Source organism: Macrotis lagotis, chromosome 4 (genome assembly GCF_037893015.1).
Source record: "Macrotis lagotis isolate mMagLag1 chromosome 4, bilby.v1.9.chrom.fasta, whole genome shotgun sequence".
NCBI classification, from domain to species: Eukaryota; Metazoa; Chordata; class Mammalia; order Peramelemorphia; family Peramelidae; genus Macrotis; species Macrotis lagotis.
This window is the reverse complement of record NC_133661.1, coordinates 250,703,047-250,847,225: the sequence shown is the minus strand read 5'-3', so window position 1 is coordinate 250,847,225 and position 144,179 is coordinate 250,703,047. Positions and strand designations below refer to the sequence as shown.

Below are 144,179 nucleotides of genomic sequence, written 5' to 3'. Positions count from 1 at the left end.
TCTTCTTGATTCCCAGGTCAGCTCTCCTTCCACAGCATCACCTGGCAGACTTATGCCAGAGGCTAGAAAACAATCAGTCCTAGTACATTTGATTCCCTAATACAGACCAATGTGAAGTGTCCCAAGAAACTGCTGGCATCCTCCCCTTCTTCCTTCCCAAACTGGTTTATCGTCTTTCTTCCTATTATGCCTCACTTTCTTTGTTTTTATTTTTCTCCTGTTTCTTTAATTATAACCTCTTCCTTCCTCCTCCCCATTAGAAAATGATCATGTCTATGTTTAGTCACAGCTGAGCCAGCCCCAGAGTGTTTTGCTTCCTTAATTTTTCATCACAGATCAATCCCTCCCCTCCCTAATTATTCTCATTGCTCTTCCCATATTCCCTCCCACCCTTCAATTTATCTCCATCTCATGGCTCCCAAGGCACCTCAAACAAATCCCAGGATTCCAGGAAGCTTGTCATAGGAGAGGGGAGGTCAGTGGGGAGGTAACTGGGATTGGGGGTTCTTTGAATAAAAGCAGCCTTACATAGGACCCCGCTGCTTAACCATCTGTAAAGCCTTTGGGCTTGTGTTTGCCACCAAATGTGTCTTTGTTTGCAGGGGGACTGTGTGAGACAGAGTAGAGGGATCGAAGATGACTTGGGACCACCCTTGACCACTATTGGAAAGATATTCAAAACTCAAGCTGTAATGGGAGTCAATAACATCATGTATCATCTTCATATCGATCAGGAGATTATTGAATATTAAGCATGTAGCCCAATGCTGGGTCACTGTGGGAGATACAGAAGATTAAGAAAACATTGTTTCTGTCAACCAGGATCTTATAAAATAGAAGAAAGAAGCCTCTATTCAGTAATCTGTGGATAAGCCAACTTGCAGTGGAAGAAACACTGTCTCTGGCCTGAGAGGACCAGGGTTCAAATCCTGATTTCCCATTAGACTACCTCTGTGACCTTGGGCAAGTCACTTTACCTGAGTCTCAGGCCTATTTTACTTGAGCTTCAGTTTCCTCATCTATAAAATGAACAGATTGAACAAAATGACCTCTGAGGTCCCTTCCAGATCTATATTTATGATCCTATAAACTAAAGTTCTGAGTAGTTCATTATAAAAAAAATTATAGGCTATGTGAAGCATATTTATTCTATCTTGTTGTAGAGTTGTTTCAGTCGTGTACAACTGTTTGTTATCCTGTTTGGGGTTTTTGTGGTCAAGATACTAGAGGGGTTTGCCATTTCCTTCTTCAGTTTATTTTACAAATGAGAAAACCAGGGCATCTAGGTGGCTCAGGAGGACCTGAGTCCAAATCCACCCTCAGACACTTAATAATTACCTAGTTGTATGATCTTGGGCAAGTCACTTAACCCCATTGCCTTGTGAAAAAAAAAGAAGAAACTGAGGCAGACAGGATTAAGTGACTTTTCCAAGTATCCGAGATCCTATTTTGACTCAGGTCTTCCTGACTCCATAAAACTGAACTAATACTTTTGGAACATCCTGTATATTACTTGAATAACTGGAAAATCAGACAGTCTTGTGCCTTTAATAGAATTTCCCAAGCTGGAAAATATGAATATGAATTCCTGAATTTAAAAAATTGATGCTAATGACATTTCCCATCTGAAACTTGAAATAATTTGCATTGATATATAGCCCCTAAGATTTAGAAAAGTCTTTCCTCTCATCTACTCTATAAGTCAGGTAGTGCATCTTTTCATTTACCCATCGAAAAATCTTTACTTTGCATAGTAACTTTATGGTAAGAAACTAGGCTTAATTTCTCATTTCTCTCACTTATTTTATCTTGAAAATTATTCCATATCCATTTTAGTCATGTCCAATTCTCTATGACTCCAACTGGGATTTTATTAGCAAAGATACAGGAGTGGTTTTCTATTTCCTTCTCTAACTTGTATGTCAGATGAAGAGACTGAAGCAAACAAGGTTAGAGGACTTTCCCAGGGTCACACCTAGTAAGTGTGCTAGATTTGAACTTAGGGAAATAGGGTTTCCTGATTCCAGATCCAGTACTCCACCTAGCTGCCCCATCTCCCCAGACACACTCTTTTCATACACCCTACATTCTAGCAAAACTGTTCCAGGATTTTTGCATTCCATCAACCCACTCTAGCCCCCAAATGTTCTGTGATCAAATTTGTCTGGGAAATTCTAGCTGATACCCAAAAAGATCATAGAAAAGGAAAAGTATAAACATGTAAAAAATTATTTTAACAGCTCTTTTTGTTGTGGCAAAGAATTGAAAATTGAAGAGATGCCCATCAATTGGGGAATGACTGAACAAATTGTGGTATATGAATATGATGGAGTACTATTTGGCTATAAGAAATGATGAGCAGGCAGATTTTAGAAAAGCCTGGAAGGTTTTATAAGAACTTGGAGAACATTGTGCATAATAACAGCAACATTGTGTGATGATCAACTATCACTGACAACTCTTCTCAGCAATACAATGATGCAAGATAATTCCAAAAGACTCATGATAGAAAATACTCTCTGCATCCAGAGAAAGAACTGATGGAATCTGAATATAGTTAGAAGCATGTTATTTTCATTCCCTTTAATTTTTCATGTTTTTCCCCTTTTGCAAACTGTTTCTTCTTTCACATCACTAATATGGAAATATGTTTTACATGATTGCACATACATAACCTATATAAAATTGTTTTCTTTCTATTTGGAACTCAAAATTTTATAAAATAGGAATGTTATGTATAAACCCATGTCAAATTGTTTTCTTTCTCAAGGTGGAAAGTGAGGGAGAAAGAGAATCTGGAACTCAAATTTTGAAAAAAATGTTAAAATTGTTATTACTTATAATTTAGAAAATATTAAAATATTAAAGAGCAAAAATAAATGTCAAAAATTGTCTTTATGTGTAATTGGAAAAGATAAAATACTATCAAATTAAAAAAAAAGAATTTCTACATGATATCTAGTAGAATAGGTAGCTGGATGGAACAGATGAAAGAGCACCTGGCCTGGAGTCAGGAAGACTGGAGTTCAAAACCTCAGACAGTTACTACTGTGTGTCTCTAGTCAAATCACTCATTTCTGTCTCCCTCAGTTTTCTCAGCTGTAAAATGGGGATTACCTTTCAGGGTTATTGTGAGAATTAAATTAGATAATATTTGAAAATGTTCTGGCATACAGTAGGTGCTATAAAAATGTGTATTCTCTTCCCCAGAATAAAAGCTCCTTGAGGGGAAAGATCATTTCATCTTTTTTTTTTATTTTGTCTTTATATCCCCCCAGGAAATAAACACATGTCAAACATTTAAGAAACATCTGTTGAATTAATTTAATGTCAACAACGAGCAAATGAAACTCTTTCCTAACAATAATGACAAAGAAACAAGAGCTGGCACTTCTCATTACTGCTCCACTGTTTCAAATAATCCACAGATTTCCCACTCTTTACTATTGTTTCCCAATCAGTTTGTGGCACTTTTATGAGGTCTATGAGTTAATGTTTGCCCAAGACATGAAGATGAATCTTAACATAAGCCCATGTAATTTCAAAACCTGCTATAAGTAATTCAAGTATTTTCCACTGGTTTGGGGTCATTTGTGTTTTCATTTCCTCTTAAGGGAATAGCTAATTAATAGCTAATAATGATTTAATTAATGATAGTTAATAATGAGTTGATTATTTTGTACAAACAGAATCAATGCAGTTAGAATTAGAAAGGAAACAGTACACTGGGGGGAAATATTGGCAGAATATTTCTTTGATTAAAGACCAATATCTGAGATATTAAGGGAGATAATATAAATATAAAAGAAAAAGAACAATTCCCCAAGAGTTCTCAAAAGAAGCCATAACAATCAGATGAAAAAAATTCTCTGAATAATTATAAGAAAAATTCAAATTAAATTAGCTTTGAGATTTCAACTTACTATTACTAGACTGATAAAGATTACAAAAATGAAAAATGACAATTGTTGGAAAGGCTATCAGAAAACAGGCACCCTAATGAATTATTGGTGGAGTTGTGAATGGCTCTAATCATTCTAGAGAGCAATTAGGAATTATAGCAAAAAGTTGCTAAATTAAACTAAATATATGCTTTGACCCTGCTGTACTACTATTAGTCATGTACTCCAAAGAAATAAAAAAGGTAGGAAAGGATATGTTTGTATAAAAATATTCATAGCACCACTTTTTGTTGTAGTAAGGAAATGGAAACAAAGTGGGTACCCCAAAATTGGGAAATGACTGAATAAATTGACATAGGAAAGTATCGGAATATTATTGTTTCATAAGAAATGATGAAAGGGAGAGTTCAGAGAATTCTGGATAGACTTCTATAAACTAATTCAGACCATTGCCTTACCAAAAATATTCACTTAATAAATGCTTGTTGCTTTGGATTGAGGTGGATGGACTTCATGCTGGAGCCACTTCCCACTGGTTTTGGAGCAGATTGTTAAATTTTCTGTGTAAGCATTTAAACCTCAGGAGAAAACAAAGCTACAAGTCATGGTTGATTTATTGTTCTATTGTTCTATTGTTCTACTGACTGTCTAGACTTAAAAAAAGTTATGGAGAAAACGTTAATTTTGCAGATTAAACTTAAAAAATGTGCTATGTACATTTTTCTTTCCCTGAGAAGCTGGTTGTAAAACATTTACCAGCATACCCTTGCTTCCAGTTCTAAAATTCTACAAGGCTATTTGAGTTGATAAATCCACTGAAGGAATTTTTAGTCAGACAGGCAGAGGGGGACAGCAAAACTCACAGTCAAAAAATTAATGTTAAATGAATTCATTTGCAGGGATTCCTCTGCTTATAATAAGAGAGAAGCCTACCTAAGGCCATAAGATATTAAATGTCAAAACTAATATTAGTATTAATAAGCATCCTCCTATAACCATATTGAGGTTGAGATTATAATATATGTAAAGTGCTTGGCAAACTTTAAAGCCATACATAAATATAAGCTGTTGTGACAGACTGAGGAGCTATCAGTATTTGGGCTGACAGTTTATTAATTGGCTTTGCCTCCTGCACTAGAACTAAGCTCCTCCAGGAACTGCCAGTTCTACCCTATCTGAATCAGCACTGTCTCCCTTCACTTATGTGACCAAACTCACCAGATGTGTTCTGACAAGAAGGAAGGAACAAGCATTAAGCACCTACTGTGTGCCAGTGGGAGGCAACTAGATGGTTCAGCAGATAGAGCACAGGACCTGGAGTCAGAAAGATCTGAGTTCAAAACTACTCTAACACCCTTGCCAAGAGACCCCTATAGACAGTATTGGTCCACACCAATATGGTCCACAGGGTTACGAAGAGTATGACCTGACTGAACAACAACAAATGAGAGACAGGCTCTGATATACAGTGCTGTTGTTAATTTTTCACCAGAAAAATCATATGCTGGGGTTTTGTCCATCATTGCTGCAGCACTCACTCAAATGGGAGGGAGTCGTATTTATAAGACCAAGGACTCCCTCATATCTAGATCATCACAAGATGTTCTACTTCCTATCACATTAGACCAAGGGGTGATAATAGTTCTGGAAAAGACAATGAGAAGGATATCTTTCACAAGACTCCCCTCACTATGATAAACATAATGTGCAAGTCATGTTGTCATGTAAATGATGATTTGGACCTCTTTGATTATGAAGGACAACTACTACTACAATTACTACAATAAATTGTTCTAAGCAAACAAATATTCTCATGTGAGTTTTACAACAACTTTGGGAGGCAAATGTTGTTTTTATCCTCATTTTACTATTGAGGAAACTGAGGCAGACAGAGGTAAATTATTTACTCAAAGTCATACAGTTAGTAATTGATTCAGGTTAGATTTGAACTCAGATCTTCCTGATTCCAGGTCCAGCAGGTCCAGCTCTATCTACCACTGTTACGTAGCTGCTTCAGGGTAAAAAAACATGGGTATAGTGCAACTATCTTCACCTACCTTCTTTGAGTCTTCCTCCTGCCTTGAAATCTCTTCCCAAGTCAAGAAAATTTTCTTCCCTTTCAATTGAATTTTATTGTCCATATTATTGACTCTTGCATTTGATGGGATGCTGAGTTTATAATCACTTTGCTCTGTGGCACCTGGTTTCTCATCTGTAAAATGGGAGGGTGGGACTAAATGATCTTTCCAGTGGACAAACAGAGGGCATTGTCCCCTGTCCTCAAAGAGTTTAGAAACTTTTCTTTCCTACCTCCACAACCCTTTCTCTACTTCAAATGCATTCTTTTTTTTTTTTAAGGTTTTTGCAAGGCAAATGGGGTTAAGTGGCTTTCCCAAGGCCACACAGCTAGGTAATTATTAGGTGTTTGAGATTGGATTTGAACCCAGGTACTCCTGACTCCGGGGCCAGTGCTTTATCCACTGTGCCACCTAGCTGCCCCTAAAATGCATTCTTCTTATGTTATCCATTCTGACCCTTAGTCTACGTTGTCTTGAGATACAAAGAAATAATGTTGGAACTAGAGTATTTCTGGGGAACCAGTAAGAAGGTCAGTTCTAGGGGCTGAACAGAGAAAGGTTCTTGCTTAGATGGCATGCTCTTGGGCTTGTCAGAAAACCATAATTATTTTTTATTTTCTATACTTATTTTGCATACCTTACTATAATTTACTTCTTCCTGCCTCAGTTTCCTCAACAGCAAAATGAAGGTAATCATAACAGTTACCTCACAAGGCTGTCGTAAGGTTCACATGAAAGTATTTGTTTACTTAGCCTTGTACATTTGTTGTTGTTCAATCATGTTGGACTCTTCATGACTCCTTGGACCATATTAGGGCTGTACTATCTATAAGGTTTTCTTGGCAAGGATATTGGAGTAGTTTAACATTTCCATCTCCAGAGGCAAAGAGAGGTTAGACGACTTGCCCAGGGTCACACAGCTAGTAAAGTATCTGAGGCTAGACTTGAATTCAGATCTTTCTGACTCAAGGCCCAGTGTGCTATCCACAGAGCCACCAAGCTGCCTCCTGTCTCGTATAGAGTAAGTTGTTTTCTTTTGGATAAAATGTAAGCTCTCATCATGAAAAAGGATAAAAACATCTCTTATACAAAACTATTCACAGCTGCTCTGTTTATAGTGGCAAAGAATTGGAAATCGAGAGGATATCCATCAGTTGGGGAATGGCTGAACAAATCGTGGCATTTGTACATCACGGAACACTATTGTTCTATTAGAAAGCAGGAAGGATGGGAATTCAGAGAAGCCTGGAAGGATTTGCATGAACTGATGCTGAACGAGATGAGCAGAACCCAAAGAACACTGTATAAACAGCAACATGGTGGCAATGATCAACCTTGATGGATCTGCTCATTCCATCAGTGCAAAAATCAGGGACAATTTTAGCGTATCTGTGATGGAGACTACCATCTGTATCTAGAGAAGGAATTGTGGAGTTTAAACAAAGACCAAAGATTATTACCTTCAATTTTTAAAAAAGCATGTCTTTATGTTTTACATAATTTTCCTATTTCTAATATTTTATTTATTCTTCAAGGATATGTTTTTTCTCTCAACACATTCAGTTTTGATCAGTGCATAGCATGGAAACAATGTAAAGATTATCAGATTGCCTTCTGTGGGAAGGGAGAAGGAAGGGAGGGTGGGGGAAAATTGTAAAATTCAAACCCTTACAGGAAAATGATACGTAGAAACTACTATTGTATATACTTGGAAAACAAAGAAAATATGTACATTAAAAAATGTAAGCTCTCTGAGGACAGAGACTGGATCATCTTTTTCATTCTACTACCTGCCATGGATGTTTAATAAATGCCTTTTAATTGTTATAGAACTTGTTTTTTTAAATTTTTGTTTGTTTTGTTTTGTATTGTTTTTCTTCCTCTGGATGTGGAACATAGCATTCATTTAAATTCTGTAAGCTTTTAGTTTTTGTTTTTTTTTGAGAACTTGTGTTTCTACTAGAAGTCAAATTCTTGATTTAATAGATACAAAGGTGCTCACAAATGCAAGTGAATATGGGAAATTGAGGAAAAAAGGACATGACATGATAGAGAAGTTTATTTGAGAAAATGATTGCAAGGACAGATCCAGAGGTAAGCTAGCAAAAAGACATGTGGAAATCAGAAATTGGTAGCAATGGGGAGTGACTGTGGAAAGATAAGGAAGCAGGCCTCAGGCTTCTTAGAAGAAAAGAGATAAATTAGGAATGTAGAACAAAACTGACATTTTCAGAAATAACTAGGGTATTGATTTTTTTTTGCTTGATTTTACTTATTTGTTTCAAAGGATATCTGGAAAAGGGGCAGGAATAAATAAAGAATAAAAAGAATTTTTTTCAAAGAAAATGAAGCATTGAATGAGAGAAACAGTAGTGTCAGAGGAGACTGTAGGTCAGGGCCCAGTTGACCTTGGAAGAAGAAAGAACCAATGAACCCTAGACATTGTAACTCTGGGAAGAGATACTCTGTGGTATACTTGTTGAAAGAATATAACATTTTTATTTTATTTTTACAAGTCACTGGGGTTAAGTGGCTTGCCCAAGGTCACACAGCAAGATAATTATTAAGTGTCTGAGGTTGGATTTGAACTGGGGTCCTTCTGACTTTAGAGCCAGTGCTCTATCCACTGCACCATCTAGCTGTCCCAGATTATAACATTTTAAGGATTTTTTTCATTTTTTTCTTTAGAAATATTTTATTAATTTTGAGGTTTTTATAATTTTCCCCCTTCTTGCTTCCCTCTCCCCCCCCACAGAAGGCAGTTTGTTAGTCTATACATTGTTTCCATGGTATACATTGATCCCAGTTGAATGTGATGAGAGAGAAATCATATCCTTAAGGAAGAAAAATAAAGTATAAGAGATAGCAAAAAAAAAATTACATAATAAGATAAGGGTTTTTTTTTTCCCTAAATCGAAGGTAATAGTCTTTGGTCTTTGTTCAAACTCCACAGCTCTTTATCTGGATACAGATGGTATTCTCCATTGCAGACAGCCCAAAACTGTCTCTGGTTGTTGCACTGAAGGAATGAGCAAGTCTATTAAGGTTGAACATCACCCCCATGTTGCTGTTAGGGTGCACAGTGTTTTTCTGGTTCTGCTCATCTCACTCAGCATCAGTTCATACAAGTCCTTCCAGGCTTCCCTGAATTCCCATCCTTCCTGGTTTCTAATAGAACAATAATGTTCCATGACATACTCTCTTCATTTTTTAAGAGGTTACAAAATCCGAAGTCATTGAAGAAGATTGGCATCTCCCTCCAACCTTGGAATTTCCTTGAGGTCTGAGGTCTTCTTTCCTGGAGACATTTCTCAGCCCTGTGGCCCCCTCTTCTCAATTGGTAAATTCCTTCCAGGGTATACATGCTCCATTCTCATCTCAGCTCTGCTATCTGGGCTTTATCACCATTTCCCAACTGGTACTTTCCCTTCCTCCTCTTTTCAATACTTTTTTTTTTTTTGTGGGAGGAAAAACAAGCTGGAATAAGGTGAAATTTTATTTTGGGGATTTGTTAACAGAGAGAAAAACATATTGACAATAGACAAAATATTTGGGAGGACATATCTGTATTAACCTTTGAAAATTATTAGTACTTTTCCATGAGTTTGTTCTATAAGTTTATGGCTTCCCTTAAAGAGGGATTGTCAAAGTAGTCTTGAGACCACCAGGCCTAATCTTATAAGACCATGCTTCTCTGAATTCTCTAATTTTTCATTTTTCCTTATTTTCAATAATATCCCATTACATTCATGATCTACAATTTATTTAGTCATTTCCCAACTGAAGGGCACCTGCCTTTATTTCCAGCTGTGAAGGCAGGGTCAACGCCACTGAAGATGGAGAGTGGAGAAAGTAGAGCCTCCAAATGGAAGGTGTCAAACAGAATTGTCACCTACTGGTCACTTAAATGCTGTGCAGTCACCAGTCTCACTTTCTCCTACAGAGCATCAGGGTTAAATGGCCAGATATGGCCCTGGATTCATGGGAAGCCTTGACCTTTCTAAGCCAGGTCTTTCCCAGATCATAGTTGGGGGAAGGGAATGTGTTTAGAAATGAAGGTGATGGGGGCAGCTAGGAGGTGCAGGGAATAGAGTATTGGCCCTGGACTCAGGAGGACCTGAGTTCAAATATGACCTCAGACATTTAATAATTGCCTAGCTGTGTGACCTTGGGCAAGTCACTTAACCCCATTGCCTTAAATAAATCCATTAAAAAAATAGAAACGAAGGTGATAGAAAACCAAGAGATGTCAATGAAGTTTTCAACTGAAGTGTAGGGGAATGATCCAGGTTGGAGAGGAGCAGGGGAGGTAGCATTGAGTTAGGGCATGGAATCATCTGGTGATGACAATTATTTTGCTTAGTGATTTTCAGTTGTATCTGATTCTTCAAGATTGCAATTTGGGGTTTTCCTTGGCAAAGATACTGGAATGTTTTGCCTCTCTTTACAGATGAGGAAGTTAAGGCAAACAGGGTTAAATGACTTGCCCAAGGTCACACAGTTAATAAGCACTTTTATAATCCCCATTTTACAGATGAGGAAACCAAGGCAAACAAAAGTTTAATCATTTACCCAGCTAGTAAGTATTTGAGGTCAAATTTGAACTCATGTCTTCCTCTCTCTAGGCCTAGAGCTGAATCTGCTAAGCCACTTGGCTGACCCCAAGCAGCCCCTGGATTTCAGGGGGGAGCCTATGAAAAGAGAAGATCCCTCTATGTTGGAGACCTGTTTGTTATTCATTTGTATTTTTTTAATTAATTTTTTTTCAATCAACAAAATCTATTTTAGCTTTCTCCCATCTCTTCAATTCCCTCCCCTCCTCATTGGGAAAGAAAGAGAAACAAAATCCCTGCTCCAAGCATATATAATCACACAAAACAAATTTCTTAACTGGCTATGTCCTCCCTTTTCTCCAAAATAGACCTCCATCTGTGCTCTCCCATCCTGTTTCATCATGAGTCTTCTGAAATCATGGTTGATTACTACTTTGATTCTTGAGTTTCAAAATCTTTAAAATTTTTTTGGCTGTTTTACAGCTAATATCTTATCCTTACAGCTAATATTTTGTCTTTAGTGCTAATACCATGGAAGTTATTTTCTTGGTTCTGTTCACTTCATTCTCGATCAGTTCCAATATCTTTCCAGATTTCTCTGACAACACCCTCTCTTCACAATTTCTTAATTTGGGGAAATCTAAAATAAAATAATACTAATTCATAGTTCTCTGGTGCTTTAAGATTTACAAAAGATTTTCTTCACAACCACCCCACAATGAGTTAGGTAGCACCAAGAATATTTCCATTTTTAAAAATAAGGAAACCAAGACTCAGTTTAAGCAGATGCAAGAGACAAAATAAAAAGTGTCAGAAATAGGACTTCCTTCCAAAGTCTCCTAATTTCTCTCACTAAAATACACAGCTTCTCTTTTTACCCTGTTACCTTAAGATTCTATTAAAATCTGCCTCAGTCATCTTTCTACTTCATAATTCACCAATATGTGAAGGATTGGTGACATTTTCAGAATAGGGGTCTCCCCATATGGGAAATCCTGGGCAAAATGGTTAGATCTTAGTGAGTAAAGACAGGGTAAGGACAAGGTTGGATTAGGGGTAAAGGGAACTCTAACCAAAGCATGGTCCAAGGAAAACAACCCCTGAGTCCATCAGAAATTATTTCCAGTCTGTTGAAATGGCTTTCATGGAAGAAGCCAATATCCTTTTGCTCTTTGGTCAATGAAGATAATAAAAGGAGATAACAAAAATAAGAGATTTTGCAACCAGATTGAAGCGAATCCTGTCCAAACATGCTTTTCCTCTTGGCATCTAGTTGGCACATCAGCCAACAAATATTAAGTATCTACCATGTGGTTGTGCCAGGCATTATTGTGGGAATTGAGGACATAAAAACAAAGAATTAAAAAATCCTTCTTCCCAATGAACTTATATTCTAAAGAAGGCTACAATAAGTACAAAACCATATATTTGGGAGCAACTAGGTGCTGCAGGGACTGTCCTGGAGTCAGGAGAACCTGAATTCAAATTTAGACATTAACTAGCTAAGTGACCTTAGGCAAGTCACTTAATCCAAATTACTCCCCTCAATTTCATACACACACACACACACACACACACACACACACACGTGTGTGTGTTGCAAAATTATAAACTACAATAAAACTGGAGCTCAGTTTGTCTTTTAATACTTATATACACACACTCAAAGTACAATGGGAAGGAAGACCATTAGCAATTGTCGGGGAATAAGGAAACCCTTCATTGAGAAGCTGGTATTTCGGGCAGCTAGGTGGTGCAGTGGATAAAGCACCAGCCCTGGAGTCAGGAGTACCTGGGTTCAAATCTGGTCTCAGACACTTAATAATTACTTAGCTGTGTGGCCTTGGGCAAGCCATTTAACCCCATTTGCCTTGCAAAAAAAAAAAGAGAGAAGATGGTATCTGAAATATATCTTAAAAAGGAAGAGAGGATCTTTATGGAGGCAGAGGTAAGAAAGTGGTGCATTCTAAGCTTGGGGTACAAGACCTGGGAGATGGGAGACTTGTTTGTCCTTTTCAATTTTAGGTGCAGGTCATAACTGGACTAAATTCAGACTCAAACTATGAAGATCTAGGAGGCAGGATTTCAGATTGGATGCTGCTGTCAGTCTAGCAGGGAAGCCTTGAGAAAGCTAGGGTACCTGGGACACAAGCCAGAAGGAGCTTTTGACTTGGAACTCGATGGGACCATGCTACAAAGAAACTGAGCTAAGCCAGAAACCTGATCCCTCTTCTCTTCTTCAGAAATCAAGGTGGTATAGGAGGATCATGCTTTTCATACAATTTTACCTTTGAAATAAATATAGCTTTGACTCGTATGTGTTTAAATGGAACTGGAGGAGGACCTCATCCTAAAACTGAGGGAATATGCTTAGTGGAGACTGGAGCCAATGGCAAAGAAAGGTTGGGCATCCTTCCATCTCCCTTTAAGAGTATCAGAGAACTAGGAGGGAAAGATGAAATATATAAAGAATTATAATATATAATATACACAATAATTATATATTATATAATAATATACAACAATACATTATATAATATAAACATAATATATAATACACCTGGCTTACATTAGCTATGATCTGATTAAAATAATAATTATGTTCATTTATTATTAATTTTATTAATATCCAATGTGTTTTACTAATATAATGAAATAAATAACAATGATAATAAATGACCTCTCTTATAAACAGTCCACCTTCCTATGCTCCTCTTTTCCCCTCTCTTAATCTAGATACATTTCTATTTCTTGCAATATAAATGGTCTGGTAATAACACTTCAGAGTGCCTGGGGATTCCTAGTGCTACTCTAGAAGGTGACAAGTTAAGAAGACCTTTATGGACAGTTCTATCCCCCTTGAGGATTTTTCTATCACCTGTCTGTAGCTTGGGCCTCAGATTCCGCCTCCCAATCTATTCCCTTTTGGTCACTAAAGTAATTTTCTTAAAGCAAAGTTCAGTTCATATTGAAGTCTCAACCCCATTCGATAAACTCTAGTAGCTCTCTATAGCCTTCGGGATCAAATACAAAATGCTCTCTTTGTCATTCAAAGCCCTTCATAACCTAGTCCACTCCTACCACTGCAATCTTCTTACACCTTACTCACTGGATAGACATATAGTCTTTGATTCAGTGGCACTGACCTCCCGGCTGTTCCAAGAACAAGACACTCCAGCTCTGCCCTGGCATTTTCTCTGCCTGTCTCTGGTCCCTGAAATTCTCTCCCTCCTCTGCTCTGACCACTGATATCCCTGGCTTCCTTTAAGTCCCAACTAAAATCCCACCTTCTAGAGGAAGTCTTCCCCAACCCTCTTAATTTCTGAACCTTTTTCAGCTATTTCCTTTTTATCTTGTACATAGCTTGCTTTGTCTATATATGTTGCCTCCCCATTAGATTGTAAACTCCTTGAGGGCAGAAACTGTCTTTTGTCTCATTTTTCATTCTCTTGAACTTAGAATAATGCCTTAACATAAGGAGACTCTTAATAAATTGATTGACTGACCATTATCTAGTATTAGTAACATTAAAAAAATATCAAACCCAGTACAATTGTTTTCTAAGACAGTTCAATTCTGGTAAGGGGTGGGAGAAGCTGATGGACTAATAGGACTATTTCATGAAGAACAGTGTCTCTGTGAAAGCTCCAGCTTCACTGGCTATACTGGCTCTGTTGTCTTATTAGAGATAGCCAATATCTGCATTGCATCATGGCCATAATATCCTGAGACTGAGGTCATCTCCAGCATAACTAGTTTCTTCTTTAGCATTGAGCCCCCTCTGATGGATGAGAAATGATATATACCCTATCACTGTCCCCATGAAAGGCCTGACTAGAATTCACAGATCTAGGGAGAAGGAGTTTGAGGAGGAAACAGTAGCAAATAGTATTTTCTGGGGTGATCTCCAGATTTAGAATGAGATACCCGGAGCTCTGTGAATTTCTCATGTCTGGCTTGATCAGAATATTAAAAATGAAAATAACTGCTTTATGGAGACCTTCATCAGAAAAGAGTCTATTGTAGAAGGCTGAGGGGTGAAAGGGCAGAGATATGGAGCCCAAAGATATAACTGTAATTGATCTAGGGCTAAGATCTTAGATGGCAGCCCATACTGAAAATGTGAGATGATAGAGTAACACTACTATAAGGGTGAGAAGGATTCTCAGAAATATAATGATCCAAGACAATTCTGAAGGACTTATGACCAAAAATACTGTCCATCTCCAGACAAAAAAACTGGTGGAGTCTGAATGCAGATGAAAAATACTTAAAAAATTTTTTCTTGGGATTTTTTTGTCTGTGTTTTCTTTCACAGAATGACTTATGTTTAAATGTGTTTTGCATGACTACACATATATAACTTATGTCAAATTGCTTATCTTCTCAATGGGGAAGAGGAAGGAGGGAGAGAATTTGGAACTCAAAATGTGAAAAAAATTGTTAATATTGGTTTTATATGTAATTGAGAAAAACTAAAATATTAAATTAAAATAAGAAATGATGAGCAGATTGATTTTAGAAAAACATGGAAAGACTTGCATGAAATAACACAGAATAAAATGAACAGTACCAAAAATGTTGTATATAGTAACAGCAATATTGTTCAAAGAGCAATTGTGAATGACTAAGCTATTCTAAGTAATATGAATATTCAAATCAACTATGAAGGACATATGAAGGAGGATGCCATCTTCCTCCAGAGAAAGAATATATGTACTATGTATTGTATGTTTATACATATGTATCTATATCCAATGTTGGCCTTCTCTAATGTGAGACTAGGAGAGAGGAAGGGAGGCAACTTAGAGTTAAAAATGTAACAAGAAATAAATGTATATATAGTTTTTTAAAAAAGAAAGAATTAAGGCTGGCTCCCAGGAACAATTCTGATTATCCAAAATTACTTTGAATATACTTTGAATTCACTTATTTGGTGTAATAGGGATTTGCATGCTGGGGCATAGGCTTTATCTGTATATATACATATATATATATATATATATATACACACACACACACACACACACACACATATATATATATTATATATATAATTTCTCCCAATATAATACAATTTCCTTAATGGAAGGATTATCTTATCTTTTTTTAAAAATCCTTAAAGTTAAGTAGTTTTCTGCACATAAAATTGCTTGCTTGATGAATGAATTAAAATGGAAGAATAAAGGCAGCTAATGGTTTATCAGTCATGAGGGGGGAAAAGTAGATGGGAAGCATATCACAGGAGACCAATTTGAGTCTCTTAGAGATCTGCAGGTTTTTCTGGCTCTGCTTCTTCTTTGAATTGGGAATTTCTATTTCGCTTTAAATGGTGCTCATTATTCCCAGGAGGGCAATTACAGCAGATGATAGGACCAATGTGAGAAACCACTGGTTGGGCAGTTGAGATAAAGAACAGAACTGAGCATTTGGGTGAAATTCAGCACCTTCAGTTCTATCTTTAGACCACTAGAGGGCTCCATGGTGACAGGAAAAGGTGCAGAAGTGGCGCTAACTAGTGAATATGAATTCTAGTCTCATTAAGTTCCTTGAAAGGGAAAAAGAAGGATGTCCTACCTCTTTTCTCCACTGGGGTCCTGAGGGAGAGGTCCTTTTGTCTAGATCAGGGGTCCTTTACTGTTTTTTTTTTTTGTATCATACACCCTTTAAACAGTCTGATAAAGTCTATGGATCCCTTCTTAAAACGTTTGTAAATGCATAAAATAAATATGAAGAAAACCAGTTATATTGTAATATAGGTATAAACATTTTTTTATCATTACCTCTAGCCTAGCCTACTACATTGCTCTCCCTTCTAATTGCCTCTCCTTGTTTCAAGTCCCTGCTCCAATCCATCATCCACATAGCTGTCAAAATAATATTCCTGAATATAGGTCTAAAGTATGTCACTCCTCTACTTAATAAATTTCAATGATGGAGATGAAGGAAAAATGAGACATTAATGCACTATTGGAGGAGCTGTGAAAGGACTAAACAATTCTGTAGAGCAATTTGGAACTATACCCAAAGGGCTATAAAACCATGCCTACCCTTTGACCTAGCAATACATCTATACCTTTATTTCAGAAGAATGAAAAACAGGACGGAAAAGGATAGATAGACAGACAGATAGATAGATAGATAGATAGATAGATAGATAGATAGATAGATAGATAGATAGATAGATAGATGATAGATAGATAGATAGATAGGCAGATATAGATAGATGATTGATAGATATATAGATGAGCCAGCAGCTCTTTTCTGCTGGCAAGGAACTGGAAATTGAGGGGCTGCTCATCAGTTGAGGAATGGTTGAACAAACTGGTATGTGATTAAGATGAAATGCTAACATGCTATCAAAAATGATGAACGGGATAATCTCAATAAAAAACTTGCATGACAGAGGAAATGGGAAAACGTACTATATACAAAGTAACAGCAATCTTGCAGAAAGATCAGCAGTGAATAACCTTTTCTCAGCAATGCTGTGACCCAAAAGAACTCTGAAGGACTAATTATAAAGAACGCTATATATCCCCAAAATAGAACTGATGGTGTCTGAATAAAGAATGAAGCATTTTAAAAATTTTTTCTTGAGGTTTCTTTTTTGGGGGGGGTGGTTATGTTTACTTTTACATTATGATTATTGTGTTAATGTTTTTCATGACTACACATTTTTAACCTTTATCTAATTTACTTTCCCAATGAGGGGATTGGGGTGGAAAGAAGGGAGACAATTCAGAACTCAAGGTTTTAAAAAGTGAATGTTGAAACTTGTTTTTGCATGTAACTGGGGAAAAATAAAATAATTGTATAAAATTGCAATGGCTCACTATGAATTTAAACATAAATTCTAATGATTGATTTCTAAGGCCTTTTAAAACCTTGTTTTAAAATTACATTAATAGCATTCCCCATACTACCACCATTCAGCTAAACTGGCTTCCTTCATGTTTTTCATAAGGGGCACTCCAGCTACTATCTTTGTATTGGCCACACCCCATACTTGGAATATTTTCCATTCTCCCCTCGACTTCCCTGAATTCCTTACTTCCTTCAAGACTCGGTTCAAATACTACCTTCTATATGAAGTTCTTCCCAATTCCCTCTACTGCTAGTATTTATTCTGTGTACTTGTCTATATGTATTATCTTTTGTAGAGGACTATTTCACTTTTTCTATTTGCTTTTCTCATGCCTAGGACAGTGCCTGGATGCATAGTAGACAATTAGTACATTCTTGTTCATTGATTGCTTTATTCTTTTTTTTTTTTTTTTTTTTAGTTTTTGCAAGGCAAATGGGGTTAAGTGGCTTGCCCAAGGCCACACAACTAGGTAATTATTAAATGTCAGAGGTCGGATTTGAACTCAGGTACTCCTGACTCCAGAGCTGGTGCTCTATCCACTGTGCCACCTAGAGGCCCCCATTGATTGATTTATTGATAAGCTGAGAAAACGATTTTCATTTCAGGTGCTATCAATACAGGACCTCAAAGATAATAAATGGGAAAGGATATAACTGATAAAGGTTGAGCTATTTATAGAATATCAGATGAAGAAGGGAATATAGCAGGGTTCTGATAAAAGCAGGACTGGCAGGTCCTCCTTATCAGGAGAAGCAGTTGTGATTGATGGGAGTCTCACTGAACTAAATCTTAGGATCAGTGATAGCCTCAGACCAGATCAAGAGATTTGCTACTAGTTCTCTCTGCCAGAACCCAATTTGTGTATGAGTTTTGTGTTCCTTTATGGATCTATTATTAGTCTCTCTTGAAACTTCTTAAATAATTCTTGCTGGTACCTTCTTAAGACTTGATTGTGTGTCCTTTATTTTATTTGGAATCAGTTTCAAAGTCTTGAGACCTAAGAAGTCTTTTTAATTTACATTTTTATTTATTTACACATTACTAAAATAGTCTTGTTTTAAGAGTAAAAATAATCCTTCCTTCCTTCCCCCACAGAAAAATAAAATAATATAAAATAAAAAGCCTCATGAGAAATAAAGTGCTTCAGATTGTGTTCAGATACCATCAGCTCTGTCTCTGGGGTGGATCACATTCTTTGTCATAAGTCCATATTTTTCCACAGTTGCTATTGTGGATTGTAATTCCCTCCATCCATTCCTCCCCACTCCCATTTATTATATTTTCTCTCTCCTTTCACTCTGTCCCTCTTCAAAAGTGTGCTATGGGAAGGGAGGCTAGGTGGCACAGTGGATAGAGTACGGGCCTTGGAGTCAGGAGTACCTGGGTTCAAATCAGGTCTCAGACACTTGGTAATTACCTAGCTGTGTGTCCTTGGGCAAGCCACTTAACCCCATTTGCCTTGCAAAAACCTAAAAAAAAAAAAAGTGTGCTATGGGGCAGGCGAGTGGCCAGTGGACAAAGCACTGGCCCTGGGGCCAGGAGGCCCCAAGCCTATATCCCACCCGAGATACTCAGCAACCACCCAGCCCTGTGGTCACAGGCAGGCCACCCAATCCCACCACCTTGCAAAAAAGTAAAAAAAAAAAGGGGCAGCTAGGTGGTGAAGTGGATAGAATACCAGCCCTGGAGTCAGGAGGACCTGAGTTCAAATCTGACCTCAGATACTTAATAATCACTTAGCTGTGTGACCTTGCGCAAGTCACTTAACCCCATTGCCTTGCAAAAATAAAAAAAAATAAAAAGTAAAAAAAAGTACATCTGACTATCCTCTCCCATGATCTTCCCTATCACCTACATCCCCCCCTCCACTCCCCCATCCCCTTTCTCCATCCCCTTCCTCTCCTTTTTCCTCTAGATTTCTATACCCTATTGAGTGTGCATGTTGTTTCCTCTCTGAATCATTTCTGATGAGAATGAAGGCTCCCTTATTTCCCCTCACCTTCCCCTCTTCCACTCTATTACAAAAGCTTTTTCTTGACTTTTTTTTAGTTTTTTTTTGTTCTTGACTCTTTTACATGAAATATCTTAGCCCATTTCCCTTTCTCCCAGGACATTTCTTTGTACCCATTGACTCCATTTTAAGCAATATATTATACCTTCATATTCAGCTCCCTTCTGTGCCTTGACTACATATGCTCCTTCTAAATGCTCTAATAAATGAGAAGGTTCATATGAGTATTATCAGTATCATCTTCCCATGCAGGCATACATACAGTTTATCATCATTAAATCCCTCATAATTTACCCTTCTCATCCACCCTCTCTATGCTTTGCCAGAGTCTTGTACTTGAAGATCAAGTTTCTTTTCAGCTCTGGTCATTTCAACAGGAACATTTGAAATTCCCCAGTTTCATTGAAAATCCATCTTTCGGGGGGCTAGGTGGCGTAGTGGATAAAGCACCTGCCTTGGAGTCAGGAGTACCTGGGTTCAAATCCGGTCTCAGACATTTAATAATTGCCTAGCTGTGTGGCCTCGGGTAAGCCACTTAATCCCATTTGCCTTGCAAAAACCTAAAAAAAAAATCTTACTGCCTTTCTTCTGAGACCCCAATTTATGCCATATATATCTTGTTTGTATATAGTTGTGTGCATGTTGTCTCCCCCATTAGACTGGAGGGACAAGCTTTTGACTTTCTAGTAGGTACTTAATAAATGCTTGTTGATTTGATATGTCATTCTATGTATTATATTTTTATGCATTTAAGAACATTAATCTGAGAAATGGTCAATAGGCTTCACTGATTGGAAAAGGGATCCATGACCAAAAAAGGGGTTAAGAACCCTTGAATGATCTCTAAGGTTTCTTCCTGTTATAGTTTTACAATTCAATCTTGAAGGGACCTGTCTTGTAATCAGTGGTTTAGTCCATGTAATTCAGATACAAAAAAAGAAGCTGCAGATCAAGCTAGGATCTGACTGGGTAGAAGGGAACTTTGACCCATTTAGCTTTGCTTTTTTGATGGATTATTTCTTATCAGCCTTGGTATATCTTTATGTTGGTTAAAGACTGTTTCCTTGCCCTGACTGGAGACTTCAGGAGTTATTTATGGTGACAAGCAATTTTCTTGGCAAATGATCAGGTTTAGGAAAAAAAATGACAAGGTAGAGGTTTTTTTTTTTTTTTGCATTATCTATTTAGGTCTATATGTGTAATGAAAATTGATATTTGGGAAGGTGAGCTTTACCTGCTGATAGAAAGAATAGAGAAGCAAGTCCTTAGGTTAGATATAGTTTACTGAATGAGGGTGGAGATAAAGGGGAGGAGTTTAACATGGTTTGATATGATCCAACATTGATCCCTCACTGGGAATGGATCCTAAACAAATTCTTATCTGTTCTGCTGAGGGAATGAAATCAGCAAATGAACATTACCAGGAGGCAGATTTGGGTTAGGAACTTCCTAACCAAATGAACAATTTCCTAACAATCAGAGCAGTGTACAAACAGAATGGGTTACTTCACCATGCTGTGCCTTTCCCATTCTTGGAGGCATTCCATCAAGAAGCTGAATGACCACTATGGGAAGATGATGGGGTAGATTAGACTAGAGGACTTCTAAGGTCCTTCTCAGCTATGATTTTTCTCAACTATCATTAAGTCCCTACTAAAAGCCAAGCTCTGAGGACATAAATAAGAAAAAGAAAGACCCAGTCCCCACCTGCAAGAAGTTTGCCATCTAAGAGGGGAGGACAACCCCCAAAAGGAAATTGTAGAGGGGTGTGGACCACCAGGTTTCAGTTGAAACCAAGCAGACCTTCTAATGAAAAATGAAGAATTAGCTGGAAAATTCAGAGCTCTCTATAAATTGGAGGGAAGTTCACCTGCAGATGCTAAGGTGGTGTGGAAAATCCAAAGCTAGGTCAGTCTGCATGATGATGAGATTATCAGTTTTCTCCAGTTAGCAATGCTAAGAGTATATAACCCATCAAATCCCTTCAGTTTTCCTTAGACCAGTAGCACACCCATACAGGTTGATCTCTGTGGTTTCATGACCTGAGACTGTGGCTTCATGAGAACAAACTCATAGGCTGATGGATTTAGGAAAGTTCTTCTTATTGAGTCCAATCCTCTAATTTTTCAAAGAATCCCAGAGAATTTAAATGACTTAACCAAGACGTGCAAAGTCTCAGAAATGAGAGACAGATTATTATGCACAAAGGAAATCAAATAGGTCGTTTTGCTTGGACCATAAAATGAGGGAAGGGGGGGAATGTAAAAAAAGTTAGAAAGACAGGATGAAGTCATGTTGTGAAGGGTTTTATGTGATTGAGAAGTTTGTCTTTGATCAGGGCAATAAGGAGTCACTGGGTTCCTGAGTAGGGTGGTAGCATTATTAAATCTGTTCTTTAGGTATATGGCTTTGGCAGCCATGTGTAGAGGAGAGATACTCCAGGTAAGATTATGTCTAAAAATGGGCCATTCCACATCTGATAATTCTGGATACAAAATGATTTAAAATACAGAAAGGATGGCCTCTTATTGAAGTACTAAGGGAATTTTGGACCTTGAATGGCAATTTCCAAAGTGCTAAGTTCAAATTTATATCCAAATACTTAGAGAGATGTGTGTGTGTGTGTCACACACACACACACACACATACACACACACACAATATATATATATATATATATATATATTCAAAAATTTTAAGTTGGAATTTCTTTTATTTTGTATTTAAGATTAAAATTTTTTTAAATTTACCAAAAAATCATAGTTTTCTTTGGCTAAATAAGCAATTGACTACAATGATAAGTCTTGAGTGGGGCAATTTAGAATAAAATTGGAAAAAAAATAGTAGATGCTTACAGTGTATTAAATTGTTTCCAAAAGATTAAATTATATGGAAAAGAATCTGAGTGCTATTAGTGACTATTTTTTATTTAATGTCTTTTAAATTATGAATTCTTTTTATAATAAATATCTGACTATATAATATTTCTATTTATGACATTACATATTTGGATATCAAATTGAAAATATAATACTAAAATATATTTATATATTACAAAAGAGAATACTCTCTATATTAGAATATTCTCTATATATTTAATACATTTCTGATCACCTCTTAGGATTTTTAATTTGATTTGGGAAGTTTCTAAAGATTTCTAAGCAGAGAAGTGACATTTTATTTTTATGTCATGATGACAGAATGGATTGAAAATAGGCATCAGTTTAGTGAAAAGAGTTTTGGAAGGAGGATCAAGGAGAACTCTATCCAAGTGAAAGCTGTCAGAGAACTCTGGCCAGAGGTGAACAATATACACTTCAGCAGGTTGATATTAGATATTGAATAATAACAGTGTTTATCCTTCATTGTCAAAGAAGACCATGACATCAGGGAGGTGATACCATGACAAACAAGTGAACTGAATTTGAGTGGGGTTCTGTACTAAGTCACCAGTGCCACTTTCTCCTCCAGAGACATCTGGGTCCAGTGGCTAGATATCACTCAGGATGACTGGAGATGGCCCTGGATGTGCGGCAATCAGGGTTAAGTAATTTGCCCAGGGTAACACAGTTAGTAACAATCAAGTGTCTGAAGCTGGATTCAAATTCCTATCCTTGTGATTCCAAGGCCAATGCTCTATCCACTTCACTAGCTGCCTAGAGACTGAATAACTCCTCTTAGAAAAGAGCTGGTCAATTATAGGTGGTATATGAGGCATTCTGTTGATTTATTTGGCTTAATTGTACTGTTTCATTCTAAGGAAGTGTTCCTACAAGGGAGAGTCTTTGGAAAATGACAACAAAAGAGGCTATTCAGTTTTTTGTTTTTTTTTATGGTGGCCAAGAATTGAAAATTGAAGGAATACCCATCCACTGGGAAATGGCTAAACAAGTTGTGTATATGAATGTACAGAATACTGGGTTAAAAGAAATGATAAGTAGATTTCAGAAAAATCTGAAAAGACTCTCATAAACTGATGCAAAGTGAAATGAGCAGACCAGGAGAACGTACACAGTAACAGTAACATTGTGTGATGATCAACCACAATAAACTTAGCTCTTTTTAGTAGCCAATGATCCAAGACAATTCTAAGACTCATGATAGAAAATACTATCCTCACATCCAGAGAAAGAACTATGGAGTCTGAATGCAGAAGAAAGCATACTATTTTCTTTTTTGGGAGAAGAGTAGTGGTGGGGTTTTTTCCCTTTTGTTCTGATTCTTCTTTCACAACATGACTAATGTGGAATGATTGCACATTTATAATCTATATCAAATTGCCTGCCAATCTTGGGGAGGAGAGAGGAGGGAGATAATTTTGGAACTCAAAATCTTATAAAAAAATGAATGTTAGGGTGGCTCAGTGAATACAACACCGGTCCTGGAGTCAGGAGGACCTGAGTTCAAATCCAGCCTCAGATGCTTAATAATTACCTAGCTGTGTGACCTTGGGCAAGTCACTTAATCCCATTGCCTTGCCAAAAAAAAAAAGAAAACTATCTTTACATGTAATTGGAGAAAAAAAATACTATTTACAAAAAACAAAGAGGTTATTGAAATAATTCAGGCCATGTAATGGAAGCAAAGGAATTTGATCAATGCAAAGGACTGGTATCACAATAATGGATATAATTTTCTTGATTATACTTTTTTGTTATAACAGAAGGCTTTTATTTTGATGAGGGAGCAAGTAAGGGAAGAAAAGATTGTTAATAAAATATTTTAAAATATACAGAAAAGATCAGAAGGAAGTCCAGAGGAAGGACACAGACAAGGTACACTCATGTAAAATTTAATATATATTTAAAAAAGAAATATATGTATGTAATGGCAATTCACAGTTCCAAACATTCAACCTGTTGACATTTGTCAGGTCCATAATAAAATAAATCATACTAAGCAAAAGATTAAAATCTTATTGTCTAAATTACCTGTCTTGTGACCAAATACTGCATTAGTACTCTCTTTCTTTTGGTCTCAATTGATACCAGAGAAAATGGATGCTTAGAAGACAGGAGTCTTCCTTAGACCACATAAAAATGAGAGTGATTCCTAACCCAGTACCTAAGGGACTTTAGGACTGCAGTTCCCAAGAGATAAAAGAACACAAAAGGGCCAGTATTCTGTCCTACACAAAGTCCTATTCATTAAAGGCTGTCTATTAAAAATCTGAAGGAAACCAGCTAAGAAAATTCTTAGGCTTGGAATATGAGACTAAAACAATTATATGAGTAACTTAAAAAAACCCAAACAGGTGAAATTTTAAGTGGTTATAAGATTAAAGTAAAGAGTTTAAAGATTTAATATTTAAACCTTTAATTAAGTCACCATGTAGTTAGTTCCCATTTCTGAGCCATAGTGATCTTGGAAGTTTAGATAAGTGTTTCAGTGCTTAGAATTCAGGCCTGGAAACAAGAAGACCTGAGTTCAGATTCAGTCTCAGTTTTACTAGCTATGGGACTCTGGGCAAGTCCCTTAAAGCTCAATTTCCAGTTTCTTCAACTGTAAAATGAGGATAATAATAGCACCTATCCCACAGGATTGCTGAATCAAATAAGATAATATTTGTAAAACATTATGTATAGTATGCCTAGGTCCTATATCACTGCTTATTCCCTTCTCTCTTTACCCCCCTCCCCCCCAATCTAATCCAGCCCTTTCATTTTTTTTTTCAGCCCTTTCATTTTAGAGTTGAGAAATCTGAGGCCCATGTACAAAGTCGGATGGAGGCCTGGTTGGTGACAGAGCCAGGACTAGAAGAAAAGGTCCATTTTCTTGAGAACTCCTGTGATGAGAGTTTAAAAGGGGTTTCTTTAGAAACATGATCTTAGGAACCTGTATAGTTAAGTATTTCAAGTGTACAGGCTAAGGTTGGGGGACTCCCCCAAAAGGCACTGGAGGTAGGGGACTGTGCCAAAGTTAAGGTGATGGGCAGTAGACACATTCAATCCACAGGAAGTCTACTCCAGGATTTAGTCCTATCTTTCTCAATCAGTTCTCTAGGTCACTTCTGGATAGGGGCTTGGCTTCCTCCTGAAGTTGCCCAACTTCTTGGCTGCTTCATTCTTCTTTAGTGAAGGTCAGCTCCCAATTTCCTCCTCCACAAAGTTTCAAAACTGAAGAATGGAACTACAAGAAAAGAAAGATCCCCAGCATAGCAGAAAGACCCCCAGCATGGTAGAGAGACCAGATCTGGGGGCATCTGTGGTATGACATTGGGCTTCTGCCCTGATGACTGGTAGCACCATTATTCCCACTCCATGGCTTTCAGAGTCCTTGCTCTTTACGTTTCCCTCCCCACATTCAAGCCTTGGACACAGAAGCCTGATCAGAACAAGCCCCTCACCTTCTCTAGACTCTGTCGATGGCCCACGCTGATGAGTGTCATGCCCAGTTGCTGGCAGATTCGGTACAACTCACTCTCCACCTCTTCGGTCAGAGCGCTTGTGGCTTCATCCAACACTGAGGGAAATGGGAAAAAAAATCAAGACTTCAACACTACAATCCCCCTCTTCTAGCAAAGGCTAGTGGTGCAGTAGATAGAGGCCTGGTCCTGGTGTCAGGAAGACCTGAGTTCAAATCTGATCTCATTCACTTACAGGTTGCATGACCCTGGATAAGTCACATAGCCTCTGTTTGCCTTAGCTTCCTCCACTGCAAAATGGGGATAACAAGCAATGACCCCAGAGGGTTGTTGTAAAGATCAAATAAAACAACACTTGTAAAGTGTTCAGTCCATAGAAAGCTCTTAACAAATGGATTTTTCCTTCTAAAACTATCCATGCCAAAGGCAGGCAATATTATCTTTAACAACAATAATACAATTAGTAATGCTTTGTAGAAGCCACAAGTTGCAGGGTAATTCCCTCTTATTTGGTAGTGATTCACTTTTCTAACAGTAATAATAACTCATCCCTATAGGACATTACACAGGGTGTTTTCTTTTGCAACATAGCTTTACTAACATTCTCATTTAATCCTCCTAACGATTCCCATTTTGCAGATGATAAAACTGAAGCAGGTAGAAGCTTAGTAACTGCTCCAGGATGACACAGCTACTAAGTGTCTGAGGTAGAATTTTAACTTGAGGTCCAATGATCAATCCATCAATACTAATAGCTATCATTTCTATATTGCTTAAAAATTTACAAAATGATCTACAAATACTATCCCATTTTATCCTCACAATACCCTTAGGAGGTGGGGGTTGTTATTACTACCCCCATTTTACAGATGAAGAAACTAAGGCAAACAGGGGTAAGTGACTTCCCCTGGGTCACACTGCTAGTAAATATGTGAGGCCAGATTTGAACTCAGGTCTTCCTGACTCCATGGCCAGTGCCTTATCCTACCTTATCACCTAGCTGCTTCTCAGACAACCCTGCAAGAGGCCATAAGCTGCTTTATATAACAGGGAAACTTCTTTCCTTAACTGGTAGTAGCTCAGTTTTCTAACAGTACATTCAATAATTCATCCCTATAGGACTTTAGGGTGGTGTTTTCTTTAGCAACATGCTATTATGTAAATGTTTTACAGGACTTTATACGTATACTCAATATCATACTGTTTGCCTTCTCAAGAAAGGGGAAGGAGAAAGAAAGTTTTTAAAAATGAATGTCAAATTTTGTTAAATGGAATTGGGAAATATTAAATCAAATTTAAAATTTTTTGTAGAGATAATACATGAACTGAGGAAGAATGAACAGAGCCAGTAAAAAAAAATATGAAATAACTACAATAAAAATGGAAAGAACCAACCACCACAAGAGATTAAATGTTCTGAAGTATAAGCTTGGGGGTGGGGGGAGCCAAGATGGCCACAGGAGAAGAGTCTCTCTTAGGCGCTCTCTCAAAACTTATAAAATAAGGACTCTAACTAAATTTTTGAGAGACAGAACCCAGAGAGGGACCCAGTGAGGCAATTCTGGAACAAGGGCATGAAGCCAGCCCTCAGGGCACTCAGCGAACAGCTTGGCCACCGCAACTCAAATCCAGGAAAGGGAAGCAGGCTGAGCTGGTGAGCAGGAGCCCCCAGGCTTCAGTACTCAGCCTAGGTAGGGGAGTAGAGAGAGACTTCCCTTCTGAGGTCCATCCTCTGTACCTAGAACAGGACTCTGGGGCTCTGACCACATTCAGATCCTGATTACAGTCTAGGCCCCCCATAGAACAGCAGGGGGGGCCCCAACCTCAGCACTGTGGCAGAGGGGTATGCTTGTGGTCATTCACAGACCAGGAGGGAAGACAGAGCCTCACACATGGAGATCACTGCGGGGGGGGGGTCCCCCCAATAATACTCAAAAGCTCAAGAAGCACCTCAAGACCAGGCACAGGCTGGGGAAATGTGTAAACAGAAAAAAAAAAGAGGAACACCACTAAGAAATACGTTGTCTATGATCCCAAGAAGGATCAAAATACTCAGTCTGAAGATGAGGAAGTCCAAGCTCCTGCATCTAAAGACTGCAAAACAGAAACTGGGCTCAGGCTATAACAGAGCTCAAAAAAGATTTTGAAAATCAAGTGAGGTAGATAGAAGAAAAATTAGGAAAAGAAATGAGATAGATGCAGGAAAAACATGAAAAAGAAGTCAGCAGCTTAGTCAAGGAGATCCAAAAGAATGCTGAAGAAAATAACATGTTAAAAACCAGCTTAGGCCAAATGGATAAAACAGTTCAAAAAGTTATTGAGGACAATGATGCTTTAAAAAGCAGAATTGGTTAGATGTCAAAGGAGATAAGAAAGCTCTCTGAGGAAAACAAATCCTTCAGATGTAGAATGGAACTAAAGGAAGCTGCTGACTATGTGAAGTCAGGATGCAATACTTCAAAACCAAAAGAATGAAAAATTAGAAGAAAATGTGAAATATCTCATTGAAAAAAACAACTGATGTGGAAAACAGATTCAGGAAAGATAATTTAAAAATTATTGGGATACTTGAAAGTCATGATCAGGAAAAGAGCCTTGACATCATTTTTAAAGAATTCCTACAGGAAAATTGCCCAGATATCCTAGAAGCAGAGGGCAAAATAGAAATTGAGAGAATCCACTGATCTCCCCCCTGAAAGAGATCTCAAAAAAACAACCCCCAGGAATATTATAGCCAAGTTCCAGAACTTGCAAGTCAAAGAGAAAATATTACAAGCAGCCAGAAGGACACAATTCAAATATCATGGAGCTGCAGTCAGGATCACACAGGACTTAGCAGCAACTACATTAAAGGCTTGTAGGGCTTGGAATATAATATTCTGGAAGACAAAAGAGCTCGGAATGCAACCGAGAATCAACTACCTAGTAAAACTGAACGTCCTCTTCCAGGGAAAATGATGGATTTTCAGGGGAATTTCAAATGTTCCTGTTAAAATGGCCAGAACTGAACAGAAAGCTTGATCTTCAAATACAGGACTCAGGTGAAGCATTGAGAGTAAGAGAAGAAGGGTAAAATATGAAGGACTTAATGATAATGAACTGCATGTATTCCTGCACAGAAAAATGACACTGATAATACTCATAAGAAACTTCTCATTTAATAGAGCAGATAGAAGGAGCTTTTATAGATGAAGCACAAGAGAAAGCTGAATTTGAAGATATAATATATTGTAAAAATGGAGTCAATGGCTAAAAGGGAAATGTAATGGGGAGTAAGAAAAAGGAGAGGTGGAATAGGCTAAGATATTTCATATAATAATATTTTTTTTATTACAATGAGCTATTGCAATGATATGGAAGGGAGAAAGCGAGGGGGAATGAGGGAACCTTCACTCTCATCAGAGGTGGCTAGGAGAGGAAACAGCATATATATATATATATATATACTCAATGGGGTATAGACGTCTAGAGTAAGAAGGAGAGAAGGGCGACAGGAGGAAGGGGTGATGTGAGTGATAGAGGAGAGGATGGACCATGGAGGAGAATGGTCAGATATAACACATTTTCTTTTTTACTTTTTGCAAGGGCTGGAATTGGATGGCCTGTCTGGATCACAGGGCTGGGTGGTTACTGGGCCTTAGGGGTGGTATATGGGTTCAGGGCCTCTTGGCCCCAGGGTCGGTGATCAGTCTGCTGCACCACTCAGCTACCCTACAGCACATTTAAGAAGAGGAACAGAGTGAAAGGAAAGAGAAAATAGTGTATGTTAGTGCTGAAGTACGAATGGAGGGAGTTCCGATCAGCAATGGCAACAGTGGAAAAATATGGAAGTAGCTTTTGTGATGGACTTTTCTTAAAGAATGTGATCCACCTGTGAGAAAGCTAGTGGTGTTAGAACACAGACTAAAACACATTATTATTATTATTATTATTATTATTATTATTATTATTATTATTATTATTTGGGGGGTGCGGGGTGGATGGGGTTGAGTGGCTTGCCCAGGCCATACAGCTGGGTTATTGTTGAGTGTCTGAGACCGGATTTGGACCCAGGTGCTCCTGACTCCAGGGCCAGTGGTCTATCCACTGTGCTACCTGGCTCCCATTATTATTATAATTATTTTGTTGTTGTTTTTGCAGGGTAATGGGGTTGGGGTGGCTTGCCCAGGGTCGCACAGCTGGGTGATTGTTGGGTGTCTGGGGCTGGATTTGAGTTCAGGTGCTCCTGACTCTGGGGCTAGTGCTCTGTCCACTGTGCCACCTAGCTACCCCTATTACTATTGGTTTTTTTATTTTAATTTTAATTTTTTCCTCTTTACTTTATTGCTCATGAGGATCTATATTTTTGGGGGGAGAGGGTATTATGTTTACTCTTAAACAAGAATAGTTTAGTAATATATAACAAAACTCCATCATTTGCACAAAAATAAAATAAATATAAAAAGCATAAGCTCAGTCTCAAAGGAAAAAGATTAAGATTCCTCCCGTGGTTCTTCTGTAGAAATGGAAGATTGAGGAGGTTCCACATTGCATCATAATACTAGATTTATTTTTGGATTATTTTTGTCAAACTTTTTTTCCTTCATTTTTTTTGGTTTTAATGGATTACTTTCCAGGAGAAGGGAGAAGAGGAATACAAGGGGAAATCTAGATGATATAAAAACAAAAGTTAGCAATAAATGTATTTTTAAAGATATATATGGGGCAGCTAGATGGTGCAGTGGATAGAGCACTGGCCCTGGAGTCCAGAGTACCTGAGTTCAAATCCAGCCTCAGTCACTTAATAATTACCTAGCTGTGCGGCCTTGGGCAAGCCACTTAACCCCATTGCCTTGTAAAAAAAATAAATATATATAATACTTAGAAGTTTATAAAACACCCTCCTCAAGAATTCAGAAAAGAAAGGCTTTTATGAAGCCTGAAATAATAGTAGTAACAGTAGCATTTATATACTGCTATGAGGTTTTCAAAATGCTGTCTTTATATATGCTCTCTCATCTGGTCCTCTTTGAGGTAGATCCTATTGCTATTCTCATTTTATTTATTGGGAAACTGAGGCTGAAACTTGCCCAGGGTACACAAAGCTAGTTAGTGTCTGAGACAGAATTTGAACCTGGACAAAAAAAAATAAAAAATGGTGACAAAACATCAATGGAAAGAATAAAAAAAAATGCAGCTCTTTACAAGCTTAACTCTGTAAAAAAAAAAAGATAAATGCCCTTCACTCCCTTCTTTGCCAAGGTAGGGGATTATGAGTGTGCAAACACCTTATAGAATATGAGATCAACTGAAGGGTAAGATTTTTTGAACTGGTCTTTTTCTTCTCTTTCTTATTATTAACAGTACAAGAGATAGCTCGCAGAACAGCTAGGTGGTACAGTGAATAGAGTACTGGCCCTGGAGTCAGGAAGTCCTGAGTTCAAATCCAGACTCAGATCTTAATAATTGCCTAGCTATAGAGCGGCTAGGTGGCACAGTAGGCAGAGCACTGGCCCTGGAGTCAGGAGTACCTGAGTTCAAATTCAACCTCAGACACTTACTAATTAAAAAAAAATAAATACAATCACCTAGCTACATGACCTTGGGCAAGTCACTTAACCCCACTGCCTTGCATAAACCTTTAAAAAAAAACCACCCCCCCAAAAAATTCAAGAGATAGCTTGCTGGGTAGGAAAGGAGAAGAGTGATATGTTCACACATTTTTAATATCTTATATACTTTATAAATAACATTAAATTATATATTAATATGTTTACAATTAAATATAATAAACTAAAAATAAATATCTAATATATAATGTAGAATATATATTTATGTGGCTAGATAAGTTTATATTTACATGTAATATATAAGCATATTTAATGTTATAAAATATCTATATATTTATCTAAATATCTATATAGAATCAAAATCTATAAATATCTATATAATAAACATTTCTTTATAACATATATTATTAGCAATATAGTATTAATACACATAATGTATATGCATTAATATATATAAAATACTCACAAAGAATATACAGATATATTTCATATATTTAATATAATTTAAGAAAGCAAGATAGCAGTATGTTAAAAAAAATAAACAAATGTTATTTTCCTTAAAACCTTATTTACCCCAACCCTATGTGATAAATAATACAAGAATGACCCTTATAGGAAGAGATGGCAGAATTATCTGTACCATGTTATAATGAAGAACATGGCTCCTCTCTGGATTTCTCCAGGATTTCTCAGTTTCCTTATCATTTCTTGATGCCATCTGACTTTAAGTACCTAGAGTCAAGTCTTGTTTCTGGGAGAATGGAGGATAATAATTACGGGACTAAAAAGATTTAGAATAAGGAAGGTTTGGGGCAGCTAGGTAGTACAGTGGAGGGGCAGCTAGGTGGCACAGTGGATAGAGCACTGGCCCTGGAGTCAGGAGTACCTGAGTTCAAATCTGGCCTCAGACACTTAATAATTACCTAGCTATGTGGCTTTGGACAAGCCACTTAACCCTATAGCCTTGCAAAAACCTAAAAATAAATAAATAAACAAACAAACAAATAAATAAATAAATAATTATAAAATAGAATAAGGAAGGTTGACAGGCCAGCTACACTAGAGTGACAGTGGTTCAGTCTCTCTCAACTACAAGACCTACCCACTCATAGTATCACCTATCCCAGGATGGAGGGCCTTGCTAAAGAGTAAAGATGAATATGCAGCTTTAGAATTGATAAATAAACAATAGTTAATGAATAATATATTACAGTAAGGAATTAAATAATATAAATATATGGTTATATATTATGTTCTACAATATAAACATTAAATAAATGAAATAAAATTACAAATACAATAATAAATAACTTTAAAATAAAAAAACCTGCAAACAAAAAAATATGTTGGATATTTGTATTTGATGACAGAAAGACGCAGAAATGTTTAGAGAGGCTGAGGCCAGTGACAAAAGACTGGGAGTCATGGCTGTTTCTAGATCTCCTTTATCCAGTTACAAGACTATTTATACTCTGAAGGACTCATAAGAGTCCTCAAGGTCTAAGCACTGGAACACCACAATTCAATAATAGGTACTATCCCATAGAAGTTATGCTTGCAAAAGGATTCTGATTATGCCAGTGCCTGGCACTTGGACCTTGGATGAACCCTTTTATCTCTCTTTTCACAGCCTCCTCATCCATAAAATGTGAGGATTTGACCACGAGATTTTTCCAAGGTTGCTCTTCCAGTTTTAAAATTCTATAATGCCAAAATTCCCCATTTGTCATATCCTTTGTATTGTCCTGCTAGGACTGCTCAGATGCCATCCTTGAATATAGCAGCCTGGAATGAAAACTTTTGCCTACTTTTAAAGGTTGGAAATCCCCCCCCCCCCCGGTTCCAGTTATCACAAACAGTACAAAGATGACAAGATTGAATTTAAAAAATGTTCTGAGCTCCTTTAAGAAAACTAAATAGAATCATGTGGGTCAAAATCTACAACAAAGGACTTTGGATGTTACTTCTCATCCTCTGCAGGTGAGAGAAATGAAGAGAAATGCTACTTCCTACCACAGGAAACGTATCACACACACACACACACACACACACACACACACACACACACACACACAGAGGCAATCTGACCACACCTACTCTGGGTTATTTCTTACCTGCATATTTAGGCTGCAAATAGAAGAGCCGGGCAAAAGAGAGCCTCTGCATCTCCCCTGGAGACAAAACATCATACCTAGGGAGCAAAAAGATGGCAGATGGGGCCAAAGGGGAAAAACCAAACACTTTCTTCTCTTCATTATAGGCATCCAAGTCAGAGACTGCCCCAGTGGTTGCACTTTTGGAAAAGGGGCTATTTCACCACCTTGAATGAAACCTGGGGGCTAAGTAGACCTAGCAATTCTGGGCACATCTGTCCTAATGTAAAAACTAATTCCACAAAAGCCTTAAATGAGATGAGATGGGGACATACCTGGGTATTTACTTTCATGAGAAGGATGTTGTAAACGATCAATCAGCCAGATAATGAAAGAGAAGGATCTCATGATATTAAGGTGATGTGTGACTATAATATATTTACAATTTTATTGCAAAATTACTTTGCTTGGGGAATATCATGCTGTGGAAGCCAACATAGGACTTAATAGCCTGAAGGTAATTGCCCATTTTAATTTGGCAGACTCCAGGAACATTTTACCAGCTTAAAGATCCTGGGCTCTAAATGTTCTGTGATTAGGAAACTCCTCAGAGCTGGCATCATGTTTGTAAAGGAAGTAGATTTTTTTTTCAGTCAATCCTTACCAGTTCCAATCTACTTTTTGATCCAGTCCTCCTGTCCTTGCCACCAGACTCAACTGAAACACCCACAATTGAGAAAACATCAATAAACAGTGCTTAGCACTGGCAACACAATGAATGCTTAATAAATTCCTGATGACTAACTAAATGAGTCTGTCATTAATCTATCCTATTGGCAATCTTGACTCTAATTTCCCCTTCAGAACTAGAATCTCAGTTCCCTGGATCCTTGCCTTTCACAGCAGACACACAGAACACTATCAGTTACGTTTCAAGGCAGAAGGGTCAGACCGTAGAGCACTAGAACCCAAAAGCAATAATCTGCAAAACAGACACTATTCAATGGGAGGTATTTAGGTGGTAGTGGACAGATCTGGAAACCGAGATAAACAGGGTTCAGTGACTTGCCCAGGGTCACACTGCTAGACTTCAGGAAAACCTGAGTTTAAGTCTGGTCTCAGACATCTGCTAGCTGTGTGACCCCTAGGTAAGTCACTTAACTTTCCCTCCACGTTTCCTCATCTACAAAATGAAGATAATAATAACTCCTACTTTAACAGAGTTGTAAGGATCAAATGAGATAATATACATAAAGCACCTTGCAAACTTTAAAAACCTATATAAATGCTAGCTATTATCACCACTATTATTGCTTTGAGCCTTCTCAGGGAAAACAAAATGACCTGGAACTGATTTTTATAGGAATTCTTAGAAGGACTCACCAGGCCAGCTAGTTCCAAGAATCTCATGATCCTCTCATCATCCGCAGAACCTAGAAAAGAGATTTCCCCCAAAATTATTGGCAACCAGGAGACAGAGTAGTGCAGCTAGGTGGCACAGTGGGTAGAATGCTAGGTGGCACAGTGGGGAGGGTGCTAGGCAGATCCAGTAAGCAGGACTTGAAGAAGGAAAGATCTACTTGGGACTCAAGACTGAAGATTCTCAATAAGGTTGAAATCCTGCACTGAACTTAATGTGTATACTATGTAAGCACTTTGCAAACCTTAAAGCAGGATGTAAATAAATGCAAGCTATTATTAATTATCATCATTATCATCAGGTGGTAAGAGAGTCAGGAGAAGGATAACTGTTCCATGCCCATTGAACAGGAACCTCTGTCCTGGAAGGGAAGGTCAGAAGCAGGGGAGGCCAAGAACTTTATAACACCACACAGGGAAAAGCAGGAAGGAATCCCACTTTAACTGGAAATCCTGACTGGTGACTCCATTGCAAAAGTCAAACATGGGATGCCATGAGGAGATGGGATGGAGAAGAAGAGAAGATAGGAAGAGAGAGAGAAGAGATTAGATGGGATGTTTCACTTTCAGCTTACCTGACTCTGGGTAGACCTCCTTCAAAGGATAAATTACCTGAAAAAAGCAAAATCATGTTTTTATACATACATAAGAGGAGAGTCTTGGTTCCCAGGAGAGGTGGCCCGAATCTCAGAGTTGGAAATCATCTCATCTAGTCCAATCTAACCTGGGTCATTTTTCATGTGTCCAAATCTCCCTGACCCCATTTGAGGTTTACTTGGCAAAGGCATGAGTAGTTTGCAATTTCCTTTATCAGCTCATTTTACAGATGAGGAAACTGAGGCAAACAGGATTAAAGGACTTGCCCAGGATCACAGTGTTAGTGTCTGAGGCTTGGTTTGAACTCAAATAGTTAAGACCTTCAGACCTTGCATTCTATCTACTGCACCACCTAGTTGCCCATGTATAGGAATTTCTATCACAATAATGTGAATTGGTGGTGGTGGGGGAAAACCCACTGAATTTGAAGTCAGAATACTTCTGTGACATTAGGCAAGTAATTTAATCATTCTAGGCCACAGTTTCTTCATCTGTAAAATGAGTCAATTGGATCAGACAACCTCTAAACTGATGACAAGATCACAATCAGTTTTTGATTTAAAGACTTAGAGGCTGAAGGGGACCCACTATTTCCAAGGCAGGTCATTCTACTCTTTTTATTTTAGGTTTTTTCAAGGCAAATGGGGTTAAGTGGCTTGCCCAAGGCCACACAGCTAGGTATATTAAGTGTCTGAAACTGGATTTGAACCCAGGTACTCCTGGCTCCAGGGCCGGTGCTTTATCCACTGCGCCACCTAGCGGCCCCCATTCTACTCTTAAAAAGCAGTTTGCAAATGTTTTCTTACAGCAAGCCTTACCAGTTCATCATATGAACAGTTTAAAAAGTGGGATGGGTCAGATATGCTAGGGCAGGAGCAAATCAACACAAGGGCAAGGTCACAGAAGAACAGTGTATGTCTTATGGGTAGTTCGTGGTCTTGAAGGTAGAAAGAGACAGTACCTGGCTACCTGTAACTTCTTAATTTCTCTTAATCTGTATTCTCATTTGTAAAAAAGGTAAATAATATCTGAAGCACATGCCACACAGTGCAATTATGAGGCATAAATGAGATAATGTAGATTATCTATAAATGAGATAATGTAGATTATGCACTTTTCAATCTTTGAAACATTATATATGTGTCAACTATTTATCTTCATCAGTTTTATTATCATCGTCATAATCATTATTGTTATCATCATCATTATTATCAACATCATCATTATTAATATTTTTCCTTAGCTCCAGTACAGAAGGGACAAACTGAAGGGCAAGTACTATGCATGATATTTTATATTCCGTTCAGCATCCAACATAGTGATATTCATTTAGTAGATCTAATAAATGAAAATTGAATGAAATTTCCCAAGAAGCAAGGACTCCTTAAGCTCAGGGGACCTGAAAGATAAAGCCCAGGGAATATTCCCCAATTTGCTGATGCCTCAATCTCACCTCTGACATGGTCACGAACTTCCCCAAAGGAGGTATGAGAAGGGTTAGGGAGTAGAAGAGTGACAGCAGGACTGACCTGCTCACGCAAGGTTCCATCTGTGAAGAAAGGTCTCTGAGGTAGAAAGAGCACTCCATGAGGACCAAAATATGTCAGCATCTGCACAGTACCTGCAAGGGCCCAAAAGAGACACCCCTTTCAGACCCAAAGGAAAGACTGGGCATCTGCCTTAATTTGTGCATTGATTTAGCAGAAGGAGGAATAATAAGAGTATCTGAAGTCCTTGCTCTAAGTGAGACAAAAATCACCTGCTATTCTGCCTTGCCCCATCTCTTCCTTCTAGTCTCCTTAATTTGAAAGGTCTGGGGATCCTGGTTTCAGAACTACTTGATGGATTACCTAGGGCCTTCCCACCTTCAACTCAAGAGATTTTGAATTACAAAAAAGACCCAATCCTCACCACGCATGTTCTCCCACAAGCCAGCCAGGACCCTGAGCAGGGAGGTCTTGCCAGTGCCTGTGTTCCCTTTGATCAGCAGGCTCTGCCCCTCAGAAACTTTCAGGCTCAGATCCTTGATCAAAGGCTTGTCAGAGAAGGGGACTGAAATGGAGACCCGGTCCAGGAGAAAGGCTGTGTCTGTTCCCTTTGATCCGGAGGTCCTAGAGTCAAATATAGGTAGAAGGGAGAAACCCTGTGATGAGGCAACTGCAGGTTTGTGAGCACTGGCCCTTGTTTAACTGACGTTTGTTTTGAAGATAGTCATTCTTTTCGGGCCTTTCAAACCTCAAGACTGGCAGAGTATTGTTAAGCTCTATCAGAAACCAATGTGGAATACCTCAAGAGTTCTCTGGGGAGTAGTAGAGGAACCTTGGCTGGAAAAAGTGAATCTTTGAGGTGAGAAGTCAATCCTTCCTGAGGACTAGAACTTCTGCAAGTGCATATCTGAGATGCAGTTGAATCTGCAAGCTAGATGTCAATCAAATCTAAAGTGTGATATACACCATTTGTAAAGGTTTGTGGGTAATCCCCATGAATATAAGACAAGAGCTCATGGCCATTACTCACTCATCAAAATCCCATTCATCCAGGTCTTCTGCATCATAATCCTGAGGATTTAGAGACATATCCAACAGGGTCTCTTGCAATTCCCCAATTCTAAAAAAGAGAAAAAATCCTGGGGTTCTTTCTGCCCAGAAAGGTCATGAGTGAGCTGTGATACCCCTTTTCTCTTGTGTCATAGACATTCTCTTCTTCCTCTAATCTATTACATTAAGTGATTTTATCTACTCCCCTGGATATAATTATCAATTCTAGAAAGTTGATTCTCAGATTTATTTATTCAGTCCTCATCTCAACTTGCATCTCCAACAGCCTATCAGACATCTCATACTGGATGTTTCATAGATATTTCAAACTCAACAGGCTCAAAATTGAACTCATTATCTTTTCCCTAAAATCTTTCCCCCGTCCTATTACTTCCTATTACTATAGGAAGTCACCCAGACATACCAAGGAAGCACATGGGTGCCATCCTTGATTCCTCGAGTCTCTTGCCCCCATATCTAATCTGTTGCTAAAGCTTGGTGACTCCCATTTCTTGTATATGTCCCCTTCTCTCCTCAGATCCTGCCACTACTGATTCTCCCAGCACCTCACCCAGACTACCAGGAGAGCTGCAGTTTGTCTTCCTGCCACAATCTCTCTCCATGCCAGGGCATCCTCCAACAGCTACCACATTGAGCTTTCTAAAGTGCAGGTTTGACCAGGCTCCTATCCTATTCATAAAGACCTCCTTTTGGCCGTTAAAGCACAGGTCCCAGTCCCTTCCTCCCTTTCCCGGTGTCTTAGACCTTACTCTTCTGCACATGCTCTGCAGTCTGGTGATGCTGCCTGCTGTGATGCTGCTCACATAATACACTCATCTCCCAGCTCAAGGCACTTTCATTCTCTCACCCCCATGCCTGGGGAATTCTCTCCCAACTCATTTCTATTTCCTGGCTTCCCTCAAGTCTTTGGGTAAGAAGACTTTCCGGTATCTCCAATTTATTGCGCACATGGTTTGTGTGTACAGTTGTTTGCATGGTGCTCCCCCATTACAGTGTGAGCTGCTTGAGAGTGGGGTCTGTTTTTTGCCTTTCTTTGTATCTCATAGTGTGTAGAACATAGGTGCTTAATAAATGAACTGTCTACCTTTTATGTGCCAGAGACGGGGCATACAAGGACAAAAGTACTTTCAGCTGTCCTGATGGAGCTTATATTCTATCAGTGAAGACATGACATGGAACTCAAACACATAAACTTATATAAAATATATACCCATACATATATACACACTGCCAGGTGGCATAGTGGATAGAGCATAGGTCTTGGAGGAGGATGGAAGTTTGAATTCGGCCTCAGACACTTGCCACTTACTAGTGGTGTGACTTTGGATAAGTTACTTGACCCTGATTGCTTCACATCCAGGGCCATCTCCAGTCATCCTGATTCATATTTGGCCAATGGACCCAGATGTCTCTGGAGGAGAAAGAGACTGGTGACTTAGCACAGCCCCTCCTCAATCAAATCTAATTCATGTGCTTTTCATGGCATCGTCTCCCTGAGGTCATGGTCTTCTTTGAGAATGAAGGACAGGGGTGGCTAGGTGGCACAGTGGATAGAACACCGGCCCTAGAATCAGGAGTACCTGAGTTCAAATCCAGCCTCAGACACTCAATAAACTAGCTGTGTGACCTTGGGCAAGCCACTTAACCCCATTGCCTTACAAAAAAACCTAAAAAAAAAAAGAGAGAGAATGAAGGACAGTGGGGACGGCTAGGTGGCGCTGTGCATAGAGCACTAGTCCTGGAGTCAGGAGGAACAGAGTTCAAATTTGACCTCAGATACTTAATAATTTACTAGCTGTATGACCTTGGGCAAGTCACTTAACCCAGTACCTTGCAAAAAACAAATAAAAAAAGAAAATGAAAGACAAACATTATGAATGTATGTATGTATGTATGTATGTATGTGTTTAGTTAAGTGACCCTGGGTAAGTTTGCCTCAGTTTCTTCATCAGTAAAATAAGCTGGAGAAGGGAATGGAAAACCACTCTAGTATCTCTAACAAGAAAATCCTTAATGGAGTCATCAAGAGCTAGACATGACTGAAAAATGAATAACAAGAATGACTGGTCAGATCCTTTTCTTTTGGAAAGCCATTTTGGTATCTATATGGAGAATGGATTGGAGAAAAGGACAGACTTGAGGCCAGAAGACCAATTGAGGAAGAGCTCAAATAGAATAGTGATTGTATGAATGGAGAGAAGATGGATCTGATAATTGCTGTGGAAGGAAAAACCAAAATGATTTAAAACATAATTGGATATGTGGGATAAGTGAGGATGAGGAGTACATGTGTGTGTGAGGATAAAAGAAGTTATGAACCAAGGAAGATTGGACAGTGTGTCGATAGAAACTGAAGTTTTGTGGAAAAGAGAAAGGGCTCTATTTTGAATATGCTGACTTTCCAAAGCCTATGGAAAAAACCTTTAAAATGCTCCATAGGATATTTAGCATGGTTAAACATGTAGAGCCTATATTAGATTGTTTTCTGTCAGGGGGGAGGAGGGAAGGGAGGGGGAAAAAAAGTGAAACTCAAAATTTGCAAAAAAAATGATTGTCAAACAAGCCTTCCAGCTCCTTCTGGACACACATTAGCCTGGCTTGTAGCTCTCTGGTTTCTTTCTGGACACTAGTCAAGGGGAAGCTGGGCTATGCCTTACCTGTGTGTATAGCCAGCTACATCAGAGAAAGTTGTTGAGAGGTCAATGAGTTGACTGAAGCAACTGATGAGATAAATGGACACAAAGGCATTCTGGGGAGGACAGAGAAAAATCTGATCAGTTCCAGGAAAAAGTTCAGTGCTTAACACAAGTAGCAAACAATAGGTGCTTAATGAATGCTTGTTAACTGACCAAGTGCTGAATCAGCAGGGTGGCCCTGCGACTAGGGCGCTTGTCCTTTGAAGGCCTTGGTGAAGTGCAGACTATCTTGGCAGTTTGTCGGTGTGAGCCTACAACTAGCTCCACTGTTTCTGTTTACATAGAGCTTCTAATCCTCTTTTAACTCCCTTCCATACATAATTTCCTGGGCTTGGGGTTCTATTCTTTCTTTCTGGGCATCAGACAGACCACTCTCAAAAGATCTCATAATAATATAAAGCCAAACCAGGGGAAAAAAAAAAAGAAAAGAGAAATTCTGGATGGGAACAAGTCACTCTATCCCCCCTACAAAGGAGGAGGCCCTGGTGGGTCTTTCATAGCTCACCTTGCTAACGAGAGCACTGAGCTCTGCCGGGGTCAAGTCCCCATAGATGCCACTGAAGATGGGGATCGCAATGATCACATAACTCAGAATGCTGCCCAAGTAGTCAAATGTGTTGATGCCAACTGCATGGAATAGACAGGGTTAATCTCTGTATTTGGTGAGAAGAGTTCCATTGCCCTCCGGGGACAGAGAGACAGAAGCTGATTCCTAACTCTCCCAAGCCCAGGCGAGAAGCCAGCAACCCACCAGGTAAAGGACCATCACCTTCCATCATTTCAAGAAAATTGGGAAAGGGATAGCATGCCCCAACACTGTATCTCCCCCCTGATTATACCTCGGAGATCTGGTAGCCCACAAAGCAGGACCCTTTAACCTACTATAGAGCCAAAGCTCCTTGGCCATCAGTTCCTTCTGGGTCTGCAGGAGTTTCTGTAGCCTGTAATTGGTCCTCACGTGTTCCACGTGTCCAGCTCTGAAGAAGAAAGGCAAAGATGCATTATGGGCCCCAGATTACCAGAGGCTCCAGGAGTCTCTTCCAAGTGGGTGTCTCCCTGCTTTCCCCCTAACCTGCAGGCCTGAGCTCGCCAGAAGGACCTCAGCACCTGGAGCTTCATTGCTTAGCACAAAACTTAAGGTTTATTGGCTGACTGGCCCTTCTCCCATGGAGCTTTCCTGTTAGACTGTGAAAACAAAAGGCCACACCAAAGTTGATCAGAGGAAAATAACAGGAAGCTTCTCTCCTCCGGTAGCTGGGGGATGCAGGAGGGCCTGGAAGAACCAAATGACCTTTCCCAAGAGCTTGGAAACTATTTCTCCACCAACCCCCAGCAGGGGTAGGAAGTTCTGGACTAATGCCAATTCTATCACAAAGGGAAGATTTCTAAGTTTCATCATCAATATTTATTCTCTTTATCTTTTAGGTGGAAAAACAGGAGCAACAGGATAATGCTTTAAGGGCAACAACAACAAAATGGTGGACTTAGGGTCAAAGTCCCCAGAATGCTCGATCCACCCCTAAACTGCACTGGACCACCTCTAAGGTTGCCATCAAAAACACTTCACCAAAGTAGAGATCTCCCCACCAGTAGCTAGAGTTAAATACTCTGAACCACAATAGTTCAATCCTGGGTGCAGACGTGCACAGCCCGAAGTGATCTGGAATATAGTTTTGCATGGTTGGAAAGAGCTCTGGATTTGGAATCAGAGAACTTGGGTTCAAATCTGCCCTACTACTTACTTAACTCCTCAAGCTCCCATATCCCTTTCTATAAATGAGAGGGTTAAACCAGATGATCTCTAAAGGTCTCTTCCAGCTCTAAATATATAATCTAATTTAAAAAAAAATTTTAGAAATAACAATTTTAAAGGAGCAGGAAACTCTAAGTATAGTAAGGTGGAAAGTTATTTACCTAAAGGTAGTTTCTAAACATTTCCTCAGAGTAATATCCAAAAGTGCTTTAGGAATGTGAATTTTTTGCAGAGGTAACTAGCTGCTCTCAATACAGGCCACCAGGTGGCTCTCACCATCTAAGAATGATGCTTCCAAAGTATTATTGACAAAAGTAACATCAGACAACTGAAACAGGACAGTCACCCTCATTCAGTCAATATGGAAAAAAGCCTCAAACAGCACAGGTCTTTGTGGGCTACCAGGCAGAGAAGAGTAGAATGGAGGCAGCTCAGGAGATCAGGCATGAATCAAACACAAATCTATCCGGTGTCTTACCTATAGAAGGCTGCTGGCTCAGCATTCACCCGAAGCTGCATGTGCTTAAACCTAGATGAAGGAAAGGAAACAAAGGTCGGTGAACAAGGCTCATGATAACACGTGGTCATTATTCTTGACTTCACTGTTTCCTCCTCTTTCTGAGACACAGAGGAAGAAAGTCCCAAGTGAACCTTAGAGTGTAACTCTAATGTTTTATTCTGTCAACCCTGGGAAGTAAATTATAAAGCATTGTTATATGTTCCTCATTTTAAAAAATGCAAATGAAGGAACATGGATTAAAGTTCTACTCTGGTGCTGAAAATCATGGCATAGGGGTGGCCCAGGTTTCTTAAAGGCTACACTGAAGGAAGACTTATATTTAGTGATGCAAAAGGAAATGAGAACTAAGAAAATAATATATAGAATGGCAATACATAACTGGGAAGAAGGAAGAAGAGGGCAGTTAGGTGGCGCAGTGGACAGAGCACTGGCCTTAGAGTCAGGAGTACCTGGGTTCAAATCTGACCTCAGACACTTAATAATTACCTAGCTGTGTGGCCTTGGACAAGCCACTTAACCCCACTGCCTTGAAAAATCTTTAAAAAAAAAAAGAAGAAGAATAGAGGAAAGAGAAAGAAGGGGAAAAGGAGAAGAAAGAGAAGTAAAAGGAGGAAGAGGAGAACAAGGAGGAGAAAGAAGAGGAGGAGGAGAAAGAAAAGGAGAGGAAAAGGTAAAAGAGGAAGAGAAAAGAGAAGGAAAACAAGAAGGAAAAGGAGAAAAAAGATGGGAAGGAGAAGGAAAAAGGGGACAACAACTAAGCAAAACTAAATGCTGAACTATATAAAATTTTAAAAACCATGCATAGCCCTGCTCCCCAAATATGAGAAGACACCTACTTTGCAGGGGTATGATTATGGGTAAGAATAACAGCTAATATTTACACAGCACAGGTTTGCAAAGCACTTTTACAAATATTATCTCATTCTATACCAAAACAACCCAGAAAAATAGGGGCTATTAATATTCTTATTTTACTGAGGAGGAAACATCAAAGAGATATTAAGTGATGTGCCCAGGGTCCCAGGGCTGCTAAATGTCTGATCTTGATCAGAACTCAGGTCTTCCTGATTTACAGTTCAATGAGCTATTCCCTGCACTAGCTATCTGCTTCATATAATTTCAGACTTTTAAAATTTGTGGGGGGAGGGCAGCTAAGTGGTGCAGTGAATAAAGCACTGGCCTTGGAGTCAGGAGGATCTGAGTTCAAATTTGGCCTCAGACTTAATAATTACCTAGTTATGTAACCCTGGGCAAGTCACTTAACCCCATTGCCTTAAATAAATACAATTTAAAAAAATTTGTTGGGTTAGTTTTGTTGAATTGTTTTCTCCACCAGGGATGAGTTCCCCAAAGGTACAATAGAAAGGAGAAACAGGAGGCAAAGTCTGTAAATTAGGGCTAAAAGACAGACAGGAATGGGAAGATAAAACCCATTAAGCTGGTTTGGGTGAGATGTTGAGTCTTTTCTGATAGCAAAGGAAAGGAAAGATAGCAAAATGCAATCACCTGAAATCTCCTTCCAGCTTCTCCTGTTGTACCAGCTTTGAAATAATTGGGCTCATCAGGACTTTGTTCACTATGGTCCCCAGGACAAAATAACCAAAGATACTCACTGGCCCAAGCCAGCCTGTGCTGAAAAGAGCAAAAAAAAAAAAAAAAAATTAAATGGTGCTGGTTAAAAAGGATGGCCCTGGAAAAAAGCTGAGAAAATTTCCTCCTTGTTTGCAGAGATGAGTGTCTTGTGCTGAGAATATTGCATAAACTGTCAGACATGTTGACATGAAGGTTGGTTGGTTTTGCTAAACTGTTTTTATTTTTACTCTGCTTAAAAAATTTTTTTTTGTTTTGGTTACAAGGAATGGCTTGCTGGAGACAAAAAAGGGAGGGATTTATTTGGGGAAAAAAGGTGATATAAAAACCAAGAGATACCAATAAAATTTTTTTAAGGTAGAAAACTTGTTCAAAGAAAAAGATATTAACATAAGCCATTCCCTCCCTTCCAGATTCATCAAATCCCTGTTTCTGTATTCCAGGCCCAGAGGTAAGTCAGAGTTGTACTGCCACACTGCAGCTCAAGTCCCAAGTAAGGGGAATTTTGTCCATTACCCAGCACCAGAAAAGAGAATCAATTAGTTTTCATGGGCTATGGGAATTCTTGGGTTATGGGAACTTGAACTCTAAAGTGAACACATTTAATTTTCTGGCAAAAAAAAGGAGACTTGGAATCTCAAATAAAGAGAGTCAATAAAAACTCTATGATGGGGGCAGCTAGGTGGCACAGTAGGGGCGGCTAGGTGGAGTCAGGAGTACCTGAGTTCAAATCTGGCCTCAGACACTTAATAATTACCTAGCTGTGTGGCCTTGGGCAAGTCACTTAACCCCATTGCCTTGCAAAAACTAAAAAAAACCAACAAAAAAACCCCTCTATGATGGGTGGTCTTAAAGAACACAAGAAAGAAGCATTCCTGGACCTTGGCACAGGAAGATATTGAAAATTGGAACCTTTAACATTCAGTAACAGGACATTTTGGAAAGCACTGGCTAGATAGGAGGGAATATCTGGGAAAGACAAGTTAAAGCCAACCTCCCCCAGAAGCCCTACCTCTGAAAGCACTGATATGTATAGTAGGTGATGGTGAAAGGGGAGATGATCAGTTTGCTGGCCATGGTGCTGAGTTGCCGACAGAACCTCTCTACATCTTGACTTATGCGCTGGTCTCTGTGTCCAATGACAGAAGAGATAGTAGTATGAATGGGATCAAAGAACAGAAAAGTTAATTTTTCATACCTTATCCTGATTTCCAGCTGTTCATCCTAGACTGTTGGTGTAAATAAGCTAAAGAGCAGATGGAAGCCAGGTAAAGCTTAGGCTGGTTTCTGAAAGTGGCATGCCACCAAACACCCAGGATTCTCAGAGAAGATTTCATTGAGTTTAAAATAAGACCTTACTTTTGGATAGCTGTAACTTTGGGGGTCTCAGTTTGTCCTGACAAAGTTTGATAAATAAGACATGGAAGCAGCAATGTCTACTAACAAGAGGCTGTTGGGTTGTTTATGCCAAGAAAGAAATATCCCCTATGTTTCAGTCCTTCACAAGTACCTATATAATTACAGGATTTATAATTTGGGTTGATCCATGGAGCAGGGAGGAAAGGAAAGAACACTAGGAAGGGTAAGTAAAGAGATCAGAAGTATCTCACGTCTGAAGGCTCACTAAAAGTCCTTCTCCTGGAACTCCACCCAGCATTAGTACATAATACCTTCCTGAACCCCAGAGTGCCAGAGTTAGCAAGCAAGAGGACTCTGAAAGGAAACCTCCTACGTGTAATTAGACTCTCACAACCACATGGCTTCCTCCCAATCCCAATGAGAAAAACCAAACACCAGGAAAGGGATAGGATAAAGGGGAGACTAGCCCAGGAAAGATAGTGGGAGAAGCCTACGGATTATCGATGTCATCACGAATCACGTTGAGGGTATAGTAGATTCGGCCTCGGAAGTAAAGGCAATGAAGGTGTTCAGTAAGCTCCTTCCTCCAGCTCACATACAACAGGTTACAGATAAACTGGTCAAAGCTCTTCAGCTGTGGGCAGATGAAGGGCAGAAGGGCAAGAAAGGGAATAAGCATGTATTAAGCTTCTATTATTTGCTGGGTACTATACTAAGCACTTTTACAAATACTACCTCTTTTGAGTTAATATTAGGAGAAATTTTCTTCAAGATGCAGCTCAAATCTCAATTGAAGCAAAAAGCCTCCTTTGTTTTAATCTCAATCCACTTGGATCACTCCAAGTTTCATGTCCACTATGTCATCAAAGTGCTATGGGCTGGGACTACCAGGATAAAAAAAAAAAAGAAAAATCCCTTTCCTGAAGGAATTTATAAGGGAAAAAATCAAGTTCACACAGATATGTAAATAAAGACTTGAAGAGCTAGCCTCAGAGTCAGGAAAGACCCAAGACAAATCATTTAACCACTCAGTACTCCCAAGCAACATTCTAAGACACAATTGGGGCTGATGTGTTGGGAAAGGGAGTTTTCTTACCAGGAGTCCTCCTACATCACTGAAATCTCAAAACTGCACTTTTAAAAAATGCAATGTTAATAATTGGGGGAGAAGTCACTTTGGAAGTATTCAAAGAAAATTTAATATTCATGTGCCCATAAGTTCAATGAGGACAGGGATTGTTATCTAGCTAATTCCTTTTTGATTTCTCCCTCTTCCTACACTCAGTCCCTTCCCCTTTCTCTCAGTTTAATAAAGGCCTCAGTATAATAGAAGTATTCCATAGTAAAATGTTTGTTGACCAATGAAATATAATGACCAAAGAGGTACCAGGGAAAATGGGCTGACTTTCTGTGAAATATGGGATATATCATTTTACTTTGGCTTAATTTTTACAGTGTGGAGAAAAGCAGCTCTGGCTTTAAAAGTTCTGAGCAACCCAAAGTGAGAGATAAATGGTATAACTGTCTTTACTCTTAATTGCCACTGAAATATCAGGATCATCATCACTAGTATTTAAAGTGCTATATATATGAAATACTTTGTAATTATTATCTCATTTGATCTTTTCAATAGCCCCGGGAAGTAGGTGCTATCATGCTTCCCATTTTACAGATGAGGAAACTGAGGCAAACAGAAGCAACTACTCCAAGGTCATATAGTTAGGAAGTGTCTGAGGTGTATTTGAATTAGATCTTTTTGATTCTAGAGGGCCCTAAACACCTTGAAGTCCATCTGGTCACTCTGGGCTCTACTTAAAAAGGATTAAATAAGGGAGGACAACAACCCAGTTTTTCAGGCAGAAGCAGGTCTGGGCACAGGGGTTTTTGATCTTCAGGACAACAGTAGTATCCTACATTCCCCCCAAGGGAAGCACACCCTATCTCCTTCCCTCTTAGTCAATTTAGTCTCCTGTGGACATCCAGCTCCAAACACAAGAGTAGAAATGAGGGGAAAAAAGAAAGGGAGGAAGGAAACAGGCACAGGACCAAGGGACCTCTTACTGTGGAGTTGACCACGATGAGAACAAGGGCTAGACACGTCAGCTTCTTGAATCCATCCAGATCCTTGTTTCCTAGGACACCATAGTACTGACTGGGTATCAGACCCACCTGATAGATGACCAGCTGTTCTGTAGGAGGAAACATATGGGGGGTATATGGATCAACACAGTTAAGGATCCCCTCCGAGTCCTTGGTTTCTTCAAGCCCTCATCAACCAACCAATCCAATAAAAGGACATTTATTAAGTGCCAGCTGTGTGACAGACTCTAGGCTAAGTGCTGGGAACAAAAAAAAAGAACCCAAACCCCGCCCTCAAAGAGTGCACATTCGAGGGGAATGAATCAACATATAGAAATCAATAACCTAAGATAACTACAGAATAGATGGGAGATATTCTTAGTGCAGAGGTTCTTAAGATCTTTTAGTTGGTAGTGTCCCTTGTCAAAATAATTTTTTAAAATTCATAATTTGAATGGCTAGGTGGTACAGTGGATAGAGCACCAGCCCTGGAGTCAGGAGTACCTGAGTTCAAATCCAACCTCAAACACTTAATAATTACCTAGCTGTGTGGCCTGGGGCAAGCCACTTAACCCCATTTGCCTTGAAAAAAACCTAAAAAAAAAAATTCATAATTCCCCTAAGGAAAAAATCCCAAGGATCAGAATTTTCCAAATGAATTCTACCAAACATTTAAGGAACACTCAATCCCAATACTATATAACTATTTTTAAAAAAACAGGTAAAGGAGTTCTACAAATTTCTTTTATATCACAATTATAGTTTTGATATCTAAACTAGGAGAGCAAAACCAGAAAATGAAAACTTTAGATCAATTTCCTTAATGAATATTGATAATAATAAAAATAAATATTAACAAGGAAATTTCAGCAATATATCATAAAGATCACTATCATCTTGTAGTGATATCAAAAACATAACTGACAATATCAAAACCAATAGCAAAAATCATATGATTCATAATATCACCATGCAGGACTGTTCAATATGAGGAAAGTTCATATTGAATCCTATCAAAATCAATGACAAAAATTAAATGATTCTGTCAATAGTTACTGGAAAAAGCTTAGACAAAATACAAAAGCCATTCCTATTAAAAACACTAGAAAGGGGCAGTTAGGTGGATAGAGCACCAGCCCTGGAATCAAAAGGACCTGAGTTCAAATCCAGTCTCAGACACTTAATAATTACCTAGCTGTGTGACCATAGGCAAGTCACTTAACCCCAATGCATTGCAAAAAAACAAAAACAAAAAAGAAAAAGAAAATCAAAATAAATAAATAAACATTAGAAAGAATAGGAATCAATGGAGCCCTTCTTAAAATAAATAGCATCTATCTAAAACCAAGAGCAAACAATATCTGAAATGGGGATAGAATTGATTACATTATCTGCAAAAGGGATAAACTTTCTCAGTAAGATAAGGTATGAAACAAGGACAATTTGAAACTACAACCAAAAGGCTATAAAACTGTACCTACCCTTTGACCCAGCAATATCACTACTAGGTCTGTATCCCAAGAAAATTTATCACCCTGTTATTCAATACTGTACTAGAAATACTAGCAATAGCAACAGACAAGAAAAAATTGAGGGAATAAGCATAGGCAATGAGAAACAGAACTATCACTTTTTTGCAGATGATAAGATGGTATATTTAGGAAACTCCAGAGAATCAACTAAAAAACTAAATGAAACAATTAAATTCAGCAAAGGTGCAGGATATAAAATAAATAAATTATCAGCAATATTATCAACAAAACTCAGCAGGAAGAGATAAAAAGAGAATTTCCATTGAAAATAACTGTAGGGAGTGGCTAGGTGGTGCAGTGGATAAAGCACCGGCCCTGGAGTCAGGAGTACCTGGGTTCAAATCCAGTCTCAGACACTTAATAATTACCTAGCTGTGTGGCCTTGGGCAAGCCACTTAACCCCATTTGCCTTGCAAAAAATCTACAATAAAATAACTGTAGACAACATAAAATACTTGAAAAGACATAAAATACTTCCCAAGACAAATTCAAGGATTACATGAATGAATACAATTACAGAATTACAAAGATTCAGACCTACACAAATGGAGGAAATATTAATCTCTCATGGGTAGGCTGAGCCACAATAATAAAACTGACAATTCTATCTTAATTTTCTTACTCAGTGTCATACCAATCAAACTATCAAAGAATTAATTTACAGAGCTAGAAAAAATAATAACAAAATTCATCTAGAAGAACAAAAAGTCAAGAATACAAAAGGAATCATCAATGAAAAAATAGTTCCAGAGTTCAAACTCTATTACAAGCAGTATCATCAAAACAATTGGTATTGGTTAAGAAATAGAGAGGTGGGTCAGTGGAACAGGTTAGGTAAACAATATACAGTAGTAAATCTCAATATTAATCTATAGTTTGACAAACCCAAAGATTGAGGCTTTTGGAAAAAGAACTCAACAATTGACAAAAATTGCTAATAAAACAAGAAAGCAATTTGGCAGAAATGAGGCATAGACCAACAATGCACCAGAGTATGCCAAGATAAGGTCACAAGAGTATGGCAAAATAATGTCAAAATGGATAAATTATTTAGATATTTTAAAGGATGATATTATAAGTGAATTATAGGAGTCTAGGAAAAACTATACCTATCACATCTACATATAAGGAAAGAGTTTTTTACTAAAAAGAGACAGAGGTAAAATAGACAATTACATGAAATTTAAAAGCTTTGACACAAACAGAACTAATGCAGCCAAAATTAAAAGGAAAAACAGGAAACTGGTAGAGGGAATTTACAGCAAGTTTCTCTGATAAAGGTCTCATTTCTCAAATATATAGGGAAGTGAACCAAATTTATAAAAATAAAAGCCATTCTCTAAATAATAAATGGTCAAAAAAAAGGCAGCTTTGAGAAATCAAAGGTTACATGAAGAAATCAATAGAAATCAATCAAAGAAATCAATAGTTACATGAAAAAATGTAGAGAAAAGCAATAGTTATATGAGAAAATGTAGAGAAATGCAAATTTAAAAACTCTGAAATACCACCTTATAGCTATCATACTAACATGACAGAAAAGAAAATGACAAATGCTATAGGGATTGTGGAAAAATAGGAACACTAATGAATTGTTGGTGGAATTGTGAATTAGTCCAACCATTCTGAAGGACAATTTGGAACTATGACCAAAGGGCTATGAAACTGTGCCTACCCTTTGACCCAGCAATATCACTACTAGATCTGTATCCCAAAGAGATCAAAGAAAAGGGAAAAGGATCTATTTGTACAAATATATATATATATATATATATATATATATATATATATATATATATATATATATATACAGCAGCTCTTTCTGTAGTGAATAAAAACTGGAATTTGAGGGATGTACATCAATTGAGGTGTGACTGAACAAGTTGTGGCACTGTGATGGTATTCTACTGTGCTGTAAGAAATGATAAGGGGCGGCTAGGTGGCACAGTGAATAGAGCACCGGCCTTGGAGTCAAATCTGACCTCAGACACTTAATAATTACCTAGCTGTGTGGCCTTGGGCAAGCCACTTAACCCCATTACCTTGAAAAAAAAATCTAAAAAAAAAAGAAAGAAATGATAAGCATTCTGAATACAGACTGAAGCATAATAGTTTTTAACTTTCTTTTTTTGTTTGAGTTTTTTTCTGCAAAATGGCTAATATGGAAATATGTTTTATGTGATTGCATATGCATAGTCTAAAGCAGATTGCCTACCATCTGAGGGATGGGGAAGGGGAAGAAAGGAGGAAAAGAATTTGGAACAGAAATTTTTAAAAAATGCTAAAAATTGTTTTTCATGTAATTGGAGGAAAAAAATAAAAAAATTTTTTTTAGAAAAATGATAAGGATGGTTTCAGAAAAAACCTGGGAAGATTAAGATGAACTCGTGCAAAGTGAAGTGAACACAACCAGATTATTGTGCATAGTAATAGTAATGTTGTGGTGATGATCAACTGTGAAAGAGACCTAGATGTCTCCGAGTCCTGCAGGTAAAGACAGCTAGGTATTGAAATGGATAGAGTACCAGACTTGGAGGCAGGAACACTCATCTCTCTGAGCTCAAATCTAACCTCAGACACTTCTCCGTATGTGACCTTGGACAAGTCCCTTACAAGTCTACCTCAGTTTTTGTGAGGATCAAATGAGACAAAATTTAGTGTTGCACATTATAAATAATTATTATTAATATTATTGCTATTACATCATCATTATTATTGTTTGAACAAGAGAAGAAAGCTTATAGAGACAGAAGAGCCCAGGGAAGTGCTCTGTCCTCTATACACACTTACCCAGCAGAGTGACACAAAGAAGGGTCAGGAACATTAACACATTCTGTGATGAAAAATGGGGAAACAAGATGGATTGTATCTTTAGGAAGCGTCGGAGAAAATGTAGGTCCAGCCTGGGCCTGAAGAGAAGGAAGATGCAGGACAACCATTAGCCAGCTAGAGTCCCCCACAAAGGAAATTTTCTTTTGTGTTTAGACTAGAAAGTCTCCCGTCCCAGGGAAAATCGGACAAAGTCTGGCTAGACTGTGTTACTCAAAATCCCATGCAGGAAATTACTTGTGTTGATGAGGGAGGGAAGGGAAGAAATAAGCATTTATATAATGCCCACCATGTCCTATGTGTTTTATAATTTATTATCTCATTTAATTCTTACAATAAACCTTCTAGGTAGGAGTTGTTATTATCCCATTTTACAGATGAGGAAACCGAGGCAGGCAGAAATTAGCTCTCTTGCCCAGGGTCACCCAGTCAGTAAGTATCTGAGGTTGATTACATCTAATCCATCCTGCCTCCAGACCCAGGACTTTCTCCCCTGGGTTACCTAGTTATCTGTTTTCCTCGTGAAGGCTTAGGTCAGCAGAGACTTGTTGGGCTTCTCCCAAAGACTTGCTCTAAAACAGACCACATCAAAATCTGTACATAGAGATTCTACTCAACAAATTTTCAAATTAAAAAAAAAATATTTCTGAACAAAAGCTATGCCCTCTACCAAGGCAGACTGGTACCTTCTCTGCAATTCGTGAAGCTAAGAGATATTGGAATTACAGAGGGACTGTCATCCATGGTCACACAACTAGCACATGTCAGAAGCTGGACCTGAGCACACATTTTCCTGCTTCTGATGCTGGATATTTAGCCTCTGTGTAATGCTCATAGTTGCCTTTAAAGTCACAAAAACTATTTTTCTATTTTGTTCCTTTTCTTTTTTTTCTTAAATATTTTTTCTTGATATCAGTTTCTTACATCATCAGTTTTCCTAATTATCCCTTCCCCTCCTTCATCTCTTTCCAGAGAGTAATCCCTAGGTGGTATAGCAGACAAAGTCAGAAGACTCATCTTCCTCAGTTCAAATCTGGCCTCAGACACTTCCTAGTTGTGCAACCCTGGGCAAATCACTTAACCCTCTTTGCCTCGGTTACTTCATCTGTAAAATAACCTGGAGGAGGAAATGATAAACTCCATCATCTTTGCAAAGAAAAGATTTCAAATAGGGTCATGAAGATTGAACAAGAAAAATTTTTAGAGGAAAAAACCCTAGAATATTTGATCAAAATATAGGGAAAAATCCAAAAATATGTACAATGGTAACACCTTTGGAATTCCTACCTCCATAAAGGGGTGGGTGTGAGTTTCCTCTCCTATCTCTTTGTTGGGAGTCCCACTCGATCTTTATAATTTTATTACATTTACTTTTGATTTTGTGGTGTGAAATTATTCTTTCCATTTACATTTAGGAAATTACTGTGTATATTGTTTTCTTGTCTCTTCTCACTTTGCTCTGCATCAATTCATGACAATTTCTCTGTATTCATCAGATTCACCATTTCTTTTCTTCTTAAAATTAATTCATTTTTACCAATTTTTTATTTGATATAGGTTACAAATATATAGTCATGCAAAACATTTCCAGAATAGTCATGGGGTAAAAGAAAAGAAACCTCAAGAAAAATAAAGTAAAATTAAAATATGCTTCAATCTGTATTCAGACATCATCAGCTCTTTTTGGGGGGATGAATATCATTCTTCATCATAAGTCAGTCCTTCAGAGTTGTCTTGAGTCACTGTATTGATGATAAAAGCAAGTCATTCACAATTGATCATCCTACAATATAGATGTTACTTGGTGAACTGTACATTTCACTTTGCATCAGCTCATGTATCAGGTTTTTCTGAGGGCATCCAGCTCATTATTTCTTATAGCAGAATAACATCTATCAACATCACATACCACAATTTATTCAGTCATTCCCCAACTGAGAGGCATCCCCTCAATTTTCAATTTCTTGACATCAGAAAAGTTGCTATAAATATGCTTGTACATAAAAGTCCATGTCCTTTTTTTCATTTCTATTGGCATACTGACCTAGCAGTGGCTTTGGACACACAATTTTTTAAATTGCTCTACAAAATGGCTGAATCGGTTCACAATTCTATCAATAGTGCATTGGTATCTCATTTTCCTATATCCCTTTCAACATTTTTCATTTTCTGTCCTATTAGTCATTCTAACAGATATACAGTAGCACCTCTGCATTGTTTTAATTTTCATTTCTCCAATCAATAGTGAGATAGAACATTTTTAATATGGTTACAGAAAGCATTTATAAGCTCATCTGAAAACTGTTCATTTCTTTTGATCATTTATCAATTGGGGAATGGCTCTTATTTCTATAAATTTGACTCAGTTCTCTATATGCTTGACATAACCATTTCTTATAACACAGCAATACTTATTACATTCATGTAAAAAGGAATTTTAGTTCCTTTTTACCTTCAGAGAATGATGTCCTCCACAGTCCCCTCAAGTTCTGAAATTTGTGATTTTGTGACCTGGAAAACCATGAATTTCAGTGTTCAGCAGAGAGGAGAATAAGAACAGGAACCAAAAGATCCATCTTGAGATTGAGTCTGTTCCTTTTTTGTCACTCATTTTACATATTCCTTACCCAACTTCTTTGAGATCCAGAAAAAACCATCTCTGCATGTGACCAAAGGCCTTCCAGGAGAGGATAGCCTTTGACCCTGGATCCCAACGAAAGCAGTGGGAATTGATCATTTTTGCCCTTGATTATCTTCCATTTTTTTTTAATCCTGAGTCACAAATCAGAAAAGTAAAAAAAAAGCCAGGAAAATTGCTTTAAGAGGATTAGAGCTAAAGATCTAGGGAGGGAGATCTGAAGAAGTCTCAAGTTCAAGGCTAATGACCCTGCAGCCTCCCAAAAGCTCCTTAACTCCCAAATGTTTCTTATTCAACCCATGTGAATCCTTTCTTTCCATCTACTTCATACTCTACATAAGGAATAGCTCGGTGACTAGGGACAAATCATTTAAATTTCAGTGATCCAGGAATCTCTCTAAGTAAGACTCATAACAAAGAAAGTGCCGATCAACATTGGAAGAAGCAGCTTTCCTAACTCTGAATTTGCTAAGCTAATGAAATAATTTTATGAAGCAAGTCTTGTCCTAGGGTGAATTATTATCTGCTGAGTCGACAACAGCTGCTAACAATTCTTGCTGATTTGGCATCAGCGTCAATCACTACCAAAGTCTGTTGTTGGTCCCTACCCTCTTTTTTTCCACATTTAATTTTTTTTAAACATCAACAAATATAAACATTTTAATACACAAAAATCATATTTTTTAAAAAGGGTTGCATATGATACCCTGAATCTCTACCATATATTCCCTTTTCTTTGAAACATTTCTTCCTTCCCCCAGAGTAGGAGCTATGCTTCTTCCTCCAAACATCAAGTCATTACTTATACGTATTATGACAAAATACAGCTGATGGCAAAGTAGATAAAGAACTAGATCTGAAGTCAGGAAGAATGGAGTTCAAATTCATCCTCAGCAATTAACTAGCTGAGAGTCCCTGAGCAAGTCACTTAACTCCTTCTTGCCTCAGTTTCCTTTCCTGTAAAATGGGAGTTATTAATAGTACCTAGCTTCTAGGTTTGTTGTGAGGATCTGTATGCCTACCACATAATAGGTATTATACAATGCTAGCTATTATTATTCTGTGTTCTTACATTCTATGGCCCAAATCCCTTCTTCAGTTTTTTTCTTGTTTTTTTGCAAGGCAATAGGGTTAAATGACTTGCCCAAGGTCACATAACTAGGTAATTAGTAAGTGTCTAAGGCTGTGTATTTAAACTCAAGTCCTCCTGACTCTAGGGCCGGTGCTCTATCCACTGTGCCACTTAGCTGCCCCCCCCCCCCCACCTCCTTCATTTTGGAAGCATTTAGGGGCCTAGAAAGTAGAGAGTAGACATGGTGAACTGGAAGATGGTCCTTCCTTTGCTCTCTCACTGGCCTTGGTCCATTCCCCTTATTTGTTTTAGTTAATATGATGTTACATTATATATTATATTTATACTTATATCTCTAGTTTAGATTTGGGGAAGACAGAGTTAGGATTAACAAACACAAAGAGGGGCAGCTAGGTGATGCAGTGGACAGAGCACCGGCCCTGGAGTCAGGGGTACCTGAATTCAAATCCAGTCTCAGACACTTAATAATTACCTAGCTGTGTGGCCTTGGGCAAGCCACTTAACCCCATTGCCTTGCAAAATCCTAAAAAGGAAAAACAAAAAACCAAAGACAAAGGAAACCCCAAAATGATCCAACTGAATCAACAATTTCAAGCTGCCATGTCCCTGGTACACCTGCCTCCTGAGGGGAGGCTGAACATCATCATTCTCCAACTCCTTGGTGACCTGCCAGGCTGACTATCCCTTCCAAGTTCCAAACTGGAGTTGTCGGTGCTAGAAGGACAAAGTGGACTGCTCTTATTTTTTTTAGAGACATTAATTACCAGTCTAGTTTGAGGGCTCCAGCTTGGTATGGGGCAAATGGGTACAGTGCTAAATTTGGTGGGAGAGAACCAGGGGTTGGAATCCTTAAGGTGCTATTAGGACTTTGGGCTAAAGTCTCTTGGTCTCTTTCCTCATTCAGAAAATGAAGGACTTGGGTTAAGATGACCTCTGAATCTCTTCCAGCTCTAGATCAATGACCCTAGGAAAACTCTTTCTTGGCTAAGTGTCATTTCTCTATTCTTGGCTTTTCCTATCTCCCAGAAATCAGTTATTGAGCATTAAACAAAAATGCCCAGAAGACACAAAGAAAGGTACAAGTAGAGCAGTACTTGGGTAACCTACAATTTAGGAATAAAAAAATCATTAACTCAGCCCAAATCCTACATCAAGGTAAATTTCTTCTTGGAAAGAAGGCAACTGAATTTCTGGGGAAGTCTACTGGGGAAGAAAGAAAAGAAAGGAAGTTGAGTAAGGAAAGAAAGGAGGGAGGAGAAAGAAGAATGAGAGAGGGGAGGGGGGAGGAAAGAAAGGGAAGAAGGGGAGAGGGAATCAGGGATCGAGAAAGCTTATTAAGTTTACCTGACTCAAAGCACTGTAATGTTTGTAAGGTTTATTTAATGCTCTATGAAGAGATGAAGGGTGTTCAATATGTAGGGGATGATCACTTCAGCTGCAGAAGTACCTAGAGGTCTCCAGTGGACTGGGTTGCTCCTTTGTGGGGAAGTAATGGAAGAATATGGACAAGAACAATAACAAGAACAATATTAATAAGAAGCAGATAGGTATAGTAGATAAAGAGCAGACTTCTGAGTAAGAAACTCCCGGGTTGGATTAGATGAGCCCAGAGACTCTTTCCAGTTCTAGACCTATAGTCCTGCCTCTGACACTTATTGGTCTCATGACTCAGGGCAATTTGTTTAAACTCTCAGGATTACAAGAAGCTAAAACTATGAATTAACAATTATAAAGTACGGCAAATTATCAATCTGCATCAGTAGAAAGGGTTTCTTGGTTTATTTATTTATTTTTGGTTTATTTTTTTTATTTTTGCAAGAAAACAGGGTTAAGTGACTTGCCCAAGGTCACACAGCTAGGTAATTATTAAGTGTCTGAGGCCGGATTTGAACTCAGGTACTCCTGACTCTAGGGCAGGTGCTCTGTCCACTGTACCATTTAGCCACCCCCCCGAAAAGGGTTTCTTTGTCAAGTTTAAAAACATACATACACAGGCGGCTAGGTGGTGTAGTGGATAAAGCACCCGCCCTGGAGTCAGGAGTACCTGGGTTCAAATCCGGTCTCACAGATGGGATATAATCCATACCAGCGGACAGAATAAATGATATCATAAATCCACTGAAGTGACATCATTTTGGGGGCCTGTGAAAGGAATTTCTGTATATAGAGGCAGCTAGGTAAGGCAGAGGATGGAATTCTGGACTTGAAGGAACTCAAAAAGAATTGACTTCAAATCTACCCTTAGCCACTGAATAACTGTAATTTTGGGTAAGTTGCTTAACTTCTTTCTGCCTCAGTTTCCTTAACTGTAAAATAGAAATCATAATATCACTTTATAGAGTTACTGTGGGGATAAACTGAGATAATATTGTTATAGCCCTGGCACCTAGTAGGCATTATATAAAGGCTTATTACCTTCTTTCCCTTCTCAAATGGAATATAAGTGCTTGAGGACAGAATTTGTATATCCAGGACATGAAGGTACACAGTATTTGGACTGAATTTTAGGATTTTAAAATCTGCCTCAGAACATACATATATACTGTATTTGATATAATGAAATACTAATTATTCCTATGAACTCATGACATAATATTTCATACCTCTGGTGCATGTGATAATAATAATAACAATGTGATGTGATTATTTAGGGTCACAGGTCAAGTATTGCATCTAAGCCTTCAAATCCAGAGTTCTTTTCACCACATACCTGGCTGCTTCCAATCACATTCTGTCTTGTGACATTTCTTATCCTAAGATCTTTTTTGTGTGTCTACACATTCCAAAAAACTGCACCTTAAGCTATCTGATGGCAGTTCAAATATTCTTGGATTCTGAAGGCATTTCACTATCTGTGCTGCCCTTTCTGGTAAAGCCTTCCCTGGGGTCCTTTTCTTTCCACTTCTTACTCTAGCATCGGGAATAATAATTGAAAAAGGTTAGACAATCAACTCAGCCTCCATTCAGTTCCTAGATCAGACCAGAATCTCATCTAGGATCTGACTTGTGACTATCTAAATCACAGGTTCTTTACCTTGGATCTGAAGACTTTTAAAAAAATATTTTAATAAATGTATTTCAACATAATCCCATAAGGTTGTCACTTTAATTGATGCATTTCAAAAACATTTTTTGAGGGAGCTAGATGGAGCAGTGGATAGAGTGCTGGGCCCGGAGTCAGAAAGACAGTTCAAATCAGATCTCAGACACTATATGACCCTGAGAAACTCCAATTACCTTCAAAAATAAAAATAAACACCCCCGCCTCCTATTCTTCGAAGGGGCTCTAATTGACTTCACCAGGATGCCTAGGGGGTACTGAGACAAAAAAAGTCAAAAACCCCTGACCTGGGGCAGCTAGGTAGAGCAGAGGATAGAGCACCAGCCCTGGAGTGAGGAGGACTTGAATTCAAATCTGTCCTCAGATATTTAATAATTACCTAGCTGTGTGACCTTGGGCAAGACTACCCCCCCCAAAAAGAAGCTTTGACCTAGATCAAAATTCCTCTCCCTGGCTACTGTTCCCCTAAATATGCTCTGTTCCTTTCCGGGCAAGAACTGGCTTGATTTATTTCCCAGGTCCTAAGAGCGACTGGCATAGAGATGGTGGGTGGATTGCACCATACATTTTTGCCGGGTCCAAGCATTGTTCCATAAAAACTGCTAAGATTCTCCTTCAATTAACCTGAACTTTTTCACTTCACTGCTATTATGCCAGTCACAAGAAATCAATTCCCCATTATGGAATTTATTTTTGAATGATGATGATAATAATTTAAGGCATATCCCGGGGCCAGGAGAGACTCTTCCCCAATCTCCCTTTCTATTTCTGTGTCTACAGGGCCTTAAAACGATCAAAAGTTTTTAGAATAATGGAGAATATCAGCTGTATCCGGAGAAAGAACCGTGGAGCTGGGACAAAGACCAAGGACTATGACCTTCAATTTAGAGGAAAAAACTTTGATATCCTATCGTCTGATCTTGCTAATCTCTTATATTTTATGTTTCTTCCTTAAAGGATATGATTTCTCTCTCATGATCAATGTACAACATGGAAACAATGTAACGCCTGAAAACAATGTAACAACTGAAGATTGCCTTCTGTGGGGGGTGGGGGAGGGAAGTGATATGGGGGGGGGGAATCGTAAAACTCAAAAATAAGAGGGAAAAAAAAAGTCTTTGGAATGATGGATGGGCCCAGGAGGAGCTCCTTCGTCGGGCCTCCTGGAGCCTGTCTGAGAGCGGCTGCGTTCCCCCGGACCTTCTTCGAGGCTTTGCTGGACTTGGGTTCGAGGGCGCTCTGTCGGGGCTCTGTGCCTCGGTTTCCCCTCCGCGCCACGGGGGTCAAGCTCAGCCTCTCGCTCCCACGGTGCTCTCGAGGATCCGAAGCGATGGGTCGTGATGGACGCCCTCGCTCGGGCCCCGCTCCCCGGGCCCCGCTCCCCGGGCCCCGCTCCTGGCCGGGCCCCGCTCCTGGCCGGGCCCCGCTCCTGGCCGGGCCCCGCTCCTGGCCGGGCCCCGCTCCTGGCCGGGCCCCGCTCCTGGCCGGGCCCCGCTCCCCGGGCCCCGCTCCTGGCCGGGCCTGGCCGGCTGCAGGAGTCCGGGGCTTCCAGCTCTCCGCGCGGAGCCGGCCCTCTGCACTGCCCCCCGCGCCCCGCTGCGCCCCGGAGCCGCTCCTGCCCCGCGCCCCGCGCCCCGCGCTGCCCGGCTCGCGCTCACCTCGCGGCTGCCCCGGGGCGCCCCCGCGCTGCTGCCGGCGGCGCCATGGAGCCCAGGCGGCGGCCGAGGGCTCCGGGCTCCTCCCGAGCGGACTCCCGGCCTCCTCCCGGGCGGGGCGGGGCGGGGCGGGGCGTGGGCGGGGCGGGGCGGGGCCTGAGGCGCGACCATTGAGACGGCGCTGCAGCCTAGAGAGCAAGGGATCTGGGCCACCGAGGCCGCCGGGACGCGGAAAGTCCTCTGCCAGCTCCGCCTCCGGGCAGACAGAGAGAGAGAGAGAGAGAGAGAGAGAGAGAGACTGGGAGGGGAGGGGGATGAGATTGATTGATTGATTGATGTCCATTCATTTTTAAATTTTGAGATACAAAATCTTTTCCTCATTTATTGAGAAGTTACCAATTCTGTATGCAAAGTCATGCAAAATATTACCATATTAGTCATGCTGAAGGGGAAAAAAAGGCAAGAAAAATAAAATTTTTAAAATGGTCCAATCTGCCCTTAAAAGATGTTCACGGTTTATCAGTCCTTCCTCTGAAAGTGGATAATATTTTCCTATGCGATGATATTTAAATCATCAAAAAAACAAGGACTGAAGGATGTGTGTGTGTGATCAAAAAACATGCCAAAAAAATATGGGTGATGAGAATATTTTTATTTTTAAATTCTTAAATTCATTTTAAAATGTTGAGTTCCAATACCTCTCTATCTTCAGAACCTCCCCTACCCATTGAGAAGGCAAGCCATATGATACTCATTATACATTTGAAGTCACGAAAAATATTTCCATATTAGTCATGCTACAGGCAGGGAAAGGCAAGAAAAATAAAGAAAATGAAAAATGCTTCAATTTGCTCTTAAAGTTCATCAGTTCTCTCTCTGGAGGTGGATATAATTTTTTCATGTGATAAGATTTAAAACATCCAAAAAGGAAGGGGAGGGTGCATGGGGATCCCTGTAGCTTGATGTGTCTCCTCCAGATATGCCTGCTTGTGCTTCTGCTCTTCCTGCTCCTTCTCCTCACAAAAACACAAGTAGAGGGGCGGCTTGGAGTCCTGGGTTCAAATCCAGTCTCAGACACTTAATAATTACCTAGCTATGTGGCCTTGGGCAAGCCACTTAACCCCATTTGCCTTGCAAAAAAAAAAAAAAACTAAAAAAAAACCCCACAAGTAGAGACAAATTACACTACAAGTATACCTAAATACTCAGATTAGGGAAATGGGGAAGGGGCTAGGTGGTCTTCCTCCTGGGGCTCAGAATTCCATAACCACTCCCAGTTCTTCCTCTTTAAATTTCTTTCTCTACCTTCATTAATGGATCTCCTTGCCTTCTTCCCTACTCCAGAAGGTGGATGTTGCCCAAAAGAGTCCCTCCCCAATCCTTACCTGCTCCCTTATTCCCCTTTCCTTTTTTCCTCTGATCCTCTCAAAATTGCCACTTCTTTCCTGGGTCATTACCTAGATTCTTATCTTGCCAATGGACTCCAATGACTCTGGAGGAGAGACTCTCATGACTTTGGCTCTGCGTCACTTAAATACAATTCATGAGCAAGTCAAAACATCACCTACATGATGTCATTGGTTCTCTAACAAAGATCAATGCAACTACTTTTTCCAGTCCCAGAGGAACATAATCTCCTCAGCTTTAGAACTCCTGCTCTGGGACTGGGATGCCTTGATTAATTCATGGTTTAGCAGCAATATTAACCAGCTTACTACATTCAGTCCCATTAGACAATATTTCACAACCCATCCAACCTTTTGCAATTTGCCCTGCTGAGCCCCCATGATGCTCTGAGTAAAGAAATCAGATCAATGCTACCATTGATCCTCAAACTATATTGTCCTATAGATCATATTTTTGGCAATCTAGACTCCTATTCATATATATATATATATATATATATATATGCATATATATATGCATATAATGTGTGTACACACACATATATATATATAGTCTCCCCAATAGAAAGCAAGCTCCATGAGGGCAGAAAATATCTCATTTTTAGCATTTGTGTCCTCAGTGCATAGCACAGACCTATATAGTAATTGATTAATAAATGCCTTTTCATTCAGTCAACATACATTAATTATATACCAAGTACTGTGAACATTCAGAGCATCATAGATTTAAAACTGAAAGGGACCTAGAGGTCATCAATTACAATTTATCTTAGAAATATGAAAACTAATCCTCAGGGAGATTGAGTAATTTCCCTGTGGTCATAGAAGTAGTAAATTATAGTCAGAACTTGAACTCAGATCATCTTATTCTAAAACCTTTTAATACTGGAAGATACTGCTTCTGTAGAAGTGTTTTCATTAATGCTGACAGACAAAGGCAAGAGTTTTAAAAGAGAAAAAAGATTTGGAAAGTGGACAGTTGATTAGGAAATGGATAAGGTTTAAAATATAGGGATAAAGGGCTATAGGTTAGGGGTAGAATATATCTAACAAAACTCAATTTTTTTTAAAAAATAGTGTATTTGGAAACAAAATCAGGTGGAGCCAGTGAGCAGGAGCCCCCAGGGCATGAGCCCATTGAACCTAGGGAGGGGAGTGAAGAGAGAGAGAGACTGCAGAGCTCTGTCCTCTGCCCCTGGAACAGGACTCTGGGGCTCTGACCACATTCAGATCCTGATCACAGTCTAGGCCCCCCTATAGAACAGCAGGGCCCCCTCCACCTAAGCCCGTGGCAGAGGGGGTGCATATGGTTATTCACAGACCAGGAGGGAGGACAGAGCCTCACACACTGAGATCCTTGTGGGAGTGTCCTAAAAGCTCAGGAATCACGCTAAAAACAGGCTCAGGCTGGGAAAATGAGCAAGCAGAGAAACAAGAGGAAGACCATTGAGAAATATTTTGCATATGAGCCCAAGAAGGATCAAAATACTCAGTCTGAAGATGAGGAAGCACAAGCTCCTGCATCTAAAGACTCCAAGAAAAACAGAAATTGGGCTCAGGCTATGACAGAGCTCAAAAAAAGACTTTGAAAATCAAATGAGGGAGTTGGAAGAAAAACTGGGAAAAGAAATGAGAGAGATGCAAGAAAAACATGAAAATGAAGTCAGCAGCCTAGTCAAGGAAATCCAAAAAAAATGCAGAAGAAACTAACATGTTAAAAACAAGCTTAGGTCAAATGGATAAAACAGTTCAAAAAGTTATGGAGGAGAAGAATGCTTTAAAAAGCAAAATTGGCCAGATGGAAAAAGAGATAAGAAAACTCTCTGAGGAGAACAAATCCTTCAGACAAAGAATGGAACTCAGGGAGATGGTTGAATTTACAATAAACCAGGATTCATTACTTCAAAACCAAAAAACTGAAAATTAGAAGAAAATGTGAAACATCTCATTGAAAAAACAACTGATATGGAAAACAGACTTAGGAAAGATAATTTAAAAATTATTGGAATACCTGAAAGTCATGATCAGGAAAAGAGCCTTGACATCATTTTCAAAGAATTACTATAGGAAAATTGCCCTGATATTCTAGAAGCAGAGGACAAAATAGAAATGGAGAGAATCCACCTATCCCCCCTAGAAAGAGATCCCAAAAAACCCAACCCCTAGGAATATTATAGCCAAGTTCCAGAACTCCCAAGTCAAAGAGAAAATATTACAAGCAGCCAGAAGGACACAGTTCAAATATCGTGGAGCTGCAGTCAGGATCACACAGGACTTAGCAGCAACTACATTGGAAGCTCGTAGGGCTTGGAATATAATATACCAGAAGGCAAAAGAGCTTAGAATGCAACCGAGCATCAACTACCCAGCAAGGCTGAATGCCCTCTTCCAGGGGAAAAAAAATGGACTTTCAATGAACCAGGGTAATTTCAAATGTTCCTGTTGGAATGGCCAGAGATGAACAGAAGGTTTGATCTTCAGATACAGGACTCAGGTGAAGCATGGAGATTGGAGGAGAGGGGGGAAATATGAGGGACTTAATGATGATGAACTACATGTATTCCTGCATAGAAAAATGACACTGATAATACTCATATGAACCTTCTCAGTTAATAGAGCAGGCAGAGGGAGCTTTTATAGTTGAAGCACAGGAGAAAGCTGAATTTAAACATAAAATATGGTGTAAAAATGGAGTCAATAGAAAAAAAGGGAAATGTAATGGGAGAAAGAAAAAGGAGAGGAGGGAATAGGCCAAGATATCTCATATAATAAGTTTTTTCTTTATAACAATGAGCTATGGCAATGAGATGGAAGGGGGGGAAGGCAAGGGGGAATGAGGGAATCTTTGCTCTCATCAGAGGTGGCTAAGAGAGGAAACAGCATATATACTCAATGGGATATAGACATCTGGAGTAAGAAGAAAAGGGGGAAGGGGGGGATGTGAGTGATGGAGGAGGGTATGGACCATGGGGGGAGAGTGGTCAGATATAACATATTTTCCTTTTTACTTCTAGCAAGGGGCTGGGATTGAATGGCCTGTCTGGGACCATAGGGCCAGGTGGATGCTGGGCGTAAGGGGTGGTATGAGGGCTCAGGCCTCTTGACCCCAGAGCCCAGGATCTGTCTGCTGCACCACCCTACAGCAGAGTCAGAGTGAAAGGAGAGAGAAAATATAGTACATGGTAGTGGAGCAATACGAAAGGAGGGAGTTGCGATCAGCAATGGCAACGGTGGAAAAATATGGAAGTAACTTTTGTGATGGACTTACCATAAAGAATGTGATCCACCCACAACAGAGTTGTTGGTGTTGGAACAAAGACTGAAGCACATTTTTTATTATTATTATTATTTGAGGGGGGTGCAGGGCAAATGGGGCTGGGTGGCCTGCCTGGAGCTGCATAGCAGGGTGATCATTGGGTGTCTGAGGCCGGATTCGGACCCGGGTGCTCCTGGCTCAAGGGCCAATGCTCTGTCCACCACCCAGCCACCCCTACTATTATTATTACTATTTTATTTTATTTTGGGTCTTTTTTTTTGTTTGTTTTTTTGCAGGGCATTGGGGTTGAGGTGGCTTGCATGTCACACAGTTGGGTGATTGTTGGGTGTATGGAGCTGGATATGGGCTTGGGTGCTCCTGGCTCCAGGGCTGGGGCTCTGTCCATTGTGCCACCTGGCCATACCTACAATTTTTACTATTATTATTTTTTTAATTTTAATTTTTTTCTCTCCCCTTTACTTTATCATTCAAGCAAGTCTATAGTTTGGGGGGGAGGGAGTGTTCCGTTTACTCTTAAACAAGAATATTTTATTAACGTATAAAAAACATTATTTGTACAAAAAGAGAATAAATAAATATAAAAAAAGAAAAAAATAGTGTATTTGGGGAGCCAAGATGGTGGCAGGAGTATAGCATTTCTTAGGCACTCTCTCCAAAATATTTCAAAAACCTTAAAATTATGAATCTAAATTTTTGAGAGACAGAACCCACAGAAAGATCCAATGAGGCAATTCTCCAGTCCAAGGTAATCTGGAAAATAGTGGGAAGACTCTGTTCCATGGGGTTGGAGGGGCAGCAACATATCAGAGCAAAGGAGCTTCAGCTTCCTGGAAACAGCCTCAGGGCACCTTGGAGTGCCTGTCCCTGGCTGCAGAAGCGGTTTTCTGACCTGCACCCCAGGGAGCACCAAGTACAACTTGGAAGATCATCAGGGAGACCTCTGCCAGAGTGAGTGTGAAGCCCAAGCCCAGTCTGGACCCCTCAGCCCAGCTGCGGCACTCAGCACAGCCCAGATTCCAGGAAATGGGAACAGGTCCATGGAGCTGCCCAGCAGGAGCCTCCTGGCAGCTCAGGGAAGGTAAAGAAGTGGAAGGAGACTTCCAAGGTTTGTCTTCTGTCCCTGGGACAGGATTCTGGAGATTTAACCATATTCAGACCCTGGTCACAGTCTGGGCCCCCCATAGAGCAGGGACCCCCCCATCACAACCCTGGGGAAGAAGGGTGAGCTAGTGGTCATTCAACAGCCCAGGAGAGCAGTCAGAGCCTCATATACTGAGGTCCTTGCCAGAGTGTTCCAATAACACTCAAAAGCTCAGGAAGCACCCCAAAACCAGGCACAGGCTGGGGAAAGGAGTAAACAGAAAGAAAAAGGAACCTGACCATAGACAATTATTTTGGTCACATGGAGGATCAAAATACTCAATCTGAAGATGAGAAAATCCAACCTTCTGCAGCTAAAGACTCCAAGAAACATAGAAGTTGGGCTCAGGCTATGATAGAGCTCAAAAAAAAAGACTTTGAAAATCAAGTAAGGGAGATAGAAGAAAACTTGGGAAAAGAAATGAGAGAGATGCAGGAAAAACATGAAACCAAAGTCAGCAGCTTAATCAAGGAAATCCAAAAAAAATGCAGAAGAAAGTAACATGTTAAAAACCAGCTTAGGTCAAATGGATAAAACAGTTCAAAAAGTTGTTGAAGAAAAGAATGCTTTAAAAAGCAGAACTGGGGGGCGGCTAGGTGGTGTAGTGGATAGAGCACCAACCCTGGAGTACCTGAGTTCAAATCCAGCCTCAGACACTTAATAATTACCTAGCTGTGTGGCCTTGGGTAAGCCACTTAACCCCACTTGCCTGCAAAAACCTAAAAAAAAAAAAAAAAGTGGAATTGGCCATATGAAAAAGGAGATAAGAAAGTTCTCTGAGGAAAACAAATTCTTGAAATGCAGAATGGATCTAAAAGGAAGCTGATGACTTTGTAAGAACTCAAGACACAATAATTCAACACCAAAAGAATGAAAAACTAGAAGACAATATGAAATATCTCATTGAAAAAAACAATTGATCTGAAAAACAGATCTAGAAAAGATAATTTAAAAATCATTATGTTACCTGAAAGTCATGATCAGGAAAAGAGCTTTGAGCTCATTTTTAAAGAATTTCTACAGGAACATTGCCTTGATATCCTAGAAGCAGAAGGTAAAATAGAAATTGAGAGAATACACTGATCTCCTCTGGAAAGAGATCCAAAAAAACCAACCAACCCCCAGGAATATTATAGCCAAGTTCCCAAACTCCCAAGTCAAAGAGAAAATATTATGAGCAGCCAAAAGGACACAATTCAAATATTGTAGAACTGCAGTCAGGATTACCCAGCATTGAAATTAAGGGCTCATAGGGCTTCGAATATAATATTACAGAAGGGAAAAAGAGCTTTGAATGCAACTGAGAATCAACTACCCAACAAAACTGAACATCCTCTTCCAGGAGAAAAGATGAACTTTTCAATGAAACAGAGGAATTTCAAATGTTCCCTTTGAAATGACCAGAGCTGAACAGAAAGTTTGATCTTCAAGTGCAGGATTCAGGTGAAGCATAGAGAAAGTAGATGAGAAGGGTAAATTATGAAGGACTTAATGATGATGAACTACGTGTATTCCTGCATGGAAAGATGATACTGTTAATATTCATATAAACCTCATTTAATAAAACAGGTAGAAGGAACTTTTATAGATGAGGCACAGGAGAGACCTGAATTTGAAGATACACTATATGGTAAAAATGGAGTCAATGGGTGAAAGGGAAATGTACTGGGAGTAAGAGAAAGGAGAGGTGGAATAGGTTAAGGTATTTCATATAAAACATATTTCATGTAGCTTTTGCAATGTTATGGAAAGGAAGAAGGTGAGGGGGAATGAGGGACCCTTCATTCTCAACCAAAATGGCTCAGAGAGGAAACAGTATACACACTCAATAGGGTATAGACATCTAAAAGAAAAAAGGAGAGGAGGATGGGGGAGGGGAGGGGGATATGGGTGAAAGAAGAGATGGTGGATCATAGGAGAGGAGAGTCAGATATAACACATTTTCTTTTTTACTTTTTGCAAGGTGGTGGGATTGGGTGGCCTGTCTGGGACCATGGGACCAGGTGGTTGCTGGGTCTCTGGAGTGGGATGTAGGCTTGGGGCCTCTTGGCTCCAGGGCTGGTGCTGTCTGCTGTACCACTCAGCTGCACCACAGCATATTTTTGAAGAGGGACAGAGTGAAAGGAGAGAGAAAATATAATAGATGGTAGTGGGGAGGAATGGATGGAGGGAATTACAATCAGCAACAGCAACTATGGAAAAATATGGAAGTAACTTCTATGATGGACTTATGATAAGAATGTGATCCACCCATGACAGAGCTGATGGTATTGGAACACAGACTGAAACACATTCTTTTTCTCCTTCTTTTACTTTATTTCTCATAAGGTTTTATATTTTTGTGGGGGAGGGGTATTATATTTACTCTTAAGCAAGAATATTTTAGTAATGTGTAAAATAAAGAAAATTTTAAAAAGAAGATTACGGTCTGTAGAACTCCTAGTACTTCAGATAAGGCCAATTGCTTCATTTGACAGAGCAGATTATTGAGGCAGAAAGGTTCTGAATATAAACTTATGGTTATTTATAGTGAGTAAAACAATTCTACTTTAAAAAATTAATAAATGATTTCTAATTTGTGAAAAAAATAGTCTATTTTGGTCAAATCACTTAAATCAAATTGCCTCCCCTCCAAAAAAATAGTGTGTTTGACTGGGGGTGTTATCTCTGTTTTATAGATGAGAAAACTAAAGTCCAAAAAGACCTGTCTAGTTTCATATAACTACTATGTGGAATGACTAAGAGAATATCAGGGAAATGATGGATAAGTTGAGTATATTACTTCAGTGTCAACAATATTTAATAAATAATTAGATATTATTTGGAGGGAGGGAGAGAATTTAGGGTTCAATTTAAGCAGTTTTTCTTTGCTTTGCTCCCATCATCAATTCTGTTCTTCCTCCTCTCCTATTCTGAAATTTCATCCTTTGATTCATGGTCTATACTTTTATTTATTCCTTTACTATCTCTAAGGAATTAAAGCTTCTGAAGTACTAGATCCAAGCTTCCTTTTCTAATTTATACATTCTTTTTTTTTAAATTTATTTAAAGCAATGGGGTTAAGTGACTTGCCCAAAGTCACACAGCTAGGCAATTATTAAGTGTCTGAATCTGGATTTGAACTCAGGTCCTCCTGACACTAGGGCCAATGCTCTATCCACTGTACCACCTAGCTGCCCCAATTTATATGTTCTTTACTAGTTCTTGCTCCATTGTCTTTGTCTCTCTGTCTCTGTCACTCTTTTTGTTATGCCTCATTCTTAGAAATATCAGTTTGTGAAGGAAGTAATATTGGATAGAAACACTATGTACCAGGGCAGCTAGGTGGCACAGTGGATAAAACACCGTCCCTGGAGTCAGAAGTACCTGGGTCCAAATCCAGTCTCAGACACTTAATTACCTAGCTGTGTGGCCTTGGGCAAGCCACTTAACCCCATTTGCCTTGCAAAAAAAAAAAGTGTGTGGGGGTGGAATAACCAGGTATGGCTGACCCTTTACAGTTGTCTGTCCAAAATCTTATAGGCAGCTAGGTGGCATATTAGATAGGGCACTAGACTTAAAACCAAGAAGAGTCATCTTCATGAGTTAAAATGTATCCTCAAACACAATAGTTTGTGACTCTAGGCAAGTCATTTTACTCTGCCTCAATTTCTCATCAGTAAAATGAACTAGAGAAGGAAATGACAAACCAGGATCTTTGCCAAGAAAATTCCAAATGGGGTCACAAAGAGTCTGAAACAACTGACAGCAATGCAAAATCTTATGAAGAAGGATGATGAAAGATTATGAACAGTATTGTTTCATTAAGCAGAGAGTAGTGAAGAATAAAATCAGGTTTAAAAGACTCAGCTAACCAAAATCATCCCAAAGGCTTTTGTCAAGAGTTATTATTTTTATATTGATTAATGTGATATGTGCAATGAATTTAATAATAACAATTTAGTTTCTAGGGATCCTTCTCAGGCAAACTCTAGGTCTAGGAAAATAGTAAAAACAAAGTAGCTAAGACTAATTTGTTTTAATCATGACAGGTCCTGCATTTTCCCCTTAATTGTGCTTGCCTGTGTTAAGTGACGTGTATCAATATAACTTGTACTGTAACCTCCAAAATTGTCAAATCAAACCAGCTGTTCCCACAGGACTCCTATGTGGATGGTCACAAGTCATGTAATTGTTGTATTGTCCTGAGTGGTGGGTTTGTCTGGAAAAGATCACTCAAACCCCAAATCTGACTGTTCTATGATACACCTTCTCACTTATGATCATGTTAAAAATATGTTTCCACAACAGCAAGATAGAACTCCAAGAAATGGAGTAATCTCATGATTTGCAAATCAGTTCCTTACAAAGAAAGTAATTAATAAACCTTAACCTGTTTAAGAATGAAAATGGAAAAGATAGTGGGGGGCAATAAATAAAAGTGGAAAAATCTGCAAAGATTTTATAACAAATTGTTTTCATAATAATGGCAGTAAACCCTTCATGCTTGGACTCTAATATTACAGTCCCAAATATGCCTGAAGAGGAGGTAGAAAGTCAAACCACCATCACCACCTTGCTACCACTTACTTCCTCTAAAGAGAGCAATAAAGGAAGAGCAGCCAATTTGGGCCAATTGTACATAAGAGAGATCTATGCTAGAGACAGCACATTGTGAGGTTGTTTAGGGATTTGAAGGAGCGGAAATAAAAAAGATATAGAAAAAATAGACTTTATTAATATTAAAAAGGCAACAGAGAACATAATTACTGAACATTATACCTACTTACCCATCTACATTAAAATTTTATGCAAGTTATCTCTTCATAATGAGAATATTAGTAGGGAACAGGCAGGATCTGGCAAACAGCATTCCACAATGGGCCACATCTTCACCATCACACAATTGACTAAAAGATATAGAAAAAAATAAAATCCTATCATGCTTATTTTTTGTTGATTATGAAAAAGCATTTGATTTAGTAGAGTTGAGTATGGCTCTTTTCCAATAAGGTGTCTCCCATTCATATTTTAAAATAATTCAAGATTACTTGAAAAAAATAGCAGTGGGAATAACTTTGTAGATAATATTGTGCTAGTTGCATTCAGTCGTGGAATCACACTACAGAGACTCCCAGAAGAAGGAATCTAGTAATTATCCACAAAGGGATATCTTTTGTCCAGATTATGATTTTGGAGGGAAATTGGAGAGAAAAACCTATCAAACATTACCATCAGCATGGATATCTGGCACAGGCAGTACAAATAGACGAGTTTGGTTCAGAATTAAATAGGAGAATAGGCCATATTGCCTTCAGGAACATTACAAAATTCCTTTAATGATCCCAAATTTTTACTAGAATCAAAGGTCCATATTTTTTAATGCCAATATTCTAATGGTGCTAGAATATAGTCTTGATAAATGGAATATGCTCTGAAAAATTATCATGTAAAGAAGCAATGAGAGCTGGCTAGGTGGCGCAGTGGATAAAGCACCTGCCCTGGAGTCAGGAGTACCTGGGTTCAAATCCGGTCTCAGACACTTAATTACCTAGCTGTGTGGCCTTGGGCAAGCCACATAACCCCATTGCCTTGCAAAACAAAAACAAAAACAAACCTAAGAAGCAATGAGGCAGGTTGCTCAGTGGAGAGAGTGTCAGGCTTGGAGTCAGGAAGACCTCAATTAAAATCTAGCCTCAGACACTGACTACTTGTGTGAGACTCTATATAAATCATTTAACCTCTGCTTCCCTTAACCCACTGGAGAAGGAAATGGCAAATCACTCCAATATCTTTGCCAAGAAAACCCCATGGACAGTATGGTTCACAGGGTCATGAAGAGTCAGACATGACTGAACATCTGAACCACAACAAGGGAAGCAATAGAGAAGTGCAAAGTCAATGTGAGGAGACTGAAACATATAACAAATGAAGAACTTTGAAGAATAAAAGGAGTAAAGATGACATCAGAGAAAGAGAAGAGAAGAGGAGCTGGACATGTGACAAGTGTCTTTATACAGAGGCTGGAGGCAATAGAAAAAAAGGATTCAGTAGGATTGAGAGACACAGATGGCTTATGATCTGTATTATTGAAGGGAATACCCCACTCAATGACATTAAAGATCCATTTGAGTAAACAGTACAGAAATGGCTGCCATCATTGTTTACTCATTTTTCAGTCATATTTGACTCTTTGTGACCCATTTAGGGTTTTCCTGGCAAAGATACAAGAGTGGTTTGCCATTCCCCCCCCCCCCATCATACTGTGTATTCTCAGTTCCCAAGTTTCACATCCAATCCTGAGAACTCATGAACCCAAACAAGATCATTGGGTTAATTCATTTATACAGATTCTCAATATCTGCTCAATTTCCTCCCCTGTAAGATGAGATTTTCCACAGTCCCTTTTAATTCTTAGACTGTGAGTCTATTGTGTATTAGATAAAGTGGGGGGAGGGGGTATAAAGATATAATGAATGATTGAATGGATGAATAAAACATTTATTAAGTGCTTGCTGTGTGCAAAGCACTATGCTAAATGGGGAAGACAATATATATATATATATATATATATATATATATATATATATGGAAAATTTCAGCTACAAGTCAAATGGAAATGTTCTTGGTCTATAGGGTACAGTGGTCAAATAGATATTTATGTCTTTTATTTAAAGTTATTTCCAGGGGAGTGGCTAGGTGGTACAGTGGATAGAGTACCCGCCTTGGAGTCAGGAATACCTGGGTTCAAATCCGACCTCAGACACTTAATAATTACCTAGGCATGTGGCCTTGGGCAAGCCACTTAACCCCATTGCCTTGAAAAAAAAATCTAAAAAAAAGTAAAGTTATTTCTAATGAAAATATAGTGTCAGTTTCTGAAGTAGAACCATTTGACAGTGATGAGAAATTTGGTGGCAAATACTTTCTTTTTTGGGTCTTCCAAAGCTGTAGCATTTGCCAAGTTACATTTACACAGGAAGTTGTTTCCCTAGATGATGACTGAGGTAACTGAGCTGGAAACAATGGCATTTCCAAAGCTCTTAGATTCAGGATGTGGGCTGTCTCCATCAGGATTTGAAGGGAGATGGAGGTTAACTGTGATGGTGACAGCGGTAGTTTTCTGATTTTCCTGGTTCATGTTACCTCCTGTCTCTCCTTCAGGGTGCTTTACTGTTTCAGTCTGTCCTGTGTGTAGGCATTTGTTTGGTCTTTGGTAGGGATAGCTGGACCTTTATCAATGTGTTGTTTCCCATGATGATAGCTGTGAAAACTGTGTCAGAAGTAGGTCCTGTGGTCTGGATGGAGTGGTTGGTCAGCACCTGTCACTGTGATGATAAGGAAAGTGGACCCTTCTCTATCATGGTTTTCTGTCCTTCATAATGACTGTGGAGGCTGGGCTGGAAGTAATGGTCTGGGAGAGGAGTACTACCATTCTCAGTGCTCTCCCTCAGGGTCTGAAGGAGAATGATGGTTGTAGTTTGACTTGCTTGGTTTGACTTTCACATTATCTCCCATGTGTTTGTCAGGGTGCCTTGCTAGTTCTATTTACCTGATTTGTCAGCCCTATGTATGTAGTTGGCCAAAATGTGTAAGACAAAGTCCTTAACCATCAAAGGGCTTATAGTCTGGTAGAAGAGATACGATCACAGACAACAAGATAGAATGTGGAAAATGTTTTATAAGTGATATAAAAAAAGTGTATTTAGAGTTTAAAGAGAGATCACTTCTAGCAGACATAATCATAGAAGAAGTGACATTTGAACTGAATTAAAAGGATGAGTACCATAAATTATGGTAGATGGAAGGATTTCCATGAACAAAATTATAAAAATTAGAAGTTGTAAGGAGGTCAAGGAGCATCAACTACTGACTGAAGATTAGAGTTTCTCCAGATAAATAGTTCAACATAAAACTAGAAATTTGAAGATATATTTCATATATTTATATATTTGAAAATATATTTTAGAAGACCTTGAATACTAATACAGCTTGACTTTATAGGAATTTAGGAATGGAGGACGAAAGATTTTTTCAGGAGATAAATGATAGGAAAGGTAGCATGGATTCTTTTTTTTTTAATCTGTAAAATTAACGATTGAATTAGATTATTTTCAATGTCCCATGCAGTGCTAAAACCTTATTTTCCTCATTTGAAAGTCTTCAGTAGATAACTCTAGGGATAAAATTGTTATCCATTATTTCAATAAAGGCATAGGATCATGGATCTCAGTTATCTGGGACTTCTGAAATCATCTAATCTAACCTCATTGGACAGAGAAAAAAGAAGATACAGGGAAGTTAAGTGACTTATTCAAGGTCATACAAGTAACATGTCAGAGATTAGATCTGAACCCAGTTCATCTGCCTCCAGAGCCAGTGTTCATTTCACTGGATGGCACTGCCTTCCTCAAGATGGCATGTTTAGTGGGGGTATGGCCGGGCTAGGACCATCCGGACTCTCCGGGACTGGAACTGGCATCGGGACCTGGGAGCCTGGAAGGTGGGGCCTCGCCGGGCCGGGCCGGGCCGGGCCGGGCCGGGCATGGGGAACTGTCTGACGTCGCAGCGGGCGAGGACCTGTCGCTGCTCCACGACGCCCCCCGGGGACCCACCGGTCTACACTACAGGGTGAGCACCGCGCCGAGCTGGCCGGGCCGACAGGAGGCCTCCCAGCGCCCCAGAGAGGCAGGACTGGGGAACAAGGGACCCCCAATATCAGCGAGCACTGCCAGAGAGGCCAGGCAGAGCTTTGACAGGGAACTCTGCATCGGCCAGGACCCCCCCCTGCCCCCCAGACGCAGAGCAGGGCTGGGGCCAGGGGACCCCAAGAATGCACCACCAGCCACTCAGTTCCCCAGAGTCGGGGCAGGGATGGGGACCTCACCCACTACCCCCAGAGAGGTAGGACTGGGTATCCAGGACCACCAGGGGACAGGGAGACCCCGGTTGTCCACTGCTGGAGACAGGAAACTTTTGGACTCTAATCTTTTTCACCCTAAAGACTGAAGAGAGGACATGGTAGAGCAGAAGAGAAAGGGAATATAACTGAGTTGGTAAGGAGGCACCCTAGAATTTGCCAACCCAGCCAGGTCAGGACTGGGGCAAGGACTTAATCTAGAAATCCCAAAACAGAAACTCAGAAACCCTCCTATTGAATAGTCACCAGACAATGGAAATAGTACATTTAGAAATGAGCCCCACTTCAATCCTGTCTCTGACAGCAGCCCTATGAACTTGTCCCTTCACCTGTTTTCTTCTCTAGAAAATGGAGTTGTATTAAATGATCTCTCAGAAAAAAAAAGATGGCATGTTTAGGGTGGCGAGGTGGTGCAGTGGATAGAGCACTGGCCCTGGAGTCAGAAGTACCTGGGTTCAAATCTGGTCTCAGACACTTAATTACCTAGCTGTGTGGCCTTGGGCAAGACACTTAACCCCATTTGCCTTGCAAAAACCTAAAAAAAAAAAAGATGGCATGTTTATCAAATATATAAATGACAAAGCTTAGAGGGATAGTTAACACACTGGATGCTAGAGTTGCATCCAAAAAAAAAAAGCTGCTGAATGACTAGAGTATTGGGCTGAATCTAATAAGATGAAATTCAATAGGAATGATAGAAAGTTTTATATTTAGATATTTAAAAATCAACTTTAAATAAACTATAAAGGGCATATAAGGAAGATACTATCTACTTTTAGAGAAATTACTGGTAAAAAGAAGTATGCATAGAATGATTTTACATGTATATTTATATATTTGTGTCTAATGGTAGCCATCTCTAGGAGCAAGATGGATAGCAGGAAGAAAAAAGAAAAAAGAAATTTACATTATAACTCTATCACATTTAAAAGGAATAACAAATGTACATATTAGATTTGCAGTTTCATATGCATTTTTATTGTACTATGTTATAAAAATGCTTATTTTATTTCATATATTAAAAATAAAATAAAAATTTTTAAAGAATTAACTTCTTAAGTTCAAAATAGGGGAGTTGAGACTAGCTATCAATTTGAAAAAGAATCTGAGGGTTTTAATGGGTGGCAAGCTCATTATAAATAAAAAATCTGTTATGAGAGTCAAAAATAATAATGCAGTCTTAGGCTGCAATTAACAAGGGCATAGTGTCCCTGTCCAAGGAGATGATAAACCATTCCATTGTGTTTTGCCTTGACCAGACTTCATGTAGTTTATTTTAATGTTCAGTTTTTGGGTACTGAAGCTAGAGAATGTACACAAAAGGGCAATCAGTATGGGAAAGGACCTTGAGTGAATGCTACCTGAGGATAGGTTGAAGTAACTGAGAATGTGAGCTCGAAAAAGAGGTCCTAGTGACTAGGTCCTAGTGACATTGGTCAGCAACAAATATGTACTAAGTGTCCATTATGTGTCAGACACTGTTACATATGTAAAATACAGAGACAAAAATTAAGCAATCTCAGCACCCAAGGAGTTCTCATTTGAGAATGAAGGATGAACAATAACAAATAACACTGCTTATGTGATAGAGGGGTTTTGAAGCCAAGTACATTCCTTGCCAGCTTCCATTTTATCCTTGTGGAAACTTTGGTGGAAAAGTTTCCATGATGACTCAGTAAGGGTTACTGAATGATAATAAAGAATAATCTAATTGGCTACAGAAAAGAACCAATGATTTTAGGAAAGTCCCAACTAGAATTAAGTGTGCATAGGGAAAATGCAATATACCCATCTACTAAGGAGCTCATAGTCTAATGGGAGGGAACAGAAAAAGATAGATACAGGATAATTTGGAGATAATCAATAGAAGAAAAGTACTAGTATTAAGGGATATTAGGAAAGATGCGTTGAATTGCTGGGGGAGGAGGGTCAGCTGGCTATATTCCCCTACCTGATATCTGTGAACACTTGGTGACTGTATTTTTTTTTCATTTATTGTTAGGTGAATAAATAACTCCAAGGTAGACAAGTCCAGGGCACAAATTTGTGAGATTGGGAGATCCAGAGGTTACATTTTACCAGTGATTGGAAATGGTAATAGGGATCATCAGAGTATTAGTAAAGGACTAACTGCAGGTGGTTGTGGATTCCTCATGTCAGAGAGAAATAGTGCTTGTGGACTATTGGAGGCTCATGACCCAGTGAAAAACTTTATCTAGAGATCTAGAATCTGGAAAAGATGAAAGGGAATATTTTGTTCCAAGAACAAAGAGTTAAATGCCCAAGGTCACATGGACATTAAGTATCAAGTGTCTGAGGTCAAATTTGAACTCAGGTCCTTCTGACTCCAGGGTCAGTATTCTATCTACAATCCCACCCTCTCAGTCACTTCTTACCTGTATATTCTTGGACAGATCATTAAACTTCCTGAACCTTAGTTCCCTGGACTAGTTTGGACTGAGATCTCTTTCAACTCTGCATCTATGATTTCATAATCCTATGGTCCTGTCAATACTGAGCATCAGTCATTCTCTTCTGTTTGTTATAAAATCTCCTATACACTAAAGATAGCAAAGAATCCAAGATAGTACATGGTGGGGTGGGGAGTAACTAGGGAATTCCTCATAATTCTTTTGCAATTTCCTCCTTCTGTGGTTCCTTGAAGACTGGCTTATTTTTTTATACTCTAACATACACACACACACACACACACACACACACACACACACACACACACCAGTCTTGAAAAGGTTCAGTGGACTATGCAACATGAATTGTGCAGCAATAATAAAAAATTAAACAGAGCTGAGCTATCTAGTCACCATTATTGCTGATATTTATATAATGCCTACTTTGTACTAGGAACTGTGTTAAGCACTTTATAAACATCATCTCATTTGATTCTCACATTAACCCTGAGAGGTGGCCTCAGATACTTCCTAGCTGTATGATCCTGGGAAAGTCGCTCAACTATGTTTGCCTCAGTTTCCTCATCTGTAAAATGAGCTGGAGAAGAAAATGGCAAAGTACTCTGGTATCTTTGCCCAGAAAACTCACAAAAAGTTGGACATGTCTGAAACAATTCAACAACAAAATTTGTTAGGAACTTATTCCTTTATATTGAGCCTAAATCTGACTCTCTGTAACATGTACATGTTGTTTCTTTCAATGGAATGGACAGATGAGAACATTTTGCTCCAGTGACCATGAAGGTAGCTGAAGCAGGCACTGGGAAGTGCTTAAAGCTTGGTCAGACATTGCTCAGACGTCAAAAACATCAAGGTCATCAAGACCTGCAACCCAGGCTATCATCAGTCGTCATGACTTTTGTCTTGCCACTGCACTTTGATGACTCAGGAAGAAGAGTGAGATTGATGACTTTGTGCAACTTCACTTAAATCCATTCACACACAAGTCAAGACATCATGAAGTCATTGGTCCTCTTGGAAAACAAAGAACAAAGAACCAGATTTCTATTTAGTGTGCCACCTAGCTACTTTGAGTAAAATAGCCTGGATTTGTTTTTTATTTCTTATTTTCCCAGTAAGATACTATCATTTGACTACAGTGGAACCACTAGGAGGAATAAGCCCAGCAGAAAACATCTTTAGTCATTTACTTTCTCAGGTTCATTTTAAACAGTCTCTATAGGCTCTCTGTGGAACCGAAATAGCCGTCAGACAGTATTCACTTTCAGCTTCATTTGCCCATCTGTGAAATAACCCTGTAAGCAGTTTACTAAAAAAGGAAGGACAATGCTGTAGATTCCTTTGTTAATCTAGAAATATACATGCACTGCTAGTGTAATAATTTCACCATAGAACTAATTAAAGCACTGGGACAAAGGGATCTTGAAGTCTAAGCTAGTTACCCCACTTCCTATAGATGTTCATATATATACACTTTTAATATGGTGAATCCATAGTATTCTAGATCATAAGCGACTAGAGAAGGGATTGCTTCTTAGACTTGATTGGTACTGCAAACAACATTTCATGAGACCATGTGTATGTATGTGCTTATTATTTTTGAGTAGCAATTTTGCCCTAATATTTCTGGTATCTCTTGTTCTCCTGAGTATTTAGGAAGGAGGAGAGAAAAAAGCAGGAGGTCTGTGATTTCATCAAGGGTAGCATCAGGACTAGAAATAGCCCTAGATTTGAAGGCAAAGGAATCTCAGAATTCTGGCTCTATCACTATGTGACCTTGAGGGCAAATCATTTTATCTCTCTATATCTTAGTTCCTTATCAGTAAAATTGAGGGAAGAGAGAAGATGAATTATATATCCTCTAAAGTCCCATCCATTTCTAAATCTATTCTCTTGCAGACTTACAATGTAGATCGGCAGCTTGTCTATAATCTCTAGTCTTCAAGAATTTCCCAGGAAGATGACAAATGATGGCAATAGTCAATGGTTGAGAGGTTGTGATCAAATAGACACAACTTCATGATCCTGTGAACTGGTTCAACTATTCTGAAAAAAAATTTGGAATTATCTTCCAAAATGTCATTAAACTGTGCATACATTTTGATCTTGCAATACTTCCATTAGGCATAATCTCAAGGAGGTAAAGAATTGAAGGGAAAGAATCCAAATGTACTAGAATATGTATATAAATGAATGTTGAAAATTATCTTTACATATTTTATTTTATAAAAATGTATGTATGAGCAGTGGCTTTTATTGTGGCAAAGAACTGGGAACACAATAGATACTAAACAATTGAGGAATAGTTGAGAACATCAGTTGAGATATAAGAATGTAATTGAATTTTATTGCACTATACGAAATAATGAATGATAGCTTCAGACAACTATAAGAAGGCTTGCATTAACTGACATAGAGTGAATAAGCAATCTAGGACAATTTATGTGCTGACCCCCCAAAATAATGTGAAGATAAATAACTTTGAAAGATCTCAGAACTCTGACTGAAACAATGACCAATGTTGATTTTTAAAGACTAATGAGAAAATAAAGTTTCTATCTCTTGGCAGAGAGATATTTATTTGACCAAAGTTATGGGATGAAATATGCATTCTTGAATACTGTCAATGTATAGATGCATTTTACTTGACACATGCAAAATAATATATAAATATGCATATACTTGTTACAAGAAAGGTTTTCTATTTGGAGGGAAGGATTGTAGACAAGAATATATTGATAGGGGCGGCTAGGTGGCGTAGTAGATAAAGTACCGGCCTTGGAGTCAGGAGTACCTGGGTTCAAATTTGGTCTCAGACACTTAATAACTACCTAGCTGTGTGGCCTTGGACAAGCCACTTAACCCCATTTGCCTTGCAAAAACCTAAAAAAAAAAAGAATATATTGATAGATGCGAAAAAAACATAAATAAATAATGTTAATGCACAGAATAGAAAGAAGTACTGAGGGGGAAACTGTAGTGTTGTTACTATCTTGTTAAATTGGATATATATATATATATATATATATATGTATATGTGCATATATATATATATATATTTCACTTTCTAAAAAGTTAACTGTATCCAACAATTCACAATTTTTAAAATTTTTTTGCAAGGCAATGGGGTTAAGTGACTTGCCCAAGATCATATAGTTAGGTAATTATTAAGTGTCTGAGGCCAAATTTAAACTCAGGTCCTCCTTGTCTCCAAGGCCAGTGCTCTATCCACTGTGCCACCTAGCTGCCCCTAATTCACAATTTCCTATATAATACTTTTGTTTCCTTATGGAAACAACTAAACTTTGAAAAACTTGGGAACCCTGAACAACACAATGACCAGCCACAGTTCCAAAGGCCTCATGCTAAAAACATGTTGCCCTCTCCAGACAGAGAGGTGATAGACGCCAGGCACAGATTGAGGCATATTTTTTTAGAAATTATTTTTTGACATAGTCGGTGAAGGAATTTGTTTTGCTTGCCTATACTTGTTTATAACAAATTTTGTTTTTCCTTGCTTTTTCAGTAGCGAGAAGAACAGAAAGGCAGAAGAGAGGAAATGTGAACCTGAAAATAAAATAAATTAAAAAAAAAAAAAAGAAATGTCTTGACCTCCCTGGCTGGCTTCCACACAGCTAATAGCCAGGGCTTCACATGGAGAAACTGCTATTGTTCTTTGTATATACTGCAGGACTTTTTTTTTTTTAATCTAGAAGAATCAGTGAATAAATCCAAGCTTAAAAATTTGTTTTTGTTTTTTTTAAGTATAGTGTCACTTAATAATGCTGATTTTGATACCAGAGAATTCTTCAATCATGTCCAACTCTTTGTGACCACATGTGGGGTTTTCCAGGCAAAGACACTAGAGTAGTTTGCCATTTTCTTTCCAGCTCATTTTACACACAAAAGAAAACTGAGGCAAACAGTTTTATTTAAATGACTTGCCCAAGATCATACAGATAGTAAGTTTGTGAGTTTGGATTTGAACTTAGGAAGATGAGTCTTCATGACTTCAGGTCCAGTATTCTATCTACTGGCACCACTTAGCTGCCCTTTGTATCAGAGAACCAGAATTCACATCCTGTCTCTTTCATTTACCTTGACCTTGGTAAAAAATGCATGGCCTTGACTAAACAAATGGGGGTATAGAAATGTTGTAGAATGTGATAGAGGAAATGATGAATGTGGTAACTACAGAAAAGCATGGGAAAATATGAACCGACAAAAATGAGATAAACAGGATGAAGTTAATGAAAAAAAACAACTATAAAACAATTGAAACTAATACTACGAAATTATAATGCCCAAATCTAGCCCCAGAGAAAAGATAGGAGAGGGTGCCTTCTTTGCCAAAATGGCATTCTAAGAACATGCTGCATCCAATGTTGGACTTTATTGTTCTGTTAGTGATTTTACTGAACAATTTTCTCCATTTTTTTTTGTCCTTATAAGGGATGACTCTTAGGGAAGCTGAATGGTAAGGAATACTTTGTGTGATGAAATAATATAAAAATTTAAAAATCAGAAAATGAGTTGCCAGGGCATTGAGGGATTAAGTACCTTGCCATCTCTAATTGAAAGACTATGTTTAAGAGATAAGATTTAAAGCTGAGTCTGCTAGACTCTGGTGGCAGAATTCTATGCACTATGTCTCTTTGCCTCCTGAAGTGTGGAATGAAGAAAATACAAATAGCAAACGGTCCAAATTTCCTCAGTAATGATTTGGAAGTCCTTTGATATGACAAAATAAACTGTCGAAATGTTCTCAGAGGATACCAGGTTTAGAGGTGGAAGTTCACCTTGTCCAATCCCTTTATTTACAGAAGCAGGTATTTTGTACATGAAATTGCTAGTCAGAAAGACCTAAGTTCAAATTCAGCTTCAGATGGTTATTAAATGTGTGACTTGGGGCAAGTTATTTAACCTCTGTCTGCTTCAGTTTCCTCTTCTATAAAAAAAGAGAATGATAGCACTTACTTCATAGGATTATCATGAGGATCTCTAATTAGATATCTTAACTATGATTTTCATAAGTAAAGAAATGGAGAGCTTATGTGATTTGCCTAAGGTTATGAAAAGATAAAATATAAATGTTGGTGCTTTGGCACCAAGGGCAGCTAGGTGGCACAGTGGATAGAGTACTGGGCCTGAATTCAGGAAGATTCCCATCTGAGTTAAAATCCAGCCTCAGACACTAATTTGTTGGGGGACCTTGGGAAAGGCAAAGCTATTTACCTCAGTTTTCTCAATTGTCATATGAACTGGAAAAGGAAATGCAAATCACTTCAGTTTCTTTGCCAGGAAAACCCTCAAAGGAGTCCTGATACATGACTGAACAACTCTCAGGCACCTAAGTCAGCACACTGTCTATTGAATGACATTGATACTTAATAAAAACAATTTTAAAAAAACTTTGTGGGGTGGCTAGGTGGCGAAGTGGATAAAGCACCGGCCTTGGAGTCAGGAGTACCTAGATTCAAATCCGGTCTCAGACACTTAATAATTACCTAGCTGTGTGGCCTTGGGCAAGCCACGTAACCCCATTTGCCTGGCAAAAACCTAAAAATTTTGTAAGGCAATGGGATTAAGTGACTTGCCCAAGGTCACACAGCTAAGTAATTATTAAATGTCTGAGGTCACATTTGAACTCAGGTCCTCCTGATTCTAGGATTGGTGCTCTATTCACTGTACCATCTAGCTGCCTCAAAAAACATATTTTTAAGCTTGGACTTATGCATTAATTCTCCCAGGTTAAAAAAAAAAGGACTGCAATATACCTATTACAAAGATACTAGCCATTTATCCATGTGAAAGCCTAGCTATTATCTGGGTGGAAAACAGCCAGTGAGGTCATGTCTTTGGAGGAACAAAAAACAGCAGTGAGATGCTCCAGTAAATTTTGTAAGGGCTGAAATGTCACATGCCTTATGGCTCCCATCCTAGAGATAAATCTTTTGGAAAGATTTTTTGCTTCAGTGCAGGCTCAAAAGGGTTTCCTCTTTCTCTTGCTCCATCTCACTGAAAATCTTATCCCTGCCCTTTTTCTTTAGAGGTTTGTCATCTTTCATGCTCCCTGGCCCATACTTCCGCCTTTGAAAAAGGAGGGGGGGGGGGAACCAAGAAACTAAGAGAAAAGTTAATGTCCAGCAATGCAAGTATTGACTACTTTTAAATAGTATGTAAAATATATAAAAGATCCAGGTAAATTACAAAGTTGAACTTTTCCCCATTATAAGAGAAGCCTTTCTTTTTACCAAACACAGTGTGGTATAATATTATTAAATGCTAACCTTGGAATCCAGAAGAGCAAGCAACAAATCCAACCCAACCCACCTCCCACCTAACTAGCAGATTACCATGAGCAAATTATTTAACCCTTCTGAGCTTCAGGCAACTGAAAGAGTTCAGGAAAAATTCATGTCATTTTTTTTCTTTGTAAATTTTAAAATTCATTTTAAGTATTAATGCAAGAAAAGAAAAAAGAACATTTCCAGGTACACAGCAGAACATAAGAGAGGAATCAATATAATACAATAAATTTTCATTTCAGAATAAATACTACATATTGTTTCCAAAGCCACCAGCTTTTCTTTTCTTCCTTCTAAAAATGTCTCTGGCCAGAGGTTTACTGTAAGTAGTAAAAACCTGGGTAGTCAAAGGAAGGAACATGGGATTAGGGGTAAGGAAATCTATCTTTACCTCTTATCACCTCTACTGACTAGCCATATAATTCTTTACAAAATTATTTGAGTTTTTATTGATAAATTTTGATTTTATTTCATTTCCAAATATGTTCTTTTCTCTGCCTTCCCCAGGGAGCTACTTCTTATAATAAAGAATTAAAAAAAAAGCAAGTCAACAAAACTAACCAATACATCAGCTTAGTCAGATAGTATATTCAATGTTCCATATGTGTAATTTCTTCCTCTTTTTTTTATATCGCTAAAAAAGGAGAGGGAATTGTCTCATCTCTTCTCAGAGGGGTTAAATAATATATAATTATAATAATATTATATAATATATAATATATAATAATATATAATTATAATAATATAAATATATAGCATTTGACCATGGGGTTAGTTTGTTGTTATTTACATCATTGTAGTAATCATATATATATATATATATATATATATATGCATATATATATATATATATATATATATATATATATATATATATGTTGTGCTCCTGCTTTCTTCAATATACAAGTTTGTTTTTTTCTGGATTTGTTACCTAATTCTACTCTCTTTTATACACTTGCTCCCTTTTCTTCTCCCCAAACGTTTTCCTTCTGAGTTTACTGTATTTCCACACCAAATTCTGTATGTATGTATGTGTGTATGTTTATATGTATATATGTGTATATGTGTATATGTGTATTTGTTTATATATATATATATATATATATATATATATATATATATATATTCAATCCTCCTTAATTTAGTTTAGGTAAGAGTAAGGTTATGAAATGCCCATTCTCTCTCTTGTAATCCATTTATGAGTAATAGTATCATTCTCTCTCATTTTCTTTCTTTCTTCCTTATTATATTTTTCCCCCTTCCCATTTTGAATTTGAGAAAACTGAACCATGTGGTTTTTTTAATTCAATTTTCTCTTTGCCCCTTGAAAAGAGATTTCTGAAAGAAATTTTCCCACCTCTCCCCTTTCTATTAGGAGGCAAGCAATTCATTATCTTCCAATTATTCAAATGTATTTACCTTTCTACATTTCTCTTTATTCTTATGATTTCCACTGAGCTGAGGTCTTTTCATCAAGCATACTTAGAAATCCTTTATTAAATGCCCATTTCCTCTCTATAGGATTATACTAATTTTACAAAAAGTGTTCCTTATTGTAAGGTTTTACTTTTGCTTTATTGTATATTTTATTGCAAGATTTTTTCCCTATGTAGTAGTTGCTACAAAGTATTATATGATCCTGTCTGTAACTTATATGTTAACTCATTCTTTCTGACTGCATGTAGTATTTTTATTTGACTTGGAAGTTATGAATTTTGATTAAGATTTTCCTGGATATTTTCAGTTCAGGATTTTTTAGGAGATTATTAATCAGTCAATAAACTTACTAAGTACACACTATGTGTCAGGCATTGGAGAGACAAATAAAGGCTAAGGACAGCCCCTGCTCTCAAAAAGTTCATAGTCTGATGGAAGAGACAATATGCAAGCAATTATGTACAGACTAGAGAGAAAATTAGAATTAAGGGGGAATCAGGAAAAACTTTCTATCTCAGTGGGATTTTAGCTGGGACTTGAAGGAAACTAGGGAATCCAGGGGATGGAAGATGAAGAGGGAGAGAAATTCAGGCAGGGTGTTAGGAAAATAGAATGCTTCTATTGAGAAATAGTAAAGAGGTAAGTAAGGATCACTGGATCATAGAGTATGTGGCTGTGTGAAGGTTAGATATAAGACAATGGTGGAGGCATGTTATGAAGGGTTTTAAAAACCAATCAGAAAATTTTAGAGGGCGGCTAGATGGTGCAGTGAATAGAGCACCAGCCTTGGAGTGAGGAGTACCTGGGTTGAAATCCGACCTCAAACACTTAATAATTACCTATCCATGTGGCCTTGGGCAAGCTACTTAACTCCATTGCCTTGAAAAAACTAAAAGAAAAATTTATACTTGCTCTTGAAGCCACTGACAATGGGAAGACCTGGACTTTAGGAAAATTACTTTGACAGCTGAATGAAGAATGGGGAGAGGCAGACCCACCATGAGGCAATCTTCCAGGTGGATAGAGATAAGAGTCTGCAGCAGGGTAGTTATAATAATAGAGAGGAGAAGGCATACTCAGAGATGTTACAAGGTAAAAATCAACAGCTGCCAGCAATGGATCAGGAATGGGGAGGCTGTGGGGCAAGGGGAGAAGAGTGACGAGTGGAAGATAATACCTGGGCTGTAACTATCGGTGACTGGAAGGATATTACTTTGACAGGTATAGGAAACTAGGAGACTTTGGAAAGGGGGGAAGATAATGGGTTCAGTTTAAGATGACATTCAATTAGGGATGCTATTAAGTAGCTAGAAATGCAACACTAGAGGTCAGCAGAGAGATTGGTTTGTTATAAGTAGTTTTGAGAATCATTAGCATAGAGATGATAATTGAAGTCATAGGAGCTCATGAGATTCCCAAGTGAAATAATATAAAAAGACATGGGATCAGGTTAGAGCTCTGGGACATACACATGATTCATAGACATGACTTGGATGAAGATCAGCAAAAGAGACTAAGATGGTGTAGTCAGATAGCTAAGAGGAGAATCAGGAGTGGGTAATGTGTCACAAAAACTTATAAAAGAGCATATCAAGAAGAGGGTGATCATCAATGTCAAAAATTGCAGAGAGAGGGCAGCTAGGTGATGCAATGGATAGAGCACCAGCCCTGGAATCAGGAGGACCTAAGTTCAAATTTGACAACAGACACTTAATAATTGCCTAGCTGTTTGACCGTGGGCAAGTCACTTAATCCCACTGCCTTAAATTCAAAAAATAAAAAATAATTAAAATTACCTAGCCTGTGACCTTGGGCAAGTCATTTAACCCCATTGCCTTGAATAAATAAAAAAATTGCAGAGAGATCAAAAAAGATGAAGATGGAGAAAAGACCATTGTGTTTGGTAGTTAAGAGGTCATGAGTAACTTTGGAGAAAGTAGTAGTTTCTGCTAAATGAAACTACATTTTAGAGTTAAGAAAGAGGAAAGAAAGTGGAGGTACCTTTTTATAGGTAGCTATCTCAAGGAGTTTAATCACAAAAGGAAGTAAATATGTGAATCTGTAATTATGGATGCATGGATTAAGAGAGAAGGCTTTGAGTATAGGAGTAACATAAATAGGCAGTAGGAAAGGGAGAAATTGAAGATAAGTGCAAGAGTAAGGATAATAGAGGGGAAGTCAGGAAGACATAGTGAAGAAGCAGGAATAGAATGGGATCATTTGGGACTGTAGAAAGTTTTTCTTGGTAAGGAGAAGGGCCACCTCTTCATGTGAAACAAGGTTGACATAAAAAAGGTAATGGCCAGAAGGTACCTGAGAGAGATAAGGTGAGGATAGGGGAGATTTCTAGTTAACTGAATAGAAATCCACATCTAGAGGGGAAAAAAATCCCAAATCCCATCTCCCCCTACCATACACATAGAATGTATACTATGTTCACTTATTAAAAACTTCCCTTATGTTTTTCCTTCCTATCACATGGTTTTCTTTCCTTTCCCTTAACCCTAATTCCTCATATACAAAATGACTAATATATAGATATATTTACCTGTATTTTTTGACAAAATACTCAAAAAACCTGACCATGTAGTAGGGCTGAAAAACATAATTAAATGCATCCTTTTCATCTCATGATGCAATAAAAATCATGTGTAAAAAAGGGACATGGAAAAAAGATAAGATAAAAATTTGGAAGTCAAATAACCTAATGTTAAAGAATGAGTGGATCAAACATCAAATCATAGAAATAATAACTTCATCAACAACAATGAAAGTAATGAGACAATAAACCAAGATTTGTGTGATACAAACAAAGCAGTTATTAAGGGAAATTTTGTAACTCTCAGTATTTAAAAGAATGAAATTCAGAAAGGAGATCAATGACCTGGACATACAACTAAAAAAGCTAAAAAAAAAAAATTAAAAATCCACAATTAAATACTAAATTAGAAATTCTGGAAGTGAAAAGAGAGATTAATAAAATTAAAAGTAAAACTGACTAATAAATAAAACTGAGTTGGTTTTTATAAAAAAATATAGATATATTAAACACTAAAGTTTATGTATAGCTTTTACCAGACTGTTCACCACTGAGGAGAGGGAGATGGGAAGGGAGAGTGGTAGAAAAATGTGTAACATAAATATACAACTGAATGAATGTTGAAAAAATTCCATAATGTATAATTGGAAAAATAAAATAAAATGTCAATTAAAGAAAAGAAAAAAGAAAGGAATCAGGAGTAGGCAATGTAAAATCCTCGATTCAGATCTGGAAGGGACTTAAGAAGTTACAATCTTTTCATTATATTTAGATAAGGAAACTGAGTTCAGAAAGAGGTTATGATGCTGATGAAGACTTTTACAAATCTCTTTCAAAGTGACATCGAGCACTACAAAACATCTATATTTTTTTTTCCTGTCTGTTCCAGCACTTTCAAGACCACTGGACCTTCACTAATCTTGCCTTGGGCTACTTTAAAAGTCTCAATTCTAGAATTCTCACTCAAATATCCTGCAGATTTAATTAGTGAATATTGTTTGGTCACTTTCATTTCAGAGACAGTATCTGACTCTGTGACCCCCATTTGGGGTTTTCTCAGCAAAAGTAATAGAATAATTTGCCATTTCCTTCTCCAGGTCATTTTGCATATTAAGAAACTGAGGTAAACAGGATTATGTGTCTTGTTCAGGATCACACAGCGAACAAGTATCTGGAACCAGATTTGAACTCAGGAAGATGACTCTGTCCACTCTATCCACTGTGCTACCTAGCTGCCAGTGAATATCACGCCCCATTATAGTCAGTCCCAGCCAACATTCACATTCCACCTCCAACCATTTTTTTACCTTTTGCCTACACATACCCTCTACTCTATGCAAATCACAATCAAATCAGTATTTCAAATAGCACTGAAAAGGGCTTATCGGTTAAATCTCCTTTAGTTCTCCTCTCTATACTTTTGATATCCCAAAATAAAACAGGTCTCATTGGTTACCAATGTATTGCCTCTTCATATTAGAAAAGGGACTTTTTCACTTTTACATTTATTTTTATATTAAATGCTTAGCATAGTATCTGGTATAGAGGAGTAGTTGACTTAATTAAAACTTTTTCATTCATTTATTAGAAGCAGTAGTTCAGCAAATAAAGCTGGAACGGTAGATCTAGAGTCATGAAGACCTGAGTTCAAGTCTAACCTTAAACATTTACTAATTATGTTATCTTGGGCAAGTCACTTAATCTCTATCTACCTCAAGTCTCTTCATCTGTAAAATGAAGATAATAATAACTATCTCCTAGGATTGCTGTGAAGATAAAATGAGTTAATATTTGCAAAACACTTTGCAAACTTTAAACTTTAAAATACTGTATAATACAGATATTATTATTATTTATCTTCCAGCACTGTTTGCTCTGCCCAGAGGTCTAGTCAGATTTAATTAAGTTTTTTCAAAACTCATAAAAAAATGCTTCAAGGTCAGTCCCATCTGTCTCATATGGATTTAGTGTTGGGTAGTGGACATTGTCTTAACTGACCTCTTCACTTTACATATGAGGAAACTGAGTCAAATAACTTTTCTGGACTCACCTAGGTAATAAAGGAATGGATATAAAAACTCGGGTGAGTAATAATCTAGTAATCTACTCTTCATTCTACTCTATCATGTTGGGTGCAAGGATTGGACTATCAGATTCTCTTATCCTCTAAGAATAACAACATTCAAATAACACCTTAACAAACTTTTACACATATTATCTCATTTGATCCTCACAAAAATCCAATTATTATTCCCATTTTAAAAATGAGGAATCTAAAAGTAGTTAAATTTCTTGCTCAGGGTTTTTGAGGAAGGATTCAAACTTGGGTCTTTCTGACTCCAAGATCCAATACTCTATCCATTGAACCTCCTAGTGAAAACCAAGAGAATATATAGCATGTGGTCTAACTGAGCTGGTCAGTACAGACCTTTGAATGAAAAGATTTTTTTTAAAGAGGACAATATAGGTCTTCCACTATGTGAGGAGTGGGTAATGAAGACAAGGGTTAAAAATCTGTGCCAGTGCCATTTTTGCCAGAGTCCTTATTGAGTTATTTACTTTTGGTTGATTAAAGAAAAATTGCTTACCTCCCTCCTCCTGGGGAAGGGGGGGTGTGGGTCAGTGTCCTTCAGTTGGGGAATGGTTTAGCAAACTGTGGTATATGTATGTCATGGAACACTATTGTTCTATTAGAAACCAGGAGGGATGGGAATTCAGGGAAGCCTGGAGGGATTTGTATGAACTAATGCTAAGTGAGATGAGCAGAACCAGAAAAACACTGTACACCCTAACAGCAACATGGGGGTGATGATCAACCTTGATCAACCTTGCTTATTTCATCAATGCAACAATCAGGGACAATTTGGGGCTGTCTGCAAAGGAGAATACCATCTGTATCCAGAGAAAGAACTTCGGAGTTTAAACAAAGACCAAGAACGATTATCTTTAATTTAGGGGAAAAAAAACTGATTATCTTATTGTCTGATCTTGCTATCTCTTTTACTTTATATTTCTTCCTTAAGGATGTGATTTCTCTCTCATCACACTCAATTTGGATCAATGTATACCAAGGAAACAATGTAAAGACTGGCAAACTGCTTTCTGTGGGGGATGGGGGGAGGGAAGTAAGATTGGGGGGAAATTGTAAAATTCAAAATAAATAAAATCTTTTAAAAAAACTATTGCAAGGTGATGTAAAGCTAGTCATTCTAAACCCCTTTCCAATAGGAAACCACCCTATGATCTGATGGAGATTCTTGAATCTGGGAAAGAACTATTTCTACTGAATGCAAAGTATCCAACATCTAATGTGGAGGAATTTCTGGAGGCAGTATAGATATTGGTAAAAATAAAGAAAGAAAGAAGGGAAAGAAAAACAGAAAGGAAATAGTCCTAGTGAACAAGATTGGAGGTGAGGTGGCTTTGACTAGTGTGGGAAAGTGTTCTTGGACTCTGGGGGATAGAGTGTGTCTATGAGATGCTTCCTAGAATTAAGAATTCTCTTTCAAGTAGAGAGCTCATAATTGCATTTTTCACAGGCATGGGTTTGATTTGACTGGAACAGCCCCAAGGCTGGTAGAAGATGGATCTCCTTTGCATGCTGGGCTGCAATTCTTATTTCTAAACTTTTCATACCCACCCCCCACAGCTCTCCCATCATTCTAGCACCTGCTGGGGGCTCCATTGAATGGGCAAGTTCCAAGAATGTGCTCTTCCTCCCTTCTCACCCCCACCCCCTACCCCCAACACCCCCTACACAGCCAAGATCTAGGACAAAAGGAGTGTAGGGTCTGGGGATCCGTTCCTTCAGCCCTTCCCCCCTCCGGGTGTGCTAGACAGCCGGAGCCACACTTAACCCTGCATCATTTACATTTTTTACAACCTTTCCCTCCAGGCCCCTTTCTCTCCACCCCCAACACATATACATTCAAACACGCACACATACACCACAATCTCACACTTCCCCAGATGAAAAGGGTCTGTTCGTACAAAGTGAGACCTTAGGACCAATGTCCAGGAGTTCTCATTCTAAAATTGAGAAATGAGTGATCAGATCCCTTAAATGGATTCTACTGTCCCTTCTTTGTCCAGCGATCTATCTTCCATCCTGCTAAATTTTCTATTGTCTGTTGAGGTACAAAAAAAAAAATCCTTTTCTTGTAGCACACTAGCTACCTCCTCACATCTAGGGTTTAAATGCCTGAGGTGACCATTCAGGTAGACTTTGGGAAAAAAATCTTTCTTCAGTTCTCCCAAAGATGAAGTTTTCTTAACCTCTTTCTCCCAATTACTCCTAACCGAGATTGGTTTGGCTCACCTTTCCTGCAACTGCAGCTTCCTGGACTGATAATTGCATCAACTCTATCCAGCCCCTTCTTTAACCTATTTTTTTGTCCCCACCCTGTAAGTCTCTCTCAGGTGTCCGGAGGAAGACTTCCCCCAAGAACTGCCAGGGGAGCCAGAGGGTAGTTCACTGGGGGCACTTTGTTGGTCTAGGGACCTGTCTTTGATTTGCTTGTGCCCTTCTATATGTATTTCCTTCCACCACTGTTAAATTCTGAATCCTCTTTCTAAAGAGCATATCAATTGTTTGTCTTAATCTCAATCACTGCTATTGTTGTGGACTGAAATTCTATTGTTTAGTAGAGAGTGCATTGGACTTAGAGCCCAAAGACCTCTGTTCAGTTCCCAGTCCTGCCATCTCCTAGATGCTGTCCATGACCCAATTTTTAAGTGTAGTTGAGTCTCAGTTTGTTTATTGGTAAAACGAGCTGGGAGAATGCTAATAACACGAATTTATTAAGCACCTACTTTAGCTCCAAAAGCTCTGCTATATAATGAAACTATAAATACAAAAAAAAACCACCTGAAACAATCTCTGCATTCAGTAGAAGTAGTTCTTTCCCAGATTCAAGGACCTCCATCAGATCCTAGGGAAACCAAGGTAGTTTCCTATTGGAAAGGAGTTTAGAATGATTAGTTTTACATCCTTCAGAACCAAGCTGATAATACTAATATCAAGTTTGTCCACCCAAATTGCTGTGCAGTTTCAAAGTCCATAAGGTAGTATTGTGTAAATGTAACCAGTTATTATTATTCATTATAATAGAATGTAATTTTCTTGAGATCAGAGATAGCTTTAGTTTTTAATCCTAGCACAGTGCTTTGTAATTAATGGATAATTAATAAATGTTGACTGGGGGTAGATGTCAAAGTGAATAGGAGTTATGCTAAAACACTAGGCATAGTTCAAAATAGGTACAAGCTAAAACAAATTCTTCTCTACCTTATTCCCCTCTTCCCCTTCTCCATAAATGTCCTGAGAGAAATTTAGTTAAATATTAATTGGATTCAAAATAACTTATAGCAATTGTTTCCAGAACACAGATTTCACATTTCCTAGTTTTTAATCATTTATCTGTAATTTCAGGAATGTCTCTTTTGTTTTTATCATCTTTAATTTACAGTACAACATCTCTCATCCCTAAAGTCCCCTCAACTCCATCCAGAGAACCATCCCTTATAACAAAGAATAAAAAAATAGAGAAAAAACAGCAACAAATCTAAGCAACCAAAACTAAAAGGTATTTTACACACAGTCATAGTAGTCCACTTCTGCAAAAAAAAAAGCAAGTGCTTCCTGGATCAACTGTGAAAGACTTGATCAAGACATGATAAAAATGCTATTCACCTTCATAAAGAAAACTGATGAACTCTGATTGAAGCATATTTTTTCATTTTTTAAAACTCTCTTTCCTTTTTTTTTTGCTTCTGTACCCCCATATGGCTAATGTGGAAATATTCCATGTATAATTGATATCATGTTGCTTGACTTCTCAATAGGTGGGGGAAGGGCAGATAAGAGAGAGTTTGGAACTCAAAAATTTTAAATGGATGTTATAATTTTTTTTAAAGTAAAGAAAAATAAATAAAATTGTATCCTCACTTTTTCTTTCAGGACCAAGTTTGAATATATAATTGCAGTTTTTAGTTTTGATTTTTATTCATTATTGCAGTAATGATGTATATTGCTTTGTAAATAAATACTTGTAGAATTAGATATATCCTATCATTCTCTCAAGACAGAATGCTGTTATTGTCTTACCCCATTTTATTCTATTTTGTTTTTAACATTTCAGGACAAAAATCTTGTTTGTCTTTGTAGTTCTTAGTTTTTGTTCTTAGTGTTGGGTAAGACATCTCACTTCTCCTGTCCAGACTCAGTATAATTCTGGGCTCTTCCTAGCTTCCTACATTTTACCAACATATCAAAAGGAAACCCCCTGGTGAGAAGGGAAGGAGATAGACTCTGGTCACTGAATTGACTGATAAGACTGAACAGAGGAAGAGAATTCCCTGCATGCTGAGAGTAAAGGCAGAAATCAGCCAGAGTTGAAGTAATGATGCACAGTGGCCACTGACCCTGTATCTTTTCTTGGTTTAAATTTGCTAAGTGCTCCTGGAAGTAAGCTGGCAGCCCCATCAATAGTGCTCTCAGTGAAAATAATCCTTTACATTTAGAAATCTTCATATACCTCATGCTATTTGACTTAATCATGAAGTAATGTCAAAAGACTGTGCTGCTCATCTAGGTGTATGCATGAATTCCATTTCTTTGCCCAATATTTATTACTAAAAGTAATAAAAGTTACTATACACAGAAAAATTCATTACTTAGTGGCCAACCTCTTGATTATAAGCCTTCTCAAGTTTGACTAGGCTGGTGGCATGAGCCTCCTGGTTGTTCCACGGACAAGACAATTTGTCTTCAGCTATGGGTATTTTCCCTGGTTGATCCCTAAGCCTGGAATGTTCTCTTTCTTCTACTCTGACTGCTGACCTCCCTGACTTCCTTTAAGGACCAAGTGAAATTCCATCTTTTAGGGGAAGCCTTCCTCATGCCTTCTTTCTTTTTAAATTTATTTTTTTAACATTTTATTTTTTCAATGAAAGAAATTTATACTCTCTCCCTCCCTTCCACCCTTACTCCCCAAAGAAACAAGTGAGCGTTGCATAACTAAGAAAAAAATCATCATCATCATAATTTGTCTGTGTCCAAAATATACCTATGTATGTAGTACTCTGAAATCCCTCACCTGTCAGGAAGTAGATAGCATGCTTCAACATTAATTCTTTGTAATCATGGATATTCATTATATCGATGAAAGTTCTTAGAGCTTTCAAAGTTGTTTGTCTTCATAATTTTATTATTTAAATTTTTCTCCTAGTTCTGCTCATCTCATTTTTCATCAGTTTATAAAAGTCTTCAAAATTGTTATTTTTTATAATATTGATGCTATAGTATAACATTTTCTTCTAGTTCAATTTGCTTCATTTTGTATCAGTGCATACAAGTCTTCCCATACCTCTTTTTTTTTTAAGGTTTTTGCAAGGCAATGGGGTTAAGCAGCTTGCCCAAGGTCACACAGCTAGGTAATCATTAAGTGTCTGAAGCCAGATTTGAACCCAGGTACTCCTGACTCCAGGGCCAGTGCTCTATCCACTGAGCCACCTAGCTAGCTGCCCTCTGATATCTTTTTCAAATGATGTATTTCATCACTTCTTATAGCCCAATAGTATTCTATCAAATTCATATGTTGCAATTTGTTTTGCCATTCTCCAATTACTAGGAATCTGTTAAGTTTATATTTTTTTTTCACTGCAATAAATGTGTTTTTCATTTGTTTGGGGCTTTTTGGTTGCAAATATAGGATCTTTTCTTCTTTTGATTTTTTTTGGATCTAGGTCTAACAGTGATGATTTTTTTTATTTTTATTTTTTGCAAGGTATTGGGGTTAAGTGACTTGCCTACAGTCACAGTGCTAGATAATTATTAAGTGTCTGAGGTCATATTTGAACTCAGGTCCTTCTGACTCCAAGGTCAGTACTCTCCACTGCGCCACCTAGCTGCCCCTTAAAATTCATTTTGAAGACATCATGACATCTGAGAGATGATGCCATAACAAGCACATGAATTTAAGTGGAGTGCTGTGCTTCAGTGGCCAGCTTTACTGAAAGCTTCACTTTCTCCTCCAGAGACATCTGGCTTCAGTGGCCAGATTTAAATTAGGATGGCTGGAGATGGCCTTGGATGGGAGGCAATCAGTGACTTGCTTAAAGTCACACAGCTAATAAAACTAGTTTCCAACTACCATCCTCCTGACTCCAAGTTCAGTGCTCTATTCACTGAGTCACCTAGCTGCCTCAAGGTCTAACAATGGTACAAGGGTCAAAGGGTATATAAATATATATTCCATTAGTGATTTTTAATTTTAATTTTTTGCCCTCAGGAGCCTTACATTTATTTAATAAGAGAAAATACATAAGGGGAATGATGGCAGACAAGGAAATATTGATTTGAGGAATCTCAGGAATGATGAGTATAATTATAGAAACAGTGTGTGTATAATTACTTTAGAGAATAATTATCCTCATCATAGGTCCATCAAGAGTGCATCAATTCCCTCTTAATTCTAGTGTCTTTCCTCTCAATGATTTCCTTTTTATCCCATTTATAGCTTGTTTTATATTTATTTGTTTGCATTTTGTCTCCCCCATTATATTGTCACTTCTTTAAAGGCAGGATCTTCTGCCTCTTTTTTTTTTGTCCCTAACCTAACACAGTGCCTTACAAGTAGTAGGTGCTTAATAAGTGGTAATTGAAATAGTCACATATGACATTTCCAGCTTGTTGGCTTAAGGGAAAGAGAATAGGGTTAGGAATGGAGAATTTGTGTTCAATGCTACAGCTAATAACCCACCACCAGTGTGATTCCCCCATGATTATTAGTTGATTTCAATTAGAAAGGACCATGCCTCATAAGACATCAGAGTAAGAATGTGGAAGTTTAAGATTACCTCCCACTTAAGTTGTCTATATCTTGAATGCACATATTTGTTGGCTTATTATCTCCTCCATTAGAAAGTGAATTCCTTCAGGGCAGGGGCTGTATTTTGACCTTTCTTTGCATCCTGTTGCTTAGTATACAATTATTTAGCACACAGTTTATAAATGTTTGTTGACTAGCTGACTGTAGTACTTTTATTTATTCATCACTGACCAAGTATCTCATAATGAGAATACCCATAGTCAAAATGATATTTGTATATAAGATCTAAAAAAATTACATACCCTAAACCCTTTTTGCCTGCTCCTCTGCCAGAGTTACTGAAGAGGAGAAAAAGACAAAATGGGTACAATCATGGAAACTTTCTAAATTGAGGTTCTGAAGTACTGCCCATGGAAATGAGCATATGCATTGAGTTCTTTCAGGGGAATATATGCTTAGGTCCCTTGATGAAGGACTTGTGATTTGGAATATAATAGCAATTCTTGATTGTCTCTAGTGATTAGTTCATTGGACCAATAAGAGCCACCCATCTAATTAAGCACTAAGAACTATAGAAAGACTCTAACTCACACTTTTTAGTGTTTCTTTGGGACCATTTAGCACCAGTTTTCTCTTTGACTTCCAGAAGGATGGGAAGGGAATTTCTCTTCTCTATTCCATTTTTCATCACTGATGGTGGCTATGAGCATATGGTAGCAAGAACATACTTCTTGTCTAGAAGAGTCCAAGATTAGACTACAGGTCTCTGACTACTGAGGGAATTCAGCATAATATGTGTTGAGTGACTTACCCAGAGTCATACAGTCAATACGGTATAAGGCTGGATTTTAACTCAGGTCTCCCAGTTTCCTGGTACAGTGTTCTATTTATTTCACCACCAGAAGATCGGCTTGGAACTAATTGTAGTTTATGCAACCATTCAACAAGCACTTATTAAGTGTCTACAATATACCAAGCACTGAAATAGTGCTGGGGATTCAAAGAAAAAGTTGTTCCTGTCCCCAAGGAGTTTACATTATATAAGGGAAAATGATATTTAGACATCTAGATAGATTAAAAAATATTTTTTATTGACTCATTTCAGTTGTGTCTAACCATCTTTGATTCCATTTGGGGTTTTCTTGGCAAAGATAATGGAGTGGTTTGCCAATTCCTTCTCCAGCTCATTTTACAGATGAGGAAACTGAGGCAAACAGGGTTAAGTGATTTGCCCAGGGTCACACAGCTCAGATGAATCTTTATCTACTGTGCCAACTAGCTGACCCCAATATAAAATACAGATGAAGTAATTTGGGGATTAGGTAGGAGGATTAAGAAAGGCTTCATGTAGGAGGTAACTATTGAACTGAGCTATGAAGAAAGCTAGGAATTCTGAGAGATGAAAGTGAGGAGGAAGGTAATTACAGACATGGGGGAGAGTTTGTGCAAGAGCCCAAGATCCATAAAAAAAAATGGAATGGGGTGTGCAGGCAATAACAAATCTGGATAAGTATGCAAATAACTATGAAGAACTTGATTTGATGCCTCTAAATGAAGATCAATATATATTTTAACATTTAATGATTTCAACCTAAAGGTCATAGAGAATAGGGATTATTTCACTTTTTGTATTATTATTTACAGTGCCAAGCACATTATAGATGCTTAATAAATATTTGTTAATATAGAATGAATTCAACAACATTATTTAAATGAATTTGTAGATTTGTTGCTATACCAATTAAAGTGTCAAGGATTAGGATTATAATAAGATCTATATAAATCTAGACAAATAATTATATCATATATAATGCTTTATATATAATATATATTATAATCGTAAATATGTAACATAATAGGGCAGCTAGGTAGTTCAGTGAATAGAATACCCAGTCTAGAGTCAGGTAGACTCATTTTCATGAGTTCAAATATGGTCTCAGATATTTACTAATTGTATGACCCTGGGCAAGTCACTTTACCCTGTTTGTCCCAGTTTTCAAAGCTGTAAAATGAAATAGAGAAGGAAATGGCAAACTATTCTGGTATTTTTGCCAAGAAAACTATAAATGAGATCATAGAGGCAAAGAGTTGGGCACAACTAAAATGAGTGAGCAAAATATTGCAGCATTTATAATAATTATAAATATATAACATGACATATTAATATATTAGTATAATATCAAATATCAAAATAATCATATCATGACACAATATGATATCATATTGAGTTGTATAGTAACCAAATTCATTTAGTGAAATAAAAGGTTAAGAAGTTCAAGAGAAGTTATAAAAAAAAGTAGGAATAAAGAGAGCCTAGTAGTATAGGATTTCAAATTATACTATGTCAGAATTTGGTAGATAAAATATTCATACTAGATTTAAAAAAAGCGATTCAGAGGAGGTGCTAACTTATGTCAATAGTGACTCACCTCACCAGGTAGTTTCTTATACTAATGAAATTAGAGATCTAGACTCTGGCATTATTTTTATCCTAAAAAATAAAAAAAGTTTATCAATAGAATAGGCTAAGGATAGAAGACCTAGAAACAATTAGGTATAACAGGGAAATTTTTGATACATTTGGGGACAGTAACTATTGGAGCAAGGATATTTCATATTTTTTTGCTTTATATTTGACATAATTGTCTAGAAAATCTAAAAATCTGTCCAGCAGAAATTGAGTTTAGACTAACATCTTAGATCAAATACCAAATACAATTATCAAATGGACACAAGACCTACATATAAAAGGCCATATTATTAAAAAACTAGAGCTCAAAGAAAATCTGTTTCTTTCCTAATTATAGCAAAGGGGAAAACTCCTACCTAAATAAAGGATAGATGTGATCATTAAAGATAAAATGAGCAATTTTGATAATATAAATTCATAAATTTTAACATAAGCAAGATAACTGCATTAGAATCAGAGGGAAAGGATTTGTAAAAATCATAAAAATTTCTCTGATAAATGTCTAATAACTAAAATATTTTTAAAACTGATATAAATGTGTAAGAATAAGTCATTAACTAAAAACGAGGTCAATGAATATAAACAAGCAGTTCTCAAAGAAGCAGAAACTATCAATAACAATATGAAAGTTCTAAATCACTAACATGAGAAATGCATATTATAACAGGTTTCAACTTCCATACATCAAATAGGCAAAGAAAACAAAAGGAAGAAGAGAAAAAGGAAAAAAGTACATCAATGAAATATTAAAAATACACAGATGAGGGGCATCCAGGTGGCACAGTGGATAGTGCTCTGGCTCTGGAATCAGGAGGACCTGAGTTCAAAACCTGCCTCAGACACTTAATAATTGCCTAGCTGAGTGACCTTGGGCAAGTCACTTAACTCCATTGTCTTAAATAAATAAAATTTAAAAAAATACACAAAAGAAAACAAAAAGAAGTTCAGAAGGGGGCCATTTTGTACCATTTGATAACCAAATATGTTATGTTTAATATATATTTTAAAAATACAATAGTATGAAATTTAATATTAACATATAACCCCCTTTGTACATCATATTTGTTAAGTCCATCATTTTAAAAAACAAATTTATTTTTAAAAAGAGGACATTAGACTAGATTATCTCTAAGATTTCTCTCAGGTCAACTATTCTTTGATTTCCTAATTACTTTGAATGACTACCAAATAAGTTAACATTTAATTGATAATTATTATATGCATATATTTCATTTATCATTTAATTATCTTTTTTTCTTCCATTCCTTTTTGTTTTTGTTGTTGTTTTTGCAAGGCAGTGGGGTTAAGTGACTTGCCCAAGGTAACACAACTAGATAATCATTAAGTGTCTGAGGTTGTATTTGAACTCAGGTCCTTCTGACTCCAGGGCTGGTGCTCTATCCACTGCACCACCCAGCTGCCCCATTTAATTATCTTTAAGCATTTTATATAAGCCCTTCATTATATATATTATGTATAATATATAATTGTATATAAACTTGATTGTAAATTCCTTGAGAGTAGAAATCCACTGTCTTCTACTTCAGGATTCCTAAGTGCCATCCCTGTGCTTTAGGAACAAAGGAAATGCTAAAAATCTTTAAACTTATAATTGAGACTTAGGTGAGAATCTCAGCAGTCACAACTTCATTGAGCTTTAGTTTTCCTTGAGAGTCATTATGGTATAAATGAAATAGTCTTTAATTTGGAACAAGGAAGTTGGGGTTTGAATTCTTGTTCTAACACATGGAGCATGTCTCCTATCTAAGTAACAGTTTCTTCATCTCTAAAATGGGGATAATTATACTTTTACTACATTTTTAGGGACATTGTGAAGAAAGTAGCATATAGCCAATGTGCCTGGCATATATGTTAGATAATATAATTATCAGCAAAATATGGTTATCTCATTGAGATGTCTCATATGAGAAGGAATTGAGCCTAGATTCATAGGATCAAAGATCTAGAAAGGGAAGGGAGTCCAATATCCCATACTGTAGATGGAAAAAACTAGGTTACAGAAAAGTCAAATGTGTTACCCAAGGTCACATAGTCAGAAAATATCAGATAGTATTTAAATCTAGGTATTCCTGACTCCAAGTTCAGTGTCATCTCTATTTCTTACCAGGTTTCAAACCATATTCTTCCATCATGCCCCTTAAAACTTTTCATCTTGAAAGAAGTCAGCTTTAGAATTCACACCTCAGAAGTACCTTCTGTCCAAAGGTCTCTTCCTTTGCTTGGATGGCTCCTCCCATTATTTTTATGTAATTTTATCATATTTTATATGTTTTTATATAATATTCAGTTCAGTATATCCCTCCATCTTCTTCCTTACCTGGCAAGTCATCCCTCAGAATAAAGGTTTAAAAGAAAAGAAAAAAAATCAATTTAAGCAGAACCAACTGTAGCTTATGGGTGGCCAAAACCCCATTCAATTGGATAGTGTCATACCAGTGTATGGCAGCTTATATAGCACCTGCACTTTCTTTCTCTCTCTTTGAACTAATTTATTCCTAATATACTCTCATATAACAATTATGGGTTTTCTCAGATTGTAGGGCTAGTCATTATTATTCTATTCATTATCATTCTTGTTATTCAACCTCTTTCTGAGTTTCTTAGGGATACTACTCCCCAGTTTATCCTCCTGAACTGACAGTGGGAGTATTTCTCATTTATGCAAAGCATTAAGATGCCATTGACTTTTTCCTTTTTGTTAAAAAAAATTTTATTGATGTCTTCTGGTTTTGCATAGATTAAATTTTCCCTTATATTCCTCTCCATTTTAAAGAACTATTTCACATAACAAATAATCTTTATTTAAAAAAAAACCAGAAGGGGAAAAATCATCAAAGCAGATCAATAAATAGGAAAATAAGTCAATATATGAAATATTCCATACCCACAGACCCTTCCTACCTCACAGTAATCATCAAGTTCAATTTATGTCAGGGATGCAAGGTTGGTTCAATATTAGGAATACTATAAACTTAATATACCATAGTAATTACAAAAATCATAGAAAAAAACCCCACATGCTTATATCAATAGATGGAACCAAAAAGATAACTTTGAGAGAAAATGCAAAATATGTTATTTCAGTGATGAAGCAAGGATGTTTCTTTTCATCAATTTTTGTTTCAGTTTAAATAATACTATCTGTAGCAAATAAAACAAAAAGAATTAAAGGAATAAGCCTAGGCAAAGAAGAAAGATTATTGCTTTTTCTAGACAACATGATGATTTACTTAAAGTCCTCTAAAGAAACTAAGAACTTCAGCAAAGTAACAGGATATGCAATAGATTCACAACCACCAACCTTTATGAAAAAATCCAGTAGCAAAAGATAATAGAGAAATTCCTAGGGGCAGCTAGGTGGCTCAGTGGATAGAGCACCGGCCCTGAAGTCAGGAGTACCCGAGTTCAAATCTGGCCTCAGACACTTAACAATTACCTAGCTGTGTGGCCTTGGGCAAGCCACTTAACCCCATTTGCCTTGCAAAAACCTAAAAAAAAAAAAGAGAAATTCCTTTAAAAAAACTATAGAGTTTATAAAATATTTGGGAGTACATTAACAAGACATTAATAGGAATTTCATAGAAATTATAACTATAAAACATTGTATTAATAACAATATTTGGGGTGGCTAGGTGGTGAAGTGGATAAAGCACCGGCCCTGGAGTCAGAAGTACCTGGGTTCAAATCCAGTCTCAGACACTTAATAATTACCTAGCTGTGTGGCCTTGGGCAAGCCACTTAAACCCATTGCCTTGAAAAATCTTAAAAAAAAATGATTCAATATAAGTGTTTGCATCTGATGAAGGTATTAGGGTACATAGCCCCCCCCCCATTAGTAATTGGGGTGGAAGTACCATATTTCCCCTTTTTTCGAAAAGTTTGGGATCTAAAAACTGGAAGCATCTTATACAGTGGTTGTATTTTTTTAGGTTTTTTTTTTTTGCAAGGCAAATCGGGTTAAGTGACTTGCCCAAGGCCACACAGCTAGGTAATTGTTAAGTGTCTGAGACTGGATTTGAACCCGGGTACTCCTGACTCCAGGGCCGGTGCTTTATCCACTATGCCACCTAGCCGCCCCTAGTGGTTGTGTTTTTTAACTTGCATTTCCCGCTTTTTTGAGCTTGTCTTTGTGCTAGTTGTTTCACATTTGTTACTGATACATTAGGTTATGATATATTTGTTACTGATATATTAGGTTACTGATATATTAGGTTATGTTTTGCCACGTTCTGCCTAGAAATGGCTCCGAAAAGATTTTCCTACAATGCTGAATTCAAGTTCAAAGTGATCTAGTTTGTGGGGTAGCTAGGTGGTACAGTAGATAGAGCATTGCCCCTGGAGTCAGGAAGACCTGAGTTCAAATTGGACTTCAGACACTTCATAATCATTTAGCTGTGAGACCCTGGCCAAGTCACTTAATCCCATTGCCTTGCAAAAACCAAAACCAAACAAAGTGATCCAGTTTGCAAAAGTGAATGGAAATCATGCTGCTGAATGTCAGTCTGGTGTTTCACCAACTGAGAAAACAATCCGAGACTGGCTACGGGAAGAAGAAACCATCCTGAAAACACACAGGCAGAAGACTATGAGAGGCAAGGCAATCAAATGGCCTGAGACAGAAAGGGAATTGAAGAGATGGATTGAAGAGCAAAGGGCCAGTGGAAATCCTGTGTCCACAAAGATGAGACCAGTATGAGGCCAGAAGAATTGTTGATGAACAAGAAGTGACTGATTTCAAAGGAGGACACAAGTAGTGCTTCAGGTTCATGAAAAAGAATGGACTAAGCATGTGTCCATGCACCAGACTTGCCCAGGGAATGCTTGTGGTCGAACCCAGACCAGAGCACAGGCAGGAGAACATGCAGAGCCTCTGCTAAGACAGTGATTCATCATCAAACACAGATGATGATGAGCTAATGGATGGGAGGTTTAACAATGATGAGGAATTGTATGAATTTTATGTTGAATAAAACCTGAGTTCATGTAATACATTTTTTTTTCAAATATCAGGCCCCCAAATTAAGGTGCATATGGAGAAATGAGGTAATTGGTTGATTAGATTATGAATTCAATGAATGATTTAAGCATAATCTGATCCCCCCCCCATCCCTTACAATAATATCAGGTTCAATAAAACCAAACTCCCAACAACTGGGATGGGGACACAATATCAACAAAAATTATGGGGAACATTGGTAAGGAGTACAGTAGAAATTAAACTTAGACCAATATTACATATAAAATACTACAATAATCTCTAAAGTAATATGTGATCCAATATTAATGATCTAGAAATAAAAGATCACCTCATGTACAAATTAGAGATTGAGAAAAGAAAACATTTCCAAAATGATGGCTAAGGAAAGCCTTCTTAATCAAACACAGGGTTAGAAAAATTCACAGAAAATTCAATAAACAACTTTTATTACATAAAATTGAAAAAATTTGTACAAAGAAAAATCAAAGCTATTAATATTAGGAGGAAAAGAGTTAATTTGGAATGAACTTTTGCAATAAATTTCTATAAAAATGTCTAATAGCTAAAATATATAAAAACTGATATAAATATGCTATTAACCCAAGGTTTTGAACAGGTACTTCCCAAAAGGACAAGTGAAAGTTATCACCATATGAAAAATGTTCTAAATTACTAACAAGAGAAATGCATATTAAGACTGATTATATCTCAAATCCATCAAACTGGCAAAGATAACCAAAAAATAAAAATGACTTTTGTTGTAGGTGCTGTGGGAGAACAGGCACTGTTGGAACTCACTGAGAATACGTCAAACCATTCTGGAAAGCAATTTGGTACTCCACCTAAAAAAGTTGCTAAATTGTACATTTTTTTTAAAATTTTTCTCTGGGATTTTTATTTCTTTCTTTCTAAAATACTCATTTTTAAAAAATAAATCTGAATTTTCATCTCTCAGAATTGTCTAAACCATGCAACTCAAACCACCTACCTGTATGTATTCCTCTTGTTAAGTCCAGGAATCCTCAGCTTTTTGAAGTTGGTTGAATTTTCTAATTTTCAAATAAAGAGATTAACTCCCCTCATCCAAGACTTTTGGTCTGTCCACACCTAAAACCAAGGGATTCTAGAACTGAAAGAGAACTCCAAGAGTCTAGTTCAGTACCTTAACTGTTTATCTGGTTGTCTCATCCATCATAGTGTAAGCTAGTACATAAACAGGCAGGCAGGGATTCTCTCTGAGTCGATTTCTTTGTAAATGGTTCTGAAATAAATGTCTTTTGATGGTGCTAAAGAAGGTTTCATTTAAATTTAATTCTGAGAAAACTTATTAAGTGACTAAGTATGTATAAAGTACTGGGATAAGGTACAAGGTAAACCCCATGGGATCTCAATGATAAACAAGGCAAGGCAGTTCTCTCAAGGAGCTCATAATCTCCTGATGTAGATAAGATACATACAAATAGAGCTGTAATGCAAATTAGAATGTGATATGTCAAGTCAATAAGTGCCTCCCATGTATCAGGCACTGCGCCAAAGGCTGAGTATACAAAGAAAGGTAAAAGAGTTTCTGTCCTTAAGGATCTCACAACTGAATGACAACATGCAAACTATGCACAAACAAGATATAGTCAAGATAAAATTGGAGGTGATCTCAGAGGGAAGGCACTGGATTTATTGGGGATTGGGAAAAGTTTTTTGTAGAAAGTGGGATTTTAACTGAGATTTGAAGGGAAGCTAGAAGGTAAAGTAAGGGGGGATGACAATTCTAGGTATAGAATGTGAAAAAAGCAATGTTAATGATATATTGCTCTACTATAAGATTTGATGAATATTATGGATATGGGGGAAGATGGAAAGAGTTACTGGATCCGATGTGGAGAGAAGTAAATAGAGCCAAGAAAACAATATATTCAATCACTATCACAATGTAAATGGAAAGAACAATCACAAAACAATCAAATCTCACTTGCAAAGCTCAAAAAAACAAGCAGATCACCAAAAAATAAATATGAACAGGTACCCAATCCTACTCCTTTGCTGAGGTTGAAGGTTCACTCTGTTACACTGTACATATTTTCAGATTTTTTGATCAGTTTTGCCAATTTAAAAAATATTCATTATATGGAATAGCTCTCTAGGAGAGGGTGGGAAAGGTGTATTGGGACAAATTTTGGTGTTTAAAAAAAACCCCAAATGATATCAACAAAAATTTATTTTAAAAAATTTTGAGGAATTAGGAGAGGGAGTATTTTTTTCAAGGAATAGCAAGGAAGCCAGAGTCACTGGATCTAGGTTTAGAATAAAGGGAAGGGAGGAAGGTATAAGGGGCTAGGTTATGAAGGCCTTTAAAAATTCAGTAGAATAATTAACATCTGTGGGTTTTAGTTTGGGAATGGGATGGGGGAGTTCAGGGCAGGCTTCATAGAGGACTTGTTAATTTTTTATTGGTAGAGTGGGTGTGGGGTGGCATTAGAGATAGTAAGAAGGATGGTAATAGATTTGGAAAGGGAGGGACCAGTTGGAAAACTAAGATTACCCAGAGTACATGAAGGGAAGCCGCATAAGATAAGGTAATATTGTATACTGGAAGCCCCAGGTAAGAAGTTTGGAATATAGTATATATATGTAGGGTGTGGGGAGCCACAAGAAGTTTTTAAAGAGGTAGGTCCCTCAAAGCTATGCATCTGATAAGGCTACTAAGGCAATGTAGAGGGTAGAGAGAAAACAAATAAGGAGACCAGTCAAGATGGTATTGAAGGTGGCTTTTTAAGGGCATTGCAGTAATCTAGTAGAAGGTCCTGAACTACATAGGATGACCTTGAGAACCCTTGGGAACTAAACTGAAGAAAGCAATTGAAGATGACACTCAAAAGTGAGGTAAGTAAATTCCCCAGAGAATGTAAACTCCCTAAGGGCAGGGACTGTTTTTTGTATCCTCTTTGTCCTGCTAGGTGCTTGACTTTTAACCTCTACTTAATAAACTTTGGTTGATTTGAATTGAATTGAGATGAAGGTTGTTCACTAACTCAGAACTTCTGGAGTAGCAGCAAACTTTAATGTTCCTGAGGTAGTTTTGTTTCGAGACTCTGGATTTCTAGGAGCCAGGAGATTGAACAACATGCAGAAGATGGCTGGATGTCTCAAGACTGGACCACATCACAATCATAGATTCATACAGCCAAAGAACCTTAAAGAGAGAAGCTGGAGTTACTGAGACGTTTGGGAGGCTTTTATATGGATAATTGAAATCTTAGGTGTAGATGACCTCCAGAAGAGTAAGAAGAGAGTTGGGAAGATGGATCCCCTGATTTCAAGAAAGAGAGTGAGGTGGAGGGATATTGTACAGTAGTTGTCCAAGATAAGCTAAGTCAGAGTTTTTGCTACTTGAAGAAAAGGGATTGGCATCTGAAGAATATGATATTTGGAGGAAATTTGTCTGGCTTGGAGAGAAGGGAAGGAAAGCTGCTGGTGGTGGTATGTATACAGGTGAAAATGACTGAGGAAGAGGTTTGGAAACTGGGTAGCTAGGAAATTTGGGGCACACAAAGGGTTAAAACCAGACAGGAAAAAGCCCTGGGGAAAATACACTGCAGGGAACAATCCAGTCTTGCCTCCCCCACCGAGAAGGGCTAGATAGTACCCGATTGAAAGCTCTTCCCTCTATGTGTTCAGTTGGTAAGCCAACTGAGGTGAATCAAAGGGGGAGGGGGCAGAGCTTTGACCCTCGACCCACCCCCACACCCCTAGTTGCTTGTTCTTTATTCTTCTGACAACTTTCTACTCAAAGTAACCCCTCCCCCAATGTACACACATAAACACACACACGTATTCACGCATCTGACATCTTTAGCCCTGATCTAGACTATCAGAAGGTTAACAGGGACTGTGGAGTCAATGACCTTTGAGGAGAGTGAAGGCCACCCTGAGGAGCAATGATAGGATTCGGAGACTCAACTGAAGACATGCAGGGTGAGGACTCTTGGCTCAGAGATGATACTGGTTAACTGGGGAGTTCAGGGGATAAGATGGGGAATTAGTTCCTCCAAAGGTGCCTTTTTTCCTTAAGCTCCTAAAGCTGTAATCCTCAAATTACTATCTCCAGCCTCCTACTGACCTCTTTGGAAGGGACTGGGCAATCAGTTGGAAAGGGTTGGGGTGGATTAGGGGAAAAACTAGAGCCACCAAGGGCCCACAACAATCAATCAAATAGTCTGTTTCCAGAGCCCAAGCTCTGCTCTCTGCACCTCCCCCAGGGAGTCTTGGTCTTGGTCTCAGACTTTCTCTCCTTCCTGGCTTAACCCACCCCCACCTTGCATTTTAGAAACTTTTTTTTTAATTAGGAATTGGGAATCTTCCAATTTGTGTATGTTTCCTGAAGTTTGGGGTCAGTTGCAGAGCTGCCACTTTAAGAAGTCCTGCTGATTTGAGGGTCCTGGGACAATAGCTATTATCACTTTAGCTTTGGAAGTGACCCCCCGAATCTACACTTCTTTCATCTTGAGACCAGAGTACTTGAGGATGGACTATTTCCTGGTGGGGGGAGGGGCGGAGCTTAAATCTTTTCACACACTCACCAGTTGGCTGTGGATGGTTTGGTTCAGTGTAAAATGGCTCACTCCAGATTTGAAACCAGATCCAGTGTGAATATGGTGCCCAGCTGGAGAAGCCAGACCTGGTGGGATTCCCGCCCTGGGATTTAAATGTCCAAGGTTGAGAAGTCCAGAGCGAGAAAGTGGACACTGGGACCAGGTCAAAGGAGCCCCCGAAGGGCTTCAGGCTACAAGGTCAGTAAGGTGAGGTCCCCCAATGTCCCAGTCTGGGGGAGAAGGGTTTGTCTGTGTTGGCTGCATGCTGCTGTGAAGTCCACTTCTGCAACTTGGGGTGTCTGAAGCCTATGCTGTAGGAGAAAGAGAAGTCCAAATGAAGTTTGAGGGGAGTTGAGTTCTTGAGTCAGGGAGTCACTGCCCCTGAAGGAGAAACTCCCCACTCTACTTTTCCTGATGCTTTTGGGATGGAGAGAAAGAGTGAAAAAAGAAAGAGAGAGAAGAAATTATTATTAAGATTTTTCTTTCCTCCCCAAGCAAATCCCTTCACCACCCAACACTATGAACCTAAGCTTGGCCCCTCCCCAGTTTCTGGAATTTCTCTTGCCTGGACATACAGTGTTAGTACTGTAGAACCTTAGAGGTCACCTAGTCAACTCTTCACATTTTGTGAATGAAGAAACTCACCAAGTGACTTGTTCTCTTCTTATTTCTCAAGCTTTTTGAGGACCTGGACAATTCCTCACACCCTGGGCAGCTTGTACCAAGGGGCAACTAATAATGGCATTCTACTTTTCCCTTTACTTTCAACTTGCTTTCCTCCTTTCTTCCCCTTTTCTTTATTCATTCCCCTGTCCCATCTATGCCGCCTGTGGGTGGCCTTGCCTTAACCTAGTTGAAGCTTCAGGGTTAAAGAAAAGTGCAATGGATCTCTGGCATAGATTGCAGTTGTAAAGCATGGAAGTTGTCCTTTGGAGAGCCGATGGCTGCTGTGTCTTTTCCTCATCTCAACACTCCATTAGTCACCCCAGTCTCTGCGCCCACTTTTTCATGGACTCGTTGTAGGACCTGCTAGCTACCATTAGAGGGAGGAAGAGAAACTTCAATATAAAGGTCACTCTCTCCTTCCCTCCCAGGGGATGGGGAAACTAGAATGGGGACCAGAACTGGAGTAACTAATAATTGAGGAGGAGTTGATTGAGTTCCATTATGTGGTTTTGATTTGTTAAGTTACTGACCAGTCTGGAAAATGAATTGAGAATACATCACTATCAAGGACTCAGAACTGTGGGAGATAAAGACACAGCCCCTTGCCCTTTCCCCCAGTGAGCTGAGAAGATAAGGTATAACAGAAAAGTAGATTCAGCAGACTGTAAGTTCTTTGAGGTTAGGGGCTATTTAATAAATGATTTTTGAATCCCAACTATACAGGGAGTTTATTATTCAGCTTATAGTAGCTAAAAATTACTAAGACTTTTGTGGTACCCTGGATTAGAGACCAAGAGAATACATTAAGTGCTGAGTTTACCATACTAACTATGGAAAGTACAAGAGCTTTGTACAGGAAGACTACATATAAAGTATGAGGGAGGCAGAGTTACAGAACGGGGACACCAATGTGGGCCTAGTATGTTTACTGGGACCTTTCTGGTCAACTCAAACTTGGCAAATTCTTTGGGAAGGGGTGATGACAACATAAGATTCTTTCCAACATTGAGATTCCTTGAATTCTAAATCCTCCTTTTTCACCTTTTGGTTCTTTTGTCAACACCATCACCCAGTTGGGGGATGGGGAAGAATAATAAAAGGGATGCTACTTTGGTCATTAGGAATGATTTCTCATTTCTGAAGAACTTGGCAGGTAGTAGCAGTCTCCAGCAGGGACTAAAAGGGGAGGGGGAAAGATGATATAATTTTTTTGGTGACCAAGAGCATTTGATAAAAGACTCCGAGTGGTTGCCCAGTCAATTAACTAGCATTTATAAAGTGCCTACTAGGTGTCAGATCCTAAAATACTGAAGATACAAAGGAGGGCAAAAGACTGTCCCTTCCTTTGGTGAGTTTACAATCTAAGTGAAGTGGGGGTGGGGGGAGGAAGGAGATAACAAGCAAACAACTATATATAGGATAATTTGGAAATAACCTACAAAGGGAATGCTAGAATGAAGAAGGATCAGAAAAGTCTTCTGGTTGAAGGGGGAGTTTTAGCTGGGACTTGAAGGAAACCAGGCCTGCTGGGAGGTGGAGATGAGGAGGGAGAATATTGCAGATGTGGGATCAGAATGATAACTGAGATACAGTGTATCTGAGATAGTGTGTCTGAGATACAGTGTCATTCATGTGCAAGAACTGCTAGGAAAGACTTGTGAGATGCCTAAATTCCTGAGGGAGAGCTTATTTCTCAGCATTTATCTCCCATCCTCCTCAGCTGTAGTTACCTTAGGAAAATGAGGTGGTGAAAGTCAAGTTAGTTCAGTGAACATTAATTGATCATTTATTGGAGACAAAGTGTTATATTTAAGGTTAAATTGAATTCATTCCAACTCCTTGGACTCAGCTCAAATCCTACATTCTAAAAGAAACTTCCCTGGGTTATTCCCCACCCCCCTTCCAACACTGGTGATTTCTATCCTCTAAACTTCCATTTACTGTCTACTTTGTGTGTGTGTGTGTGTGTGTGTGTGTATATTACTTCTGCCTTTGGAATGTAAACTTGAGAGGCTGCTACTTTTCTTTGTGAATGGCAGTGTTTGATGGGAAGCATCTAGTAAGTGATTACCTACTAGAGGCATGTTGACTCTCAGTAGTGTTTTAGAAGGACTGGGAGGAGCTTCTCATGTGGCTTCTGGGAACATTGGAAGATGGGGGAAATCAGTTTGAAATCTGAGGACCTGGGTTGGAACTGACCTTGGAAAAACCTTCAGACTTCAGTTTTTTCCTCTCTTAAGTGGGAAAGTTGTACTGGAGGATCTCAAGATCTCTTCCAGCTCCCAATTCTTATTATATTCATCCCAAGTATCTATACACTTTTCAAACTTTTGCCAACTGACTTCTGACCTTAATCATTCTATTGAACCAGTCACCCTCATGCCTTCTCTGGGTCCTCATTCTCCTTGACCTTCTCTGTAGCTTTTGACCCTGGGACTCATTTTTTCCTAGATGCTCTCTCTTCTTGGCTTCTGCAATGCTTCCCACTCCTTGTTCTCCCACCTTTTTGTTTCTTGCCAATCTCTTGTGGTATCCTTATCCTCTGACCCCCTTTGCATGAGTACCCCAAGGCCAAGGCTGTCCTTTCCATAGAGTATACATTCTCTGAGGTGATTTCATCTGCTTCAGTGTTTATGTAGATGACTCTTAGATCTTCATCTTTCCCCGAGTTTCAGTCTTGGAGGTATCTCAAACTTAACACTTTTGAAACAGAATTATTTTAACTTTGTCCACACAAACTCTTACATCATCATCATCATCACCATCACCACTAGCATTTATTTATATAGTGTTTATTAGTTGCCAAGCATTGTGTTGAACCCCTTCATAATTATTTTCTCATTTAGTCTCCACAACAACCTTGTGAGGTAGGAGCTATTATTTCCCTCTTTTTTTTTTTTAAACAGTTGAGGAAACTTGAATCAAAAAGGTTAAGGGATTTGACCAAGGTCATTTAGCCAGCAAATATCTGAGTAGAATTGAATTCAGGTCTTCCTGACCCTAGGCTGAACTGTCCATCCTTTGTGCATCTCATTATCTTCATCCAAGCTTCCCTGTAACTGTTAGGGTACCATCTTTCTCTCAGTCACCTAAAACATAAATTCTCAAGTTATAGGACCATAGATCTCTAGCTGGAAGGCATCTTAGAATCTCTGTCTCTTCAGAATTTCTAGTTTCCCTCAAAGTTCAGCAAAAACACCAGCTCCTAGATGAGGCTTTTCCTCATTTCCTAGCTGCTAACACCTCTTCCTTCCGTTGATATTACTAGGTGTTAATTTCATACATATTTTGCATGTCTTTATATGCTTATAGTTTGTTTTTCATCATAGAATATAAATTTCTTGAATGTAGGGGCCTTTATTTTTGGCTTTGTGTCCCAGTACATACAGTGCCTGATATATGGTAGATTAATTATTGATGATGAATCTATCCTTAATTCAGCAGAATGAGCAGCCACCCTTGTTCCTACTCCTCAACTGAAATGCTATGGTGTACATGATAGCACATGAAAAAGCTCTATGGATATGGCATATATGATCATTTTGGAAGCATGTTTAAATGGATAAACACCTGGATTTAAGAACTGAAAAGCTTGGGTTCAAACCCCAACTCATAGAATGTATATGATCCTGAGCAAGTTAGATCAGGGCTGTCCAAAATGCTACCACAGAGCTATCACTAAAATGGCAAATCAAAATACATTGTCTATTGTTTCAATAAAAACTTTTTTTTATTAAAGATTTTATTTGCGTTTACAATTTTTCCCCTAATCTTACTTCCCTCCCCTCCAATAAAAACTTTTAAATGTAAGGTTGGACAGCCCTGAGTCAGATAACCTTTCTGAGCCTCAGCTTCTTCATCTATAAAATGGGAATAATAATAGTACTTTATCCCACATAGTTTGTAGGATCATAAATCTAGAATTTAAAAGGACTTAAAATTCTTCAGCTAGTTCAGCTCCCTCATTTCTTTCTTTTTTTTTAGGGTTGTTTTTTTTTTTTTGCAAGGCAATGGGGTTAAGTGGCTTGCCCAAGGCCACCCAGCTAGGTAATTATTAAGTGTCTGAGGCCATATTTGAACTCAGGTACTCCTGACTCCAGGGCTGGTGTTCTATCCACTGCACCACCTAGCCACTGGCTCCCTCCCATTTCTTATATGCCCATCCCACATTTGGAAAGTCCTGAGTGAAAGATTTATTTGTAAGGGGAGGGCAATATCAGATCCTCCACATCTGAACCTGCTATAAAATAAGGAGAGAAGGTACTGCTATCTTTTTGAATGGACATTTTTAGGAGGGGGAGAGGGTTGAACAGAGGATGCTAGTGGAAAAATTGAGTGGCTCTCATCTAGCTATCTCCCTCTATCTCTATCCCTCTTTCCCTTTCTGTGAGTTACATATCACTTCCACCCTCTTAATTCCTTAACAACCTGACTAGCCCCTGCTTTTGTCTGTTTGAGAAGGCACATCAAGTCTCTATATGTTCCACCTGAATTGTATTAGCAATTAGCTCTGCTTAAGAATGTTGAAATGGACCCCCCCCCTTCTTGTCTCCACCTCTTCTACCCATGCATCATTCTGTTTCCCAACTTCAGTTTCTCTTGGAGGAAGTGGGATGAACTATCCCTTTTTTGGAGCCAGATTTTGGCAGCAACAGGAAGGCTTCACTACCCTCTGCATAGGTCTGTCTTTGGAAGGAAAAATCTTTTTTGGGAAGGAATGGGATGGGGAGAAGGGGTACAATGTAGGCATTACTGGAAATAGCCCTGTCCCAGGAGCCAGGAGATTTGGGTTAGAATCCTGACTACCATACCACTTCCTAACTATGTGACCTTAGGGATAAATCATATCTTCTTATTGGGCTTTAGCTTGCTTTTCTGTAGAATGAGAGGTTTTATGGCAGTAGGGTAGCTTAGAATCAGAATGAATTCGGGTTCTGCTACTTAAAACTTATGTGACCTTGAGCAAATCACTTAATAATCTTTAGGCTTTACTTTCCCATTCTAGAAAATGAAGGAATTGGTCTAAATGAACTATTAAGAAGTAAGGTCCCATTTGACTTTGGGATTCTTTGGCAAGAGTTTTAAAAGGTGAAGTCTGTGAGCTTGTTTTTTTAAAAAACTTTGATAATGTAGGCTTACATCCTATATTTCATTATAATTGGTTTCCTTTGGAATCCTATGCCTTTTCACAAATGCATTTAAAAACATTACTTTAAGAAGTTGAAAGACTTAAAAAAACAAAAAAGGTAGGGTCCTGGATCTATTTTGATAATGAAGCTTTTTCAAGAGCAAGCCTCTTGAATCCCAGGTGTCAGGCATTTGGACTTTGCCTGTGAGAAGAAGAAAGGGGACTGGTACTATTGGCAGGAGATAGAAATTACCTCTGGCATCCATTTACTGCATCCTCTCTGATCTTTGCCTTTTCCTTCTCTGCAGAATGATCTCACGGACCCAACTGGTACAGAGCGTGCTCCAGGAGCTCCAGGAAGCAGCCGAATGCTTTGGCCTAGAGGGCCTGACCAATGCAGCCCTGGAAGCCAAGAAGACACTGTCTTCCTTCTCTTTGCCCAGCTGCCGCAGTGGGGACCAGTTCCAAGGTGAGATGGATGTAGACTCGGTGGCTCTCAGCCTGTATCCAGAAGATGCCCCTAAGAACATGCTGCCCCTAGCATGCAAAGGGAAGGGAAGTCGTCTCTTTGAAGCAGCCAGTGTGTTGCTATGGGGTGGGCCTGGCCTGAGCCCAGAGCTCAGGGCCCGTACAGTGGTGGAGATGTTGCTGAACAAACATTACTACCTCAAAGGCATGATTGACTCCAAGGTTATGCTGCAGGCTGTCCGTTATTCCCTCTGCTCAGAGGAGACGCCAGAGATGACCAGCCTTCCCCCTGCCACCCTGGAGGCCATCTTTGATGTGGATGTTAAAGCTACCTGCTTCCCTGACAGCTTTGCCAATGTGTGGCACCTCTATGCTCTGGCATCGGTTCTCCAACACAACATCTATTCCATCTATCCCATGTGGAACCTGAAGATACGACCATATTTCCACCGGCTGATCAGACCCCGCTGCTGTAACCAGCCCCCCTCAACTCTGCACATCATGTGGTCGGGTCAGCTGCTGGCTGGTCAGCTGCTGGCCAGCCAGGTCTTCAAACCAGAGTATTTCTCTGCGGTGGTGGGATTGGAGGAAGTGGAGGCTGAGGTGGCCAGTCCTCCTCCTCCTCCGGTCCCCCCAGCAGAGACGCTGGAGCTGCTGAACCGAGACCCTCAGCTCACCTACTCTCATCTCCGAGAGAAGTACAGCATCACCAAGAGTACCTTTTACCGATGGAAACGCCAGTCACGTGAACACCGTCAGAAGGCAGCAACGCGCTTTGTTGCTAAGCACTTCCTCCAGTCATGTTTCCAGCATGGTAATGTGATACCTTTGCAGCGCTTCCGTCAGATGTTCCCTGAAATCTCTAGGTCTACTTACTATGCCTGGAAGCATGAGCTTCAGGGTACCTCGGATGGTGGCCTGAGCAAGGATCTTGGGACACCCCTGGAGATGGAGGAGCTGGAACAGCTGTCAGCAGAGGGGAAAAAGAGCTGTCCTTCAGTCCCTGGCCCAACGGGGGCCTTCATGCAGGGAGCAAAGCACTACCTGGAACGCTGCATCTCCATGAACACATTGGTACCCTACCAATGCTTCAAACGCAGCTTCCCTGGAATCTCTCGATCTACCTACTATAAGTGGCGCAGGAAGGCTATCAAGGGAAGCCCCAACTTCAAGAATCTACCATCCCTTCCAGGGGGAAGCCTTCAACCTCCCACTGGGGATATCTTGCAGCCCAAGAAGGGCATTCCCATCAGGAAGGGGCTGGCTGGAGTACAACCAAGCTCCCGGGGCCTCTTGGCTCTGAAGTCCTCCCTAGCTAGGTGGCAGAAGCGATTACGCCGGGCTGCCAGAAAGCAGGTCCAGAGAAAGCGACTTCCTTTCTGCCGATTTCGCCTTCGCTACCCCAGCCTGTCATCCAGTTCTTTCTGGTTCTGGAAGGGTATAGCCAAAGGCAGGTCTAACTCTCAAAACAGCTTCCCCCCCAAAAAACCAAGCAGGGTCATCCTGGGAGGCACAGGGAGGGCAGAGGTGGGAGAAAAGCCTGTGGTGCCAACAGTTCAGAAGGAAGTAGCTCCCAGGGAGGATCACTCTCTGGAGCCCTATCATGGCACCCTGTCTGGTTATGCTGTAGCAGGGGGTGGTGGCAGTAATAGCAATGGCCGGGTGTTTGTCATGGATGTGATTGCCACGACCCAGTTCAAGGCCCAAGCTAAACTCTTCTTACAGCGACGTTTTGAGTCAAAGACCTTCCCCTCGTATAAGGAGTTCAGTGCCCACTTCCCTTTCACAGCACGATCAACTTACTACATGTGGAAGCGAGCCCTTCACGATGGCCTCACTCTGGTTGATGCTTAAGAAGACAGGGAATGGCCCATCCCTGGGAAGCATGCTAGGAGAAAAGAGGAAGCTAGCCTGGAGGCTAACTGACTTATCCTATCACTTTACCAGCACCCCTTCAGGCTGGTAGTGATCATCTTCCCTCCACCCCCCCCCCCCCCCAAGAGAATATTGGCTCTCTACTTCTTTCCCCCTCTGGCCCTGATACAAAGTCCCAGGAGGCTGCTGGCTGCTTTGCCCATCTCTTAATTGTTGTGGGGATATTATATAACTTTTCTGTTTTGTTATTCTTATTTTTTTATTTTCAGCTTCTTTTGACTCTTCTGCAAAGGAGGAGAATGGAACTGGTGGGGAGAGGCCCCCTGGTGAAGGCAGGGTGGGAGTGAGTTAACTTGACCATGATGGTAGGAAAGGCTTATATTATCTCCACTGCTGCAGATTGAGGGATTTTTTTCTATTACTTGTGTCTTCCAGACTTCCTTGCTCCAGTAGACCCTGTTGTGTGTGAGCAGTGGTGTGTGCTTCCCTAAGGACAGTAGCTTCTACAGTATGGGTTTTGGGGCAGTTGGCTAGGAAGTGCTGAAAGCTGACCCTCTAGAGGCAGTACCTTGTCTCTAGATTTTCCCTCACCACCTTTGCTAAGGTGGGGGCGGGGAGGGGTGGATGTTCAAATTAGCCATTGGCCATAGTGCTAAATTCTTTCTGGGGTTGGGGGCAGGAATGATGTCCAGCTCAGCCTATCCCATTGATCATGGGAGCCCCAAACCCTTCCTCAGGGAAGGGTCGCATCCATTCTCCTAGAAGACAGTAAAGTTGGACATCTGCCTTCTTTAACTAGATGTGTTTTCAAGAGATCACAACCAGGTTGCCACCCATTGATGCTACAGGTACAATAATGCCTTGGTGTTTGTTCCCCTGACCCTCCCCTTCTCCCTTTCCTCCTTTATCTCAGCAAGGTCTCCCAGCTCTGCCCTGTGCCCACAGCAGAAGGTCAGAGGTGTGGGCTCTTCCAGGAGGTTTGGGACTTCTCCATTGTATGAATGAAGAGTAGTTTGGGATGGGTTTGAAATTATTTGTCTGACTGGTGAATTGTAAAGCAATAAAAAGTAGGGTTTTTTTTGCCTTCAGTCCATTGCATCTGTGTTCCCTTTTTGTCACATCTGTGCTCTGAGAACAGTTCTATTCTCTGGATGGCTTGTGAAGAATGAAAGGGGTAGGCTTTTCTCAGTGACTGGTCAACCCAGTTGAATGAGAACCATTTACTCTGTTACCTGAATCTTGTTTTAAATAATGGGGTCTTGGTGGAGTCAGTGTCCAAGCCTCCTTCATCTGCAGAGCTCTCAACTGTGTTGCTGGCCACAGGGAGCCCTAGGATAATTTGGGGAATGCATCTTTCCTCTCACCTTGATCAATGTGGGTATGAAGGCTAGCCAGGCTTACAGTCATGCTGTACTGTTGGATTCTGAATGGGACAACTGGGTTATAAATCTGGCTCTGCCACCCAGGCAAGTTGCTTATTCTCAGGGCATCCCTTGCTTCATCTTCAAAATGAAGGGTTTGGATTGGATGGGCTTCCTAAGGTCCTTTATGGTGATGCAAAGGAAGCTTGCTGGTTTTCTTTGGTTCTATACCCTGGTTACCTGCTAAAGGCCAGCAGGTGTCACTCTAATGCCACAAGAGGGTAAGCAAAATAAGGGGGTGATATTAATGGAATCACCCCTACCCTTAGCCCAATTTCCCACATTCTCTTCTGTTTAGAGAGAAACCTCCCCCATTGAGGGTTAGACCTTGAAGCCCTAAGGACTAGCCCTGGTGAAAAATGTGGCAGCAGATTGAGGCTCTTTGGGGAAAATTTGGAATCAAAGATTTAGAGACCATTTAGTCCAATTCCTTGGTTTTTCAGATACAGAAACTGAATACTAGGGAGGTGAAACATTCCTAGGATTCCATAAGAAATCAATCCTGAGGCAATATTTGAACTGGAGTCTAACTGACCCATCTTTGTAGTCTCCTCATGCCTGTGTCCACACCTAGAGGAAGGCTGGAGAAATTCCCCTGCTGCCCATCTTGGCACACCTCACAAGTGCAAGGAGTGTGTAACACCTCCTCTTGTTAGATTTTCTCCCCTTTTGAAGTCTGCCTCCAAGTTTGGAATGATGAAATTTTCAGGAGTCTAGGTGGTGAGATTCATTTGGGAATGGAGGTCTCCAGAGGGTGAGAGAGATCTCTCTCACCCTTTTGTTCTCCACCATCTAAATCTTTTCTTGTTCACTATGATGGATGATGGGAAAATTATACAAATTTTCCCTCAAGGTTGGCTCCTGCTTTGGGAAAAGCTATATGACATTAGGCATGTCCCCTATGATGGTCATTTTCTCATTTGTAAAATGAAGGGTCTAGCCTCAGACCTCTAAATTTCAAGCTGTAAAAATGGATGATCTTTTGACTTGAAATAAAAAATCAAATGGGGGTTTTCATCCTAATACTCTCTTGACTAATTGCCTGGTCTTGGGCCTCACAATTAATGAAGTCTCTAAGTTGGCTTTCCCATTTGCAAAGATAAGTAGGGAAGATATTGATTTCCTTATCTCACAGGGCAGTTCTGAGGGACAAAGGTGTGTGGGGGGGTGATGTGTATGTGAGAGTGTTGCACAAAAGTATGTGGAGGAGGAACAGCCTTTAGGGAAATGAGCAGTTGTAAGTAGGCTTAACATTGGGGGAGATTTTTTTTAACCCCCTCACAGAAAATGGCTTTGAAAATAGAATGAAATTCTATTAATTCCAGTAGCTTTTTTTCTTGCTAGGCTGGGAGGAAAGAGATACACAAATGCTACTCAGCCTAGGGGTTCATCAGCTCTGGTGGCAGCCTCCAACTGGGCATAACTTAGCTACACTTGCCTGAGAAGAATAGTACCAACACTAGCAGATTTTCAGTTGTTCCTCACTACAAACCCTGAGCTGCCATTTATCTCCACTTTACAGATAAGGAAACAGACTAAGGAAGTGGATTGGGGTGCAGTTGTATCCAGTACAATTAGGAAGTATAAAATAGCCTTGGAACTTGAATCTTTTTGGTAATTCTAGTTGATATGAGAGAAGCACTCACTGGAATGCCAAGGGATCATAAATAGGTGGGAGATGAGGGTACATTATGGGGGGGTTGGGTTAAGGGTTTTGCTGGTCCAGATTTTTTTAATCTTGAGTTTTGGGATTTGGGAAGAGGAAAGACCTGGTCCTTTTGCCTCTTTATTCTTTTTCTCCCCCAGCCTGTTGGAGAAGGTTCTTGTTATTCCTTGCTTAAACCAAGAACAATGATCAGTATGCTTTGATATTCAGTAAAACTAGATTCATTAACTCCCTCATCCTGCTTTATGTAGCACCGGGTTGCATTGATGGAAATGTGGCAAGCAAGGGAGTGAATGAAGCCCAGTCTCCTGCTGTGGTTCTAGGAACAGGCAGGGATATGGCAGTGTCACTTTTTGGACCTTGAACTGTTGACTGGAAGGGAGGAAGATGGTTATTGGTTTGGAATTGTCTCAGCTTATTTCATGGGCATAATTTTATTTAGAATTGGGAGGAACTTCAGCAAACCCCTTAATACTAAAGACACAGATCCACTGAGGTTAAGTGACTATCCAAGATTACACAGGTGGAAAATATCAGTTAGGATTTGAACCCAGGTTCTCTGGCTTCTAAATCCAACTGTCTTTACACTACTCCAGGAGTCACTTGGATTTCCAATAGCATTTTCCCCATGTCCACCTAGAATTATGGCCTCTGTCTTCCCCCAAACAGAGTGTGTTGACCCAATTATCCTAAGCAACTTCCCTAGATGAGATAGAGAAGTCCTTTCCAAAATTTTGAAGGAAGAAAAGAGTTCTTTGCCTTAGTTAGAGGGACACAGGATAAAGGGGTACTTGGCCTGGAGTCAGGAAGCCTTATTCAGTTCAAATCTGACTTTAGATAATAGCTGTGGGATCACTTAACTCCTGTACCTTAGTTTCTTAACTACAAAATGAAGATTTGGCCTCTAGTGGCGTGCTAGTTCTTAATCTATAATTCTGTTAGTATTTCTTTCCATTGGGGGGGGCACACACTATTTAGGCAGGGCTGGTGACTCCATCTCTCTTTCCTCCTGCTGTAAATGGCATCTTTATCATCTCCCTTCCAATCGTCCTCTTGGGGCTTTGATCAGGAACTCTGCTTGCTTATCCCCCACTCCCTCCACCTCCTTTACTCAGAAAGCAGCACAACCTCTTCCAGGGTGGAGTTGTCATCCATCTCAACCTGCATGCTGGTTCTGCATGCAAGGAGCAATGGCTTCCTTGTAGGTCTGCAGTTTTTTAGGAGAAAAGGATTCAATGAAATTGATAATGATAATCACCATCCTTCAAGACTTCCCTAGTGACCAGCACATTACAAGAGCTTAATAAATTCATGTTGATTGGTTGATGGATTAAACCTTGGCTTGCAGGTGGAAAGAGCCCTTCAGTGGACACTGGAGTCCCATGTCTTATGTCTCTCAGCCATCATGTAGGACCAGAGTAGTTCACCATTTCCTAGGAAACACTGCCTCCCCTTCTCTCATATCACACACACACACACACACACACACATTTTTAATTTGTTTTTCCAACTGCAACAGTAGTTTTCCAAAATCATTTTTTTTTGGCAAGGTTTTGAGTTTCACATTTTTCTCCCCTCCCCCCACAGAAAGCAATCTAATATAGGTTATACATGTATAATAGTTAAATATAGACAAGGAGTACTTTCTAACCTTTACCCGACCATATATGCCTGGAACTTTCCTTTCTCTTGATGGAATTTGGATTTTCAAGCCAGCCCTATTAAGTGGTGGTAGTGGGGCAGTTATTCAGGTTTTCAGACAGAATGAGTAGGTGGGAGATGAAGCTGAGCCTTGTTGTCCTCCCAAACCTCCATACAAATCAAGCCAGAACAGTAACCACAACTCCCCAGAGTTCATCTGCTTAAGGGCTGTCCCCAGAGAGGCAGATATTTTAGTATATTATCAGGATTGGACACTGTGATACACTAACCTCATCCTTATTAGGAATAATCTGTAGAATTTTAAGAGCTGAGCAAAAGAGAAAAGTGAGTTGTGACTCAAGTTCCAGGGGAAGCTGGTTGTACTAAGAATTGGACCAGGGTGGACTTCACCCCTAGGCTGTCCCTATTGACTTGCTGGCTCATGGGCCAGAGAAAGAGATGGGAATGATTAGTGACATTCAGGTTGACTGGTCTCTCTTGTGAGCCTGAAGGGACTTTTTTTTTCCCTTTGGTTGATGAAGCAATAGGGGTGACTTGCCCCAGGGTCACACAGCTAATAAGTGTTAAGTGTCTGAGGTCAGATTTGAACTGTGGTTCTCCTGACTCCAGGGCCTCTGCTCCATCCACTAAACCTACCACCTAGCTGCCCCTGAAGGGATATTTCTACTGAAGATTGGGAGCTAGCACCTAGTCAATCTCCCCTCACCCTGATGATGAAGTTGGTATACATCCTTCCCTTCTCCTCTCCCATGGATGGAGAAAGTCTGTCATTGCCACTACTAGTATGCTAGAGGGAAAGAGGACAAATCACTCCTAAGAGTTATCAATCTCCTATATTAAATATTGGCATTAATCACTCAGATTCCTGATTTAATATGCCCAGGTGCTAGCAGAACCGATCCAAAATCCCCCAACCCCTCCATCTCATGGGTCACCTAGCATACACTCACTCCTGTGTGATGGCTTACGCTCTGAAACAAGATGGAGATAAAAGGCAAAAGAGGCATGCAAGGTGTTAAGGGAGAGGAGGAGAAGAGAGGAAAAAGGAGGGGGTCTGGGGTGAGGATTGGCAGAGGTGGGGGAGGGGAGCGGGGGAGTAGTGTGACTCATCCTGAGCATCTCCAGAATTAGATTCAGGTGGTCCGATTTTCTACTTACCAAAGAAACTGAACTGGTGGGGAGCAGGGGGGGTTGTCCCAGGAGAAGTCTTCAAATTGACTAGTGTTGGGGAGGTTGAAGGACTGAGCAAGCTGCCATTGGCTGCAACTTAGCTGGCCCCCCACTTCAGATAATTAGTATTCTAGTGGGGGCTTAGCTATTTATGCAAGAATACCTCAGGTCCTAGGATTGTTTAGGTAGTTAATGACATATATTAGCTAGAGCTCTAAGGTCACTGAGGCTTCTGGCTTGGGTTCTGGCCCACAAATGCCCTGAGTTTTCCTCACAGCTGTCAAGCCTATCTCATAGATTGGTTCTGACAGCCTCCAAATTAATAAGGATGAGCCAAGTACTTTATAGAGTCCTCTACTCATCAGTGGTTCCATGATACTCTCCCTCCTCTGACTAGCAGTCTTGGATTAGAGATCAGCTGTCACCTTTTCTCCCCATCCAACCCCTCTCAGCTTGCTAGAACTGAGGGCAGAAGATAAAACTCACAGGTCCTTTAGGCATCCAAAACACTGCAAAGGATAGGTAATACAAGTATTTTTGTTCTAGATTGGCAGCTCTACTTATCCACTGATGCTTTGTATTCCACCAATTTCTCTTTTTGCTTCCATGAAGAAAATTACAGGTATGACATCTGCCGCTCTGCTTTTCTCATATTTTTCTTTCCTAGTAGCATGCCTCCCCCCCCTCCACAATTCCTCTAGCACTGAAGTGACCAATTCTGGCCAAAAGAATGGTTGGTAGGGAGTAGGGCATGACTGCTATAATATTGCAGAGGTGTCCAAATCTACTCTTAGAGCCAGGTTCAGTCTAGAGGTATTTTCTAGTTTCTTGCTTCTTTTGTTCCTCATGTCCAATAAATTACTTAGGATCAATAAATCTAAAATTGGAAGATACCTCAGAGTTCATCTAATCCACTTCCCCCTTATTTTACATATGGGTGAACTAAAACCCTAGGAAATTAATTGACTGATTAAAGTTCACATAGAAACATCAAAAGTGGGATTTGGATTCAGGTCTTTTGACTTCAGAGCCAGTGTTCTTTCCACACCAAACCTCTTTCTTAGAGTCTGAAAGAACAAAGTCAAATGAACTCTGGGCCAACATTAGAGCTATAACTAGAGCATGACCAGTGAGGCTTTTCCCCAGGTGAGAAAATTTAGAGGAGCTAATAGCACATGTACTTTTTTAGTAGGTAGACACGACTGAACTTCAAAATTAGCAAGAAAATGAGTTAAAATAGTAAGCTACCAGATGGCCAACTTCCTCCCCTTTTCTCCACTACCCTCCTTCCCCATCTTGATCAAACTTTTTCCTTGGCCTAGCTCTGTTTTTCTCCCCTGTTAGTATTCCGAAGAGACTTGGACCACATCAAGGTCTCTTACCCTTCCACAAATGAATCTGTTTTTAAGTCTATTTGAAGGTACCTCTCCCCTTCCCCTCCCCCCCTCCTCCTGTATCACATATATTTGCCAGACTGGCTAGTTATAGTTCTGGCCATCATGAATTCAGTCTCTCTCTCTAACCATTGACTTGCACTAGAGTACATTGTATCAGAAAACAGTTAATGGTTAGCTAATTTATCATTCTTATTCTGTTATACCTACTAGAGAAAGTCTTATATTTGGGGAAACAGATACAAAGAATCCCCCCATTAAGCAATGACTCCATTTTCATTAATTCAATACAAGCATTTATTAAGCACCTTGGAAGTCAGATATTGAAATAGGGGTTGGGAATATAAATCAAGCACTTATTTTGGTACCTACTCTGCTAGGTGCTGTAGTACCAGTCACTAATGATAAAAATGAAGCGATTTCTACTCAAAAGCTCCATATTGGGGTGGCTAGGTGGTGCAGTGGATAAAGCACTGGCCCTGGAGTCAGGAGTACCTGGGTTCAAATCTGGTCTCAGACACTTAGTAATTGCCTAGCTGTGTGGCCTTGGGAAAGCCACTTAACCCCATTTGAATAGTACTATAGAGTAACTATATGAAGTATATACAAAATAAATACACAGTTCTTAAGGAGGGAGCATTTGGGGGGAAGGAGTGGAAATCAGAAAAAGCTTGGAATGTTAGGTGGTACTTGAGTTGTATCTTGTAAGAAGAGAGGGTTGTTGAGGTGAAAGTGAGGGGGAAGTGCATTCTAGGTTGTGGATTGGACAGGGCAAAGAGATAGAAGGTAGAGTACTGTATGAGAGAAGTGGAGAGAGGGTTAGTTTGGCTGGAATGTAGAGTGTGGTATGAATAATGAATAAGACTGTAAAGATAGGCTGAGATGAGGTTTAAAGGGATTTGAAAGACACTATTTATATTTTATCCTAGTGGTAACACAAGCTTCTAGAGTATATTGAGTAGAGGATTGGCACAGTCAGATCTACGATTAAGGGAAATCACTTTGGCATCTGTGTGGAGGACAGATTGGAAGAATGAGAGACCTGGGGCAGGGAGAACCAATTCATAGACTTGTAATAGTCTAGACTAGAAGTGATGAAAGAATAAGCAAAGTTGGTGGTAATTGTGAATAGAGTAGGGGTCAATTGATATTGTGAAGGTAGAAAAAACAAGATTTGCTCTGGTTGTAGGGTGAGGAGTTGAGGTAAACCCTGAGGTTATGAACCTGAGGGATTGGAAAAATGGTATCCTCTTTGACATGAATAGGGAGGCCTGAAGGTGGGATGAGCAGAAAAATAATGAATTCTGCTGTGGGCATGTTGAGTTTGAGACTCACTAGGCTATAGTCCAATAGGTAACTGGTGATGTAGGACAATACTGTGGGGGATATGAATTTGAGTCATCTGGGCACTGGCTTGATGGCTTCCCAGGTCCTTTCCCATTGTAAATTTATGATCCCATAACAAAAAAGACTTGTGATTCAAGCCACACAAGGGTCCTTAACCTTGTGGTGTCATGGAGCCCTTTGGCAAACTGGAAAAGCCTCTGGAACCTTCTCAGAATCATATTTTTAAGTGCATAAAGTAAAATATTCCAAAATTAGAAAGGAAGTTAGTTATATTGAAATACAATCATCAAAATGCCTTTTTTAAAAAACGTTCAAGGGATTCCAGGCTAAGTACTTCATTATATACTGTCTTATATTCATTGATGCTCAAGGATAGGGACCTTATATGTCTTCTTTACTCACTTTGTAAAGAACTCAATACTTAGAAAGTGTTCAGAAATAATGGTAGGTAGGTGTGTGTGTGTGTGTGTGTGGTAAAATCAGTGAGTATGGGGGATGTTGGTGCATGCTGGAGGGCCTGTGGAAGAATGTAAATGTAAGGGGCGAGCCAATGGGAAAAGTAGGTGGCTAGAAGACTTTAATGATGCCTAGCTTATTTGCATCTTTCTTCCCCTCAGGCACCAATTACATTTTCCCATCCCAATTTAGATATGAGCTTTCTGGTCTACCAACCATGAGAACACTTCAGGTCCTCTCCTCCTCCTCCTCCTCCTCCTGTTCCTGCTCCTGCTCCTGTTGCAGTCTGGCAAGGAGGAAGGAAATTCTGATGTTTGACAGATGATCAGTCTCATCAAGCTCCATTGAGAGGCCCCCAGTTCAAGGCCCTCTCAGACTTCCTGGGGAAACTTTCCTCACATCATTCTCCCTTGTCCAGAATTTTCTGGCTTGCTCCTCAAGGAAGTTCAGGGGTTGGGTTGGGTCCCTGGGGTTTTTGTGAGGTGCAGAAGGTAGTGCTTCTGAAACTCATTGACTTAAATGAGTTCTCCAGAGCTAGGAGAGACTTTGTCCAAGCTGCTCATTTTAGAGATGAAGGATTCAGGTACCAGTAGGTGGTGGGACTTGAGGTAGGGTGGTATAAGTGGATAGGATACTGGACCTGGAGACAGGAAGTCTGAGTTCAAATCTCACACTCAAGACATTTATTTGCTGACTGTGTGTGACCTTGGAGAGATGACTAAATCTTATCTGCCTCAGTTTTCTCATCTGTAATTTAAGAGAGTTGGACAATTCGGAATCGATGATCATATGATCTGTGTCAAAAGGCAGTTTTTGGAAGAAGCAGGATTCAAATACAGGAGCTTAGTATAGTGTCTTAATACATCATATGATGATTAATAAATACTTATTGATTGACTAATACTCCAAATATAGAGTTCTTGATCCTTAACTTGGAGTCCATGATCTTGTTTTAAAAAATAGCATGATAGCTATATTTTTTTTTTTTAGCTTTTTGTAAGGCAAACAGGCTTAAGTGGCTTGCCCAAGGCCACACAGCTAGGTAATTATTAAGTGTCTTGAGACTGGATTTGAACCCAGGTACTCCTGACTCCAGGGCTGGTGCTCTATCCACTACGCTACCTAGCCACCCCTTGATAGCTGTATTTAACATAATATATTTTCCCTATAACATTATGTGCTTTATTTTATACACTTAAAAGGAGTTTCTAGGTTTCACAGAACACTAATTCAATTCTTGAGTATGCAAAAAGATTAGGATCATTGTAACAAACCATAACCATACTCTTCCTCACCGATCTCTGGATAATATGAGTGAAATCCCCAAAATCAAATAGAACCAGGATTGATGGCACTCCCCCAGCTGGGCATGGTGCTACAGACACATAAATCCTGGCTGCTGGGGAAGGTTGAGGCTGGTGGATCCTTGTGTTCTGGAGTTCTGAGCTGTGGTGAACTAATGTCAATTAGGTGTCAGTACTAATTCTGGCAGTAATATGTTCAACCCCTGAGAGTGGATATCCAACAGACTGCCTAAGAAGTGATGAACTGACCTAGGTTGGAAAAATGGAACAGATTAAAACATCCATATCATTCAGGATATGGGATTGAGTCTGAGAATGATTGCTTCATTTCTTTTAAGGTTTTTTTTGCAAGGCAAAGGGGTTAAGTGGCTTGCCCAAGGCCACACAGCTAGGTAATTATTAAGTGTCAGAGGCCGGATTTGAGCTCAGGTACTCCTGACTCCAGGGCCGGTGCTCCATCCACTGTGCCACCTAGGCACCCCTGGTTGCTTCATTTTTAGCTTGACTGAGATAGAGACCTTGTCTCAACAACAAACAACACCAACAAAAGGATCTAACAGAGACCCAAAAGCAATAAGGTCATAATAGTCATATGTTTAGAGTTGAAAGGCCATCTGATTAAACTTCCTTATCCTACAAGGGAGGAAACTGAGGCCCAGGAAGTTTGTGATTTGCCCATTGTCACCTTTACTGTCAGATGAGAACTGCTGTAGGCCCGATATTATCGTTTTGTCCCTCAAAATATGGACTATGAAATAATATAATTTCATTATATTTCATTACACAGAACTAGGAAGGGCCTAAAAGATCATCTATGCCAAATCTTACATTTCAAAGATGAGGGGAAAAGGCACAAAGAAGTCTAAAATAATAGTTATCTCAGAATTAGATGGGACTAATAGAAACTTATAATCTCCTGAAGGACAGGTACTATTTTCTATTTTTTTTCTTTGTATCACCAGTTCCTCGTATAGTCCCTTGTATATGAGAGGTAGGTACTTAATATATATTTAGTTGTATTGACAAGAAGGATCAGCTCATGCAACCAATATCTAAGAAGAAATTCCCCTCTGTACAACATCCTTGACAAAGAGTTGAAATGGGCTGACAAGGTCAAATGTTCAGGAGTCATTTGGTACAGTGGTACTGACTCAGGAATCCAGGGTCTCCCATTAAATTCTATCCTGATACATACTTTGGATGTGACTTTGAACAAATTCATTGGGTCTTACTTTCCTTTTCAGTCAACTAAGGGAGATGACTTCTGTCTGAGACCTTTTCTAGCTCAAATTATCTTTGATTTTCCAAAAAGAATGAGTTCTCAAATTTTGGACTGGGAAACTTCAATTACTTAAAAAAAATCTAAAACACATTGTTCCTCTTTAGAAAAGAAAGCCATAATCCCTGAAGTCCAATATGATTTTATCAAGATTAGTCTGACCACTCCCAATTGATACCTAAATGTAGGCAAGAGGGGCGGCTAGGTAGTGAAGTGGATAGAGCACCGGCCCTGGAGTCAAGAGTACCTGAGTTCAAATCTGGCCTCAGAAATTTAGCAATTACCTAGCTGTGTGGTCTTGGGCAAGCCACTTAACTCCATTTGCCTTGCAAAAAAAAAAAGAATAGTTGAAAAAAATGAATAGTTAAATGTAGGCAAGACATCTTACAAAGTCCTTAAATGCTATCTTTTTTTTAATTACATAAATATTTCATTTCTTTTTCTAATTACATATAATGGTGGTTTCTACCATTTTTTTTGCAAGGTTTTGAGTTTTATAATTTTTCTCCCTCCCTCCCTTCCCTCCCCTCCAATAGAAGGCAATCTGATATAGGCTTTACATTTGCAACCTCAAGCTATCTTTGTGGACAAAATGGAAAGAAATGGCTGGCTGGCACAATGAATAGAGCACTGGGCCTAGATTCAGGAGGATCTGAGTTCAAATTCTACCTCATATGTACTAGCTGTGTGACAATGGGCAAATCAGTTAACACCATTACCCCCATAAAAACGAAAAAACGAGAGAGAGAGAGAGAGAGAGAGAGAGAGGAAGAAAGAGAAAGATGGACTGAAGGGGGGATGTTTGAAGAGTTTGGATGTCTAGATCCCAATAGTGATGAATAGTACAAAGTCAAGTCACACAAACTGTGAAACCCTGAGCAAGTCACTTTACCTCTATCTTCCTCAGTTTTTCAACTCTAAATGGGGATAAATACAGCAGCTCCTTCCCAGGATTGTTGTTAGAATCAAATGAAATGGGGGATGGCTAGCTGGCACAGTGGATAAAGCACCAGCCCTGGAGTCAGGAGTACCTGGGTTCAAATCCAGTCTCAGACACTTAATAATTACCTAGCTGTGTGACCTTGGGCAAGCCACTGAACCCCATTTGCCTTTCAAAAAAACCTAAAAAAAAAGAATCAAATGAAACCTTTGTAAAATGGGTAGTAGATCCTGTTTCTTCTTTTCCTTCCCCCCCTTTCCCTTCCCCCTTCCCTCTCTTTTCTTTCCCTTTTCTTCAACAGTGTCAAATTAGAGATTCCTAATGTAGTATCCCAGTGATCTTTTACTGATCCAATTTTGTTCAGTTTTTTTTATCATTGACATGAAAATAAGCATAAGTGACATCAACTTTCTAGAGGATGTGAAGCTGGGAGAGATAGTTACCTCCAAAGAACTCCCCATAGGCTAGGATGATCGGTTTGATCCAATAACACTAAATTTAAAAGCACTTAGTTGTAAAGTTCTGTGCTTGAGTTCCTGCATGAGCACAGATTGATGGCAGCACCTCTGGACAATGGGTCAAGTGAAGAAGACCCTGGGGTGCTGGTGGAGCATATGTTCAATATGAGACAGCAATGTTGCATAGCAGAGACAGTAACAAATACAGCATAATCCATCAGATTGAAAGGTATAGGTCCAGAATGGAAAAAGGACTCAATCCTATTATACATCTCCTAACTGGATGGCACCTGTAGCATTGTGCCAGTTTGAGGCACCATATTTTAGGAAAAATAGTGACAAACAAGGACATTAACATCCAGGATGGGGCCACTAGAATGATGAAGGGTCGTACACTCTTGCCAAATAATGATGATGACATTTGTCCTTTCTTCTCAAAGAAGACTGTGATATCAGATAGGTGATACTATGACAAGCTATGAATTGGATTTGAGTGAGGGGATGCTGTGTTAAGTCAACAGCCTCACTTTCTCCTCCAGAGCCATCTGGATCCAGTAACCAGATAAGGATCAGGAGGACTGGAGATGACCCTGGATGTGAGGCAAGAAGGGTTAAGGTCTTACAACTAGTAAGTGTCAAGCATCTGAGGCTGGATTTGAACTCTGTCCTCTTGACTCCAAGGCCAGTGCTCTATCCACTGTGCCACCTATTGAAAAGTACAGTAAAAAGAGGATTAGATTTGGAGTCAGAATCCAAGTTGAAATTCTGATTCCGTTACTACTTAGATAACCTTGGGCAAGTTGTTAACCTCTCTGGGGCTTACTTCCTCCTCTGTAAAATGAAAGGGAATGGGCTAGATGACCCCCTGAAGTTTTCATCAGGCTCTAAATCTATTCCAGGGTATGCTGAAGTTGGTTTAAACATCTTCTCAGGCAATTTGGAATTATGCCCAAAGGGCAACAAAAATGTGCATACCCTTTGATCCAGCAATGCCTCTACTGGATCTATACCCTGAAGAGATGATGAAAAAAGGTAAAACATCACTTATACAAAAATATTCATAGCAGCCCTGTTTGTGGTAGCAAAGAATTGGAAATTAAGTGAATGTCCTTCAATTGGGGAATTTCTTAACAAACTGTGGTATATGTATGGCATGGAACACTATTGTTCTATTATAAACCAGGAAGGATGGGAATTCGGGGAAGCCTGGAAGAATTTGCATGAACTGATGCTGAGTGAGATGAGCATGAGCAAGATTAGCAGAACCAGAAAAACATTGTATACCCTAACAGCAACATGGGGGTGATGATCAACCTTGATGGACTCTCTCATTCCATCAGTGCAACAGTCAGGGACAATTTTGGGGTATCTGCAATGGAGAATGCCATCTGTATCCAGAGAAAGAACTGCAGAGTTTGAACAAAGACCAAAGACTATTGCCTTCAACTTAGAAAAAAAAAGTTACCTTATTATGTAATTTTTCTATCTCTTATACTTTATTTTTCTTCCTTAAGGATATGATTTCTTTCTCATCACATTCAACTGAAATCAATGTATACCATGGAAACAATGTAAAGACTAATAGACTGCCTTCTTGGGAGGGGGAGCAAGAATAGGAGAAAAATTATGCAACTCAAAGTAAATAAAATTTTTCTTAAAAAATATTCTCAGATTATGAAAATTTCATGTGAATGTTGCCACTTCCCAAAATCATGGCTGAATTTATTGTTTTTCCTATTATCTAGACATTTTCAGTCATGTCTGACTCTTCTTGACCCCACTGGGATTTTCTTGACAGAGATCCTGGAGTGGTTTGCCATTTCCTTCTTCTGTGAGTCTAGGGTCATATGGCTAGCAAGTGTCTGAGGCTGGATTGTACTCAGAAAGAGCAGTCTTCCTGTCTCTATGTCTAGCACTATGCCACCTAACTGCCCAGACTCAAGAAACTGACGGATAAAATGTTAATATAGATTAAATTTAAAAGTGTGTTTTGTATTTTTTTTTTCCTGGAGAACTGGTTGTTAAACATTTACTAGCATACCCTTTTCTATGATTCTATGAACTGAGAATATTTAGCCTTGAGATAAGGGTTGGGGCTGTAGTAAAAGGATGAAGGCAAGATAGCAGGCTTCAAATAATTGTAATGCCATCCCATCAAAGAAGGTTTAGATTTATTCTTCTTGACCCTAGGAGAAGTCCTAGGCTCAGAGTAGAAGTTTCAGAGGCAGATTTCATCTTGATGGAAAGGTAGAGTGGTCTACCCTATGAGATATTGGATTTGTTTTCCTTGTGGCAACTACATGGTGCAATGGATAGAGAGCTGGGGGCCTGGAGTCAGAAAGACCAGACTTCAAGACCAGTCCCAGACCCTTAGAAGCTAGGTGACCCCAATTGGGCAAGTCATTTTACCTCTGTCTGCCTCAGTTCCCTCAACTCTAAAATGAGAATTTTAACAGTATTTATTTCCCAGGGTTGTTCTGAGAATCAAGTAAAATAACATATGTAAAGTGCTTAGTCCTTTGATTCTCAGAACAACCCCAGGGCTTAGCTCATAATAGCTGCTTAATAATTTAATAAACTTACTTCCTTCTCATGTAAAGTCTTCTAATGGAAGCAAGTTTATCAAAGGTATTTCTGTTTAGGTACAGGTTGGAAATAGATGACCTTGAAGATCCCTTTCAGCTTTCAGATTCTGTGATAATTCAATGACCTTTATTAAGACTGACTATGGTTTCAACAGGAAATGAAAATGGAAATGAAATGAAATGAAATGGAAAAGATTCAAGCTCATTGCCTGGACTGAGGTCTAATAGAAAGTTAGGTAAATCTGGCACTTCAGAAATGGGAAGACAGGACCAACCATATAGGAGAGAGATAAAACCAAAGAGATAAAAATGGAATGAAGAAGTACTCAGAGCACGCCCCAGACAAGGAAAGCAAAATCCGGCTCTCTTCCATGCAAAAGTATGTATGCACATGGATTGTGCCTGAGGGGTTAGGGAGGAGATAAAGGGAGAAGCCACAGACCAGAGGACACAGTTCAAAGATAAAATCCCAATTCTCTGGAGCTCTAATCAGTGAACTCCCGATTATACATTATAAATTTTGTTTTTCAGTTGTTTCAGTAGTGTTCAACTCTTGTTACCCCATTTGGCATTTTCTTGGCAAAAATCCCATAATAGTTTGCCATTTCCTTCTCTAGTTTTATTTTACAGAAGAGGAAACTGAGACAAACAGGGTGAAGTGACTTGCCCAGGGTAACCCAACTATTAAGTATTGAGACCAGATTTAAACTTAGGTCTTTCTAATTCCAGGTCCAGAACTCTTATCTACTGTGTCCTTTAGACAATTAGATATAGATTTTAATATAGATTTAATATAGATTTTAATCATAAAATTTACTGCATCCCTTCTTTCCATTCATTATCAAACTTCTTGAAGTATTTTAGTATCAGTAATTATTAAATATCTAAATTTAATTATGATAAAGAGTTTTTGAAGTTGGCAAAGTATTTTAAAAATTATCTCATCTGATCCACATTTGGATCCTATGGGTTAGGTTATCATTAATATTACAGATGAGGAAACTGAGGCTGAGAGAGGGTGATTTTCTCACATTTTGAGAAAGGATTCAAACTCAGATCTTCTTGACCCCCAAAAGTAACAATCTTTGTACTACATCAGTTAACTATGTAATGATTATAAACATGTAATAATAAATACATAATAAAAATATTTATATTAGTGTAAATATTTTATATGAATATAATATAATGATATAAAGATATGACATGTGTATATATACACATATATATATAAAATGTTTTAAAGTTTATAAAACATTTTATGTACCATTATCTCATCTGAGTTTCACATAAGATCATAATTTAAGAATGAGAACAGACTTCCCTTGTCTATCAAATCAACAAATGTTCATTAAATGCCTAGGCACAATACTAGGTAATGGAGATACAACCACAAAAATGAGAAAGTTCTTGCCTTCAAAGAGTCTACCTCCCATCAGATCAACTGACACCTGATCTAACACTTATAAAGAACCATGAGAACAAGGAAGAATGTTTTTATTTGGGAAGTCAGAGTGATGATAAGTGGAGCCATCTGACACCTCTTTGCCAGGAGCAATGGTGGAATTGATTCAATTACTGATCAAGAGCTAGAGGTCGATGGAAGTGAATGTGAACTGCATGATTCACCAAGATGATAGATAGCAAGATATAGGAGCTGGATAGGGTCTGGTTTCCTGGTGGATGACTAGATGGTATATGAAACATGGTCTGAGGCTGGTTAGTGAAGGGGAATCATGCATAAGACTAGAAAGGTAGATTAGAGTTGAGTTGTAAGTGACTTGAAATGCCAAAGCAGAGGAATTTGTATTTTTTCCTAGAGAAAAAAAAAGGAAATTACTGGAATTTATTGAGCAGGTGAATGAAATGTTTAGGCCTCTGCTTTAAGAATATTATGTTGTATGGTGTGTGCAGAACCAGGAGAACAATTTATATCAACATCAATATATATCAGTGATCAACTATGGTTGACTTTGCTCTTCTCTGCAATGCAATGACTGATCCAAGACAATTTCAATTAACTCATGATAAAATTTGTTTTCCACCTCCAGAGAAAAAATTACGGAGTCTCAATGTGGATCAAAGCATACTATTTTCACTTTTATTTTTTTTGAGGTTTTTTCTTTTTGTTATTTCTTCTTTCACAATATAATATATAAATGTGTTTTACTTGATGACATGTATATATAAAGCTATATCAAATTGCTTGCCCCCTTAGAGAGGAGGGAGGGAAGGAGAAAATTTAGAACTCAAAAATAAATTGTCTTTAAAATAAAATATCTTAAAAAATATTTTGGGGCGGCTAGGTGGCGCAGTGAATAAGAGCACTGGCCTTGGAGTCAGGAGTACCTGGGTTCAAATCCGACCTCAGACACTTAATAATTACCTAGCCATGTGGTCTTGGGCAAGCCACTTAACCCCATTGCCTTGAAAAATATAAAAAAAATATATCATTTTGTGTGGGGGATGCATTAGAGAAAGAAGGGACTTGAGATTGGGAGGTCAGTTAGGAGGCTACTGCAAAGGCCAGAGTTGATGAGGCCTTGAATCAGTATGACCAGGGGAGTGGGAAGAAAGGTGGAAACAATACAAATCTGACAATCTAGTGAATCTATGGAGTGATGGAAAGGGAGGAGCCAAAGGTGTTGAGAACCTGGGTTCTCAGGATGGTAGTTGGTACCTTTGAGAAAAATTAGGGATGTTCAAAGGGGAAATTAATGTATTCTGTTTTGTCTATATCTAATTCAAAATTGGTAGGACTTAAAGTTCAAAAGAGAGTCAAAGGTTAAATATATGGGGGGAGGTGTCAACTGGATAGAGAAGATAACTAAATGCAGGAGAACTAATAAGTTCACTGACATAGAGAGTATACAGTTAGATGGAAAGAGGATCTAGGCCAGAGCCTGGGGTACACCTCAAATTTGGAGGTACAATGGGATCTTGATGATCTAGCAAAAGAGACAGAGGAGAAGGTGGGAGAAAGAGGTGGAGGAAAAGGAAGAGAGAGAGAGAGAAAGGGGAGGAAGAGGGAGGAGAGAAATAGAGAAGTGTAAAGAGATGGAGAGGGAAGGAGAGGGGAGGAAGAAACAGGAGAGAGAAAGGAAGGGGGAAAGAGAGATGGGACAGAGGGAGGTAGAGACAGAGAGCAGAAGAAACAATATGAAAAACCCAGTCAAGAGAGTATCCAAGATGAGTGTTTAACAAATTCAAATGCTATGGAGGAGCTAAGGATAATAATTATCTAGGGGAAAAAAACAATGTATTTGACAATCAAAAAATTATTGAGATGGAGAGAATAGTTTTTGCTGAGTGTTGAGATCAGAAGTCAAATTGCAAGGCGTTGAAAATGAATGAGAGAAAAGAAGTCCTTCCTCTTGTCTAAGCTTTTCATTTTACAGATGAGGAAACAAATGAGTCCCAGCTAGATAATGTGATATGTCCCTGGTCACAGGATAGTAAGTGGAAGAAAAGAGATTCAAATAGTACTTTCTATTAACCCTGTGAGGCAATGTACTATAGATAGCCATTTTACAGATGAAGAAATTGGCTCAGAGGTGTTAAATGACTTGTGTCAATTGTCACACAGTTATTTAGTTGTCAGTGGCAGGATTCAAACTCAGGTGTTCTTAGTTTCATGTCTAGGTCTATGCCACATTACCTCCCCAAGATATATATGCTATGCCTGATGCCTCAAGATTATCTCCTTAACCCACAGCAAACTGACTTCCATTCTCATCACTTCAACTGAAACTCTTCCTTTCTCCCCTCCTCCCTTCCTTTCTCTCTTTTTTTTCTTTGTCTTCCTTCCTTTTTTCCTTCTACAGTTGAGATTAAGTGACTTGGCCAGGATGCCCTAGCATAAATTCCCTTTCATCCCATGAGAGTTTTGCCTTTAATGAAGCTAATTTTCCTATGGGTAGCTAGGTGGTATAGGAAGAGAGTGTTTCAGGGAGGAAAAACTTGCAACCTCAGACACTAGCTGTGCGACCTGGGGAAATCACTTAACCTTGTTTTTCTTAAGTTTTCTCATCTATAAAATGAGTTGGAGAAGGAAATACCAGACCACTTAAGTATCTTTGTTAAGAAAATCCAAATGGGGTTGTTCAATAAGGGTCAGATATGAATGAACAACAATTTTCCTATGTGGCTTATGGAATTAGTCTCATTGCTTTCCTTCATCCTTCTAACTAGACTGTGGGCAGAGTGCCTCCTACTTCTGGTGTCCTCAAGGTGCTCAGTAGCTGTTAGCGAATAGATTAATAATTAAGTGAGCAGGGGCAAATGAGAATCTTAAACTGTTTACATCAGGAAGGGAAGGGAAATTTCTTAAGCACCTACTATGTGCTAAGCATTTTACAAAAAAAAAAAAAGAATCGGGTTTCTTCAAGTATTAAACTTGGGAATGGGTAGTAGCTATCCACCCCCCACCCCCCTTACCAAGTGACTGGGTAGCCTTCACTTTATTTTGTCCAGACCCAGAACTTCACCATTTCCCAGACCTAACCAAAAACCATGCTGCTCCCATATCTTTCTAGCTGTCTGTGTGTTTGTGTGTGTGTGTGTGTGTGTGTGTGTGTGTGTGTGTGTGTGTTTGTATGTGTGTGTTATATTCCCCCATTAGAAGGTAAGTTCTTTGAGGGCAGAGAATGTCTTGCTCTCTTGTATGTGTACATCAGCATTTAGCAGATTCTAGAACTCAATAAGCATTTAATAAAGGTTCTATCATTCATTCCCCAACTCCCTTATGAAGTAGTCAGCAGATGGATCTCTGTTCTTCCTGGGTATAGCTTACCCCAGGGACCATGACGGAGCTCCCAAGGGAAAAGGGGTAGCCTTAAGTTCTGTTTTCTGGCAGTGCCGGGTGTCTGAATGATGGTCCTTAATTGGCTTCTCCCAGAGTATAAATTCTCTATCTCTAACCCTCTGGGAGAACTGTCAGAGGTAGAATTGCTTCCTCCCCACTCCCCTGTAGGCTATGCTATAAAAGGGCAGGAGAAATTTAGAAGAGAGGAGGCTGGTTGGGGGAGAAGAGAAGAAAGTGTTAGGGGAAAGAGGATGTGAAAGTATGGAGGGAGAGCCACACCTGAGTTCTTGGAGACTTTCCTGCTGGTATAATTAGACCAAGTTACCACTCTAATTTGGAATTCTCTTTTTTGTCTCTTGTCTCACTTCTGTTTCAGTGAGGAGAACCTTGGAGGTGATATCTCACTATCCACACCTAGTTCTGAGTTAAAGGCAGAGTGATATAGTAGAAAACATGCTCAAATTCTGATTTTGTAATTTACTCCCAGCATGATCTTGGGCAAGCCATGTAAAAATTCTGGGAGTCTCAGTTTACTCATCTATAAAATGAATGGATTGGACTAGATGATCTTGAATGTTCCTTCCAGCTCTACATCTATGCTCCTATAAGTAGTGACTCAGGAAGCCAGTAGATACAGTAGATAAAGAGTGCTGGTTAGGAAGACCAGAGTTCAAATTTGACTCAATCATTTACAAACCTTAGGACTTGAGGCAAGCTACTTAATGTCAAGCTACTACTTAACACCTGTTTGCCTTTATTTGCTATCTGAAAAATAAGTTGGAGAAGGAAATGGCAAACCACTCTAATATCTTGGCCAATAAAACCCCATAATGGGGTCATGAAGAGTTGATCATGAATAAAAAGACTCAACAACAGCTACTGGATTAAATGCTCTTTAAAATCCCTTCCTGCTACAATCTTAGTCTATTCAAGCATTTATTAATCACCTATTATATATCAGGTCCTGTACTAGGTGCTAGGTTTAAAAATACAAAAATGAAAAATTCCATTTTCCTCAAACAGCTTATATTCTATAGGGAGGCCAGTAATAATTGGGAGATATCAATAAAGGTCATCTTTGTATGACCCTGGGCAAGTCACTTGACCTTGATTGCCTCAAAAATAAAAATAAAGACCATCTTTTAGGAGGTGGCATCTAAGTTGAATTTTGGAGATAAGTGATGGTTATAGGGATAGCTTATGTAAAAAATTAGGGAGGTGGGAAATGGATTGTAGATTATAAGTAACCAGACCTTTTTGACTAGAATATAGAATTTGTAAAAGAGATTATTAGGGAATCTGCCTGGAAATATAGATTTGGAGTCAGTTGGGAAAAGCCTTTAAGTGTCAAAGAGAGGAATTTAAAGAAATAAAAACCCAGAAGCAAGAGGGAACCTCTTGAACTTCTGTAGCAGAATAGTGATATGGTCAGACCTATGATTTAGGAATATTAGTTTGATAAATGTGTAGAAGATTCTCGTCTTCCTGTGATCATACATACCCCAGCAGACAAAGCATACACTAGATGCAACTGACCTAAATAATAATAATAATAATAACTAACATTTATGTAATAATTCAAGGTTCACAAAGTACTTTACAAATGTTGTCATTTGATCTTCACAACAACCCTGAGACATAGGTGTGATGATTATCCCCATTTTACAGATAAAGAAATTGAGGCAGGTAGTAGTTAAGTGATTTGTCCATTTGTATTTCTATTATATTTACTACTATAGTTATTCCTTTCACATTCAGACATTCCCCATTGCAGTTTCAATATATTGATATATGGTGCATCTGCATAAGAAATTAAATGGGATTTTGGGGGGAGTTTTTTAGAAGTCACAGATGACCCATGAAAACCAGCAGATGACACAGAAAAAATTTAGAAACTCAGAAATGCATAAAATATATGTACAGTATTATATAATATCAACATCTTGTCTTTTAATACTATAATAATTCAGACTTTTTCTCTGGTACTAAGAAAGGGACAAAAATTTTATGTGGATTTTTCAGTTCGTGAGGATACTGTGTCCCTCAACCCCAAAATATGGTAGGGATAACTTTACTACTTGACTTTCCCTCTCCGGCACCATAAATGTGGTCCCTTTCCCTTCCTTCTACCATTAATTAATGCCTATGACTATTCAGGAATTGAAACCTTTTTTTCTTTCCCAAAGATAGCCTAAGACCAAGATTGTATTTTTCCAAAGATCTTTAGGAGAATTTTATGAGAAATAAAGTAACATATACCTTTGCAGAGACCAAAATTGTAGCATTTCACAGCATAGGCATCACGTGCAAAGATAATTAGTCAGGAGGACAGCTAAGTGGCTCAATGGATAGAGCACCAGCCCTGGAGTCAGGAGTACCTGAGTTCAAATCTGGATTCAGACACTTAATAATTGCCTAGATGGCAAGTCACTTAACCCCATTGCCTTGCAACCCCCCCCCCAAAAAAAAGATAGCTTTACTGATTTCACTGGGCTGACCTTAGCTCCCCAATTGCTCTGCAGTATATATGATTCTTCATATATGATGAGATTGCAATTCACACTCCTGGGAAACTGGAGTGGGAAGGGATATCTGAGGCACATAGGATAAGCCAAGACCCAAGGAACTAAACTGATTGGTGAGGCAGGTAAAACAAGCCAGGATTGAGCTGTTAAATATTTAACAATAAATTGAGGTAGGTGGTGGAAATTTGCTGGGGTGGGGGAAGGGGAGGTTTATTGGAGGACACATGCACTTTTATGTTTCATCTGCATTATTAACATTTTCTTCATTACTTAAGACAAAATAATAAACCAAGATCTGATTTAGAGTGTTTATAGATTTAAAATTTCCCATTAGCTGTGGAGCCAGAATGAATGAGCTGAATACTCCTGTGGAGAATCAAGCACTTTGATAAATGTGTAGAATGTTTGCCTTTAGGATTATCTATCTAGAACTAGATAGTACCTTGGAAGACATATAGGCTAGCCCCCCTCAGTTTACAGATGAAGAAATTGAGATCCAGAGAGTTTAAATAATTTACCTGTATATTGAGTCAGGATTTGAACTCAGATCTTTTCTTTCCAAATTAGCTCCCTTTCTACCTGGTAACCTTGAGAGACCTTAGGGTATGAGGAGCAAGCAGTTATTTGTAGCTTATCCTCATTCCTTCCCAAAGGTTCCCCATGGAGAATGTAGAACTTTCCTGGCCCACATGTGCCTCTTTGGACATTCCAAACTTAGTGAACAGAAATACAGGGATAATGAGTCCTCATAGAGATTACCATCATTCAAATGTTGAGAGACCAAGCAGTCTATCATCTTTGACCTCCAGTTCATTCTTACCACAAGGATTGGGCTACTGTCAAGAATGACCAATGCTCATGCTGTGAGGACTCTCCCATCTAGAAAACCTCACTTAAAAGGGAATAGAAGGAAAAAAGAACGGAAGCTAGAGACAAGCTGGGTCTGACAATATCATTCCCCTACCTCCCCACCCCAATAAACTCCAAAAAAGGTTTCCTATCACTTCCAGAGTCAAATAAAAAAAAATCCTCTTTGAACATTCAGAACTCTTTATAACCTAGCCTCTATCTTTCCACAGTTCCACATATTCTTTGAACAGTTTTCTTTTTTTCTTAATTTTATTTAAGGCAATGTGCTAAAGTGACTTGCTCAAGGTCACACAGCTAGGCAATTAAATGTCTGAGACCAAATTTGAACTCAGGTCTTTCTGACTCTAGGGCCCGGTGCTCTATCCACTACCCCACCTAGCTGCCCCCCTCCATATACTCTTTGAACCAGTGACATTGGCTTACTAGCTGTACTTACAAAAAATGACACTGTATCTCTCTGATCTGAAGTTCTCTTCCAGATACCTAGAAAATTTTCCTTTCTCAACTCAGCTTTATTGACTTCCCTGGCTGCGTTTAAGTCTCAACTTAAATCCACAAACATTTCCCTACTCCTCTTAATTCTAGTGCCTTCCCTTTATTAATCATTTCCTATTTATTCTGTCTATAACTTGTTTGCATGTTTCCCCCCAGTGGATTCTAAGCTTCTTGAGGGCAGGAATTGTCCTTTGCCTCCTATTGTATTCCCATTGATTAGGACTGCCACTGCCTCATAGTGTTGCTGTTCAAATGCATCCAACTCTTCGTGACCTTATTTGGAGTTTTCTTGGCAAAGATATGAGAGTAGTTTGCCATTTCCTTCTTCAGGGCATTTTGGTGGTGGGGAAGCTGAGGCAAACAGGTTAAGTGACTTGGACACAGCTAGTAGGCCAGATTTGAATGCAGGAAGATGAGTTTTCTGACTCCAGGCCCAAAGTTCTAATCATTATGCCACCTAGTTGTCCATTTTTGTCATTGTTGAGGTATTTCACTCCTTTTAGACTCTCCATGATCCCATTTTGGGGGTTTTCTTGACAAGGATTACTTGACAAAGGAGTGGTTTATCATTTCCTTCCCCAGCTCATTTTACAGATGAGGAATTTGGGGTCAACAGAGTCACACAGCTAGTAAGTATCTGAGGCTGGATTTGAATTCAGGTCCTTTAGACTTCAGGCCCTGTACTCTATCCATTGCATCCCCTAGCTGCCCCAGCTGCCCATAGTAGACACTTAATAAATATTGATTGATAAGAGGATTCCATCATAAACCTTTAGCAGAAATTTGGGAGGACAAAACTATATCTTTATCTTTTTTTTCTGTGGATCTTGGCAAAAGTTGGTCTACTCTCCCCAGATTGAAACTCTTCCCTGTTCCCTGGGGTCTTTTTTGTCCTAGGACTGTGTTGAAAGGTTTCTGTTCACCAGGAGTGTCTTTCATTGTCTCTTCCTCTAGAGACTGGTAGTGGCTTTGAAGCCTCTCTACCTCGGTAAAGGAAAAAAGAGCTAAAAGCAGTTCAAGAAATGTAGGTTGCTGAGTATTTAGAAATGCAGATGGATTGCACAGTCACCTTTTATTTTTATATGGAACATTTGAGTTTTCCCCCCTTTCTGGTCCCCATTCCTGAGCCTCACCCAGCCTAGACCTAGATGAGTGTCACCTGGAGCCAGGCTAGTGTGAAATGGCATCCAGGCATCAGATCAGCTATAGTTAAACAACACCTTGAACCTCTCTCATCCTCCCCCTTACCCCACCCTACCTCCCTCAAAAATAGAAGGCATTAAAAATGGCAGTCCAGGTGGGAGAGGGAAACCTCTAGGGCCAGTTTAAGCAATTGTCTTGGGAGGGGCTGATGAGTGAAGCTGTTTTTAAAGTGGTTTCCAACTTGCTTCATCAGTATTCACAGTGGCAACAGCTGTGGCTCTTCCTAAATCCCTTTCTGTGTTTTTATGATAAACAGAAATACTTCCTCCTGCCATGGCCTGGGCTCCCTTGGGGGGTGGCAGCATAGTGTAATTGAAAGAGCCTTGGTCTTGGCATTAAAAGATCTAGGATTGAGCCTCAGAGAGTCCCAGGTCAAACCCAGACAATCATTACATTGTGCCTTGGTTTCCTCATCTGTAAAAAGGAGATAATAAAATCTGTACTACTTTCTTCACAGGGCTATCAGGAGGAAAGAACTTTATAGATCTTAGAATTCTAAAGAAATATGAATTAATTCAGATTGTCACCAAGTCACTGTAGGACATCAAATGTTCTTCATGTCCATGGGTCTCAGTTTCCCTCTCTGTTAAAATAAAGGGTTTGGTTAGATGATCTTTGAGTCTATCTTAGCTCTGGCAGTCAAAGAGCTGCTGATTCTTAGGGCTAGGACCATCACACAGTTAATGGCAGATTCAGGATTTGAACTCATGCCATGGTCCCATGACCCACAAGACAGGTCTTGGGGAGCCTGTCTTTTGCCCATGCTATTAGTAAGACCCAGCTTTGATACTTCAAACCTACTTCTCCAGAGTGAGCTTTTAGATTGTAAAAACAGGGTTCTCCCCCGCCCATAAAGAGAGCAGACTTTTTGAGGTGTTGAGAGAGGAGAGGTAGAGAAAATAATCTGGGGGAGAGATCCTGCATGCAACAGGGAAAGCTGGGGGAGTGCGTATTCCCAGTGAGGTTTTCTAGCTGTTTCATCTTATTGAAAATTCTTGCTTTTAAATGGGAAAACCTGCGGCAGCTCAAGACAGGCAGAGTGACTCTGGGCTTATCTCTCCCTCTTTCCAGTCAAGATTCACTAGCTTGCCACCCCCTCAAGTTTCTTTCCCTCCCTCACAGCTGGGTGAGAACTGCAGGAGAGAGTGGATTTCCTGAAGTGCAAGAGAAAAAGGTTTTCCTTTCCCTGCTGTCTTTACTCTCAGCACGAATGACAGAAGCAGGGCTGAGATCAGGGCCTAAAGGGCTGCCCTCAGAAAAGGGGCTGCCAACCCCTTCTCTCATTTTGATGATGCACAGCACCAGCACTTAGCCAGCTCCTCCTCTCAGTCCCAGAAGGCTGGG

At 39.0% G+C, this 144,179-nt stretch overlaps 2 protein-coding genes across 9 annotated transcripts; one reads left to right on the top strand and one right to left on the bottom strand.

The window, feature by feature from the left end:
- Positions 1–24,183: 24,183 nt before the first annotated feature.
- Positions 24,184–60,910, bottom strand: ABCD4 (ATP binding cassette subfamily D member 4). Of its 8 annotated transcripts, XM_074235733.1 has the most exons (20): positions 57,426–60,482; positions 54,803–54,861; positions 52,312–54,092; positions 47,972–48,099; positions 46,405–46,544; positions 45,564–45,680; positions 44,468–44,593; positions 42,920–42,970; positions 41,571–41,665; positions 41,194–41,315; positions 40,650–40,741; positions 37,952–38,041; positions 37,346–37,545; positions 36,964–37,055; positions 35,413–35,449; positions 34,802–34,851; positions 34,083–34,135; positions 33,440–33,516; positions 25,759–25,874; positions 24,184–25,541 (listed from the first exon to the last, which is right to left on the bottom strand). In XM_074235733.1, exons 3-20 carry the CDS (start codon positions 52,343–52,345, stop codon positions 25,473–25,475), a joined length of 1,689 nt encoding a protein of 562 aa, XP_074091834.1. In that variant the 5' UTR covers positions 52,346–54,092; positions 54,803–54,861; positions 57,426–60,482; the 3' UTR covers positions 24,184–25,472. The 8 variants fall into 8 exon arrangements, with proteins under 8 accessions (XP_074091834.1, XP_074091830.1, XP_074091833.1 ...); XM_074235729.1 differs by lacking the exons at positions 54,803–54,861; positions 57,426–60,482 and adding an exon at positions 60,801–60,910 and having other exon boundaries at positions 52,312–52,430; XM_074235732.1 differs by adding an exon at positions 60,801–60,871 and having other exon boundaries at positions 52,312–57,557.
- A 54,312-nt stretch (positions 60,911–115,222) lies between these two features.
- VRTN (vertebrae development associated) lies at positions 115,223–117,235 on the top strand. Its single transcript, XM_074232065.1, has one exon. The coding sequence runs from the start codon at positions 115,223–115,225 to the stop codon at positions 117,233–117,235; it is 2,013 nt and encodes a 670-aa protein (XP_074088166.1).
- Positions 117,236–144,179: the final 26,944 nt, after the last annotated feature.

Bases quoted from the DNA above. Each gene is read 5' to 3' on its own strand.
- VRTN (XM_074232065.1), top strand. From the start codon at position 115,223: ATGATCTCACGGACCCAACTGGTACAGAGCGTGCTCCAGGAGCTCCAG.
- ABCD4 (XM_074235729.1), bottom strand. From the start codon at position 60,847: ATGGCGCCGCCGGCAGCAGCGCGGGGGCGCCCCGGGGCAGCCGCGAG. The intron at 40,742-41,193 runs GTGAGCTATGAA...TGTCCTCCCCAG, and splicing joins TCAGTGCTCTCGTTAGCAAG to AATGCCTTTGTGTCCATTTA. The intron at 35,450-36,963 runs GTCAGTCCTGCT...TGCTTTTTTCAG, and splicing joins ATGGAACCTTGCGTGAGCAG to GTAATTTATCCTTTGAAGGA.